Source organism: Malania oleifera, chromosome 7 (genome assembly GCF_029873635.1).
Source record: "Malania oleifera isolate guangnan ecotype guangnan chromosome 7, ASM2987363v1, whole genome shotgun sequence".
Classification (NCBI taxonomy): domain Eukaryota; kingdom Viridiplantae; phylum Streptophyta; class Magnoliopsida; order Santalales; family Ximeniaceae; genus Malania; species Malania oleifera.
In genome coordinates, this window is record NC_080423.1 from 27,211,357 (window position 1) to 27,355,535 (window position 144,179).

The window sequence follows — 144,179 nt, forward strand, 5'->3', positions numbered from 1 at the left end:
TATTATATTATATAATTTAATTAATAATAATTATTTAATAATTCTTTAAATCGATCCCATGTCATAACCATCCGCGTCGTCCTCTGCTGTTCCAGAAGTTTCACCGCAGTCCACCACCTCTCAGCCTCCCCTGTTAGTTTAAAGGTGGCGAAGAGAACCCTCTGCTCCTCCGTGCACTGTAGTACTGCCAAAACTTTCTCGATCTCCTACATCCAATTCTCGGCGGCTGCAGGATCAACTCCTCTTGAGAATGTCGGAGGATTCATCTTGGTAAATTTCTCTATTGTGCACCCATGGCCTGCAGATGGGCCACCCTGCTCTCTAGAACTCCTAGTGATCTCAGCCATAACTTGCTGAGTCACATTGCGTAATACCGCATCAGAATCAGCCCTGTTTGCACTCGAGGGCCTTGGACCATCACTATCGCTCGCATGGGCGCTACCTCCTCCAAGGTCCATTTTGAAAAGACAATAAACATGATTTAGGAACCCTATCCTTAAAACTTACGCATCTAACCAAAATCCCCTATCTTGACATCCTAATCTTATTTCAAGATTTAGTCCTACACTTTAGAAACACAACCCGGCAATAGTTTACTATGGCTTTCCAAAAATCGTCACCCTAAGAAAAACACAGAAACTAGCACGGAAGTTGTGCCTCTAAACTGTAAAACAAAATCTAAAATCCTCTTCCTATACTTTGGTTTTGTTTTTGCTGCACTCTAGAGTCTACAGAACCTAGAAACCTAAGCTCTGATACCAAAACTGTAACAACCTGCTTATTTTACCATAAATAATTTTTTTTATAATAACATACAATATAATAATCTTGATATCATGTTCAATAGATAAAATATAATCAACCTCGACCCATGGGTACCAGGGATATACCGGAAATGCAACTCTGATACCTAAGTAGCACGAAACGTAATTCAACCAACCACAATACCAGAGTTCTACCAAAACTGTTATCTATATATATATATATACAATCATCCACCAAAAGGCTAAAAGCACCCTAGGGTCTCGACCCAAAAATAAACCTCACCCTAGCTTAACATGTGATACCCCATGGATGAAAAGACTTAAAAAGATTAGATGTTATTACTCATATCAACAAGGTGCACCTTTCTTTTCGGGAGCTTTCCCATAAGAACTCCATAGTTAAGTGTGTTTGGCTTGGAGCAATCTTGGGATGGGAGACCACCTGGGAAGTTTTCTCAGGAAGTATGTGAGTGAGGACAAAACACACTGAAAAAGACACGTGTTTGTTTGTGGGGTCAGTCATTAGTTCGATAAGGCCTGCCCACCTATTGTTTGGTCCAGGTGGAGGAGGAGAAGAGACGTAGTGCTCCCTGGAAAACCCAGGTTGTGACAACCCAAATAATAATAGGATTTAAATAATAAAGAAAAAGGGAAATGGAAACAGTAACAGAAGGAGGAAGTCGACTTCGTCGACGACATTACACTTTGGAGGGAATAACCGAGGGGAATCATCAGGGCTTTGTCGACGAATACGGGGGATTCATCGACGAGGGTTTAAGAGAATTCGTTGAAGAAGACTGAATTTCGTCGACGAAGAAATACCGAGAGAGGTTTTGAGTTGACTGAATTTCATCGACGAGGACTGAATTTCGTCAACGAAATTATTAAAGGATTTGTCGACGAATGACGTGGCTCGTCGATGAATCCCCTGTTCTATAAATATCAAAAATCTCAGTTTAAACTTCACAATTAAGCTAACTTTCTCCTCTCTCTCCCCCCTTCAGTTCTCTCTCTCTCTCTTTCTCTCTCTCTCTCTCTCTCTCTCTCTCTCTCTCTCTCTCTCTCATTGATTTTGGGCCAGATTTACGCCAAATTGATAATCCGAAGTCACCACGACGCTCCTGGGGAAGTTCTCTCCAAATCTGTCGGAGCGGATCGTTGGTGAAAGTAAGTTGGAAATCATCCCTAAGTTGAGATAAGACTTTTTAAGACAAATTTGGTCTTACGGTAGTTATAGGAAATGATATACATGCGAAAATACTGAAGTTTAATACTTAGAGTTTTCAGTTTCAGGGTATTGATCAGGAAATGCTACCGGGTTTAGACCAGGATATTTTAGGGGCTTTCTCAGTAGTCAGGTAAGGGAATAAACTAAAGCAATTATTTTCATGCCAATTATTATTATTTATGAGAAAAGTTATTTTCAGGAAAGCATGTATTATATCTATATATTACGAAGGAAATGCACGTTTGGGAAAAATACTGCTATTATGTTGAAATGTATGTATATGTATGAGATGTCAGAAACTATGATTTCAGAATACAATGTATGGTTTTATACAGAAAATGTGTTGCATGAATATTATTTTACATGGAATAATATTATGATACGACAATGATACAAATAAAATATGTTTTGAGAAATTATGAAAGAATATAGTACATTATGATGTTGAAAATACATGATAGATTGATTATTTTCAGAATGATACACATTTATGTATGATTTCGGTGCGAGGTCGTATTTTTGTATGATTTCGGCACAAGGTTGTACTTATGTATGATTTCAGCGTGAGGCCGTATTTACAAGATGATTGGCACGAGGCCGTATTTATGAAATGTTTGGCACGAGGCCATTTTTATGAAAATTATGAAAGATGCTATATTATCATGTACTATATGTAATTAGAACCTAAATGTTAGTTTAGTTTAGTTCAAGAGCTCGGTACCGTAGCTATATAGATCAGATAAATATGTTTATATTAGTGCTAACCATCCCACGAGGGGGTGGGAGATGGATAATCAATGTGGCTTTCAGTAGAGTGTGGACGTCCACCTGACATTGTTGACCAGGGTGTGGCGGGCCCATCGTACTTACAGACATACTTGACTCGGCAGTAGTCGGCCAGCCATTGTCGGGTCTCACCTTCGGGCTGTACAACCTGTCATGGGGGGTAATACGTGACATTAGCTAGCTATTCATCCTGGGTATATTTTCAGTATTATTAGTATAACAAATGTTTACGTGCTTTATGATTTATCAACAATTATGAAAGCATATGATTATTCAATATGTTATGATAAATGTCTACAGATATATGAAATGTACTGTAAATGTATAATTATATTAAATATTCATGTTGCCACATAGCTGTATTTAGTTTATTTTCCCTTACTGAGAAGTGTCTCACCCGTGAACATTAAATGATTTTCAGGAAATCCAGAGAGATCGGCGGGTCAGGGCCACCGTTGAGTGATTGGAGCTTCTATACTCTAAGGGTAAGTGTTGAACTAGGATTAGGAGGTTTTTGTTGTATGATCCTAGTGTTATTTTGAATTTTTGGAGATTGTATATAGGAACAGTATTTTGATGATATAGTAAACTCTGGTATTATGCTCTATGGTTGGATGATTGAGATTTTATACCTACTGCTGCTTAGGTTTCCGCTGTGATTGACAGGTATCCCCGTTACCCACGGGTTTGGGTTGATTTTTCCATTCATTATGTTACATTTTATATTAAGAATTTGAGGTCGTTACACAGGTTGGGTTGTTACAAATGGTATTAGAGCCAACACCCAGCCAGAAGTGTGATGAGATTCATATCGCCTGGGTTTGGAATTGTGGGTTCGCAACGAGGAAATTGCGTTCTATAAGTGGGGGAGAATGTGATAGCCCATGGATGAAAAGAATTAAAAATATTAGATGTTAGTACTCTGTCAATAAGGTGCACTTTTCTTTTCGGGAGCTTTCCCACAAGAACTCCATAGTTAAGCATTGGCTTGGAGCAATCTTGGGATGGGTGACCACTTGGGAAGTTTTCTCAGGAAGTGTGTGAGTGAGGACAAAATACACTGAAAAGGACATGTGTTGGTTTTTGGGGTCAATCATTAGTCCGATAAGGCCCGCCCACCTGTTGTTTGGTCCTAGTGAAGGAGGAGAGACGCAGTGCTCCCTAATAGACCCAGGTTGGGGCATTACATAACAATTCACCCTTCAGACAGGGTAGCCCCACCGGTCTCTACTATCACGGAGCTCTATCTGCTCCTCTACTTGGATTTCCTGAAATGTTTATATAGCTGGGGTGAGATACCTCTCAGTAAGGGAAATAAACTAATATTAGCGTGTGGCGTTATGAGCATTCTTGTGTTATACATATAAACAGTATAATAAGCATATTTGAAAAAAATATGTATGTAGCAAAACTGAGTAAAACATGATTTGTCATATCATAATAAGGCATACTAGATTTATGTACATAAAAATCATCTTATATAACTGTACAATACTGAAATAATACCCCAGATGGATAGTTAATTGATGTCATGTCTTACCGCCACATAACTAGGTTGTGTAGTCCAAAGGCGGGACTTAGCAATGGTTGACCGACCATGCTAGATCAATCATAAGTTTATAAGTACAATGGGCCTGCCCCTCCTAGTCCTGGACTTCTAGGGGGACAAATCCACTCTACACTGAAGTCACATCGACTGCCATCTCCCACACTACTGATCGTGTGGTAGCATTATCATAATTCTGAACATATAGCTACGGTATCGTGCTCCTGAAACTGAACTAAACTGTACCATCCGGTTCTGATATCATATAATAAGTTTCATATTTCATAATAATATTTGACATGATAATATTTCATGAATTCTTTCTTATCTTACATGATTATGGCAACTGCGTCAACATGAACCACGACATCTGCACCGACATGAATCACGACATTTGCGCCTGCATAACATAACATGAATCACGACATTTGCATCGGCATATCATAATATACTAAACATAATTTCTCTATACTATTTAAAATTAATATCATAAAATCATGGTTCCTGTATTGTTTTATAATTGCTCTAAAAACTTATCATATCATGCCTGATATGGGAAAACATATTATTCTGGTATACATAATTACATGAAAATTTAAACTCTTGCCACACAGAAATGGGTAACATTTTGAATGAAAAAACTGTTCTTAAATCATAATTTCTAACAAATCACGTTTAAATCATATCTCTGTTCATAGCAATATTTCCCAAACATAATTCTATAATATACATGTTTTCCTGAAATTTAATGCTGTAAAATAATAAATAATTTCATAAAAATTTCTAACTTAGTTTATCCCCTTACCTGGCTTACTAAGAAGCTTACAAAAGACCCAATCCTACACCTGCAGTGTTCCCAGCACAACATCCTGAAATTAACATTTTCCTCAACAAAACTTCAGTATTATCTTCCCTAACATATTATCCTTAGTCCAGAAACTCCAAATACCCAATAAAACTGAAATTAACTAACTTACCCAAATTTTGGGATGGTGCTCAAGTAGGCCTAACCAACGATCTACTCCAGCAGATATGGAGAGAATCTTCCCAGGAGTAGCGTGGTAGCTTCAGACCATCAAACCGGTGAAGAACCGGCCCTAAATCCTAGAGAGAAGGTGGGGAGACTGAAGTTAGAGAGAGAAGAGAGATTTGCATGTTATTTTCTCGCTGAAAATTGAGTTAGAGCTATTTATACACCTGCCTTTGTCGACGAGACACGTCACTTCGTCGACGAGGCCAAGTAGAGAGTTCGCCGATGAACACTTATTCATCGTTGATGAATTTAAGGCTCGGAAATAGCCCCTCTTGGTAATTCCTCATCGATGAGACACATATCCTCGTCGACGATCCCAATAAGCCGCTTCGTCCACGAACTCTTCGCATTCGTTGATGAGATCCTGCTATGACCCCCTTTAAAATTTCCCTTTTCTCTCCTTCTTTTATTATTTAATTTCTATAATTCACTAGGTCTCTACATGGATCCTCAATTTGGGCGACCGAAAGTCATGGGAGCAATGTCGTAACGACCATAAAATGGCTAGTTTTCAAAATAATTATTTATTTTCAAACCCTAATGACCATAAAACGACTAGTAGACCTTCTTGCCTATAAATACAAGGTTTTCAACTTGTTTTAGCAAGACTAGAAAAGGGATATATATCTATTACACACATCCAATGTTTTTTAGGCTTATTTGAAAAATATTTTCAAGCACTTTGCAAATTCCTTGTTTATCTTTCAAGTGCTCACCTTTTAGATACTCCTTGAGCTTTATTCGTAATTTTTGAGGGTGTATTAGTGTGCTGTTCTTATTGTACTTATTCACTCATATAAGGAGCACTCATTGTACATCATTTGATTCTTCAATTTACAAACGACAGTTTGGGTGTGAATTATGTCAAGAAAAGGTATATTGCTTGAAGAGGCATCTCCAAGGTTCGTGATATGTCGAAGGTCTCCTATGCTAGCACAGTGGGGTGTCTGATGTATGCCATAGTGTATATGAGGCCGAACTTGACACATGTTGTTAGCATGGTGAGCAAGTTCTTCTCAAATTCGGGTCGATGAAACTGGGATACTATGAAGTGGATTCTTGGGTACTTAAGGGGTACGACCGGATATGACATAGTATTCAAAACACAATAGAGTGATTCGTAAGTGGTAGGGTACATGGATGCTGACTACTAAGTAGGAGACCTGGATGACAGGAGGTCTACCACAAGGTACTTATTTACCCTTGTGGGAGGACCAATTTATTGGAGGTCTATGGTGTAGTCACTCGTAACTTTGTCTACTACTGACTCAGAGTACATGGTAGTGGCTGAGGCAGTTAAGGAAGCGTTGTGGCTTACAAGATTGGTCAAAGAGCTGGGTGTCCAGCAAGGTGGAGTTTGGCTGCAGTGTGATAGTCAGAGTGCCATTTACTTGGCAAAGCATGCGAGGACAATGGAGTTAAGGGGAACTTCTTCTTAAGAAGGTTCATTCGTTTGACAATTCGGCTGATAAGATGAAGAAGCTAGTCACAAAAAACAAGTTCAAACATTGCTTGGACTTGATCAATGTCTCCAAGTGCTAGACGAGAGACGGACCCAATCTACTGTCCCGAGTGGAGCAGCAGTTATGCTTTTAGATTTCCTAAGTGGTGAATACTCTCCAAGGTAGAGATTGTTGGGGATGTGGCTCATATTTTGAGTGGAATGAATGCACTAGGAAATATACGTGAAGCGAAGAACAAGAGCAAAAGAGAAGGCTGCAGAAAGAGGGATAACCATGGACGGTTTGGGCTATAATCGTTGACAATTTCAGGCAAAATGCAGGGTGCTACTCTCGACTTCAATTAGTCGATAGTTTGGCCTAAACCATTGATGGTTTCAGTCAGCGCAAGTCACTTAATTCAAATCCAAAGGTTAGTAAATTGGGCTAATCGAAGGGATTTCCTATGGGGATTGCTATAAGGATTGTTTAGATAGGATCTGAGGTTACTGTACGTTTAGGGTTCACATATAATCAATGATTTGTAACCCTAGTGTAAGCTTTGACATTATTCATAGTGAAAACAAAGTTATTGCTCCCATGGGCGTAGGCAAATTGCTGAACTACGTAAATCTTATGTCTTTTGGTTGTGTTTCCATTCTTCTCATTATTGAGTGTTTGCTTCTTGAGTATATTTCATCATCAAGTGATTGCATTTGTTGTTTGTTGATTAATTTGTTGAGTGATTGTGTGCTTCCATTGCGCATCCGCCGATGAACAACACCACTAGCCACTTTCTTTGCCATTCATTCTTGACTTCACCCCAAAATCTCTCTCTCTCTCTCTCTCTCTCTCTCACACACACACACACACACACACACACACAAACATGCACACAATCACACACACACACACACACACACAAAAGTGAAGCAGAATGGTTGCAATTACATATTGGAGGAAAGATAACAACACCATCAAGTTCCTTTATAGCTATAGTGGTAGGATTTTGCCTTGCTCCATCGATATGACATGCCCTTTTATGTCAACAATAGGGAGGTGAAGACGACAACAAGCTCCATTAAATTGACTTCTGCTATGATATTTCTCCAATTATGGAGTAGTTAATTTGAAGTGAGTTTGGTATTTGATGCAAAATTGTTGGCGGGATTGGTAATAACATTTTTTCTAGTGGTGGTGATGGTGACAATAGTGGTGATGATGAATGAACCACCATCTCCTATAGTACATCACCTGTCAAAATGTAAATGAAATTGTATGATACTTATTTCAAAGATTATGCTTCAATAGGCTTTGTCTTTATTTGTTTGTGAGAATCAATTAGAAAAGAGAATTTATTTTCTATCAATGGTTTTGCTTTAAATAAATAGCACTTGTAGATTTCGATACCTTGGATCTATTATGCAAGTTGAAGGAGAAATTAAAGATGATGTAATGCATAGAGTTAAAGCAGGTTGGGTAAAATGGAGAAGTACTTCAAGTGTGCTATGTGATTGTAGAATACCCTTAAAATTGAAAGGGAAGTTTTATAGGACAACTATAAGACCAGCTATGCTATATGGATCAGAATGTTGGGCGACGAAGAAACATAATATCCAAAAAGTAAAAGTTGCCGAGATGGGAATTCTTAGATGGATGAGTGGTATAACATTGAAAGATAAATTAAGGAATGAACATATTCGTGGTAAGTTAGGTGTAGCTCCTATAGAAGATAAGATAAGATAAGAGAGGGAGGACTCAGATGGTATGGACACTTGCAACGTAGACCTTATAGTTAACCTATGAGGAAGAGTGACTTAGTTACTGTGGGGGGCAGTAGAAGGGGTAGGGGTAGACCTAAAATAACTTGGGAGGAGATAGTGAGTAAGGATTTAATTTCCTTGAATCTATCAAAAGAAATGGTCTATGATTGCATAAATTGGCGGAAAGGATTCATATAGCCGACCCCACTTAGTGGGACTAAGGCTTGGTTTTGTTTGTTGTTGTTGTTGGCTTTGCTTTAAATGACATTCTATTTTATTACAATTTAGAGGGTGCAATATTGATTTTTACCAAGGTTATTTTGGTTTTATGAATGATAGTCTCTAACTATCTTATGCTTTAGGAGACATTTGGTTCATGACATAAAAATATTCCCATGAATTGAGATCCCGAGGAATCTCATTCTTGGGAATGAGGTGTCTGTCTCATGGGAATATATACTTTTTGTATTAAGATTCTTATGAATCTATGCAATTTTCCTACGTCCATGTTTGGTTCAAAATGGAAATCTTGGTTGGTGTTTTGAGAAGACTATTATTCCTTGATATATGTGTGACCAATATATGAAAAGTAATTATACGTTCAACACAATGCTAAGATTATGTACTTAATTAAATTTATGTCACTAAATTTTTCAGTCATAATACATTAAAAAAGTTTACAATTAATAATCAATTAACCAAAATTATCAGTAGCAATATGACGTCTAAATATCAACAATTATACTACTATATTATTACAACACAATAATACTATTATTACTTTCATTTTATTAATAATTTATTATTAAATATAATAATAGAGTGTGATAATACTATATTGGGACATTGTTTTCCAACCTGCTAATATAGTGAAGGCAATTAGGTACAAAAAGTATGATTCTTATAGGAATGGTATTCTTATAAAACTTACTCATAGGGGAAGACGGAGGAGGGAATGGGATTTCCTCTATACATTCTCAGGAATGTGAATGTTCCTAACATGTTAGATTATTATGCTTAAACAAACATAGAGGTGAGAAGTCATGGACACCATATTTCTAAAAATATTAAAAGATATTGCAAACCAAACACCACCTTATGGATGACAAACCAAACACAAAATAGGATTACATTTATAGTCATTCTTATTCGATATAGTTGAATGTAGTCCAATATAATCTTATAAACTTTAACTAGCCACCAAATCGAATACATTCTTAGCTTTACTTGACATCTTGATCCCTTTAAATTAAATTCCTCAATCATAGAAAACGACGATGCATAAAATATCTAAGGAGACCAAGGGAATTCTTGAAATGTAACTTTAGTTTAGTTATAACCCTTGAATAAAGGGTGGAATAATATGATGATACTTTAACTTATTTTAAATTAAGGGTGGTATAAATATCAACAAATTTTTGATATTATAAAAGGAAATTTTAGAGGAAAGTAAGGCATCTCTTAATTAAGCAGTTTTGACATTGTTATTCACCTCTTCACACTTTATCTATCAATGCTAATTGGAGCATCAAAAAAGGGCCTCAAAGACCATTAAGGGTCTTCCAAACATCCTTTTTATCAATAATTACATGTGATTATCATGCACTATCGACACAAATATTAGGTTTGATATTTGCCACGATAGTTTGGAGTCGTCTGCGAGAAATTTGCTTCGCTTTGTGACGATTCCTATAACCAAGAAAAAAAAAATAGTGGAAGTGGGGGCACCTAAATCAGTCCTCCAAAATTAAGGAAAAATTTGACCTAGGGTGCAATGAAGCCAAAAAGGGGTTTTAAGGGAAAAAGAGGGGGGGGGGGGGAGAGGATGCCTCAGCTTTGAGGCTTGGAGAGGTTGGCAGAAACATATGGTCTAGTCCCAATAAAACAAGTTCCATTTAACAAACATTTTTCAGTTGTAAAAGCAAATAAGAATATAATAGTGCAATATGTTCGAATGTTCCTAGTCACAAATTTGAAGAAGATTTTGATTTTTGATTATTTTTTATTTTCTAAGATTCCAACTTCACTACTCCTTGGTCAAGGTGGCCTCAAAATTTGAGCTTGATACATCTAGCACCTTCTTACATTCTTTAACTTGATAGTTCAAAAATCTCAATTACATTTTTAATATTTGAATTTTGAGAAACATATTTCAAAGAATGGCTTAAAAAGGGTATAAGACTAGTTTAAGGCCAAATAGTGCCTAGAATAGATTAGCTCTAGTCATATCAACAAATGAGCTCGATGTTACTTTCTGTGCTCCTTTGTTATGTGGAGAAAGTCCAAGTTTTTTTGAAATTGAACTTGTGTATTTTAAGTGAGTAGGAAAAAATATTAGTATTATATATATATATATATATATATATATATATATATATGTATGTATGTATGTATGTATATATTTAAATGGCCATTAACTACAAAAGAGGTAAGGAGGAGAGAAGCAAAATAGAAGTTTGTGTGAAGAAAATTCTTCTTACTTTCCCACTACGTAGTCTTGATCAAACTAATGATGGGAGGTTCATTTTTGGCTTGTTTTGGATGATATTTGGACAAAAGATAGAGGACAATTCGTTCTCAATCCTAAATGATGTGATTTTCATTTGGAGGCCTTTAGGTGAGTCATTTCTACTCATGACAACAACTATATTTTGGGGAAATCCTATAATCTCTTTTTGCTTGTCTAGTTTTGCTCCTTTGCCATTGATGCTATTGTTGTTGATTTATTTGTAACCATCGGTGATTTCTGCAACTTGGCTTCTAAATATTCATAGTGGATTTTTTGGTTCGGTTCTCTAGCCCTGTAGTTTTTACTCTCCAATTTGCAAAGTTTTTCCACATTAAATTTGGTGTTCAATGTTTGTGATCATATTTTTGTAATAGTATGCTCTCTTTGTTGTATTGATTCCCTTCTTATAGGTTCTTAAAAATAGGGGACTAGTTTGTGTTTTAGTTATATTAGACTAGTGTTAAAGCTCTTACTTTATTGTTAGGTTTTATCTTGTTTGAGTTAAATTTGATAAGAGATGGGAATCTGAGTATTAGGAAGTGTGTAGTTTTATTTGACAATGGGTAGAAGATAATGTACAAAATCACATTGTAAATGTAACACATGACATAACCTTGTGGATAACTTAAATTATTGTATGCCTTGAAAACTAGGAACAAAAGGTTGTATTTGTTGAAGCAGATGATAATGAATTTTAAGGAATTTTGGACTAGTTGTCAAGAATGGACATAAAGTTTGAGGATTAGATTTTGGGACTTTGGTTGCTAAATACTTTACTTGATTCTTTGGAGAAACTTTGAAGCCACTTACTAGTTCCCCCCCTAAAGGTGTGGTGTCCACATAACTTGCTAAAAGTGGTGTTTTGAATGAGGAAGTGAGAAGAAAGGCTCAAGGTTCATTATCATAGTCTAAGTTTTAGTAGTTGAAAATAGGGGGAGAAGTAAAATAAAAACCAAGAAGGACTAGAAAAAGTTGAAGCAAATCTAGATAGACATACAAGAATGTTGAACGTCACTACTAAGGAAAAAAAAAAAAGGGGAATATCAAGAAGAATTTCTTCAAGTTGAAGAAAAAAAACAAGGATAGTAATGCTAAGCAAGACAAGAAAGATCAGGAAGATAGCGATTGTTCTTTTGCTACCACTTTTGATGATATTATCATTGTTTTATGATGAGAATATAGTAAATCCTAGTAAGGAAGTAATCAATCTTGCATGTCATGAGACAAGATGTGCAACGCCCTGACCTGTCACGTGGGCCCAGAGTGCTCGAAAATGTAACATAAAACAAGATACTCTCTGATACCATTTATAAGAGGGTCCAACCTTGAAGAGTTACAGTTGCTCGATCCATAAACAACATACAATAAAGTAGCGGAAAAGTTTCAATCTCCAAAATACCATACTAGAGTTTTAAGTCATTACTATCACATTAATGCTTCCAATGTTTCTATTACAATCCCAAAAAGATAACTTAACCATAGTCCAGTACTTACATGAGTACTTACAAAAAGGACTCCCAAAACACTACGCTCCATAACCCACTAGAACGCTAGATCCGATTTCCTGTAGGACCTGAAACAAGTTTTGTATATTGAGGTGAGACATTTCTCAGTAAGGTGGATCATATTACATCATTGTGTGACTACATGAGTTTATCCCAATCGACAAACAATAGTAAGTTTAACTGAAATGAATTACACAGTTAAAACATTCTCAACCCTGTAATATAGGAGATATATATAATTACTACAAAAGATACTGTAGCTCATTATAAGCGAGAGTTCTCGAGGTTGAGGTAAGATATAGGCCCATACACTGTAAAATCCCTTGGCTCAGTACTCAAAGCTGTAACTTCGCCCATTTTATTTTTAAATCATGTATATGCATATCAAACTCAACCCTGCCTAGGAACACCACCTAAACACCATTTACTTCCCCATGGTACGGGTTGTGCAGTTTGTAGACCCAATCTAACTCTGGAGGCCCACCAGTCTAATCATTTCAATGTTAGTCAATCCCACCTTGGATCAAACACCAGAGCCAGTGACCAATCGAATTTTCAGATACCCACCCTTACCAACAATGCATGGTTGCATTGTATCACCCACTAACAACGGTACCGTGCTCTCATAGTAACCAGTTCCTTAGTTGGTTCATACATCATATATAAAATTTATAATGAAAGCACAGTAACTTGTTTTCATTCCATAAAACATTTAAGAAATTCTAGTATTTTTCACAAACTCATTCATTCATCAGCATTACCTGGCATTCACAGCCCTCGGTCTTATATCGACGTCTCATTTCCCACAATTCCTGAAAACAATTTGGAACTTTAGTTCCCATATTTCATACCAATATTTCACCAGTTTAGTTCATTCCTAATTACCATCTCATGTCACACTCATTTGATTAAAAATTCTATAATGTAATAAATGGTTTGTAAAACTACAATTTACATAAAACAAGGTTTCAAACATCTCCAACTTTTTAGTATAATAAGAATATATATAAGTTTTAAGAAAAATAGAGACCAAACCCCAAAACCCTAATTTTTCAAAAACCATAAAATACAGTTTAACCGGTTTAGATTTCAAAAGTAACTGATGTAAGACAAATCCCCTTATCTGCCTTACAAGAAAGCCCCCTGGAAATCCCAAACTCCAAGCCCTATGGCGTTTGCAGTTCAAAATCCTAAAACCATATTTTTCCCAAATAAATCAACACAAACTATAGATCAACAACCATTAATCCTTTCCTAGGCCTTCCTATAGACTCACAACAACCATAAAGCCTTAAAAACCTACATACCCTGATTTTGGAGTAACGCCCAAAATGCTCAGATCAAAGATCTGCTCCGCTAGACTTGTAAAGAATCTCCTTTAGATTCTCGTAGTAACTTTCATTCGTTGAATTTGTTAATAAGCGGAGAGAAATCATAAAGAGAGAGAGAGAGAGAGAGAGAGAGAGAGAGAGAGAGAGAGAGAGAGAGAGAGAGAGAAATTAATTTTCTTAATGAAGAAGCAAGCAAAGTAACCTATTTATAGATCCCTTGACCCGATCAAATTCGTCAACTAATGGCGCCTTCGTCAATGAGCCACACAAGGTCGTTCGTCGACGAAGGAAGGGCCTCGCTAACAAACCCCATGCTTGATATTTTTTCGAACGTTTTGGATCTCTTCGTCAACGAAGCTCTAAGTTTCAGCGACAATCTTAAAAGGGCTTTCATCGACGAGAACATGGAGTTCATCAACAAAGCTTGCTGAAAATCCCCTTTTTCCTTTCTTATTTAATTTCCTTATTTTCCTGATTCGGGTCTCTACAAGATGAGTGATAGAAAATGGTACTTTACAACTAAGGAAGGAATTCTCCACATCTTATGTTCAATTTTGGAGTTCCGAAGATGGAAAATGGTGGCTTGGCAGAGTCTATTAGTATGTGAGATGTTTTCTTGGAGATTAATAATGGTTTAATGTTGGTGCTCAAAGATGTTAGATATGTTCTTGAGATTCATCTAAATTCAATTTCAATTGGGAAACTCATTGAATAAGGATTTTGCAACAAATTTAGATTGGGAAAATGAAAACTTTTGAGAGGAAACTTGACTGTATCTTAAGGACATAAGTGCTTAAAATTGTATATGATGTAGGCTTTGATTTCTAAGGATAGTGTAAATGTACTAGGGAGTGAAGTTGCATCTATATGGCATAGGAGACTTAAGTCACATTGGTGAAAAGGGGTTGAATTGTTTGGCCAAGAAAAAAATTGCTTTTTGGTTTGAAGAATGTTGATCTAAAGAAATGTGATCATTGCACGATAGAAAAATAAAAAAAATAGCATCCTTCAATAAGTCACCCTTCAATAAAATTTGATTTTTTATAGCTAGTGGATTTAGATGTTTGTGATCCTTTGAAGACAAGGTATCGAATCGTGCACTTTATTTTGTAATCTTCATTGATGATCATTCTTGGAAGCCTTGGTTCTATCCCTTGAAGATAAAGGACCAAGTTCTAGATATGTATAAACAATTTCAAGCTTTGTTTGAAAGATAAATAGGGATGAAGCTAAACTGCATTCATACTGATAGTGGTGGTGAAAACTCTGGGGCATTTGATGAGTATTTTAGACAACAGGATATCAAACATTATGAAAATACTCCCATGACACTTTAGTTAAATGGTTTGATAAAAAGAATGAACATGTCACTGATTGAGAAAGTTCGGTGCTTACTTTCTGAAGCAAAATTACCTAAATCCTTTTGGGGTGAGGCACTTAGTAAAACATAATATGTGATCAAGTCCTACAATTTCTTTACAAGGTGATGTTCTAGATAGGATATGGTTTGCAAGGATGTATCCTATGATCACTTATGAGTTTTTTGGCTACAAGGCTTTTCATGTTCGAAAAAATAAAAAGTCAAAGTTAGATATTAAATCTAGTTAGTATGTTTTTCTGGGCTTTGATCATTATGAATTTGGCTATAAACTGTGAGATGCAATTGTGAAAAATCTTATGAGAAGTGGAGATATTATTCATCAAAGACTAGACCATTGATGATATTGAGAAGCCAAAAAAGATTGAATCATAGTGAAGTTATCACTTAACTGATATGGATCTAGCTCGATTGGCATATACATCCTAACAAGTTGAAACTAATGTTTAAAGTGATACGAAGGAAAGTAATGAATATAATAACCTACAAGATACTATTAATTTAGATGCTATAGTAGATAACAATGTCAATGGGGAATCTCAGATATCTACAAATCTACAAGTAATTCCACTGAGGAGGTCTACCAAAGTCGATGACCTTCTCAGAGATACTCTTCCAATGAGTATATGCTCTTGAATGGTGAGGGAAAACCTGAATGTTATAAAATGCTATTAAAATATTATAAATAGAAATGAGTTAAGGCACCTTTGCATGACCATACTTTTGATTTGGAGAGGTTGCCTAAAGGAAAGATAACATTGAAGGACAAGTGTGTGTATAAGATAAAACATGAAGAACACATTTCTTCATAGCTATGAGGGGGGAGATTGTTGGGTTTAGGCTTCGTATGTAGAGAAAGGCTTGTTGTGAATTATGTCTCATAATAAGGGAAAGCGTGAAAGAAATCAAGGTGCAGCTGAATAGAGGGAAACTATCTATGGTTTCTAAGAAAATTGTCAACGATTTGGCTGAATTTCAGAATGAAAGCTCTCGGTATCTCCATTTTGTATGAAATTGTCGACGGTTTGGCTCAGAATAGCAAGCGCTGATTTTGAATTTTGAATAATTTGGATGTTATTTTGGTTGGGTTTTGGGGTGAAACCTCCGAGGAGGCTTATATATACACAGAATAAGTTGTATATGGTGTGCTTTTGTGCCTTTTGTGTGCCAAGGGTGCCATGAGTGGTTGAAGAGAGAATTGAGAGAATTCATGTATTGTTCATGTAATTTGGACAAGGAGATAGTTAATTTTTTGTCATTTGCTCCCGTGGATGTAGGTTTTGCCGAACCATGTAAAACCTAGTGTCATTGTTCTTGTTATTGCTTTATTTACTTCTATGGTTGTGGAATTATTCTGTATATTCACCATTTAGATTGTTGCATTGTTTATGTTTGATCCTTCACACAAATTAATTTTTATTCCATTATACATTGTTTGAGGGCTTTTACACAACAATTGGTATTAGAGCATTGTTGTAATTGCCACTGCATCTTCTTCTGTGAAATTTGACATTGTCAAATTTGTTGGAATAGAGAATTTCTATTTGTGACAGAGAATGGTGAAGGATCTTTTGGTGCAACAAGGCATGGTGAAGGTTTTATATAGAATTCAACCGGATAGCATGGATGCAGTGACTTGGAATGAATTGAGGGCAATAGAAGTATCAACCATCCAACTTTATTTGGCTAATGACGTGTTGTATCACGTCATGGATGAGGATTCTCCGGCATTAGTTTAGCGAAAATTGGAACGTCGATATATGTCTAAGGGTTCGTCAAAACCTGCAAGTGTAGTAGAGGAAGATTTAGAATGTAGTGATGGAGATATTCTATGTGTTTCATCAGGTTCAGAGTGCCTCACAGATGATTCTTGGATCCTAGATACCAGTTGCTTTTATCACATGACAGCGAATAGAAAATGGTTCAACACCTACAGGTCAGTTAATACTAGTTGTATTTTGATGGGAAATGTTATTTTACACAAAATACTTGGTATTGGAAATGTCAAAATCAAAATATATGATGGTATTGTGACAATCGTATATGATGTAAGGAATGTACCAGGTCTAAGGAAAAATGTTATTTCATTGGGTACTTTAGATTGTAACGTGTATAGTTACAAGTGTGAAAGTGGAGAAATGAAAGTATGTGAAGGCAATTCGATAGTGATGAAAGGAGAAAAGATAGCGGGAAATATCTATGTACCGCAAGTTGTTATGATTGTAGGTGGAGTTGCAGTTATAGAATCTGAGTTAGATATTCTGTGGCATATGCAGTTAAGGAATATGGATGACTACATGTATTTAGATGTTTAGGGATTGGTGAGGATAGAATCACGAGGCAGACATGTTTTTCATGGGTGTATACAAAAGGTCTTGGTTTATCTCATATGGCACCAACCTGATGTTGATGTGCGTACAGGTTAAACTTGTGGATGAGGTGGAGTACCAGAGCGAGAGAGAAATCCTCAGGTTAGGCATTGGGACTGAGCACGATGGTTTCATTTAAGAAGTTTTGTGAGCAGAGCAGGTTATATATAAGGCTTGTACGGTGTTTCTTAGTGAAATCAGTGAGTATGGCGCGTTTCTCGTGTGATTGATCACCAAAAGTATCGCTAGATAGGAGAGTTGCAGGTGAATTATAGGCAGGTTTTGTAGTAGACTACTCGGATGTGAGTGGATGTCCACTGGTGTACTATTCTATTGATGGAGGATCTAGGTTTAGTGTTATGTCTGAACAGTACATCTTTCTGGGGTATAATAAAGGTGGGTGCAAGCTAGGTGATCCTGTGGCAAACAAAGGGGTGATCGAGGATATGAATTTTTGTGATAAAGTCATAGGGCAGCGTACTCAAGTAAAGGAAGAGAAACCAATGCCAGAAAACTATGGTAGCAACAAACATGTAATTCAGGTGGAGTTAGGGATTCAGGGCAGAAATGCAAGGAGTTCTATCTGGGGTCAATAGAATCCTAGTATAAATGGGCATGTGATGCAGGTGGAGCTACAGACTCAGGGTAGAGATGACAATGTTCATATTGCAAGGTATAACACCCTGAACCCTTAAACCCGGGTTCAACGCGTTATACCTGATAATCCATAGTTCATAATATAGACAGCGGAAAACATAACTACAATCTTTCAACAAATATAATACCAGAGTTTTCTACATCCATCTACACACCATAGTAAATCATGCATCCACCTGTATTCCTATATATAAACATATCTCCCAAAAATATTTAGTATTCATAATACCAGTATGTTTCACAACCATTCATATTATCTAGAAGACTTAAAACATAAAACATAAATTTTATACCTCCCAAAATTAACATAGATATATGCCCTTTTATTTTTCTATTTCCCAATAATGCTATAAAAACCTCAAGCTCTCAAAGCCCGCTCTCGAGGAAATCCTGAAAAAGATAAATTTGTATTCGGGTGAGACACATCTCAGTAAGGGAAGAAACAATATATTAAAACAGCGTGTGGCTAATATGAGGTATATAAATATCATTTTAATAACATTTCTCAAATCATTAACATAACACTAAAATCATTCTCTGAACCTACCAATCACATGCAAAGGTTTAACCCACGAGATTACCCAAGGATAGGGGTGATTACCCACCCATACAAGTAGCACCCCTCTGCTATGATATTAGGCAACCCTAAGGTCACAACTAAAGCATACCAGGGCACTCACCTTTCTCAGTAAGTCCTCAAGTGATAAATTGATCTCGTACTCACACAATTCAACAATAGCTTACCGGCAAAGGCCTTAAGGATAGGGAAATCCACCCGCCCATACAAGTAGGTTCCCTCTGCCCTAGTACGTTATGCAGCTACTAGTGCACTCGCCTTTCTCAGCAAGCCTTCAAGCAAAGAGTTTGCCTCGCCCAATCGTAATATGTTCTATATACATAGATACTTCTAATATCATAATACATTATTCCTTCTGTCATTATTCATTCTTATGCATCTATTCATGTTCTCAGCTTTGACATTTCATAGCGTCTCACTTTATATGACTTTTTCCCATTTTGCATTGTTCACATATTACATTTCATTTCCATTTCGTTTTTTTCCATTTCATTTTCATTTCATACTCATTTTTATTTTAATTCATAAATACTCGGCATCTTTTCAACTGTGGTTGGTTAGCTTCGGCATCCTTTCAGTCATGGTCGGCATCCTTTTAGCCGTGGTTGGTTAGCTTTGGTATCCTTTTAGCCGTGGTCGGCATCTTTTTAGCCATGGTTGGTTAGCTTTGGCATCCTTTCAGCCGTGGTCGGCATCTTTTCAACCGTGATTGGTTAGCTTCTACATCCTTTCAGCCATGGTCAGCATCTTTTTAGCCGTGGTTGGTTAGCTTCGGTATCCTTTTAGCTGTGATCAGCATCTTTTCAGCCGTGGTTGGTTAGCTTCAGCATCCTTTTAGCCGTGGTCGGCATCTTTTCAGCCGTGGTTGGTTAGTTTCGACATCCTTTCAGCCGTGATTGGTTAGCTTTGGCATCCTTTCAGCCGTAATCGGCATCTTTTCAGCCGTGGTTGGTTAGTTTCGGCATCCTTTCAGCCGTGGTTGTTTCCATGATTGCATTAACACTCACATGCAGCATATTTCATATATCATTTTCATACTCAGTTCATTTTTCTGTATTTCTAGCATCTCGTATATATAACATAATTCCACACAAAATTCTATTTTACTCATGCCACACAATTTAGCATTAAAATTCATACATATTCCTATAAAATATGTCAACCCATATTTAACATTCATAAACTAGAAAATACCTCTAATTTCTTACATAATTATTCTGAAAAATATTTTTCACTTTCATCAGTTCAATTTCGCATATAAGTATCAAATAAAACAACCCTAGGCTCAGAAAGCATAATTTAAAGGATTGACATTTTAAACCCAAATCGAAAAATATACACGCATACATAACATAATTTATTTTCCATTAAATTCATAAAAATTCTGGTTAATATATATTTTTTTCCTTACCTAGTTTCTTGAACTACGCCAACAGGGACCCTGAAAAATACTTGCGGCGCTCACCCGGACCCTGAATAAAAAATCCTAATTCCATGTAATTAATCTTGAATAAAATATTATTTTAATATTTCCTAAATCCATAAATTCTAAATAAATAAATATACCCTTAAATATAGCCAAATTACCAAATTTTTCAAATCCCACTCTCGCTTTGGAGTGGAGCCTAGCAAATCCCAATTGAAAAATTACCTATGCCAAAAATGACGACGACCACGACTAGGACCCCATGGTGGTGTCTGATCATTGATTTAACAGCAAATTTAACGAGAAATTGAGAAATTAGGGGAAAGTTACTTTACCATAGGAATGATGCTTACGTCGCTTCCACGACAAATTTGCTCCAGTAGAAATGTCGGTGGTGGAGTTAGGAACCCAACGACACCTTCCGTTTTCCAATCGGTCGAATATTCGTCAAGAAATGAGGGGAAAGAGAGGCGGAGAGTGGACGAGGAGCAGGAGAGAGCATAGAAAGACGCAGAGAGAGATCTTTGCGATTCCAGGAAGCTTTAGCTTCTTTCTTCTTCTTTTTTTTTCCTTTTACTTTAACTTAACATATATATATAAGCTTTAACTTATATATACATATATATTATATATATATATATATATATATTATAATAACTTACCTATATATATATATATATATATATATCTTATTTCAATATGTTTTTTTTCCTTATCATACTATTTATTTTACTTATTAATTTAATTAATTAATTTAATAATATTTAATTAATTAATTAACTAATTAATAATTACTCTTAATTTTTTTTTCATACTATTTCTTTTTACTTGTTTATTTCATACATTAATTTAATAATGTTTAACTAATTAACTAATTAATTTAATAATGCACTATTAGACCACCACTTAAGTATAAATTTGGAATTCTAGAGTTTTATGTATTCATTACTACTAGCAATAAGTTTTCTACTATTTTTCAAGTTGTAATGCATGACAAAGGGAAAAATAGAAGGATATCTGTTATGTTGGAGGAAATGGAGGTATTGCATATGTACTAAATGTGTGAGTTGGTGAGGCTTCCAGTTGGGAAGAAGGTGATAGGATGCAGTGGAGTGATGTATCTCTTGTGTGTGAATGACATGTTATTGGTTGGGAATGCTTTGAATAAGGCTTATTCGTTGGGAACTGTGTCGAAAGTTATTGATGTAAATGTGTTGGGTACGACCAAGATGGGTCTTGGTTTGTTGATTCGCATGGACAGAGTTACAAGGAGATTGATGTTATCTGAGGGTGACTTTGTGGATGGAACTGCAGGGAGACTTCGTTTGCCGTATCAGGGGGGTTCTGTGGAAATTCAATATGGAATGTCTATCAGTCGATACCCAAGGATGAGCTGTGATGTCCAAAATATGTCAAAGGTCCCCCATGATTGTGCAATGTCGTGCTTCAGTAGGCAACAGAGTGGACCATCAATTATTAGTTTTGTTGAAGACTATGCGAGGGGCTTTGGTGATAGAAGGCTTGTAGCAGCGTTTGTGTTTACTGTTGTGTAAAGGTTTTGTTGGAAACCTAGGGTGAAGTCTTCGGGTGTTGCATCTACAACTATTTCAGAGTTGATGGTAGAAGCTGAAGCTACCATCGACAAGTTCAAGCAGCGTTGCTTGGACTTGGTGTTGGTCTCCAAGTGCTAGAAGGGAGACAGTCCCAAGCTAACGTTCCAAAGTTCAAGGTGGAGCAATGGGTTTATATTTTTCAGTTTCTCCTCAGGGGCGTATGTTCGCCTAGGTGGAGTTTGTTGTGAATTATGTCTCACATACTAAAGGAAAGCATGAAAGAAGTCGAGGTGTAGCGGAGTAGAGGAAAACCATAGACAGTTTTAGGAAAACCATCGACGGTTTGGCTAAATTTTAGAATGAAAGCTCAAGGTATCTCCAGTCTGTCTGAAACCGTCGACAGTTTGACTCAGAGCAGCGTAGATTTTGAATTTTGAATAATTTGGACATTATTTTGGTTGGGTTTCAAGGGAAACCTTTGAGGAGGCTTATATATACACATAATACATTGTATATGGTGTGCTTTTGTGCCTTTTATGTGCCAAGGGTGCCGTGAGTGGTTGAAGAGAGAATTGATAGAATTCATGTATTGTTCATGTAATTTGAACAAGGAGATGGTGAATTTTTGCCGTTGCTCCCGTGGGTGTAGGTTTTGCCGAACCACGTAATTCTTGGTGTCATTATTCTTTTTATTGCTTTATTTACTTGATGTGGTTGTGGAATTATTTTTTATATTCACCATTTAGATTGTTGCATTGTTTATGTTTGATCCTTCACACAAATTGTTATTCCGCTGTGCATTATTTGAGGGCTTTTACAGAACAAGGCCCAATTTCTTTGAAAGTCCAGTTGTTTCTTTTAAGTAGAGAGGAGAAAAAATTTAGTTTTTTTCCCTAATAAATGGGCATCAGTCGTAATAGAGGGAAGAAGACTAATAGAGAAGTTTGTGTGCATAAAGTTTTGCTTGCTTTCCCATTGCTTTGTCTTAATCAAATTGATGATTGGAGGGTCATTGGTGGTTCAATTTGGTTGAAATTTGGACATTGTCGATAGAGGACAACTAGTTCTCAATTCTGATTAATAATGCAATTTTCATTTGGAAGCCTCTAAGTTAGTCATTTATGTTTGTCAGAACAACTTTATTTTTGGGAAATTCCTCTATTTTCTCATCTTGCTCATCTAGTTTTACTCCATTGCAATTGATGCTATTGTTTTTGAGTATTTGTAACAATTGGTGATTGCAAGAGCTTGGCTTGTGAACCAAATTCGTTTTTAGTGGACTTTGGTTGGGCTCTTTGGTCCACGGCTTTTGCTCTTTAATTTGAAGAGGTTTTTCTTTCTGTTTTAAATGTGATGCCCAAAGTTCATGATTATATTTTAATTTGTAGTAAGTTGTTTGTTTGTTATATTGGTTGCTTCCTCACAAGTTCTTACAAGCAAGGGACTGGTTTGTGTTTTAGTCCTGTCACCCTACTTATAAGACATATGAATTATGCTTATAAGATAAATGAGTTTTACTAATAAATAAATGAGTCTTGCCTAAAAATATACGAGCCCTGCTCATAAGATAAAAGAGTCATTCTCATACTTAGAGTCTAGTTATGCTGATAGTGATGGATGAGCTTTACTTGTAGAAAAATGAGTCATGCTCATATAAACAAATGATCCCTACTAAATAAGAATCAATGAAAAAAGAGGTAGACTAAGAGCTTTGCTTGCCATAAAAAAATATTGCTCAAGTTGGAGGCATGCTTCAAAAAGGAAGGAAAAAAAAAAAAAAAAAAGTCAATGGTAAACCCACAAATTACGCCTAACCTTGAAAACCCACGTTTATGTTAAAAAAAAATGGGAGGCTACTAGTGGTGCATAAAATATCAGAGACAAATCGAGACCTCAAATTTAGATTTGTGTAGATTTAAAAAAAAATAAAATACAAAACTATATTGAATTTTATCCAAATCCATCCAAACATAAATCCAAAGTTTGAAATCCTTACTTCCAAATATGTATAAATTTTCTTAAAATATAATTAAATTAGTTATAACGCCTAAATAAAAGTAGAATTAAAGAGAGTAACTCCTCTTACTTCCTTATAATCAAAAGGAATGAATAAAGGGTGGAATTAAAAAGTAATCCCTTTTAACTTCCTTTGAATTAAATGTGATATAAATACAAAAGAATATTGCTATCACGAAAAGAAAAGAATTTTTTTGAAAAGGATGAGATTCCATTATAGAGTCCCTACATGATTCTCTACCTATTCACACCCACTCGATCCTGATCCTAATCCTAATTTGAGTGTGGGAAAAGACCTCTGAAGTACACTTAAAACATTATTATTTTTGTATTAATTATAAGTAATCATCATCTTCACCAACTGTGACAGAAAAAAACAAGTTTAACTTTCAGCATCTACGAGCAGAATCTGAAATGGCATGATCTTATCCTCTCGCGAGTGCAGTAGTCGAATCAATCCGGACTCACGTGGTGTCATCTTAACATGTGGCGTCAAATACATTTTGATGCACCACCACTCTTCCTGCTCCTTCCTAGCTTCCACGCTTGTCTGACGACACAACTGGAGCCCATCCACCGCTCGTGCCAAAAGGCGGCGGGGCCCAAACTGTTAAGTGCAACTTTGACAGTTGACAAGGAACAGGTCGTCCCATCATCTCGTCGGCCCCGCGTTCCTCCTCCTTCGGCCGGCGCATCCGCGCCCCGCGTATTTGCCCACCCCATCCTACTTTCTTTCTTTCCTTCTGTCTTATTCTCATCTCTCATCTCATCTTGTATGCACAGATATATATATAAACGTAAGAGCATGGTGCCTTTGTGTGTGTGTCTGGTTGTGCGCTTGATTTTTGGGAGCACACAGCAGCTGCTGATCTAATTAAGAGAGCACACACATATATATACGTACGTACTGCGGCAAGCTACCAATTAAGCTTACTCAGTTTCTTTTCTGCCAATCAAATCACTCCACCCCTTTTCCATTCCGCCCGCATATATAAATTTTCCGGGCAAATTGAAGTAAAGAGGAAAAATTAATTAAAGATGGTTGTGTTGTTCTCTCGCACAGGAAGGCATATGCAGCGCTACACCACTAATGGTGGGCGCGTGGTTGTTGGGTACCTCTCTCTCTCTCTCTCTCTCTGAGCTCTCTCTGATATCTCTTCTCTTTCTCTGGAGCTCATTGGTTTAAATTGATCCAATTGAAATATGTATGTGCAGATGTATACCATATAGATACAAAGGCAAACAAAGTTCCGTGGAGATGGGGGACGGGCCGGCCGGTGAATTTGAAGTTCTCCTTGTTACTTGTCAGAATGCCAATAAAGGGATGCTGTTTCCAAAGGTATGACCTCTCTCTCTCTCTCTCTCTAGAAATGAATATATATATAAAATATTGCATTTATCTTTTTCATTTTCCCTTTGTCATATTAATAAATTAGTGAATATATAAGCAGGGAGGTTGGGAATTAGATGAATCGAAAGAAGAGGCTGCGTTGCGGGAGACAGTCGAGGAAGCTGGAGTTAAGGGTACTGTTGAGGTTAGTTAGTTCTTCCTTCACTTCTCCCATTTCTTAAATATAAAAGTACATGCGCAGCTGTAGCTCAAAGCAGTGAAAGCACTTATGTTTGGCAATGGATTTAGGGCTTTCCCATTTGGGTTCATAAAATATTAAATGCATAATTACAACAAGCCATGTCCATCTCATCTATTGAGGTTTTGCTCTAGCACGCACTTTAATCAGTCTTAAAATTGGGGAATTCATACTGATTGAATGAATTAATTATGCAGGGGGAATTGGGCCAATGGAGGTTCAAGAGCAAGAGTCATGGCACTTACTATGAGGGGCATATGTTCCCTCTGCTTGTTGAAGAGGAACTCAATTCCTGGCCAGAAAAGAATCTTCGCCAGAGGAAATGGGTAAGCACAAATTAATTCGAAGGACTTCCAAAAGATTTACTTTTATATTTAATATTGTTGAACAAAATTAAATAAGCTTTGCAATATTATTATTATTATTATTATTATTATTATTATTATTAATTGGGGGTATTACTATTTATGGAGTACAGATGAGTGTGGAAGAGGCAAGGAAAGCGTGTGGGCACTGGTGGATGAAGGAAGCCTTGGATATACTAGTTCATCGTCTTGAGAAAGAAGCAACCATACTGCATGCATAGCTAGCTGTTCCCCTCTGTACGTAAGCTGTGAGGATCGAGCAAAAATCACAGTTGGAGAGGCAACTAAAGATGCATTGCATTGGGTTTCTCGTTCTTCATTCTTTAATTTTTTAATTTTTTGGGATTCTAATTTCACAACCCAGTCAATTATTTTGTGAGAATTCATGTTGTAAGATGTACAGCTCCGATTCTTTATAAAACAAAGGAAAAATTAGCATGCGGCACAATCACAAAGAGTCACAATTGAAAGATCATGTATTACAACAATTGTTAATTTGTTTGCAAATATATATATATAAAAAAGTTAAAAAGTATATATATATATATATATCTTGGAATTTTCTCTATCCCACCTAATTATTTTGATAAGACGCCAGAGTGGATTCCAAGCCCCGCATAAGTCTAGAGCCTATTATTCTTTTATCCTGAAACACGTTGGTAGGATAAATTCGGACATACATGTGTATATTTAATATTTCTCATGTTAAAATAGTCGATTTGATAGTAGTCAAAATATGTAATGAAGCAATATTAAGTTTCAAATTAAATATGTATAAAAACCCTTTTTGTCATCATTGTACTACTTACAATGTTTAAAATTCCAAATAATAAGGAAGTTGTATGTGTGTGATCATATGTCACCACTTGACCCTTTAGAGTAGTGAAGCTATTATTCATGCACATGTTAAAGACTAGGAAAGCAATTCATTTGAATTGAGTGTTGGGTTATTTCCTTCCATGTGGAGGAAAGCCCAAGTGAGCTTTATTAAAAGTCCAAAGCTTAGTCCTTTAGGATGATAATCTAAAGGAAGTTATAAAAATATAGGAGAGAAGGGAGGAGCCGTCACTTCTCAAAAGGAAGAGAGAAAAATGTTATTTTTCTCATGCTGTTCAAATTTTATTAAGACTCTGATGTCTCTTCGTTTGTGGTCCGATCGAACTGAAATTTGGAGGAGAGGTTCACAACTCAAGGAACTACAATCTAAACAGTGGAGATTGGATTTTGAGCTCGGGGAGTTAAGATTTTTTCCCGTGAATAGTAATCACGATTTCAGTATATTCTCTCAAATTTTCTTTATATTTGCCAAGATTATTGATATCTTAATGAGATATATTTGTAACTTCTAATTGCAATTAGAGAAGACTTGGTGTACCCATTATTTGGTTAATAGTGGAGGTTTCAATTGGATTAGGTCCCGTGGTTTTTCTTCCTCACACTAGGGAAGTTTTTTATGTAAAAAATTACTTGTGCTCTTGTGGTTTGGTGTGATTGATTCTTTTTCTTATTATTTTTAGCACGTATAAAAGTAAAGATACACTATATTTGCTTGCATATAGGGAGAATAATTATTCCGTTATGGTTGTTTGTTGATGTCTCTCCCAACAAAGTGGTATCAAAGCCAAGTTGACAAATTGTTAGGTTGACAGTTTGAGTTATGGAAACAAATACGAGTAGAATGATTAATCTCAATGATTCAAATTATCACATAAGGAAAGGAAAAATGAAGGATCTTCTTTATGTGAAAGATTATTACCTACCAGTGTGTAGTGCTGAAAAATTAGAAAAAAAGCCTGATGTGGAATGAACTTTGTTACATCGACAGGTGTGTGGGTATATTAGGCAGTGGATAGATGATAAAGTTTTGAATGATATTAGTGGAGAGACAAATGCACGTTCTCTATGGAGTAAGCTTGAACAGTTATATGCTAGAAAGACTGGAAATAATAAGTTATTTCTGATTAAACAAATGATGGATTTGAGGTACCAGAACGGGACTCCTTTATCTTATCACCTAAATACATTCCAAGGAATTATTAATCAGTTGACGGGAATGGGTATTAACTTTGATGATGAGATACAAGGGTTATGGTTGCTTGGTTCATTACCGAACTCGTGAGAGACGCTTAGAACTTCATTGTCTAACTTCGCTCTAGAAGGTGTAATCACAATGGATATGGTTAAGAGTTGTTTTCTAAATGAAGAGATGAGAAGAAAAACACAGGGTTCCTCTTCACAGTCAGAGATCTTGGTTACATAAAAGAGGGGGAGAAGTAATAGCAGAGGTCCGAAGAACAAAGATAATAACATAAGCATGTCCAACAAGTTTGCTAATGTTGAGTGTCATCATTGCGGGAAAAAAAGGATACATCAAGAAATATTACAGGAATTTGAAAAAAGAAAACAAGAATGAGAAAGGGATGGGAACGAAGAATGGATATAACAAAGATGATGATGATGATAGAGTTGCTACCACCGCTCCTGCAGACTTCCTCATTGTTTATGATGATGAGATGATAAATGTTGCATACCATGAGACCAGTTGGGTGATTGACAGTGGTGCCTCCATTCATGCTACATCTCGAAAGTATTTTTTTACATCCTATAGATATGGTGACTTTGGAACAGTAAATATGGGAAATGATGGCTTCGTTAAAGTCATTGGAATTGGGGATGTGTATTTGCAGACAAATAATGGCACGAGTTTAGTTCTTAGAGATGTGAAACATATTTCTGACATTCGTTTGAATTTGATTTTTGCGGGTATAAACTTGATGATGAAGGGTATTGCAGCACTTTCAGTGATGACCAGTGGAAGCTTACCAGGGGTGCTATGGTTGTGGCTCGAGGCATGAAGCACTATACATTGTACATTCTGCAAGCAAAGATCCCCAATGACATAGTTAATCTGATGGAGGATAATGGTACAACAGAGTTGTGGCACAAGAGACTGGCTCACATGAGTGAGAAAGGATTAGCTCTACTGGGGAAGAAAAGTCTACTATGTGGAATAAAAAGTACACTTCTGAAAAGGTGTACTCATTGTTTGTTAGGGAAGAAGAGCAGAGTTTCTTTCAAGAATTCCCCTAATTCGAGAAAATCAGAGATACTGGATTTGGTACATTCGGATGTGTGTGGCCCTATAAAGACGATAACACTTGGTGGCTCCAGATACTTTGTGACTTTCATAGATGATCATTCAAGGAAGTTGTGGGTATATATTGAAGTCAAAAGACCAAGTGTTGGCTGAGTTCAAATAAATTTCAAGCCCTAGTTGAGAGACAGAGTGGGAAGAAACTGAGGTGCATCTAGACTGATAACGGTGGAGAGTATTCTAATCCATTTGATGAGTATTGTAGACAACAGAGCATTTGGCATCAAAAGACTCCTCCGAAAACTCCTCAATTGAATGGCATGGTAGGAAGGAAGAACAAAACACTGGTTAAGAGAGTGAGATATTTGCTTTCACAAACCCGGTTGCCAAAATCCTTTTGGGGGGGGGGGGGAATTGAGCACTGTTGTTCATGTGTTGAATCTTATATCCTATGTTCCTTTACAATTTGATGTGCCAGATTGAGTTTGGATGGGTAAGGATGTTTCCTATAATCACCTGTGTGTTTTTGGGTGCAAAGCATTTGTGCATATTCCAAAAGATGAAAGGTCCAAAATTGATGAAAAAACGCGATAGTATATATTTCTTGGCTACGGTCAAAATGAGTTTGGATACAAGCTTTATGATCCAATTGAGAAGAAAATTGTGAGAAGCAGAGATGTCGTGTTTGTAGAGGATCAAACGATTCAGGATATTGAGAAGGAGGAGAAATCTATGTCTTAGCAGGATGATAGTTTGACTGATGTGGATCAAGTTCCTTTGAAGAATTTTCCATCTCAAGTTGAGAATGATGTTTAGGATGACCACCGGGGTAGAGGTGATGTAGATGTTCCCTCACAAGTTCAGGGAGATGTTGAGACTGATGAGCAGTTGATAGTGCTAGAGATTCCACTAGAGATTCCATCCAAGAGGTCAGCTAGAGACCGACATCCTTCCACTCAGTATTCAACAAAACAATATGTGCTATTGACTGATGGGAGAGAGCCCCAGTGTTTTGCAGAAGCCATGAAAGATGAACATAAGACATAGTGGGTTGAAGCTATGCAAGATGAGATGCAGTCATTGAATGATAACCACACCTTTGAGTTGGTGAAGTTACGTAAAGGAAAAAGAGCTTTGGAGAGCAAGTTGATTTACAAGAAGAAGCCAAATGAGTTCTCTTCACGGCCACGGTACAAAGCTAGATTGGTTGTAAAAGGGTTCGGTCATAGAAAAGGTATTAACTTTGATGAGATTTTTTCTCCAATTGTAAAGATGTCATCGATCCGTATAGTACTCAGCTTAGCAACTAGTCTTGACTTGGAAGTTGAGCAGATGGATGTGAAAACAACCTTCCTTCATGGTGATTTGGTGGAAGAGATTTATATGAAGCAGCCAGAAGGTTTCAGAGTGAAAGGGAAAGAGGATTATGTGTGCAAGCTGAAGAAAAGCATATATGGTTTGAAATAAGCACCAAGACAGTAGTATAAGAAGTTTGAGTCTATTATGGGGGAGCAAGGCTACAAGAAGACAACTTTTGATCACTATGTATTTGTTCAGAAATTCTATGATGATGATTTTATTTTCTTACAGCTTTATGTGGGGCCAGCAAAGAAAATTCTTGGCATAAGAATCAATCGTGACAGGAGTGCCAAGAAGTTATATTTGTCACAGGAGGAGTACATTGAGAAAGTGTTTAAGAGGTTCAATATGGACAAAGCTAAAGTGTTTAGCTCTCATTTTACTACCCACTTCAGACTAAGTACAAAGGAATGTCTTTCTACAGATAAGGAAAAGGAAGACATGGAAAGAGTTCCTTACGCCTCAGCAGTAGGAAGTTTGATATATGCAATGGTTTGCACAAGACCAAATATAACCTATGCCGTTGGTATAGTTAGCCGATTCTTGTCAAATTCGGGAAGAGAGAACTGGAATGTAGTGAAGTGGATCATGAAGTATCTTCGAGGCACTTCCAATTTGAGACTTGGTTTGGGAAATAGACAACCATTGTTAGTTGGCTACACAGATGCATATATGGCTAGGGATGTGGTTACTCGTAAGTCTACTTCAGGCTATTTGATTACTTTTGCAGGTGGAGCTATAGCTTGGCAATCGAGACTTCAGAAGTGTATTGCTCTTTCTACGACAGAGGCAAAATTCATTGCAGCAACGGAAGCGACTAAAGAGTTGCTATGGGCAAGAAGTTATTGAGAGAACTTGGTTTCAAGTAAAAGAGGTATGTGTTGTTTTGTGATAGCCAGAGTGCTATTCATCTTGATAAGAATTCCAGTTTCCATGCAAAATCGAAGCACATTGATGTACGATACCATAGGATTAGAGATGCGTTGAACGATAAGTTACTAGAACTTGAGAAGGTTCACACTGATGATAATGGTTCTAATATGTTGACAAAGACACTACCAAGGGAGAAGTTTGAATTTTTTTTTTCGATCGCCGGGATGGCGATTCCCTCCACATAGTCAGAAAGGAGGAGATTTGTTGGGTTATTTCCTTTCATGTGGAGAAAAACCCAAGTGGGCTTTATTAAAAGCCCAAATTCCAATACTTTAGTGTGATAACCTAAAGGAATTTATAAAAAAAAGAGGGAAGAAGGGAGGAGTCATCACTTCTAAAAAAAAAAGAGAGAGAAAAACGTGATTTTTCTCATGCTGCCTAAATTTTATCAAGACTTCGATCCCACTTCATCTGTGGTCTAATCGAGCTGAAATTTGGAGGAGAAGTTCATGACTCAAGGAGCTACAATCTGAACGATGAAGATTGGATTTTGAGGTCGAGAGTTAGGATTTTTGCCCGTGAACAGTAACCACGATTTTGGTATATTCTCTCCAATTCTCTTTGTATTTGCCAAGATTGTTGATATCTTGATGAGATATATTTGTAATCTCTAATTGTGATTAGAGAAGATTTGGTGCACCCATTATTTGGTTGATAGTGGAGGTTTCAACTAGACTAGGTCTCGTGGTTTTTCTTCCTCACACTGGGGAAGTTTTCCACGTAAAAAATTGCTTGTGTTCTTGTGGTTTGGTGTGATTGATTATTTTTTTATTATTCTCTCTCTCTCTCTCTCTCTCTCTCTCTCTCTCTCTCTCTCTCTCTCTCTCTCTCTCTCCCCCCCTCCCTCCCTCCCTCCCTCCCTCCAAATCAAATCATTGAGTTATAGGAGTAACTTGAGTTGAAGACGATTTTGATGAGGTTTATATCGTGAGAGGCAGTGGGGTTCTAATGGAATGTTCTGCAAGTCCATTGATGACCTATTGTAAGAACCATAAATAAATAAACAAACTCAAACAATAAATATTATAGAAATAAATTAGGTCCACTTCTTTTCAATTAAAGGAATTTAAAATAATGTATAAATAACGGACAAGTGAAAATCTCAATAGGTTCGTCTTTTTATTTTTCCAAAAACAATGAGGTAAGATCTCAATAACTAACATCTAATAAGGATTCAAGATGAACAAAAAATAATCTATGAAACAAAGAGGATTTGCTTAAAAGGAATAGTAACTTTAAAACTTTTTTTTTTCCCAGAGAAAATAAAAGTCTATATTTATTTTGTTTCAAAAAGGAAAAAGGAAAGGGGCCCCTTTTAAATATGAAGCACCATATAAACACCAGGTGATTATCATGTTTTAGTTAAATTGCACTCCAAGATAGAACACGATGTCTAAAATTCTTACTTCATATTTGGGAAGTTTTGTACTTCAATGTCAATAAAATTTAAAGATAGACATATTTGTTATACAAAAGGTTGGAAAGAAGTATTTGCTAGATTATGGGCTAGTGATGTAAAGACAAACATTTGTTTTGATTTATGGGAATGGAATTTACTCCAAGACACAAAATTATGCCAAACATGTGATAGAAACAACAAAAGGTAATACACAAGTATAATGCATCCCTTAATAGAAAATAGAGAGAACGAATTATGATTTATAAAAGGAGACAATGACCAATGCTGGTGTTATCAACAAATAGCCAGGATCGACTTTGAATTACTAAAGATGAGAAGTTCACACACACCATAGATGGGACTAAACAACCAACACTAGCAAATTCAAAACATATTAGGAATTGGATAGAATTTTCAAAATAATTAAATTTATTAATTAATTAAATTGGGGGGGTTTAATACTGTTTGATTGATTAATTATGCAAGGGGAATTGTTGAGAGTAATGGTTTTTGTATTCACTTATGGTAAGGCATTTCATTGAGTGATTTACTGTTTTTCCTCTCACTTCCTAATGTATATTGTTTTCTCTTGTGCATAATGATGTCATTTCTTCATTTTTGATACCTAATAGGTATAGTCTCTCTTGAGATTTCCGTTTTTGTAGGTTTCTTAATGGAGGAGGTATCCTCTTTGTTGGTTTTGGAGGGTTGTCGTCTTTCCAACAATAAGGACATCCAGTCATGGGTTTTAGACACATTAGGGGTTTTCTCTAGGAAAGAATTTTTTTTTTTTTTTTAACATGCATTTGATTCATGATAACCCCTTTTCTACTTCATCTCAGTATTTGGAAGGCCCAAATCCGCTCTAAAATTAAGGCTTTTATTTGGTTGGTTGTTCTTAATAGATTGCAAAGTAGGAGATCTTCAAACGCTTGATCTCTAAATGTATGCAATTTATGTTTTTGGCAATTCAAAATCCACCAATCCTTTTTTCTTCACTTGGAGGATTTGGGGAAAATTGTGTCGTTTATTTGAAGAGAATTAGGTTTAGCTAGAATGAGTGGCATATTTGGTGGTTATTTCCTTAACAAGTTTTGGTAGGAGTAACGATATCTAAGCATTGTAGAGATGTGGGATTTCTATAATTTTGTAAGGAATTTGATTGGAACAGGATGCATGTACCTTTACAGGGAATAAGATGAAATGTTATTATTATTATTATTATTATTATTATTATTATTATTATTATTATTATTATTTTGGACTGGATTCATCATATGGCTTCACTTTTGTCTGCTACAATTGATTACACTAAGGGTTGTGCTTTTGGATTTACAGAGAGATCGGTAGTGTGAGAGTAGCAGTTTTTCACATTTTTCTTATTCTCCTTTTCATACATTCTTCCTTCTTTAATGAAGTTTTTTTCTCGCTATGTTGCAAATAAATCATTTGTTTTGTTAATCCATAAACAAACATGTTGATGTTCATTCAACTTGAACACGTGCAGCGAAAGCACATAATCAAATACGAAACAATTAACAACCACTAATGCAATCACTCAATGATGAAATATACTCAAGAAGCAATCAAACAATTATAAGAAGAATAAAAAACATAATTAGAAGATACAAGATTTACGTGCTTTGATAATAGCCTACATCCACAGGAGCAATAACCTCGGTTTCACTATGATCAATGTCTCACACCCCAATAGCGTTACATAATGATGTTTATATAACATCTAATGCGTACAGAAGTGTTCTAGTAAACCTAAACTACGTTTGTAGCGATCCCCTGGAGGAAAATCCTCCATATAAGCACAATCTACAAGCTCCCAATTTGAAAATACATTATATGTGCCGACGAAACCATCGATGGTTTGGAGCAGAATAAAACTCTTTACAAGTACTGCTTGAAACTGTCAACGGTTACGTACCAAACCGTTGACAGTTTGCTCTCCATGGCTGCACCTTGCTTCTATCTCTTGGTACCTCACGTCACTTAGCTTGGCAAATATTCACCATCTTAGAAATCTGAAAGCATAATTGCTGCTCCACTCGGGCCTATAGATTAGGACCTGCCTCGCTTCTAACACCCGGAGGCATAAACCAAGTCCAAGCCACGCTTGAACTTGATCGTGGTAACAGGAACTTCACCTAACTAAACACCCAACTTCTTAAACAATCCTTCGAACCACAATACTACCGTGGCAACCTCAACCTCTGCCAAGAACTCCGATCCAATTGTAACTAACGTGCTCTGAGACTGTACCTCGGACTTCCAACAATTAGGCCTTCCCAAAACATACCCCGTTACAAGCCTCCTGTCATCCAAGCCCCCTGTGTAGTCTTCATCTGCGAACCTCACAACTGAGTAAACCCTTTGTTGCCCGCTAAAGTACACAACTGAACTGGCGTAGGAACCCTTTGACATGACTAGAACATCACCGTTCATCCTTGAGTACTGAGTGGTAAACCGTTTACTTAGATTCACCAATGGTGTACTGGTGACCGGTTTAACAGTAACAATGCTAAACCTCACCAACACCTGATCCCCAAAACCACCCTGAGATACCAAAATCTCCATGTAATTTTGTCCATACAGCTGCCCTGAGGTAACACCAATCTCCCCATAGCTATGACTACAAAGTCACCCCTAGATAATCCCAATCTCCCTGTAAATTTAACCTTGTGAATCTCCAACCTAAGAACACTCTTGCAGCACTCAACACCTTTATGTCAACTTCCATTCTCAACAGTCCCCGACTGATTTACCTCAGTTGGAACCTTTCCAGCAATCGGCATGTCACTCACATAAAAAAATATAGTACTTGCCCACTTGCAACCTATCTCCCTCTCTCTCTATGGGAGCACCACCTACCCCCCACGTATTGTTCTTATACAGTACCTCCATCTTCTCCACCATGGCACCTATCCATCTACCTTTCTTCTGGCTGTGCACTACCTCTTGAAAGGTAGTAGGATCCTTCCTGGTGGTAATTGTGGCGTAAAACATCATATCACACCTAGGCGATGGCCTGATAGTGCCTCTAAACCCATTGTGATCCTGCTGGTCTCCCAAGTTTGAACTCTTTGTATCATGACCAACGTCATCTCTATGCTGAGTCTAAAACTCCACCTGCATCACAATCTCCTTTTTGCTCTAGTTTATCCAGTGATACTGCAAGTCTCCTAAGTTAGAACTCTCTACACTTCTACCCTGAGTCTCCAACTCCACCTACACAACATGCTCATTGTTGCTATTGTAGCTTTCTGGCACCCGTTTCTCTTCATTTACCTGAGTACGCTGTCCTATGGCTTTAACACCTAAAGTCATGTCTCCACCAATCGCCACCCTATTTGCCATTGGATCACCCAGATTGAACTCATCTTTCTTAAATACCAGATGGATGCATCGTCTAGACATCACACCAAGCCTAGATCCCACCTCACTAGAAACGTGCATAGCTAGACCTCCAAAGTCTACCACGTAATTAGTCCAAGCCTCTCCTACAACTCTCCCATCTAGTGATACATTTGGAGATCAATTATCTGAGAAACATGCCATACTCGCTGACTTTACCCAGAAGTTCCTTGCAAGCCTTGCATACACCATGCCTTGCTTACAAAACTCCTTGAACACTAGCGTAGTCAGATCCAACATCTGACCTGAGGAACTCTCTCCCAATCTGGTACTCCACCTTAGCCACAGGTTACACTAACTTGGCAAGCATCTCCAACTTGTGCCGCATGAGATAGCCCAGACCTTTCATGATAATCTCACGAAATACTCATCTCCAATCCTTGATGCTGCCCTCACCGATCCCCAAACATCCACACCAATATAGTTAAGAATATTCACCATTTTGTGTGTGGTTCCATTACACAAAACAATATTTCTTGACTCAGAACTCTCAATTGTAGCTTCATCTACAACTGTGTTACCTTGCAGTGCATAAAGATTCCTTGCTATCCTCTGTCCTTTCATCACCATCAATACGCCATCACACACCATCATCGTCCCGCCTTTAGACTTGTAACTATACCCATCACAGTCCAAAGCACCCAATGATATCATGTTCTTCTATAGATCGGGTACATACCTTACCCCACACAACGTCCTTACCACACCGTCATACATCTTGATCTTGATATCTCTCATTTTGATAACTTTGCAAATCGCATCGTTTCCCATTAGAACGGAACCAGGGCTCACCAATCTGTAAGTGGTGAACTAGGCTTTGTTGGACGTCATGTGAAAAGAACATCCCGAGTTTAAGATCCAAGAATCCGTGAGGCGTTCTGAGCCTGATGAAACAGTGAGCATCTCACCATCACTGCTTCGTGAGTCCCCTTTTTCAACTACATTCAAGGATTTTGACGAACCCTCTTAAGCTTTTGTCTTTCTCTTCTCGCACTCCGGACATTACGATTTCACATGCCCTAGTTTCCCACACTCAAAACAATGAACATCCTTTTTCCTCCTAGACTGAGTTTTATTACCACTCGGTCCACTCCAGGATTTGCTTCTCCCACAATCCTGATTACCCTTCACCACAAGCCCTTCACTATGTGGACCCTCATCACTGGCCTTCTTCCTTTGATGGAACCCCAGTAATGCACTCGTGATGTCCTCCAACTCTAGGGTTTCTTTCCCCCAAGTCAACGTCGTAACTAGATTCTCGTATATAAGGGACGCGAGTAGGGAATTCAGCAGCATCAACGCCTTGTCCTCCTCCTCGAACTTCACATCAACTCATCCTAGATCACTAATCTGATTAAATGTGTTGATATGTTGAGCCAAGTCTGAACCCTCCACCATCTTAAGCCAATAAAACTTTTGCTTAGGATACAACTTATTTGAAATTGACTTGGACATGTATCGGTGCTCCAGTTTCAACCAAACTACCGACGGCAAGTCCTCATCCATGACGTGATACAACACGTCTTCGGCCAGTCATAACTTGATTGTGCAAATTGCCTTTGCTTCAAGCTCCTTCCAACTTGTGTCGTTCATTTTTTCTGGCTTCTTTCTATACAAAACCTTCACCATCCCTTGCTACACTAGCAAGTCTTTCACTCTCCGTTGCCAAAGCCCGAAATTACTAATTCCGTCAAACTTGTTCACATCAAACTTAATTGAAGAGACCCTAACCATTGTTGAACCAATAGCTCTGGTACCACTTATTTACATTCGTTCAACTTAAACATGCGCAGCGAAAGCACATAATCAAACACAAAACAATCAACAACCACTAATGCAATCATTCAATGATGAAATATACTCAAGAAGCAATCAAACAATAATAAGAAGAATAAAAAACACAACTAAAAAGCACAAGATATACGTGGTTCGGCAATAGCCTACGTCCATGGGAGCAACAACCTCAGTTTCACTATGATCAATGTCTCACACCCCAAGAGGGTTACATAATGATGTTTATATAACGTTTAATGCATACAGAAGTGTTCTAGTAAACCTAAACTATATATGTAGCGATCCCCCAAAGGAAAATCCTCCATATAAGCCTAATCTATAAGCCCCTAATTTGAAAATATGTGATCTGCGCCGACAGAAATCGTCGACGGTTTGGAGCAGAAGAAAACTCTTTGTAGCTACCACCTGAAACTGTCAACGGTTACACACCAAACCGTCGATGGTTTGCCCTCCATGGCTACACTTTGCTTCTGTCTCTTAGTCCCTTGCCTCATGTAGTTTTCTCTAGTACATGTGACCCACTTTGAATATGAGTCACATCCCCAACAAAACCTCTATTGTGACAACCTATATTGACCATTATAAGGAACTTACACTTTAAAGAAGAGACATATCACACAGTCACTATGCTTGTCAAAAGTCTTAAAGAGGAAATTAGGAGAAATGTCTGAGTTGTGTTCCCCTTTTAAACTTAGTTTGTTCACAAGCACATTGGCAATGATCTTATACACACTAGTAACCAAATTAGTCGGCTAAAAATTAGCAACATTGAACTTAGGCACCAAAAGTAGGTTGATCTAATATTCTTCCCCCCCCCCCCCCCCCAAAAAAAAGTAAAATTCCTTAAAAATCAACATTAAATCCACTCCAATTAACCACTTCCAACAATAAAAAAAGTAATACTAAAACCATGGGGACCTGAAACCTTATCCCAATCTATCCTAAACACTACCTTCGTAACCTTAGTTTTGTCAAAAAGTTTCTCTAACCAAGATTGCTAATTCATAGATTTAGGAATCCACATCAACCCCTCAATCATAGGCCTACCCCCAATCCCCTTAGAAAAAAGATTTGCCTAAAAATCAGTGATCTCCCTTGTTATCAAAACATGACTAAACCGCATCTCCAACTCCCTAATAACACTCCTACTCTTACCATTAGCTAAAGTATGGGGGAAAAAAATTATGAGTTAACACACTCTATCTCACCCACTAAAATTCCTCTTTTTTGCCTCCAACTCCTCCTCCCTAAAAATGCCCTCATTTTTTAGACCCACTCTCTTAAACTCCTCCTTTTGAAACCTCTCCTCCTCTATCTTATACAACTCCAAATCTCCCAAAATGTCATCCTTCTAAAAATATATATTATCTCCATAAACGTCAATATTCCATCTCTTCAATACTTACTTCCTTCAACTTTTTGAGCCTTCGTATCAACCTAAACCCTCCCAATGCCTCTCAACTTCCTCATTCCATGTGCCCATAACCAAATGGAGAAAATGTTAGAATTGGTGTATTTCCAAGGGGGGGGGGGTGAATTGGAATTTTAAACTTTTCTCCTAGGTTGAGTTAGATGTTAGCAAAATATTACAACCTAGGGTCTTTCTATGCAGTTCCAAATACGCTGATAAATATAATATACGGAAATTTAAATCAAGTGCATCATTCACATAATAACATGCACGTGCGGTAAATATAAAGTGCGGAAATATAAACAAACACATGATATTTTATCGGGGTTCGGCCAACTGTGCCTACATTCCCGCCTCTAGCTCGCATGCTCGAGGATTCCACTAATAGCTTACTTAAGGGTGGAGCGGCACCAATTACAATCAAGTCAATTAGCACAGGGCTGACCTCAACCTTAACCAGGTCAATTAGTGGGGCTGACCTCAACCTACACACCTTAACAAGATGACGCACCTAGCTTTTCTAACCAGGTCTAAGCCAATCTAGGACTATTCTAGGGTTAGTCTCCCTCTTCAGGCCCATGCCTGGAATACAACAGTTTTGCTCAATAAATGAAACGAAACATTGATTTTGCTTTCAAGCAAAGTAGATGTGTACCCAACTATACGCAATTACATACACCACAATATGATATAATATGCAAGCTCAATGTGGTCCAATATCTCAACTCTCAGATATATATATATATATATATATATATATATATATATATATATATATATATATATATTTACTATCAGTGTAATAAGTGCGTGAGAGTATCAATCAAGCAATCTTTGTATCACAAAATATTCAGCCAAGGTGTTCACACAAAGATATCAAGCAAGTCTCATGTATATTAATCAGTGTGATATCTCAGTCACGTAGATCAGATCATGTATATGCTTGGTTTGTAAAAGATGTGTAATCTTTGTATTCAGCAAATAATATGTGAGTAAATAACTTTTGCACAAAGATTAATATCACAAATATAATATCTTCTCACAAGTATATCAAATATGAAACACAAGATATTTGAGTATGTTTTGAAAATAATTTTGCAACCCAAATACAAATACAAGTTTCCTAAGAAATTGCAACACAAATGCAATACTCAGAAGCTTAGGCGAGTCTTCTTAGGATAGGCTTATGAACAAAGCCCCCTAAGAATTCTCCGCTTTAGTTCTCGTAAAAATAGAATCAATCAAATACAAATAGGAGAGCAAACCTATTGCAATAAACACCCAATTAACTTACAAAGAGTTTAATCAGTATGATAAGGTAAGTATGAGGGTTGGGGCTTAGATATGAGTAATATAGGTTTTGGGAGTTTCAGAGAATCTCTCCTAATCAAAGTAGCTAATCCCATGCTAATTATCCCAAATGAGAGGGTATTTATAGACATCCCTTGAAATATAACCGTTAGAGACCTATTGAGAATAATTATGAAAGTTTTAAATTATTTTAAAATAATTAATCTTATTTAAAATATTTTAACCACGATAAAAAATCAGGGCAACCCGAGAGGTCCGGTCGACTAGAAACCTTTTCGATCGACCGAAGTTCATATGGTTCGGTCGACCGAGCCATTTTTGAATTGGGGACTCGGTTGACTGGACGAGTATGTCCGATGCGATTTTTCCATTTTTCCGAGATTCGGTCGACCAAGCCATTTTGACCTGAATGGTTCAGTCGACCAGACAGTTGGGATTTCTCCCGAGGACCCTTGGTCGACCAGGTAGTTAGTATTCAATTTTGGCTCGGTCGACCAAGTGGTCAAATTGTTGACGTCAGGAGGTCTCGGTCGACCAGGGGATTTGAACTACAATGGTTCGGTCGACCGGGACATTGGTCAACCGTTTACCTGGACCTGGGTTCGGTTGACCGGGGCACAAATGAACTATGGGGTTCGGTCAACCGGGTTGAGGTCAAATTGTTGACCCAGGCCGGATTTGGTCGACTGGGGCAAAATGAACTGCCAAGGTTGGTCGACCGAAAGTGTACAAAGTGTGCATTTTGGTCCTATTATGATTCACACAAATCCTATTCAAGTGTCTAACATTCATAGGTGCAATGGTGAGTGTTCTATGATCATTTTTGGGTCTTTTTAAAGACACCGAAAAAATCCGGTGTCGGTCGACCGAGAAACCCTAAGGTCTTTCTACGGTCATTTGTATTATGAGCTTACGTATTAAAACATGCAAGTGATGTGTGTGTGCTTATTACAAACCAAAGACCCTAATTAACTATTACAGACTAATTTTGCAATTGAAATATATATTACAGCACTGAATATAAATTGGTCTTCAATCTTCATTTGCTCCATGTGCATGTGCATTATGATCTTGACAATATAGGTTCCTGCACATAACCTCAAATACCCATTAGATACAATGAGTATTTTTCATAATCAAAATCGAGCATGACCTATAAGATCAACAGAAAAGACTTTGGATAAAATTCAATAATAACCTCTTGAATTTTTTGAATATGACACTCCAACCCCTCACATTTTGAAAACTACAAAAAAATAAAAAATAAAAATAAAATAAAAAATTGAGACTTAATTCTGTGGGTATAAAAAACCTTTTATTAGTCAATAGTTATTCAACTATCAAGTTCAAGTGAAAAAATAAATAAATTTTTATCTTATTAAAATGACATTTTTACCCTTTCATTTAATTGTGATAAGATACATCAAGAAATGACATCAATTTAATGAATTAAGCTGGGAAAATTAATCAATTAAAAATAATATTTTGAAAATCAAACTAGTAAAAGAATCATTACCAATTTTTGGGTTGATTAAACCAAGGATCATAATTTAAGCCAACTAGTTGACATAAGGATTACAACACAGTCATATCATTATTTCAAAATATTTTAAAATATATGAAATAAGTAAGTAAATAAATAAATAATACTAACAAATCATACAAATAAAATTAAATAATTATAATGTTCCAAAATGTGTATTTTACACAAATGATGTGTAAACAATGATAATTTTGTACCATAGTTAATAGCTAGACATGGATCAGGGGGTGTTAGCTTTTTGAGTCCAATCCCTGGTTTTTTTTTTTTTTTTTTAACCAGAAAAAGCAAATAACATAGTATCAAATCTTAAAGCAACCCTAATGTCATCACTAAAATCCAAAGCAAGCAAATATTTTCCAAACTAAATAATCCTGTAACACTAAAATAAGCAAATATTCTCCAAACTCAACAATCCTGTAACACTAAAACAACTCAGAAAAGTATTATCCCAAATCTGCTTCCTGCCAAGATCAGCTTTGCCTTCAATAATATCAGAACACATACTCAAGAAACAAGGTTGTCATTCAGAGACAGCGAGGCCAGTTGATCAGCTGGGCTTTTGGCCTGCTGCTGCTGAGCAACATTCTTCAGGACCTCTATGGCCTCTGCAACTTTGGCCTTCAGAGCATCAGGCGACTCGAGCAGATGCAACACCTCAGTCTGGTCCGTCTCCAGAAGCATGCCCGTTACCTTGGCCGCCATCTCATGCTCCAGCTGATCCACTAGAGGGTACAAACTTTCACCCAGCATCGTCCTCTGCTGTTCAGGTGTTGCGTTTGCAAGTGCCGTAGCCAGTGCTGGAATAGGCATCGGCTGTCCCACTGCAGCATCTCGCATAGGCATGCCGCCCATGTCATATGGACCAGACATCATGCCTCCAGCAACACCTGGCATTGGAACATCTGGCATGTTGCGACCAGGTGGGTAGCGACAGACACGTCTCCCTTGGCAGCATCTGCTGTTGCATCATTGGCATTGGCTGCTGATTTTGTTGCACCGGACCTGCTCCCCGTCTTCCCTCTGGCCGCTGGCCTTGCTGACCCTGCTGGACAAGTGGGACAAAGAAATTTGGCATTGGAGCCCCACCAGGCCTCATTCCAGGAACAAGTTGCTGTTGGTAACCAAATCCAGCTTGAGGAGGAATTATAGCTGGGGGAGCTTGCCCATAAAATATTTGTTGTCCAAGACCGGGGGCACCAGGAGGGTGGTACATAGGCATGCGAGGAGCAACTGATGGTCCCATTGCAACTGGTCTCATTTGTGAAAATTGTGCCTGCAACCTTGCTCTTCTTTCTTCTTTCCGCTGTGCGGGAGCAACATAAAGGGGTTTGCTTACAACCATTTTCCCTTTCATCTCAGAAAGAGCCCGAGATGCTTCTTCAGGAGTTGAGAAAGCAACAAATCCTGAACCTCTGCTTATTCCATTGGGGTCTCGCATAACCTTGCATGATGTAATTGTTCCATACTCTGAAAACAATTCCTTGAGCTTCTCGTCCCCAATGCTGTCATCCAAGTTCTTAATATACAAATTCACCCCTTGGAATTTGTCTACTGCCTCCTTCATAGTCTGCTCAAATCTTTCTTTCAGTTCAACTTCTCTTTCTGCTTTCTTCTAGGCTTTTCCAACATACCACGCCTTGTCCTCAATTCTTTTCCCATTTAGAGCCTCTACAGCCTTTGCAGCATCATCTGCATTCTCAAAGTTGACAAATCCAAAACACTTTGATAATAACAAATCGCAAGTTACTTATCTGTATTTTTAGTGGTTGAATAAGTTATAATTTAACATACACATAAGAGGTCTGAGATGGAAACCAGACGGAGCTCAAAAAATACATCATTTGGCATATTTCATGAAGACGGAAGAGCAAAAGAAGTAGAAGAAGAAGAAAAAAAAAAAAAAAACAAGACATGTTTTCAGTTGTATATGCATTTAATTTTTTTATTTTGTTCTGTAATAATTGCATACATCCTGCATGATATGTCTTAATGTTCAGATAGAACCATAGACAGACCTCAGAGCTAACTTCGATCGACCAACGCCAGGTTTTTAGGCTAAGTTAAATAGCCTTAGCTCAGATAGACCCTAAGTCCCTGCACGTAACTTTTTACTAAAAAACAGGACTTAAGTTTGAAAGGATTTTGGGCGACCGAACATTGATGTTCAAAACGCCTCGTTCGATCAAATGGTTGAAAAGTCAGAAAGGTTGACTTGGGTCGGGCGACCGAATCAAAATAAACTAAATGTCCTTGGTTGACCGAACGTATAGTACTGACTTTTTCACCTTTCCTGGGCGCCCGAACTTTACGTTCAAAATTACCTTAGGCGACTGAACTTTGAAGTTCGGCAAACCGAACTTAGAACCAGGAGACCGAACCTCGAGCGTTTAGAAAATCACCTTGGCTCAGCCACACGAGCACGATCTTGGGCACCAAAACTTGAAAAATTCCTTTTTCATCTGTCTGTTTAGGCGACCAAACCTAAGGTTCGGGCGACCGAAACTTTCGGGTTGCCCAGATTTAACTGCGGTAATTAGGGTAAAAATTTAATTAAACTTTTTTAATAATACCATTTATGTCCCGACGGTCATTTTTTAGAAACTCTATAAATACCCCTTTCATTTGTTTAATTAGCAACTTTGATTAACTCTCAAATCCTCTCGAATTATTTTGTTAATCAAAGTTTTCCCAAACCGTTTTTAATGCAAAATCTCTTTTATTGGGGCAAATCTTTTATATTTTTCAACTCTCTTCATTATTCTTTGAAAACCATCTTTACAAGAGAGTATATTTTCATTTGGGCATTCATTTTGATTTGCACATATAATTTTAAATGCTTGCATTTTGTTTTTTGTGTGCAAAGCTTTTGAAAGTAAAACTCTAGACTCTCCTATATCTTATTGCAAATATTTTCAGAGAAACATTTGATTTAGGGTCTAAATTTTTGAGGTCCTCATTATACATGTCATATTCAAATATTACAAAAATTATTTTGAAAGCACCCTTACTCCTAGAGCATTATTTCATATCTTTACAGAGTGCATATTTTATTAGTTTTATTGTATACATCTTTGTTTGTTTTAAGAAGCATGTTTATATGTACAAAAATATTTTTCATGTGTCGGTTGGATTCAACTCGGAATTGAACAGGAAAGTCTCAGTCTCATAAATTAGACTGGTTCGATTCAACCCGAAAATTGGACTGGAATTTTCCTCGCCCCAAAGAAGATGATATAAATGGCTTCTACTCCGCTCATTTAAGTAAGTAGGGATAGTATAATCCTTGAAAGATATGCTCAAAGCGGAGGCGTAAGTTGGTTTGGCCAAACCTCGATAACAAATATCGTGTGTCGTTCTTTCCTTATCTCATTTAATTTATGCACTTTAAATTCAGCATGTATATGCCTATTTATTCATAGTTCTAATTACTTGAATGCACACTTTTATTTAAATAAGATATGCTACACGTGTATGTCTACATTTATCGTTTTATTAACTTACATACACGTTTGTATTATGAATAAAATATGAACTGTGATGAATCGGCTAAATGATCTAATTAGTCAAATAGTTTTTAAATCTTCAATTCACCCCCTTCTAGGGATTACACCATTTCTAACAAGGCCAACTAGTTATTTTTACATTAATTGTTACTTTATCAATCTTACCGATTATCCTACCCATTATATTTGCCCCTCTTCACTGTTAGGTCAAGAACAAAAACGTTACATTTTACAATACCTCAGTATGAATTGGATTAGTTCTTCTAGTGGATATCCTTAATTCCCTCATTTCTTGAACCTACTTGTCCCAAATTTAAAAATACTAACTGATTTTCTCAACTTAAATTTACTCTTTGAACTCATGCACATGTTTATGAATTCCATCTCTCTCCTGATTCTACATTTTCAATAATAGCAAGGGGCACCAAAAGATGGGAAAGCAAGGTGATGGCAGATTTTCTTTTTCTTTTTTTGTTGGAATAATAGCTCCTCAAATAGCCCATACACACCTTTATAAAAAAAAAAAAAAAAAAAAAGAGAAGCTACATTTGATAATAAAATAAAATAATATAATGATCTCAAAGAGATTTGAAAATTAAAGTGACTAGTAAATTGAACTTCATCTACCATCAACAGCACCGCTACTCTCTCTCTGTCTCATGCCCAGGAGCTATTGCATTTCATTAGTGAGCAGAGGAAGTTCTGGCTTTGTGCATGTCGGAGGGAGGTGGCATGGAAGGAGAAGAAACCGCCGCGTGGTAAGATGAGGAGGCAAGTTGGGCTAGCGCTGGAACAGCACCACCTGTTGCAACCCAAAGCAAGCAATCACTCAGTTTTATTAGGAACTACCAAAGAATAAAACTTAGAATATTCCATTGCCAAGACCCATCACCAGACACAAAAATGTCCGTAGGTAGGAAAGCACGTGCTCTGTTTCCATCAGAGGGTCTTGGTTCGCATATCAAAGCTATTAACACATTAATAAACATCAGCAGGGCAACGTTGGCACTGGGGCTACATTTTCTCTGAGATGACCATTTAAACATCCTACACAAACTAATCTTCAGATGAAAAATGAAAACCCCAAGGTTTCACCATAACGAGGTGTACCTTTCCAATCAGTTCTCCATGGATGTCTGCTTTGGGTCAAGATTAAAACATTGAATTCAGGAGCATATGAAGATAGGGAACAACTACAAAGATAATTGAAACTGAACCATAACAAATGAAATTTGGACAACAGATTCAAATACAACCTTTCTGCTTTGTTTTGTTTTGTATGGCGTTTAAAGAACAGACCCATCTCAAAACTACAGAATTCTGAAGGTGGGGTAATTGCAAGACAGAAAACTAAATCATCTAAAGAGTAAAAATTCCACTTATGGTGTTAATGTGCTAACAAACACAATAACACGCGTGCATATTATTAGGATTATATTATTAGGAGGAAGCTAGAATTTCATATTGGAAGGGACCAAAAACATAAAGCTACCATGTCAATTCATAAATGGAGGAAACTCAATTGAAAGAATCAAGAGGTTAAGCAGAAACTAGAAAGTAACTGATCAAATTAACGCTTATTCATTCCCAATGGCATGGCCTGGCAGCCATGGAGGGCAGAGGGTGTGGAGAAATGAGTGGAAAGTTGCGAGTCGGTGGTAAGGTTTCCAGGGAAACTTATGAAGCCCAATCAATTTTAAAAAAAAATTTTTATATTTATACATCTAACTTTAAGTTTTCAAATTGCAGGGGCTAAATTTTTTATATCTTTATTTATATGTATTTTAAAAATAAAAAATCCCCTTTTGTCCCTGTGTGCACGACCATGTGGACGTGGACTACATCAAGAAATAGATATACTTGAATAACAAATTCAACTCATTTCAAATCTTACGTATACTATACCAAATAGTATACATAGCAGTACTTAATTCCCTCATCCCTTGAACCTACTTGTCCCAAAACCAAAAATATTGACTGATTTTCTCAACTTAATTTATTAAATTGATGTCATTTCCTATTATGATTGCTTTTGGGCCGCCCGCGGGGGGTCGACATTTTATTAATGACAGAACTCATTTTTTTTACATACAATTAACGGTAGACTAACTATTGACTAACAGAAGGCTCACTTCGTCAAAAAAATTAAATCTCAAGGGGTTTTTAGATAGTTTTCAATACGTGAAGGAGTGGAGTTTTATATTCAAAAAACTCAGAGGGTATTGCTGCATTTTACTCAGACCTATGATCAAGCCACATATTTTCAAATCTAAAAGGAATAGGTTCCCATCTAATCTTTCCATAGTAGTCAAAGGCACACCTAGTATGCACCCAAACATGAGATGCAAAGGGGCAGCAAGACTAGCAACTCAAAGGGTATGAGGCAAGGCAACCTTCATGATCTGCACTGAGGCAATGTGATGTGCAATGAGTTGAGAGGCGCGCCTCGTTGACCATTTACACCCACCCTTTTTAATTTTTTAATTTTTTAAAATATCCTTTACCTGGAGTCCTATGCAGCATCAAAGAGACTTAGGTGCACCTAGGGCACGTTTAGGCGTGAGGCACAAAGAGGCAATGGGACTAGCGCCTCAAAGGGTATAGACAAGGTGACCTTCATGGTGCCACTGAGGCAATGTTGCACAACTTGAATGTTGGCCATTTACACCCTCATTATTTAAAAAAAAAAAAACCCCATCTCTTAAATGTTTTTCTAAAATTTTTATATGTGGCGTTTGGACTTAACTTGCATCCTCTATCAACATTGACCATAGTTACAAGAAAATATTTAAGAAAAAATAGATCTACTAAACCATAATGAATTCTACCTTATTAACAAGAATCACGGCTTGAATGCCACCTGTAATTGTGCCTAGATTTTTTAAAAGAATTCTCTGGCTTGGACTGATCACGTAATATTGAACTACAGTCACCACAGGTTATACGTATGGCTAGTTTAGCTACAAACTTTGTCTAGGAAATGACAAAGGGATGCAGTTACAAAAAGGAACACATTTCATGTACAAAGAGCTTTTCTAAATGTTTTCATTTAGTTCAACAAGCAATTTCATCAAACTCCATGTAAACAAAGTGTGACAGGAAGTGTAAGCCAACACAAATTATGCTTGAAGATAAATCTCTAACCTGCCAACCCTGCACATGCTGAGGAGAATACTATCACAGGTGGTGCCTGCACACAAAAAGAAATTTCAACAAGAATCTTCATTTGAGAGAGAAAAATGACAGAAAAGTATAAACAGCAGGTGACCCTTGTTCAGCCTGGATTTTAATAATATCTTTATTTTTATAATAAGACAAATCTATTAGAAAGAAGGATAAGAAATCCTCCAAGAAAAAATGCAATAATCTAAACCAAATAGATAGCATCCAGGCCCAGCAAAAAATATAGGGGAAAAAGAATCAAAACAGTGATACAAGAACAAGAATCTAGAAGTACAACTATAAACATGAGAATGAATCATATACACCAAGGCAAAGAGGGATTAGAATTTCAGAATATTTTTCTATGGTTCTACTCTTCTTAACAGACACTAGTTCCTGCCTTGTCTGACAGTATTTTACTTCTACAGTTCTATGGCAGACTGGGTTTGCCTAGTAATTGCTAGATTTTTCTTTCTTCTTCTCCATCATTTTAGTTGCATGACATCATTGTTTGCAACAGAAAATAAATAAATTTTAAAATCACATAAAATATCAGATATTGCCTGCCTAAGAAATAAACAGAAGATTACAGTCACTCACAACAAATGTTGCTTCTATGGGCAGATACACAGGTTTCCATATGAAAATTACCAATTTAACAAATGCAAACAGAGAATCCAAAGAAAGTGAATGAAGTAGGAATCTTACACCAATAAGAAAATGTACCCACATAGGTCCCTTTACCCACTTCTGGACAATTGGCATCACTGCATAGCAAAACAAGCAAATAAAGATCAATAAATGGACTCTGTTACTCAAATCAATCCCAATTTTGGTTCCAAGAAAAAATGCATCAAATAGTTCAGGAAAGCCATTCTAGTTACGCCAGTAAGACAAAAGTAGAACAATACAAATTGAAATTCAACCAAATAACACAAAACCATAATATATCCATCATGTTAAAAGCCACCAATGGAGCTTCCTTCACAAAGACAAGCTACATGTTGAATGGTCAATGCATCCATAGCAGACAGCAAGATAAAATGCAAAATAGAATTTACAATTAATATTTGAAATTTGATAATAAAATCCTTATTGTAATGACATAGTATAGTCATCCATCAGAAAAGACATAACATGGATTCAGAATTCATGTTATGAACAAAAGGAAAGGGAAGAGCTTTGCACAAGAGGGTTCACAACGCTCTCCTCTCGACTCCTCCAAGACAGCGAGAATAGCAGAAATCTTCTCCTCTGCTTCTCCTAAATCCTACTGCATGAGACCTCCCTTCATTGATACCCAAACCCAAAAACCAAACCTAAATATCAACAAAACCACAGCCTTCAAACCTATTTCTCTTCTGCTTCCAGAAATTTCTTTTGGCCACCCGAAAACTTGAGCATCAGTCACTCACATCTCCCATTGGCATGTCCTCCTTGGCAATCATGGATCATTCGACCTTCACCTGTGACTACCTTCAATGCACTTATCAGTCTTCTCGCCAAACACCATTCACCCTTTGGACTCCAGAATATGTCAGAACTAGTGGGAGGAGATTCAGGTGGCAATTCAAGGAAGGCATTCACATGGGGAAGACATTCCTCTGCTAGTGTGGAATGAAAGGTCTTCTATGCAAATCACATTGAGACCTGGGACTTTTTCAGAGTTCGTCAGAAGAAAGTTTTCTCAAATTTTATTGAAGAGAGTGGAATTCCTCTGGATCATTAAGACCTGCATAGGGAATTGAGGAGCGATGAGCCAATTGGTGAGGATTGTATCTTAAAGGCAAAGGCTCATAGGTATCGATCAAGCTGCATCCCAATGTTAAGAGGAGATTTCTTCATCTAGAGAAGGGATCCATAAGGGGAAAATGTTATGTTCTGTGCATCCCTGAGAGAAAGAACTGCAAAGGTGGAGAAGCTTATTCGAAGCTCTTGATTAAACATGGCAAAGACTTCACAATCAGATGCACAGAGTGTGCATCCTTGAACCTTATATGCCATGAGAGGCTGGCGATGAAGCAAAGCTGTGGTTCGAGACAGTGAAGCACGCTTTTGTAGAGTTTGTCAGTAATGCACTGGTGATGGGGAGGAGAAAATCAAGAAGCAGCAATTCGGAATCTCATGTTATCAGGATTTAACTTCCCTTCCTAGTTTAGTTTTTCAACCTGTTACAAAAATATAATTTGGGCTTGGAGTGGGAGGTTTGGGCCTATCACTAATGATCCTTTCAGAACAGTCACTAAATGGGGCATTAAAGAAAAGGGGGGAAATGGGCTAAGTCCAGCTCAACAGGGTAAGGGGCCTTCCACAGAAGAAAAGCACATAAGCTTGGTAACCCAGAGCGAATGAGTACTGGAGACTATAGAGATGAAGGTACTCGGTGCAGGAATTTGGTACAGACTAGAGTGTCTCTAACGGAAATTAGCTTAGAAGAAGGCAGTTTCAATAAAAAATACAAGAAGAATTTAATACAGAAAAATAAGATTGATCTTCTCAAAGATCATTTTTTGAAGATGGAGCCGAGAAAAGGTGATAAAGCTAAAGGGGCTAGAAAGTTCAGAGATGTAAACCTTCCGAAAAGGGACATAAAATATTAACAGGAAATTAGCTTGACACAGCAGAAATATGGCACTACCCATTCGAAAATTGACCCATGTAGCAGCAAGGGAGCAGAGAGTAGTCTCAATATTGGCTCAGTATTTAGCAGAAAATCAAAGAAACAAAAGGGGAGGAGATTAGTGATGACAAGGAAAGCTCAGATTTAGAAGATGACCTAAGCAGCTTTTGCGATTCTGATACAGCTTGCTAGTTTGACCAGTTAAGAGGAGAGGTAGGTATGGAAGGAGAACACAAACGGGAGAACTTTCAAGACGTCTTTGTTAAATGAAAGGGAGAAAATTCAGCATATAGGAGAAGAGAGTTCTCTATTGTCCTCTGACACTAGGCAAGGGTTAGAAGATTCTATTAAGCACAATTCAGACCAGAGTATAGCATTGATTGAAGAGGGGTCTTTAACCCCAATCCCTCAGCCTATTCTTAATAAGGTGGAAGCTCTTGCAATTCCTTCCAAATTCCAATTTTGGGAAGGGGAATGATGAAGAGGTAGCCAATCTATTAGGCGATTTGAATTCTCCAGAACCTGGAAGGTATTCTTCCTCTTCTTGTTCAGTCCTATTTTCCTTTTGATGCTTTATGGAACAAGGAGGGATCAGCCAATGGAAGTGCTTCCAGTTTTGGTCTAGGGACAGTGAGAGGGGCTATGGCAGCCCAAACGAGCTCCTGATGACATGGCTTTGAAATTAGTGAATCCTGCTAGGGCCAAGGTTAAGTTGGGGGTGAGTCCAAAAACTTATGAGTGGAAAAAGAAGAAGGTGCAAAAAGAATTAAAGAATTTGGTTTCTTCTGGAAAGGGTACCAGGAAAGGGAGAAAATGTGTTAGATTATGAAGATTATAAGTTGAAATTTTAGGGGTCTAGGGGATGTTAGGAAGAGAAGTTTGATTAGGGAGGTTTTGCTTAGGAATTCTCCCAATATTGTTTTAATCCAAGAGACTAAGCCTGATTTAGTTGACGAGGAGGTTGTTAGATGGGTTTGGACAAGGTGCTGTAACAGTTGGGTTTCTGTACCCTCTCGAGGGTTGGTAGGTGGAATCCTCATGTTGTGGGATACTTGTTCTATTACCAGAGTGGATAGTCTAGTGATTCCCCCCACCCCCCCCCCCCCCCCCCACAGGGCTCATTTTGTTTTGCTAGAAGATAGGGGTCAATGGTGGGTTTTCTCCATGTATGGTCTTTCAAGTCCTGCTCCTAGGGGCTCTTTTTGGGATGAGCTTTATTTTGTTTCTGGACCTTGCTCTAGGTGGATTATGGGCCGCGATTTTAATGAAATGAGGTTTTCTCAGGGAAAGAGGAGGGGCGACAGGATTGCTGCAACTGTGTCGAAGTTTGATTTGGCTATTAGGGAGTGTGATTTCAAGGATCTTCCTTTGGGAAATGCTAATTTTATGTGGTACGTGGGTGGAGCTAGGGAGGTGACTAGTAGAATTGACAAGTTCTTATTCACCAACAAGTGGGAAGAGTTTCCTAATCTCTCCTCATTTTCCTATCTTATTGGAATCAAGGAAGGTACCTTGGGGTCCCACTCCTTCTAGGTTTGATTATATGTGGTTACACCATGGCTCCTAGATTTGGTAAGGAATTCTTGGAGTGAGGATGTGAAAAGAGGTTGGAAGGGGTTTAGATTTATGAAGAAATTGAAGAGGCAAAAAGAAAAATTGAAAGAGTGGAACATGGAGGTGTTTGGAAAGATATGGTTTTAAAAGATTAATATTTTAGGAGAATTGGAATAGATAAATAGAAAGGAAGAAAGCACCATTCTTTTAAGGGAAGAGGAGGCAAGAAGGGTTTCCTTGAAGAATTAATTGGAAGAGCCAATATTAAAGAAATTAGAAGTTGGAGGCAAAAGATGAAGTTTAAATGGGTAAGAGATAGTGATAGTAATTTTAGATCTTTCCATAGGATAGCTAGTGGGAAAATTAAAAAAAATTTGATTATAGGTGGATAGGGGATTAAGGGATGTAATCGGTTCTATACAGTTCAATATCACCCTAAACCGATAACCGAACTGAAACATTAGGTTTTAAAAAATTCAAAACCAATATTAAACCGATAACCACAGCTCAATCAAATTAGTTACCGACAGTTTACCGGTTTGGTTTGGTTTTGCCATCGACTATAAATATTTGAACTCGAAAGCATTCAGAATTAGATTGGGACATAGGGAAATAAAAAATTTCCCTATCAAATAAAAGCCCAAGCCCAATCTAAAGCAGGCAATGATGCTGACGCCTGGACTGATAGTGTGTATGTGGTCCAAACTGTCTTTCTATAAGGAGAAGATGGCTGGAAACTTTCATATTCAGTCGATGTGGGACAAATGTAGAGTGCTGCTAACCTGCTGCACAGCCAGCATGCCTTGTGAGTAGTGGTTTGTGAAGGGAAAGACAGGAATGAAAAGGGAAGTAAGGTAAAAACTTGTCCGCATCACTTGTTTTTTAAAGAGAAAAATAAAGCTCATTCACATCTATAAATAGGCTTAAATACTCCAACACTATTTAAAAGGCACGTTTGATTTAGAACATACTAATGCTAAAAAAACTATGGTCTAATAATCTTAATGGTGCTAATGCTAAAAGTAAATTATTTTAATTAATAATCTTTAGAATAAATAGAAATAATTAATTACTAATATAGAACATAATATATAAAATTTGACTAATATTTGGAGTGGGATCCTTTGTCTGTTTACAAAATAGCCAAGCTAGAGAGACCTTTTGAGAAAGAGGAAGTTAAGTCTACAGTTTTCGGGATGGAAAGGGATAAAGCTCCTAGGCTTGATGGTTTTAGTTTAGCTTTTGTATCAAGATTGTTGGCAGGTAGTGAAGAATGACTTGAAGGTTTTCAATTAATTTTATGGGAATGGGACTTTTAATTCTACCTTTATTGCTTTTTGGTGCCCAAGAAAAGTAGGTCTATTGAAAAAGAAGAGGCTCATTTTTAAGTTGGATTTCAAAAAGGCTTACGACAGTGAGTTGAGTTGGAGCTTTCTGGATGATATTTTTATGAGGAAGGGATTTGAAGAGAGAGAGCGGAGATGGATGAAAGGCTGCATGTCTGATAAGAATTACTCAATCACAGTGAATGGTGAGCCTAAATCTTGGTTCATTTTAGTAGAAGATGTTTTAAGTAGAATGGTTTATAATGCAGTGAATGGAGGTTTAGTGAAAGGTTTGGGAGTGGGGAAGGAGGAAATTACGGTTTCATACTTTCAGTTTGATGATGATACTATCTTTTTATTGGAGGATCATAGGACCTTTTTTTTTTTAATATATTGGGGCTTATCCATATTTTTGAAAGGATTTTGAGGCTTAAGATTAATACGAGGAATACTAGCATCACAGCAATTAACGTGCCTGCAGAGTGTGTGATGCAAAGGCAGCATCAAGGTTTTGCAGCCATGGGAGAACTTAGAAGAAATATAAGAGAGGAAGGAAGGGGACGGGAGAAGAGAGAAGATACCAAGGGGAATTCACATTCACAACTCAATTCAAATTTAACAACTGTCTACGATGTGACTTTCACGCTATTTATAAAAAATCTTAAGACATGAAATTACACATATCCCCCTATCATTACATGAAACTACAAACAAAGCCCTAAATTGCACAAATATTACAACAATCCCCAAATGCACATAATCATATACTAATTAATACTAAACACATAATAAACTACTAACTAAACCTAACAATCATCAATCCAATTCTTCTAAGTATTCTCCAATAAGGATCTTCCCGAGGCCTTGCTTATTGTCCTACATCAACGCTCCCTCAAAAAAAATTTGGTCTTGAAGTTTGAAATGTTGGACGCTCAAAAGTAAGAAGCAAACTTGACCTCTTTAAAAGTCATTGCTTAAATGAGACAAGAAACCATGTTCCATTGGCAGCACCATACACTTGAGTTGAGAATTAGCATCAATGAACACATCAGGAACGACAAACTCGACAATAAGAATGTTTGAAAGACTTTAGATGTCTTCAAACACATTAATTGCCTTGCTATTAGTGTCTTCAAGTTGAATAACTCAAGCAAATTCTTTGTTTTGGTTGGTTGGTAGCGCGGGATTCAAGATGATCTTCTTACCATTATAGTGGAAGACACATCTTCGCTGTCGTTTAGTTACACCCAAATCATCCAACCAAAGAGAACCAAGGAGAGTATATGGCCAATCTTCATACGTATGATATCGCACCAAACATTAGCCAAATATTCACCCATTTGGATAGGAACCAAACATCTTTCACAAACATTTATGGTAATCAACACAAGATATCACATAAGGCTCTAGGTGAGGTTCCAGATGAAGCTGCATTCGAGTGACCCCATTTATGGAAACCACATTCATTGGACATCTTCCATTAATGATGATCCTGCAAACCTTTCTCCATGTTTGAGAAAGGTGTTGAAAAGCTTGAAATTGTACCCAAAGTTTGGCAAATAGCATTCCTTTTTCCTATAATTTGTCACCATGTTGCAGAATTTATACCTTTATATACTACAGCTTTCCATCACCAACAGCCCTAACACAATTTGCCCTCAATTCTCAATCTAATCATGCAAAACCACAAATTTGACTCCTAATTTCTCAAGAGCCTTCTTCAATTCACATGTAGTTTTGATAGTAGTGCTGCATAGAAACAAATGCACTTCAAAAATTTCACAAAATGCAGGAATAAAAACTGATTTTTGATGCTAGCAGTGCCAATTTCTAGTGTTTCGTAACAAATTATGGCAGGAGGAGCGGAGTCTGGCAGAATCCCACTCATGGTTGCCAGCATGTGGGGTGCGTAACGCCAACGATGATTCTCTAGTGATGCTTTTCTAGGAGGTGGTAGATCGAAGGGTGTTGAGTCAAATGGATGTGGTGGTGTGTCAAAACAACTCTGGCAAGGGTGGATTTTGAAGGGGTCAGCGGCTGGAGAATTTCAAGTGGTGCGTGGGGCTTCATAGCTAATCGGATGGTGATGAAATTTCCAGGAAATTAGGGTTTCAAAATCTGGGGGCACATATGGAATTCGAAAATTGTTCAAATAGAGAAGTAGAAGAAGAATAAGAGAATCAAGAGAATTTGGAGAGAATTAGAAGAAGAGAAGAAAGAGAGAAAAACAGGGTCTGAGAAGAGAGAAGGGGAAGATGGGGGGATTGAAATGGAAGAATGGAGATCAAAGTTGGGCTCTCATACCAAATGAAGCAGAGGAAGTATCAAGGTTCTGCTGCCATTTGGGGGGGGGGGGGGGGGGGGGGATTAAAAGAAATAGAGAGGGTAAGGATGGGGAAGGGAGGAGAGAGGAGATACCAAGGGGAATTTAGGTTCGCAACTCAATTCAAATTCAACATCAACTGTCTACAACATGGATTTCACACATTATTTATAAGAAAGTCTCTAAGACATAAAATTACACATATACCCCAACATTACATGAAACTATAAACAAACCCCTAAATTACACAATATCACAAAAAACCCCCCCAAATACACATAATCATATATACTAATTAATACTAAACACATAGTAAACTACTAATTAGACCCAACAATCATCGATCCAATTCTTCTTAAGTATACTCTAACAAGGATCTTCCCAAGGCCTTGCTTCTTGACCTACATCAGCGTGTTAGGGAGTTATCTTTCGAGGTAGGATGCTCTGAGTTGGAGTGACTGCTCTCCTATCAGGGGTTCCTTTGGGGGGTAATCCTAGATCAGTTAGTTTTTGGGATCCAATGGTTAAGAGAGTGTCCAAGCATCTAGGTGGGAGGAAGGATGCTCTTTTTCTCTTTGGGAGGCAAGATCACTATAATTTAGGTTGGTCTTTCTAGTATCCTGTTGTACTTTATTTCTATTTCAAAATTCCAGTGGGTGTTGCTAGTAAGATTGAGAGAATTATGAGAGAACTTCTCCGGTCAGGGGTAGGATGTTTTAGGGATCATTTGGTGAGATGGGAGGTAGTCTATAGGTCTAAACATGAGAGACATTTGTATCTTGGAAATTTGGTGTCTAAAAATACGGCTCCCTTGGCCTAATGATTTAGGTGGTTCCCCCTAGACGATTCTTCCTTGGAGCATAAATTTATTAAATGCAAGTTTGGACTTGACGGGAATGGGTGGGAGGTTCTAGATTTTCTTCAGAATGTCCGTGAAAAGCTCTTTCCCAGATTTACCCACGCTTTATTCACTATACTAAATTTTTGTTCGGCACAGGGGCATAATATCCATTTTAGAAAAGACCTTTAATTTGGGAATGTTGTTTTGTCCACATCTTTTCCTCACCTATTTCATTTTATCTCAAGAAAAAATGACCCCATTTGTTCTCTTAGTGTAGATCCGGATGGTCCTTTTCCTTCTTGGGATTTTCATTTTAGGAGATCTTGGATGATGGGGAAACAAATGAGTTATCTTCATTGTTGGTTCTGTTAATAATTGTTTATCCTCAGAAGCTGATAGTTCATCCTGGTTGTTGGATCCCTTGGGGCTTTGCTCTTGCAAATCTTTTTGTGAATTCTCGGTTAGCACCGATTTTCTCTTTCCACTCTACAAAACTATTTCGAAGGCCAAAATTACCCCCTAAACTCGAAGTTTTCTATTTTGGTTGTGCTTAATAGGATAAATACTAATAACTTACTGCACATTAGGAGCCTTTTAAAGGCTCTCTATCCAGATATACATGCGCCATGTTTTGATTGCTCAGAATCTGCTCTACGTTTTTTCCTGCATTGTGATTTTGCATGAAAGGTTTGGAACAAGCTATTCAACTATTCTGGAGAAAGTTGGGTTTGTCCAGGGACAGTGGAGGAGGTTTTGGCAATATCTTTTGTTGGGTTTAGTAGGAAGAAGGAAGGAAAAGTGCTATGGAATTGTGCTTTATTTTCAATTTTTTGGGGCTTGTGAAAGTAACATAACTCACTTATATCTTAAGGGGAGAAGTTATCATTTTTGTTGGTGAAGGAGAAGATTCATTTTCTGGCTTTTCTATGGTGTGTGGGTAATGGAAACTTCAAGGGGACGTGCTTTTGTGCTTTTCAGATATTCAGCACGATAAACATTTTCTGCTGGCTTCTTAGGCCAAAATGATTATCTTGTGCCGTTCTTTATACTTTTCGGTTTTCTTTTTTTGTTCTCTCTGGGGTTTCCCATATTTCATTACAAATTCCAACAATAAGCATAGCAAACTATTGCCATTTCCATGTCCCAAGTTCTTTAGAATGACTCCAGAAGATACACAAACAGCAGTTTCCAAAGCAGATTTGAGTGACTCGACAACGATTGTGGCACAAAAAGATAACAAGCAGATGAGTAACAAAGATTTTTTTCCCTTTCCTGATAAATAATTCTTTTTCTCTTTTCTGATAATCAGTATCTAGAATGCCTTAACCTGCTATCTGAGTTTCCCTCCACAAACCTTTTTCAGTGTATAAGAGCCTACCTTATTTCAGCCAAAAACATGAGATATTGCATCACCCATAATTCTGTGCTAGTTTTTTTTTTTTGTATAATATATAGCAAAACAAGATGAATTTATTAGAAAAGGAATGAGTGTACAAGAAGGAGAACAAGAAAAGCTCGACAGAAGAAAGAAGACAAAAAACATAAAACAAAACTCAAACAATCAAACTAACAATGCCAACCAATCCTGTTGGATATCAGAAAACCTCACTCCTTTAAAACAACAAGCAGAAGCACACCAAAGCGAGGCCAAATAATGAATATTCTCCCGTAACAAAGATAGATTCAGCTTTTTTTTTTTTTATAAATATATGAGCATTTCATTCAATCCATAAACCCCACAGGACTGCAAGAGCCGTACACATACACAAAGCATGAGTATCCTTCTTTTTACCAAAAACAGCAAAAGAACTAGCCAACAAATCCTCCATCGACTCCAGACAAATCTATTTTCTCCCAGAAGACCCAAAAAGCTTATTCCACATATTCCAAAAAAACGAGCAGTGTGCAAAAACAAATGAGACGCTGCTTCGGAACTATCAAGACAAAGAAAACATATATTAGGAGAAAGTTCCTTTTAAGGTCTCCTACTCTGCAACAGATTGTTGGTGTTTAACTCTACTAAGAACAACCAACCAAATAAAAGCCTTGATGTTCAAGAGAAGTTTGGGCCTTCCAAATAATTCTAAGTTTGGGTCTTCCAAATAATTCTATGTAGTGGAAATAAAATATTAGCATTAATCAAGTAGTCACAAAAATTTTTGCAAGAGTATATCCCAGAGTCTAAAGAGCACAAATATCTATCCACACCAATGGAAGGACAGCAAGTTCTCAATAACTTCAACAAGGAAGACAACTCCTCCACCTCTCTACATTGGTTGTCAAACTCCCGATCTGGATCGTAGGATCATATGATCCTATAGTCCCAAAACAGAATTCAGGATCCCAGCAGGATTGTATAGAACCGTAGAATCGTAATGGGATCGTACGAGTCTGCTTCATGAGCTGAAATTGAATTTTAAGGGCTTGGGCTTTATAAATTAAGGTCCCACTATGAATTTCTAAAGCTCCCAAATAGGTCTTTCTCTGCTCTTTTGGCCCATTTGGCCCAAAGCCTTCAAATTTTAGGGCAAAAATTAGGGACTTATATCGGGCAACAACAATCTAGAGACTCCTTCAGGTCCTTCGACACTCAGCAGTCAGCAAGAGAGCCTTCAGGAGCAGCACCAGTCGTCACAGAGCTCCTTCAGGTCCTTCAGCAGCAGCAGGAGAGCCTTCAGAAGCAGCAGTCATCTCCAGTTAAAGCCCTCATCTCCTTCAACAGCAGCAGAACCTGAAGCTGAAAAGCAGATCTCCTTCAGGCTTTGACAGAGCTATCTTCTATGAATAGGCCTATCTCTTCTTTCTGCCTCTCTACATGTTTCAGCAGCAGCAGGGCATCCTTCTGAAACTCTTATATTTTCTTCTTGAGACTTGAAATCTTATGAAACTCTTATTCCTTCTTGTTGAGAGTTGAGACTTGAAATCTCTTCTTTTCATCCTTGTTCTTAAGGTCTGAAAATATGAAAAAAATCTGAATTTCTGATTTTGTTTTGAAAATATGAAGATTGGAGATTGATGATTGACTCTAATATCTCATTTCTAACTTTTCACCATGACTCCTGAATTTTAATTTTGTTTTGATTATAAACAAAGCTTATAGTCTTAAGAATTGTCATAAAATTCCACATACATTGATTTTTAATTTTCATTTGTAAGTAGAATCTTACAATCCTCAATCCGATTCTACAATCCAGTCATGGTTTTAAATAACGGCCATTACGTAGTGTAACGGCCGATACGTAACGTAAATCAAGGGCTCTGAAACCGATACAGGCCGAAAATGCGGTTCGAAAAAAATTCACAGCCGTAACGGTTCATAACGGCCGTTACCCCAACGTTACACTCCGTAACGGTCCGTTACGGACCGTTACATGCCAACAACTTGCAGAATCTCCTTTCTGCTACGCAGCGTTCCTTTCCCCCTTTCCTGAGTCCCAACCACCCATCTGCCATTCAATCTACCTAAATCTAATATTCAAAGAGCAAAAACACTTACCTTGAAATTTTGTTGGCCAAGCTGCCTAAGCTATAAGAAGGCTTCACGCCTTCACTCCTTCGAAGCCTGAGCTAATCTACTCATCTTCGCAGCTTTCGTCTAGCCTTCCTGAATCCTGATCCTAACTAAGTTCTTCGAAGCTTGAGAGTGGCCAAAGGCAGCTTCATCCGCCAGTCGTCGCACTCGCCGCCACCAGCCAGCCCTCTGCCAGTCGTCGCACGGAGCTTGGAGTCATCAATAGCACTTCGCCAGCCTCCGCCAATCGTCGCACTCACCGCCACCAGCCAGCCCTCCGCCAGTCGTCGCACAAAGCTTCAAGGTTTCGAGGCTCCTCTAGTCCTTCGAGTCCCCTCCCCTCTCTCGGTCTCAGACTCTCTAGCCTCTGCTCATCTCAGCGTATGAGATAAGCTTTAAAATTTCAGTCAACACTCAACACCCACATGGCCACATCTTAAACTTTTTATTTTTATTTTTATTTTAATTATAATTTGTTGTAAATTATGTTTGTTAAATTGAATTTAAAAAAAAGAGTAATTTAATAGAGTAAAAAATTAATCTCGGCGTATGAGATAAGCTTTAAAATTTCAGTCAACACTCAACACCCACATCTTAAACTTTTTATTATGGTTTTTTTTTTTAACTATAATTTGTGTAAATTATGTTTGTTAAATTGAATTAAAAAAGAAAGAGTAATTTAATAGGGTAAAAAATTAGAAAACAATAATAATTATGTAAAATAAAATTTTCTTAATTTATAAATATTCTAATTGTCTTATATTTTTTGAAAGGTAATTAGGAAAATCTAGTTCCATCACATATTTCCTATTTATAAATATTTTTTAAGTTTTAAAACATCATTTTGACCTTAAATTTAAAATTAGGTAAAGTAAATCGTTACATGATCTATTTTTTGTTTTTAGTTATCAAATAAAGTAAAAATTGATAACTTAATAAAAAAATTTTAACCTAATAGTTAATATATTAATAATTCAGATTTTTACTAATTACTAGTTTACTACTGAAATTTGTAAAAAAATTTTATTTTAAAAAATTAAATAGTCAATTTGTACTGTACAGATCTCTATTAGTGATGTTGTGATGTATATGAAAGTAGAGCAAGTCTTTTCCACCTTTAAAATTACAATGTTAATTTCTTATAGTTATAAATGAAAATAAAATCAAGTTATAAAAAATAATGAAAATATCTTTTTAAAGATAAAGGAATATATTTTTTTGTAATAAAATATCTAATATTTTATAATTTTGTTTATTTAAATATTAAAATAAATTAAACATTACTTATTATTTTTATTCGAATATTATATTTTATTTTTACATAATAAGTATTTAAAATTAGAAGGACTATTTAGTACTTATTATTTAATATTTACTAAATTACTAATCATAATATTATTCCTGTCATTTTTTTAGAAAAGTTGTAACTTTGTATTTTCTCAATGTTTTGTGTAGAGATCATCAAATTAAGTCTATCAATATGTCACGTGATAGAGGAAATGAGAACTTACCTAGTGAGGGTATTGGATGGCATTTTGATACTGCGGTGGACGGTGATAGATATGTTATTATGTGTAAGTTATATGGGAAGATAATTAAAGGAGGCATTACACGCTTGAAACAACACTTGGCACATAAAAAAGGTCAAGTAGCTAGATGCTTAAATGTGACCACACAAGTCAGAGAATAAATGATGAAACATCTACAACAGTATACTAAGAAGAAAAGAGATAAACAAAAAAGGCAAGAAGAAGCAGAAGCCCAAATTTGAGGAGATTTTGAGAATTTGAGCGATGAAGAAGACTTGGAAGAAGAAAGTATGAAATTTGCTCGACAAGAAAGCATACGATCACAGCAACAATGGGAAGAGAGACAAAGATTTCAAGCAAGAACATCTAGAGGGGGTAATATTTATGAAGAGGGAGGTGGCTCTGGCAATGGTGCTACCAGCGGTTTCAATAGAGCAGGAGCTTGATCTTATAGTGGTCAAGAAGCTGGAGGTAGTGGATGACAATAGATCAATCCTGATGCCCCTGAAGCTAGACTAAAGGCAATGGATCCTATTTTAGAAAGAAGCAAGAGTGCGAAACAACCAAAAATCAACACTAAGTTACTGAAAGGTTTAAGAAGTAAATTAGGAAAAGCAGTTGAAAAATTCCTAATTTATAATCGGATTCCAGCAAATGTATCTGACTATCCATTTATGCAGCCTATGCTTGATATTGCTGTAGAGGTTGGAAAGGGGATGAAGGGTCCATCACCCTATGAGATATCTGAAATCTATTTGGAGCAATAGTATCAAGATATGAAAAATTATATAACTTCTTTTGCTGGAATTTGGAAGGAGAGAGGTGTAACCCTTATGTGTGATGGTTGGTCAGGACCAACTAGAAAACACATTATGAACTTTTTAGTTTATTGCGATAGAAGCACTGTGTTTCATAAATCAGTTGATGCCTCTGATGTGCCAAACAGAACAGCTGAATATTATTTCAGGTAATTTTCTAATTTTAATTGTATATGCAAATAGTATTATAAACTTGCATGTTCTTAATTAAATAGTAGTAATTATTGAATCTATAATTTCATTTCAGATTAATGGACGAGGTGGTTGAAGAAATTGGAGAGGAGAATGTTGTCCAAGTAGTGACTAATAATGAAGCTGTAATGAAGGCAGGAGGAAAATTATTAATGCAGAAGAGGTCCAACCTCTATTGGACAGCATGTGCAGCTCATTGCATAGACCTTATTCTTGAAGATATTGGTAAGAAAAGTAACGTGAAGAAGGGCTTTGAAGATGTAAGAACAATAACCTCATTTATTTACAACCACACATGGACAGTGAATTTCATGAAGAAATTCACAAATAATAGAGAGTTACTTCGCCTTGCCATCACTCGATTTGCCACAAATTTCATTGCTTTGGAGACAATTGTCAGGCATAAACAAGCATTAAGGGAAATGTTTACATCTAATGCTTGGAAAAACTCAAGGTTTGGGATGGCAAAATCAAACCCAGCATATAATTCAAAGAAAATTATCTTAGACAAAGAGTTTTGGCAAAAAGCCTCTAATATAATTAAAGTGCAAGAACCCTGAGTGAAAGTTCTTAAATTGGTTGATGGTGATGAAAAACCAACCATGGGCTTCATATACGAGGCAATTGATAGGGCGAAGTTGATCATTCAAAAAGATTGCCGGTTTTACAAAGACTATTGGAAAATTATTGACAACTGGTGGAGTTTTCAGTTGCACCAAGATTTGCACGCTGCTGGTAAGTGTAAATCAAATACAATTTCTTATTTTTTTAACTTTTAAATTATGCATAGTTGCATTACAAAACTATTGATTAATATGTTTCTAAATTTAACTGTAGGGTATTTTTTGAACCCACAATTTCTTTATGGTGCTCCACCTTCTCCTGAAGTTGCTAGATAAGTCATGAATGAGGTTAAAAAAGTGATAACCAAGTTGGTACCCGATATAGATACTCAAATTCGGGCTATTAATCAAGTAAGTATTGGTTCCATTAAATTGAATAATGAATTGTTCTAGTATTCTGTAATACTTTCAAGAATAATTATTAATACATCTAATTAATTAATTATATTTCACAATCATTCTTTTTTAGTTGTTGCTATATCGAGATAGGCAGGAGACTTTTGGAACCCCGTTGGCTCAAAGGGCAGTGAAACAAACAAATCCTGGTAAATATGGCTATATAGCTAAATAATGGATGAATGACTCTATTTTCCCTTTTTATGTTCAAATTTGACTTTTGAAATATACGCTATACTAACATAAAACTCTTTTTAATTATTCATGCAGCTGAATGGTGGATTCATTATGGCTTATGTGCTCCTGAGCTCCAAAGAATAGCAATCAGAGTTCTTAGCCAGACCACATTAGCTTCGAACTGTGAGCGTAATTGGAGCACCTTTAGCCTCATCCATACGAAAACAAGAAATAGATTAAAGTACATGAGACTACAAAAACTTGTTTTCGTACATTACAACATGAGGTTAAAGTTAAGACGTACAATGAGAAAAAGCCAACAAGAAATTGAAAAGGGTTTCAATCCTATCAATTTGGACTACATTTTTGAAGAAGATGATCCTTTAAGTCAATAGTTAGAGGAGAGAGAGACACCACTACTCGACGGTTAGAACAATTCAAATTGGTTAAATGAAGAAGTTGGTGGTACTACAGAAGGAGGTGATCAACCACCAATAAACGCGCATGATGATTCAAGTTCAAGCCCTGAACGTACACAAAGTGATGACAATCTTGGTTTGATCCCACCAAGTGATGATGATGGTGATAGTGGTGCTGGAGCTGGAGTTGGGGGGGTGGCAGTGGTGGTGGTGGAGGCGGCGGCATAAAATATAATTATGGATATGACACAGGGACATCATTTGCAAGGGATATACATCCTTCTGATCCTTATGGACTACATGACATACCTGAAAATTATGACTTAAGTATTCCTCTAGGGAACCAATCTTCACAACCCAGGAGAAGGAGTGCTCGTGGTGACCTTGTTGATTCTACTGAAGATTCATATGGTGTGGTTCGTAATTTTGGAGACTTTGGTTTAGATGGTACATCATTACAATCATATGGATCTCATCCAGCATATCCACATTATGCATCTCGTGACTCACATTTTTATCCTAGTGGATCAGGAATCTAAGGATCTAGTGAATCTTCTTCTACACACTACCCAGAGCCAGCCCCTGCCCCAACTTATGGATATTATTCAGGAGGATTTTCATCACCAATACATTTTCAAGAGCAACAACGAAATGACGCAAACTTTGGTTTATTCAACTGTGTATTTCCACAAGGATGGGGAGATAATTTCCCATCCCAATCTCAAGATACAGACGCAAATTATGAAGACCCTCCACGTCATTCTTTTTGGTGGTGACATGTGCTATGTTATAAATTTGTAATATTGTATTAATGTATTTTCAACTATTTATTGATATTTGATATTAATCACTTTTTAAATTCATGCATGTATAATGTGTATATTGAGTATTGAGTCTATTGATTCATTTTTAGTAACTTTATGACTTTAATTAATTGATTCTTACATTTCTACATCTTTTTACTCATTAAAGTAATGTAAACTATAAAAAAATATGCTTTTTTTTGTAAACAGCGTACTAAAATTAATATAAAAATCATAATGCCAATTAAAAAGCATTTGTAGGTTGAATGAAAGCCTTCAAAATTCATTAAAAATCATGTATTAATGGATTTCATGCTTATTTTTCGATTTTGGCATGGTTGTGCATGCATGAAAAAAATTCACAACTGTTACGCCCGCTTCCCGTTACATAACACCCGCGTCTCCCACGACCTGCAACACCCGCGACGTTACCCGCGACCGCGATTTCGAACCATGAATCCAGTCCTGCGGACCTCCCCCCAACAATCCTCCGTATGATCCCAATCCTGACAACATTGCTCTCTATCATTACGAGTTACACGGAAATGTAAGTCCCAAGAAATGAAGAACCTTCAGAAAATAGAAAGAAGGAAATAACCTCATCATGACATGAACCAAATGGTAAAGACAAGAATATAATAGAGCAGCATTACCCACCAAAAAATCTTCCCAAAAACAAATACAAGAACCATTACCCAAGACAAACTTAGTATTAGGAACAAAGAGGGGGTAGAACTGAGAAATAAACCTCCACAAGCTTTCCAAAGATGATTCCTAAATTAGCATCCCAACACATGCAAACCAAATTTACTTTTTAATGACTCTATGCCAATTGCCAAAGAGAAGACTCCTCTAAGGGAAACCGCTCGTTCTAAAACGCCTCAATAGTTTTCTATTTTAATCAACTAGATAGTAGGCATAGCATAAGTATGCAGAGAATAAAATATAAGGCAAGAAATGATAGGAACAAATGCATAGTCATTTAGCCAAAAAACAGTGTTTTCAAACACAAACTTACCAAGACCCAAACCCCCTCTAACCTAGACAAACAGACAGTCTCCTAACTAAAAATATGATCTCTCTTATCCCCCCAACACCAAAGGAAATCTCACATGATGTCAATCTTACTAGATATCCCCAATAGAATCGTAAAAACAAACAAATAATAAAGAAGGATACTAGCAAGACAATCCTGAATGAGAGTAATGCGACCTCTAAAGAAAATAATGCACCTTGCAACCCACAAATGCTTAGACACTCTCTCCACCATTGGATCCCCAAAAACCACGGACCTAGGATTACCCCCAACAAGACACCTAGTCTTCTAGATAAGGGCCAATCCAAAAGACCACAACCCGCTAACAAAGCCAACTCCCTAGACCTACTAGATGTCAAATTGATGATTGGAATACCACTCTCCCCTAAATTAATTTTAATCCTAGAAACCCTCTCAAATATTTGAAAAAGAGTCAAAATGTACAAAACAGAATCTCTATGATCACAAAATGAAAAACATAGTATCATCAACAAAGATGGGATGGGACATGCAAACTCCCTCCCTGCCCACTTCCAGCCCTTTAACTAAACCCTTGTCAACCGCCATCTCCACCATTCTACTCAAAACATCAACAACCGAAAGAAACAAAAATGGGGATAATAAATCCCCTTGTCTAACACCTCTTGATGCTCTAAATAATGATTTAGGTTCTCCATTCACAATAACTGAGAAAAAAAAACATTAGACAAGCAACCCCTCATCCAACCCCTCCATCTCTCCCCAAGCCCTTTTCAAACCAACACCTTATCCAAAAAATTCCAACTAACCCTATCATAAGCTTTTCCAAAATCCAATTTGAAAAGAATGCCCTTCTCTTTATTTCAATGAACCTCCTCTACAACCTCAATAGCAACCAAAATAGGATCCACAATCTGCCTAACCCCCCCCCCCCTTTCCCCCCAACAAAATGCACATTGAGCCTTAGATATAAAATCATCTAACAGCTCAGTTAACATATTAGATAGTAACTTAGCAATGATCTTATTTACACTAGTCCCTAAACTAATAGGCCTAAAAATTGGCAAATCTTGGTAGATCTATTCCTCTTAGGCACCAAAGTGATGAAAGTGGAATTAATGCTCTTGCTAAGAATCTCATTACAATAAAAATTCATTAAAGACCTTTAACAAATCCATCCTAACCATATCCCAACAATCTTGAAAAAAGGCCAGATTAAACCCATTGGACCCAGACCTTTGTCCCTCTCCATCCAAACACAGTTTCCTTCACCTCATCCTCCGTAAAAGGTTTTTCCAGCCAACTGATTTGATCCCTAGAAATGGGATTCCAATCTACATCCTCAATCATAGGCATACAAAAATCCTCCTCTTAATAAAAAATTGGAAAAGAAATTAGTAATCTCATTTGCAATCAATCAAGAATTGGAAATAACCTCATCTCCCTCCAAATCCAATTCCTAATCATGTTTTTCCTCATCTTCCCATTAGCCAACCTATGAAAATTATGTATTACAATCACCTTTTTTCAACTTAAATTTAGTCTTTTGCCTACAACTCCTCACTTCCTTAAAAATCAAATCCTCCAACTCATTCTTCAATGAAACCGGTTAAGCCTCCTCACTCTCCAATAGATTAACACCTTCTATTTTCTATCTAGAAAATCTAACTCCCCCAAGAAAACATCCTCCTTCTTCCTTACATCCCCAAAAACTTCCCCATTCCAAATCGTCAAAGAATCTTTAAGACACTTAAGCTTCCTTATGAACCTAAAACCTTTCTAACCCCTCTCCAAATCCGCACACCAAGAATCTCTCACCACAAAAGGAACAGAATCGTGATCAAGCCACATATTCTCCAACCAAAAGGGAAAGGGACCCCACTTCACCATACAACAAAACAGGAAAATGGTCAAATGCAGTTCTAGACAAAACAATTTGGGAAATATTAGCAAAATCATCCTCCCAATCACTACAAAATAAATCCTATCTAACCAACTAGACATCCCTCTTCCCACCCATAGGCCAAGAGAAAAGAGTATTACCTAGGGGCAAATCCCTCCCTTTTTTTCTCCCCAAGAAACCTAGCAATATTAAAGTCACCACATACATCAAGGGGAACAAAAGCCAAAAAACTGCATACAACTTGTACCCGAAAATTGGGTCATGAAGGACCATAAACAAGCTTAACCCACAAATGGCATCTACATTAATATCCACCAAAACTGAAAGGAAAAAGAACCTACAAGGTTGTCAACTATAGTAAAGGAATGAGTATGCCAAACAACAAAAATGCCCCCAAATGGCCCCTGAGAAAAAATGAAATCCCAATCCTTACACCTACCCTCTCCTAAAAAATCTTAACCAACACCCCCCCCTCTCTACATTCTCTAATTTAGTTTCCTCAAGTAAAAAAAAAAAATCAAAAGAATGTTGAAAGAAGAAACGATTGAAAAATATTTTCTTCATTATTTTGTTCATATGTACAATCCAATATATAACACGATTACCTATTCTAAACAAGGAAACAATTTTCTACTGAATAATATCAAATCCACCATAATTACCCACTTTCCTAATTTGTATTTTATTTACAAAGATATTCAAGATTGATATTTTAACACTCCCCCTCAAGTTGGATCATAAATATTAATCATCTCCAACTTGCTAATAAGATCATCGAAGCTCTGTCGTCCCAACCCCTTAGTGAGGATATCTGCAGTTTGTTCCTTGGTTGGTACATAAGTCATACATATAATTCCTTCTTCAATTTTTTCTTTGATGAAGTGTCTGTCTACCTCCACATGTTTAGTCCTGTCATGTTGAACTGGATTAAGAGAGATGCTAATAGCTGCCTTATTGTCACTATAGAGTTTGATAGGAAGGTTCACCGGTATCCGTAATTCCTCCAATAGTTTTCGTAACCACAATCCTTCACAAATCCCTTGAGCGACTACCCTGAATTCAGCTTCAGCACTACTACGAGCCACCACATTCTGTTTTTTGCTTCTCCAAGTTACGAGATTTCCCCAAACGAATGTACAATATCCTATGGTGGACCTTCTATCTTCCACTGATCCTGCCCAATCTGCATCTATAAAGATCTCTACTTCCTTGCTTTCACATTTCTTAAAGAAGAGTCCTCTTCCCGGGGATCCCTTGAGATATCTAAGGATCTTGTATACAGCATCTAAGTGAACTTCCTTTGGTGAATGCATGTGTTGACTTACTACACTGGCTGCAAATGCAATATCTGGTCTAGTATTTGATAGGTAGATCAGCTTGCCAACCAATCTCTGATACCTCTCCTTTTCTACTGGTTTTCCACAATCTTCAACCCTCTTTACTGTTTCTATCGGGGTTTCGCTGGGTTTGCACCCTAGCATGCCAGTTTCAACTAGGAGGTCAGTAACATACTTTCGCTAAGAAACACTAATTCCCTTTTTCGTTCTTGCCACTTCCATGCCCAAAAAATACCGCATCTGTCCCAGGTCTTTAACTTCAAATTCAGTAGACAGAACCTTCTTCAGTCTCTCCATTTCTACAGTATCATCACTAGTAAGGATTATATCATCAACATACACTATTAGAATTGTTCTCTTACCTCCTTCAGACTGTTGGAAGAATAGTGTATGGTCTGATTGCCCTTGTCTATACCCTTGATTCCTTAGTACCTTTGCGAATCCGTCGAACCACGCTCTAGGAGATTGTTCGAGGCCATATAACGATTTCTTTAGTTTACACACTCTGTTTTCTTCACCTGTTCTACTGAATCCTGGTAGCATAGTCATGTAAACTTCCTCTTCTAATTCTCCATTTAAGAAAGCATTTTTAATATCAAGTTGTTGTAGTGGTCAATCTAAATTGGCTGCCAGAGACAAGAGAACCCGAACTGTATTTAAGTTTGCCACTGGTCAATGTCGTAGGTCTGTGTAAAGCCTTTTGCAACAAGTCTGGCTTTATATCTTTCAACTGTTCCATCAGATTTACATTTCACTGTGAAGACCCATTTACAACCCACTGGCTTCTTCCCTTTCGGTACATCTGTCAACTTCCAAGTTCCATTTTTTTCTAGGGCTCGCATTTCCTCCATGACTGCCTCTCTCCATTCTAGTATTTCTAGAGCTTCCTGAATGTTTTTTGGCATTTTCATCCTGTTAAGATTAGAGACAAACATACGATATCCTGTAGACAAGTTTTATAAGACATGAATTTCGACCAAGGGTATTGAGTACATGACCTAGTTTATTTTCTGATTGCAATAGGTAAATTGATATCATCAGGTGCAGAATTATCAGAGGAAGACTCAATTACCAGATCAGGATAAGGCAAGGGCTCATGATTATTCGGAGCCATCATCGGTTCCAACGCTCTTGGTGCCTTAGGTATGAGATTCTCCCTCTCCTTTGTTTTTGGCTTTCTTGAGTAAACCAGTATGTCTGCATTGTTTTGCTCTCCTGCATCTCCCCCTGAGGGTAAGTGTTCAGTTGTGTTTGGCAAGTCGGGAAGTAATGCAATGGAAGACTCAATAGATGGGTCAGGGAATGGAGTAACTGGAGTAACCGCAGATTCAGTAGTAAAAGGATCAAAGAACCGATCTTCACTCCATTTCCCCCCATGAAGAGAGGGCTTTGGGAAATAAGTAGTGGTTTCAAAGAAAGTGACATCAAGACTAACGAACAGCCATTTTGAGACCAGATCATAACATTTGTAGCCTTTTTGGGTAGGTGAATAACCAAGGAAGCCACATTTCATGGCACGAGGATCCAATTTATCGCGATGGTGTGCATGGACATGAACAAAAGAGTACAACCAAAAATTTTCAGTGGGAGACTGGAAGGGAGTGGAGAGGTAAGAAATTGTTCCTGAAATTTCTGAAGAGGGGTGACAAATGAGAGTGCTCGACTTGGCATTCGATTAATGAGATGCGTGGTTGTTAAGATGGCATCGCCCCAAAAATAATGTTTCATGTGGGTAGTAAACATTAATGCCCGGGCTACTTCAAGTATATGTCTATTTTTTTGTTCAGCAACCCCATTTTGTTGAGGGGTATCCACAGAAGAACTTTGATGAACAATCCCATTATCTTGAAAATAAGTTCCCAGGATGGTATTAAAATATTTCGTACCATTATCAGTACGTAGGATCTGAATATGAGTCTGGAACTGTGTATGAATCATGGTATGAAAATTGATGAAAATGGAGCGGACTTCAGTTTTGTCTTTCAGTAAGTAGACCCAACAAAGACGAGTATGGTCATCGATAAAGGTTACAAACCATTTTGTATTGGTGCGATTTAGGGAACGTGAGGGACCCCATACATCACTGTAAAACATATAGCACATGGGCGAGATGGTTTGTATATGGATGATGGAAAAGAAGTACGACTATGTTTAGCAAGCTCACATACTTCACATGGAAACTCAGAAGCCATTTTATTTGAACAAACCCATCCATGAATGTCATAACAAAAGTTCACTATTTCTAGAAGTAGATGCAGAATCACAAATTACAGTATTACATAATTCACTCAAACTTGCCTCCTCAAAGTAGTAGAGTCCCTCATACGCTTTAGCAGTGCCAATCGTCTTCCCCGATGATAGGTCCTGAAAAACACAATGAGAGGAAACAAATTTAGCGAAACAATTCGAGTCTTTTGTTAACTGACTGATAGATAACAGATTGCACGATAACTTGGGGACATGTAAGACCGATTGTAAAGTTAAGGAATCAGATATGCGAATACTTCCTTTTCCAGCAACTAGTGAGAGAGAGTCATCTGCAATTTTTACCCTCAAATTCCCAGCATATGGTGAGTAGGATGAAAAATATTAATAAGACACAGTCATATGATCGGATGCACCCGAATCAATTATCCATGGACATTTGTAACAAGATGTGGTTTTTAAAGCTGACAGATGATTACCTTGGTGAGCCAGGGAACCAAAGGAAGACTGACCCAATGTTTGCATTGATGAAATCATCTTATATAACTGATCCAACTGTTCAGGACTAAATGCACTGCTGGACAGGGTATTGTTGTTCTCTCCTTGTGATCTTTCAGTTGATCCGTCAGTGCTGGCTTGGTACCCATGATTTTTTTGGTATTGTCTCGATTTCCAATCTGCCGATTTTCCATGAATCTCCCAGCATGTATTTTTTGAATAACTTGTTTTTTGGCAATGTTCGCACCATATTTTTCCTCTTTGTGGTCGTTGACTAGGTCCCCCTGGGCCTTTTAATACAAGAGCTGAGGCATCCGGCCCAGCGTGTAGCCCATCTAATTTTTGGGCGGATACAGGTACAGGAGGGTCCAGCCAAGCGGATTCATTTTGAGGCCGCAGCATCACCCGCCTCCTGTTCTCTTCCCTCCTGACCTCTGCGAAGACTTCTCAGGTTGAAGGGAGAGGTCGCCGGCCAAGGATCCGTCCCCTCACGTCGTCGAGCTCTCGATTCAGGCCGGCAAGAAACTCGAAGACCCTCTCGTTTTCGAGCCTCCTTTGGTATCGCGTGCTGTCACCGAAGCACTCCCACTCCTCATCGATGCTCAGATCGAGCTCCTGCCAGAGATGAATCATCTCCATGAAATACTCAGTAACAACTCTCTCACCTTGCCTCATCTGTCACAATCAGGTCTTGATGTCGAAGATTTGAGAGTAGCTTTCAACATCGGAGTACGTCTCACGTACGGCTTCCCAGACTTCCTTCGCCGTTGGCAAGAACAAGTAAATTTTTCCGATTGATGGTTGCATCGAGTTGACAAGCCAAGCCGTGACCATGGAGTTTTCGGACCTCCATCTTTGCAAGGCTACAGCGTCAAAAGGGTCTGGTTTCCTCCGCTCACTAGTAAGATAACCAAGCTTCCCTTTTCCCTCAATCACCAGTTTCATGGACTGAGCCCATTCACGGAAATTTTTTCCGTTTAGTTTTTCCAATGAGAGTGGAAAGACTGTGTTATCCAGTCCATTCGTACCCCCACCGGACGTAAACTCTGAGTCACCGATGATGTTTGTAGAGGAGGTAGAGCCTCTGTTGTTAGCCATTGTTTAGCTAGGTTTAAGAAACCCTAGCTCTGATACCATGAAAGAAGAAACAATTGAAAAATATTTTCTTCATTATTTTGTTCATATGTACAATCCAATATATAATACGATTACCTATTCTAAACAAGGAAACAATTTTCTACTGAATAATATCAAATCCCCCATAATTACCCACTTTCCTAATTTTTATTTTATTTACAAAGATATTCGGGATTGATAATTTAACAAATGCCTAATTAACACTTCCTGAATCAAGCCCTCTTCCTAACATCCCCTAAACCCCTAATATTCTAACAAATGAGCTTCATAATTTAGCTCCCTTACCACCACCACCACCCCCACCCCCCGCCCCCCCAAAAAAATTATTATTGTTATTATTAATAGAAGATGCAAACTTATTGAGTTCCTTTTGAACCTCTTTTTCCCCTCTCAAAAGTGCTAGGAGTCACCCCCAACTTCACCTTATGACCTAAGGGACTCAGTAGCTTTAAACCCATATCCTCTAGCAATTTTTGTGGGTCTTGTCTCTCTCACCATCCCCACCCCCAAAAGAACTAATAGCAATGCCTTCTCTCTTAAAGGAATCCCCTGCTTGGCATTCAACATTACTAGTAAAATTAGATTGATTGGGAATGGGAAGGATAAATTTTTTAGAATAAGAGTTTTGTAAAACACCCTCTCAATAACTTGGAATCTCAAGGAATATCAATAGAATTAGACTCAAGATCCAAAAACAATGGCCTGAAGAATCCAATTTGACCAAATCTATTACTCAATTTTCAAAGTTCCCCAAATGGTGAACACAACCTATGCTTCTTTAGAGAGCTTTTCCAACAAAGGAACAACTTACAAACCAATTAGAGAATTTGACTCATTCACAGGCACAAGCGTAGGATCAAAACTTGGAAATTCAACCTGAATATCATCCCTATCGATCCCATTCCCAACCAACAGTTGATCCAAAAGCAATCCTATATCATATTCACACATACTTCCCATTTCTTCATCAAAATCAAAATAAAATTTCCTATCCAAACCAAAAACCTCCAACAAGTGCAACCCACCTCCAATGTTAGACAATAAAGAACTTTTTAAATTGGAACACTTGATTCTAGCATTTTTTTTTCTTTAACCTACTTCACTTGGACGTTGCAGAGCAAGGCATTATCTTCCAGCTTTTGAGTCTTCAAACCGCAAGGAAAATCAAAACCTATTCTTTGTATCCCAAAATCACATGCTTCTCCTTCCTTATTTTGATGGGCTTCAACACTTACGATCCAAAGTGGACTTAACTTGATCTAGCTCAAAATCCTTCCCGTAACCAGCCTTCCTAATTCTTAGGTGCCACAACAATTGTATTAGACTTATCCACACCCAACTCCCTTATATCATCCAGACATGCATCATCATTGGACTTGGTTTGTCTTTTCTTCTCAACCCTCAACCCAACTCCTTACTACCCATCTCTTAACAAATCCAAAATCCTAAGGTCGACTTAAATTTAAATTTTAAACCAATATGGTTATATTTAAATTCGAAAACCCCACCTATCAATTTTCTAAGAAGGTGCCAAAACCAAATCCCTACTATTCAAGCCAAGCATTTTGGCATCATTTCAATTTAAATTCAAAAAACTCCACCAACCAAATCTCGAAGAAAAGTTGCCAAAATCAGAAAATCCCTATTTTTCAGGCCATGCTGTTTGGCATCATTAAATTTAAATTCGAAAAACCCCATCTACCAAATCTCGAAGAAGGTGTTAAAAATAGAAAATACCTCCTGTTCAAGCCAAGCAACTTGGCGTCAATGTTTGCAGGCTTCACCGGAGGAATTATAAAAGCATTGATGTAAGAAAACCCCAGCGAGAGCCCCTAGAAAATGCTAACTTTCCCTCCCAAATCATTGCTTCTCCGAACATTGGCTAAACCACAATCAACACATTTCCATCCCAACTCACCAACAATCGTTTCAAACTCTCAAATTTGTCAGAAACAATCTCCTTCAAAGCATGAAAGAAAGCTTTCCAACCTAACGCTTCCACACCCTCATGAATACAAACAAAATGAGGACAACCCTACTAAATTTCTCCAAGAACAAAAACGATTCCTTCCATTCAACAAGAGTTTCAGCCTAAAGTACAGCCACGACTGACCTAAAAGTATTTCCTCCAAGATCCTTAACGAGCCATAAACCAAAACAAGATAAGCCCAACTTCCCTAAAATCCACTAAAATTCATCAACTTTCAACAATAAATACAACGTGAACCTTCTTGCAAATTCAAAAATGCTAAAGGAAAAATTATCCAAACATCAATGTTAATCACCTTTTGATCAGCCTTAGAAGTCTGATGAACCCTCATGAAGATAATTTTATTCTCAAATCCCCAACCATGTCATGATGATGTCATGGTTGGAACAGGCGAGTTAAACCAATGGAACTAGTCAACCTTTAGCATTGCTGTGCTTAGAGTATGAAGGTCTGACTTGGAAGTTTGCTAGTTTTATGCATATCAAGTTATTGATCTTAAGGGAGTCAAATCTTGTGTTGTTCCTAAATGCAACCAAATATACTTCCCCATTTTATCATTATTTTGATTGCCAAGATTTAATTAATATATACAGAACAATAAAATACAAACAAGTAAATGAATACGGGGTTCCCTAAGATTTGAGTATATCCATGGTGTCTAGGCAATGGATGACTTTTTTTTCTTTTTGATAAATTGGAAAATCAATTATTACCCAACAATTCTATAATCAGATACAGAAAGTGCTCGAGTTCTATCAGTTTTGCCGGAAAACAAAAAACAAAAATAAATAATAAATAAGTAAAAGGCAAAAGAAACAAAGGAATTGAAAATAAGACAATATACCATGGTTGAATCCATAGAATGCACTTGTTGTACCACCAACCGCAGAACCTATCTATAGCATAACAAGCAAACATAGACCAACTTATCTTAGGTCATAAATAAATGAAAAACTCACAAATATAATGCACATACGAAGAGAGAAATTACCATGGAGAAACTATCCCTGATAAGTGGTCGAACCGTCCAATCACTAGTTTCCTACAATCAATCAGTAAATGGATACAAAACTATTTAAGAGAGAACAAAAAGAACCAACAAGATAAAGAAGAAGCAGCTAAAAGCAGATACTGAGCCAAATTCAGAAAATAGAAGCGTTTCGCAACAAAGAGATGGAGAAAAGGCATAGAATGTGAATCTGTAGATTTACCATCTCTTTGGAAAGAGGACCGGCACAGTGATGACATCTCAAACAAGTTCCACACTCCGATTTTGCCATCTCTCCCTCTCTAATCTCACGCAACCCGCCACTCTCACTAGTGGCGTATCCAATAATCAGTCTGGGAGGAAAGGCAAGCAGTACTCGTTATTCGTCCCTAGCGGCGCTCAATGTGAAGGATGGCGAAGTTCGGCGAGTTTATTTAAAAATATTTAAGAAAAGTTAGGAGGAAATTTTATTTTTCCCTTTGATGTCGTCTTTTAATATGGAAGAATAAAAAAAATGCTGGACCAAACAGCATTTTAAAAAATATTAAAAAAAATACTTTTATCAAGAAATGAAAAATACAATTTTCATTATATTACAATGATGAACAGAATAGGAAAAATATATACAAATACCTAAGGACAAAACGGTAATTTATTAATCTTAAATACAAACTAATATAACAGAAAATAAAAAATAGAAAAACAGTAAAACTTATTACTCCTCCTCAAGATGGACTATATATATTCACTAGTCTCATCTTGCCAATAAAATGATTAAATTGATACAACCCGAGAGTCTTGGTTAGAATATCGGCCATATGATCATTTGTCTCTTCATGAAATAGTTTGATAATTCCATCTTATAATTTCTCCCTCACAATGTAATAATCCAATTCGATATGTTTAGTCCTTTCATGATACACTGGATTGGAAGAAATATGAATCGCAACTTGACTATCACAATACATTAAAGCCGGATGATGAGACAAAATACCAAAATTTGAAAGCAAATTTTTTAACCAAGTAACTTCGCAAACAATAGTTGCCATAGCCCTATATTCTGATTCAACTGAAGATCTATAAATAGTATGTTGTTTCTTGGACATCCAATTAATCAAATTATCACCCAAAAAAAACAACAAAACTGGTAACAAATGTCCTAATATCTAGACAAGCTACCTAATCTGAATCTATATAAACTTTCAGCTGAAAACTATCTGAAACGGCAAAGAAAAACAAACCCAATCCCATTGTACTTTTGATATATTGCACTACTCTATGAGTTGTGGCCATATGAGGTGTTCTAGGTTTACTCATAAATTGACGTAACCTTTAAACAGAAAAAGAAATGTCTGGCCTTGTTATAGTCAAGTATATCAACCTTCCAACTAACCATCTATATTGAGAGGGATCTTCCAGTTCATCACCATCACTAGACTTAAGAGCCAAATTATGATTCATTGGTGTATTAGCTGGTTTACAGTCAAGCAAGCCACAATCCTCAATAATTTCTAATGAATACTTCCTTTGACATAAGTGAATCCCTTTAGAAGACCTAGCAGCTTTAAGTCCCAAGAAATATTTCAAAGGACCTAAAAATTTCAACTTGAAATGAGTATTCAAATAAGTATTCAAAGAATCCATAGTATTAACATCATTTCTAGCAATTAAAATATCATCAACATATACTAAAAGCCTAATGATAGATGCTCCTTCAATCTTAAAGAAAAGGAAATAATCTGATTATGATTTGAGTAAAACTAGTAGGTGTCAAAGTAGTAGAAAATTAAGCAAACCATTGTCGTGAGGCTTGTTTTAAACCATACAATGACTTTTTAAACTTACAAACCATATTAGTCTCCCCCTTGCTGGCAAAACCAGGTGGCAATGTCATATAAACCTCTTCATGAAGGTCACCATGCAGACAAACATTATTCACATCCATTTGAATAATGTGTCAGTTCTTGACAGCAGCAATGGAAAGAAAATGATGAACTGTTGTAAGTTTGGCTACATGACTAAAGGTCTCATGATAATCAAAACCCTCTAATTGAGTATACCCTTTAGCAACCAGGCGAGCCTTACATCTCTCAACACTGCCATCAGAATTTAACTTCAGTTTATAGACCCATCTACAACCTATAGGATGTTTGCCAGCAAGTAAAGGAACTAAGTCCCATGTATGATTCTGTTCCAAGACTAAAATTTCCTCTTGCATAGCAGTCTTCCATTTAGGATAAGAAATGGCTTGAGAAAAAGTCTTTGGCTCAAAAAGAATAGAAGTGGCTAGAACAAAATGATTATGAGAATCAGATAATTTCTCATAAGAAAGATAAGAACAAAGGGGATAAGAAATTTTCTGAAAAGAGAGCCCAACATCCTGTGAATGAGAGAAATCAGGAAAATGTAACATGGCCTGTTGACAGTGATAAGGCTAAAGATATGTAGGAGGATGTCTTGTACGAGCTGATCTTCTAGGAGGATCAACCTGAGGAAGGAAAGCTGAAGGATGTTCTGAATGTAAAACTGAATCAAGTATAGATGCAGTAACAGGAAAGTCAAAAGTTGGAGCAGATGAAGAAGCAGAAAATTCAGAATCTAGAGCTATCGTAGGAAAAGAAACAGAAGAAAAATATGGAGAAAAAGAAATATCTAAAGAAGGAAAAGATATGGAGGAAGACTTTTCAAAAGGAAACACATTTTCATGAAATACCACATCTCTAGAAATGTAGCAAACTTGAGTTTCTAAATTTAACAATTTATATTGTCGCGACGTCCCAGGAGCGCGTGTGCCCCGAGCGGCGAAATTAAAATCATTTTAATATTTTCATGGAAAAACATGGAATGTCGGAGTCGCCACTAACCTTTAGTGTGGTTAGAACACGTGATGACTACCCCGTTAGGGGTAAAATAGGTCTACATTACCAGAGTTAGGCTCGGGAGTTCGGTTGCGCGAGGGGAAGGTACGAGCACCCCCTACGCGCCCGTTCTTACGAACGGTACCTAATTAATTTGAAATTATCCCTAAGTTAATCTAATAAGTCTTTAAATTACTCCTTTTTATGAATTTATAATTACATATGAAAAATAAATAAATAAATATATTCCCTCAGAGCTTAAGGTACGTGAAGCCCGAAGGCTCATACCCCCGCATTAAAATCATAGGGATTAAATTTGAAAATAATAATAATAATAACAAGTTAATATAATTACTAAAAATATCACAATTGAATATATGTATACTTCAAAATAGAATAATGAGAGTAATAATAATAATAACAATAATAATAATAATAATAATAATAATAATAATAATAATAATAATAAAATACAATAATAATATTAATACTGATAATGATAACGATAATAATAATATACAATAATAATAATGATAGTAATAATAAATACAATAATAATGATAATAGTAATAATAATAATAATAAATATAATAGTATTAATAATAATAATAATAATAATAATAATAATAATAATAATAATAATATTGCTGACTAATAATAAAGATAATATACATATTTTAATTATATGATATTTACCTTAATATTAACACACTGTTAAGGAGGTGCACAATACACATATATGTAAACAATTAGCTAAAGAAACAAATTGAACTTAGAATTAAAATATGGAAACCAATGAAAAGGGCAAGAAAATAACAACTTATGGAAACAAGTTACTTCTAAAATTAATATGTACCTATTTAGTATGGCCACCAAAATTAATACACGGACCTAAATATACAAATATTAAACATAAAATGAATGCAATAATAATAAAAACCCTAAATGCACAATATATACTAAGTAAATAATGCACCACAATTAATAACATAGTTAATTAAATGCTACAACAAATAATGTATTAATATACACACAATTTAGATATAAGGCAATAGACTACTTACCACTGCAAATAAAAGAAACCCTACAACAATGGGAACAAATCAATTAATATTTACAATAAAAAAAAATATAGACATGGGTATTAAATATGAAAATAATTAAAAATATGGACATGGGTATATATATATATATTATCTACAACATAACAATAATAAGGGTAGTTCATAACAATAAATAACAATTATTAAAGAAAAAAAAAACTGCCATGCAAAATAAGTAATAATAATAATAATAATGCTACACCTAACAATATAATATTAATACTAACATAATAATAATATCGTTAAATAATAATATCATAACATCACTGTTGATAATATCATACAAATAATACCATAATATTGCTAATAATAATATATAGAGAATAATATTTAATATGATCAATATAAAAGAAAATATATATATACCTATTAACACTAATAGTAATTAATATATATATATATATATATTTATATATGTATATACATGCATAATATAAAATATATATATATATATATATATACATATTAACATTAACACTAATGTATACATAATATAAAAGAATATATATATATATATATATATATATATATACATATTAATACTAACAGTAATATATATGTATATTCATGTGTGCTGTGTGTACAACAGTGTGTGCGCATGTGTGGGTTCTGCAAGATATACACACTGTAACATATAAAAACTTAAACTCTTATGTAATAAAATACAAGCTAAACCAATATATATATATATATATATATATATATATATGTATATATATATATATATATATATATATATGTATTAGTGTGTGCGTGCAAGTATATACAACAGGGAGACTTACAGAGAGGGGGTCGATGTTGTGCGTGGCCGGAGGTGGCCGTGAGTTGCAGAGATTGATGGGGTTCCTGGTGCACGGACTGGAGAGAACCCGGCGGGGCTGTGCAGCAGTGGTTGCTCCTGGCTGCTGAAGAGGGGTGCTCGGGTTGGTGGAGAGTTGCCGGAGGACCTGGAGGTGGCCGAGAGTTGCAGTGGGTGTTGCCGGTGGTGGAGATGGCTGCCGGAATTGCTGGTTGCTGCCAGAATTGCTGGTTGCTGTGGTGGTGGTTGGTGCAGCAAGGTAGGCTGGTGCGTTGGCCGTGGGAGGCTGTCGGAGTTGATGGGGGTGTTGTGGTGTGGTGAGGCTGTTAGTATGAGAGGGTCGGTGAAGATGGGATATGGAGAGATGGAAGAGGACCGGAGAGGAAGAAGAAGAAGAAGAAGAAGAAGAAGAAGACGATGAAGAAGTTGAAGAGCAGCGGCTGGATTTGCTACTGCTGCTGTGAACCAGAGAAAGCCAAACAGAATTTTCTTTTCTTTCTTTGTGCTCTGCTCCTCCTTGTTCGTGTGCGCTGCCCCTCTTTTATAAAAAAAAAAAAAAATTTTGAAAACCTAAGAAACTTTCCTTTTTTTTTTTTGATTTGATTTTATTTTATTTTTTAGGCTTTTGGTAATAATGAAATGGGAAATAATAATAATAGTTAATATCATAATAAGGTAATACTACTAAATAGTAAACAATAATAAATGATTATATATAAAAAAAATAAAAAAATAAAATAAAAATGAAGATACTATCGATAATAATAATAATAATTAAAATAAAGTAATAATAATAATATTAAATGTAATAAATAATAATAATAACCATGATAAAATTACCAAAAATAATAAAAATAATAATAGCCAAAATAAGATACTAATGCTAATAATAATAATAATGATAAAATAATAATAATAATAATAATAATAAGTATAGTAAAGTAAAAATAAAATAAAGATAATAAAAGTACTAGTAAAATAATAGTAAAGTACTAATAATATAGGAAAATAATAATAATAATAATAATAATAATAATAAATAATAATAATAATGATAATAATAATAATAATAATAATAAAAATAAAATAATAATAAGAATAATAAGAGGGGACCCCTTGTTCTATTTGGCTAGGGCAAAAATAGGGTGTCTACATATATCCTTTAACACCAAAGGGATATCCAAGAAAAACTGATACAGCTCTAGGAGAGAACTTGGTTCGATTATGAGAAAGTGTAGAACCAAAACACAAGCATCCAAATACTCTTTGATGAGAATAAGAAAGAGGCTTATTATATAAGAGTTCAAAAGGACTTTTATTAAGAAGAACATGACTTAGAGTTTTGTTAATAAGATAAACAGCTGTAAGAACATTGTCCCCCCAAAAACATATAGGAACCTTAGCATGAAAAAGCAAAGATCGTGCCACATTAAGAATATGTTGGTGTTTTCTTTCCACAATAGATTTTTTTTATGGAGTAGCAACACAACTCAACTGATGAAGGACCCCTTTGGAAGCAAAGAATGTTTTTAAAGAAAATTCAGGTCCATTATCAAACCTAACAATCCTGATTTTTGCAGATAATTGAGTTTCTATATGAACAAAAAAAGATTGTAACAAAGCTTCTGATTTTGATTTCATTAAAAAAAAAAATCCAAGTAGCTCTAGAAAAATCATCCACTATAGAAAGAAAATGCCTAAATCCTTCCTTTGTAGGAATTGACATAGGCTCCCATATATCACAATGAACTCAATGAAAAGGAATCGTAGATTGATTATTACTAATAGGAAAGGGCAATTGTTTTTGTTTAGCAATAGGACAAGTAGTACATGTGACATATTCAGAAGACAAATGAGGAATATGTTTATTCAAAAGTTGTAACCTAGAAAAATAAGGATGTCCTAATCTAAAATGCCACAAGGCTTCATTTGACTTAACAGAAACACAAGTAATAGAAGATTTATTGTGCAAAGCAGAAGAGGAATTTGAAGAAATCAATATGTACAGGTCATCTTGTAATTCACCAGTCCCAATCATCTTCCAAGTTGTAAGGTCCTACAGAAAACATTTGTCAGTGTTGACTCTATGAGTCCAATCCAATTTGATGATGACAAATCACTTGGTATTTGATCTGTGTATTGAGATTGTGAACATGGACAATATATAGCATGCACGGAAGGATAACAAGTCATGGAAGCCACGAAGATTAAAACATACATATCTTGGCATAATCCATGGAACCAAAAGAGTATAAGAATGAAGATGCAAGCGGCAAGTTCAAGATCGTCATGAGAATGAGTATTTAGAACTGAATGTACTTACATTTTGTTAGCTTTGGTGCAATCCCAAGAGGGGGGGTGAATTGGTATTTTAAAATTTATTGCCTTAAGTCAAACCACTAATAACAGTATTACACAAGCTTAAGGTCAATTTAGTACATGTAAAATAAATCAATGTAAATATACAATGGAATTTAAACTGCAATAAACGTTTAACCAGGCATGCACAATAAAGCAATAAAAGAGACGACACCCAGAAATGTTTTCGAGGTTTAGTCAAATTGCCTACGTCCCCACCTTGGCCAACAAGCACAAGGATTACCACTATAGGCTCACTTAACGGGTGGAGCGGCACCTAAACAACCAGGTCAATTAGCACAGGGCTGACCTCAACCTTAACCAGGTCAATTAGTGGGGCTGACCTCAACCTACACGCCTTAACAGGACGACACACCTAACTTTCCTAACCGGGTCTAAGCCAATCCGGGACTATTCCAGGGCTAGTCTCCCTCTTCAGGCCCATGCCTGGAAATACAATAGATTTGAAATACAATCAAATGGTACAGTGATTGTGCTTTCGTGTAAAGCAGATATGTACCTAGTTATGTACAGTATAATTAATACACTACCAAAAGATAGGATTTGATAAGCTCGATGTAGTCTAAGTGTTGACTCTCAAATATTTATGCAAATATAACAATCAGTGCGTGAGAGTGTAAATGGTATGATCTTTGTATCAAAATAATATTTCAGTCACAATGCACAAACAAAGATCACAAGCACACTTCAAATATCTCAACAAATAATATTTCTCAATATAAACCACAAGAAATATTCAAAGATGGTTTGCAAAAATATTTATTTGATCTTTGTATTAAGAAGATATTCTCAATCAAAAAGTATAGTGACAAAGATCTTCAGCACACAAGCAAATATCTCAAAATATTTTTCTCAAGATAAATCACAAGAGATATTTGAAAAACGATTTATAAAATATTTTTCGCAACCAAAACTCAATATGAATTCTTGAGTATCGCAATGAAAATGCAAAACTCAGAAGCCTAAGGGAGTTTTCCTATGAAAGGCTTATTTATGAAGCCCCCTAGGAGAACTTGTAGCTTACTCTCTATGAAATATAGATCATAAATAAAACAACCAAAAGAGAGTTTAAGTTAGGTGAGATAAGCACAAGAACACTCTTATAAGGAGGTATTTGCAATATAAATGAGTAAGAGTAGGAGTTTAAAGCTTGAATATGAAATATGGGCTTTTTGAGATTGAGAGGATTTTGGCTAATTATATTTGCTAATCTTTTGCTAATTTTTCCAAATGAAGGGGTATATATAGACTACCCTTAAAATATAACCGTTAAGGACACATATGGGATTATTAGGAAAGTTTTATTATATTTTAACCAAGTTAACCCCGTTTAAAAATATTAACCACGGTAAAAATTAAGGGACAACCCGAGAGGTTCGGTTGACCAGAAATGTTTCGGTCGACTAGAACTTAAATGGTTCGGTCAACCAGGGGGATTTTGAACTGAAGACTCGGTCGACCATATATATGTGTCAAGGGCAATTTTTCTAGGTTCGGTCGACCAGGAGAAAAATGAACTAAATGGTCGGTCGACTGGGATAGGCGATTTTTCAAATTAGCGCGGTTCGGTCGACCAGGAGATTTTGAACTAAATGGTTTGGTTGACCAGACTGTTGGGCCATCTCCCGAAGACCCTCGATCGACCAGGTCATTTGAGTACAAAAGTGGTCGGTCGACTGGGAGGTCAAAATGTTGACTCCTAAGTGGTTCGGTCAACCTTGGTAAAATGAACTGTAAGGGCTCGGTCGATCAGGAGGTCAAAATGTTGACTCCCAAGTGGTTCGGTCGATCGGGGTCAAATGAACTGTAAGGGCTCGGTCGATTGGGAGGTCAAAATGTTGACTCCCAGGTGGTTCGGTCGATCGGGGTCAAATGAACTGTAAGGGCTCGGTCGACCAAGAGGAAATGACCTGTGTGGGTCAGTCGACCAAAAGTACAAGACTTGTATATTTTTGTCCTTTTTCAAGCATGCAATTACTAAAGTCAAATATTCAAACATATGTATACATGCGTGAGTGTTCTAGGGGCACTTGAAGTCCAATTTGAAGACACCGAAAGAAGTTCAGTGTCGGTCGATCGAAGGGTGTTCCCTAAGGTCCATCTATGGTCTTGAGCTTATCGATCCTACCATGCAGGTAAGGCATTAATTATTACAGACCATGTTCTCCTAATTACTATTACAGACCCAAATAAATGATTAAATTACAATACAACATAAGTAGGGTTTTTAGGTCTTCACTTCATGTGTCGTGTGTGTGCACCATAGGATACATTCGATCTGTCCTGCATACAAACTCATCAAACCATTAAATACTAGAGTATTTGTCATAATCAAAACAGGGTATGACCCATAGGGTCAACACATTTCATATAATTTAATTTGAGGTTCAACATATACCCTAGAATGAACTTAGGACTCATGCATTTCATAAACATCATTAGGGGATATCTATGGACTTAGATATATTTTCAAAACCCCGAAAATTTTTTTTATAAAAGGGCAAAGAAAGAAAACAAAGCAGATTTTTTTGAACTAAAAAGAAAAATCCAGGAATTGGTCATTTCAGTAGACCGAACTCAACGTTCAGTCACCTGAAGTTGCTACTTCAAAAGATCGAAGTTAAGCTCAGTCGTCTGAATTTTTTCAGAAGACCGAAGATTATGTTCAGTCGCAGGAAGAATTAATGGTGAAACACAAAACTTGACAAAAGCACCTCAGAAGACTGAACTCAGACTTCAGACGTTTGAACCTGACACTTCAAAAGACTGAACCCCAACTTCAGTCGTCTAACCCTGTGTCCAGGTTAATTTTTCGAAGCTCTAAGGAGCTTCAATCATCTGGGTCTTTAACCTCAGTCGTCTGAACCTACGGGAAAGTTTAAAAATCTATTTTTTAATGAATGAACATGCGAGCTATTTTTTTATCCAACGGTTGAGATTTATTCTAAGGGTAAGATACCTATATATTGAACATCTAAACCCTAATGTTGAAGCTAAGATCAACGAGAAAAGAAGAGAACATCTTTTTGATAGAGAATTGAGAGACTTGAAGATATTGCTATACAATTGCCTGCACTCCAACATATACCCACCAAGCTTGGGCAAATCAAATCAGAAAAAAAAAAAAAAAAGGATTTCACATACACATCTTGATTTCATTTTAGTATTGAGGTTTGGTAAATCGATCTTCTCGTTAATAGTTATTCTCATAGAGTTTCTTCATCTAAACTGATTTGCTGATTGATATCCATTTTTCAAAGAGCTTGTCATTGCAAAATCCATTTTTAAATATTTGTTAAGAGGTTGATCTTAAGTGTGCATATATTAAATCATTTTGATAAGATTACCACATGAGAAAAGCTTTTGTCATTGATTAGATATTTTCGAGTCAAGTGAGTTTTCATTCAAAGACTTGATATTTTTAATATTACAAAACTACTTGTTTGAATATCCTTAGTGTTCATAATGATATATTATTGAGGGATATTTTCTGAAAAATATTACATTAGGTTTTTGATCTTTGGAATACATATCGTATATATATTTGCATATTACAAAGATCGCATTGTGGTTGAATATTTGGAAGTAAACTTCTTGATTTTGATCGTTATAATATTCAAGATAAATCTTTTGATAAGATCACGGTTGATATTTGTGCATTAAAGAAGTTGAACTCGAATCATAATTTCTCCAAAACTTTTACTTATATCATCATTTTGGGAGATTGGATAAAAAGGGAAATTATGTGTTGAAGCATTTCATTCATAAAAAGATTATATTGTTTCATACATACTGAGCTTCAAGTTTCATCATATGATTATGTGTTATGAATTTTAATTATACCACTAGCTTTGTTAGAAGTAACATTGAGTGTTTTGCAGATTTGAAATTGTATTATAATCACGGTTCAGGTTGTGAACTGGATTTTAGGAGAGAGTTGTATCTTTTGTAAGCAACGGATTAGGAGGAAGTTGTACCTCTTGTAAACAGTGGATGTAAAGGAAGCTCCGTCCCAATTTAAGGAGTAAGGATTTTAGTGGAATCCTTGAATGGGTTGCTCAAGGCGAGGACGTAGGCCGGGTTGGCTGAATCTCGTAAAGTCGTGTTTGCATTCTCTCTTCCCTTATCTTTTAATTTTTCGCATTGCATTTCATTACTTGTATTTCATGTGTGTATGTTTGTATAACTTCACACGCACTTAATTGGGTAAAAAGAGTTTATTGATAAAATAAATTTAAATTAGCCTAAAATTCCTGCATTTAATTTGTTAAATATAAAAATCGGGATTAAGTGATAAATAGGTTTTAAAGAATTTTAAAATTCCCAATTCACCCCCCTCCCCTCTTGGGATTACACCTAAATCAATAATCAGCTTGAACAATTAAGTGACAGTTTAAAGTAGAAGTATTCTTGCTGACTGAAATCAAATTGAAAGAAAAAGTAGGAACACAAAGCACATTTTTCAGGAGAATAGTAGGACTGAGAACAACGTCACCAATATGTGTGACATTAACACAAGTACCATTTGGTAATTTTACTAAATATGACACTGAAGTTGGTGGATTAGAATACAAACTTGGAGAATGAACCATGTGATATGAAGCACCACTATCTATTATCCAAGTATATGGAGTCAAAGAATGTGCAGCAAGACAAAATGAAGTGATATTACCTGAAAAATTTGGTAGCAAAGCTATATTGGCTAAAGGAATAGGAGTGGAGGATGATTGTGGCTTTAGGAGAGCCAGCAATTGTTGATACTAATATGTAGTAAGAGATGACTTATCATCAGCAACAGAAGCTTGTTGAACTGAATTTATAGAAGCAGATCTAGCCTTGGTTCTGTCTTTAAACTTATAGTTAGGAGGATAACCATGTAACTTGTAACACTTATCAACAATATGTCCAGCAATGCCACAATGACTACAAAGTAATCTTGAATGAGCATTTCCTTTAAAATTCTTAAAAGAAGGCTTAGATTTTGTTGTTAAGGCAACTGATTCGACAGAAATAAAAGCATTGCGATGACTAATCCCTCGTTGTCTCTCTTCTTGTATAACAAGAGAAAAAGCCTTATTAATTGAAGGCAAAGGATCCATCATCAAAATCTAAGCTCTCACATTATCAAAAAAATCATTAAGCCCTATAAGAAACGTCATAAAATAAGACTAATGATGATATTGAGCAAGAACAATAGATAGATTGCATGTGCATCCACGACAATAACAAACAGGCAAAAGCTGATAGTTCAGAAGTTCATCCCATAACACCTTTAAATCAGTAAAATAAGTGCTCACATCACTTTGATTTTAGCACAGGACAAAAATAGTAGTTTGTAACTCAAAAATACGAGATCCATTGCCTTGCGAGAATCATTCTTTCAGCTCAAGCCACATTGCTCTAGAGGAATCAACATATATAACACTCTAAGCAATTTTTGAAGACAATGAATTGAGAAGCCAAGACAATACGATAGTGTCACATTTGCTCCAAGAAAAAAATAGAGGATCATCCTTGGCTGGAACAGAAAGTAATCCATCAATGAAGCCAAGCTTATTACGTGCCTTCAAAGATAGAAACATCGGTCGAGACCATGAATGATAGTTGTTGTTGCTCAGTTTCTCACTCACCAATAGAACTCCAGGATGATGGGCATTGGTGATAAAATAGGGGCTGTGTGGATCAGATTCGACATTTGCAGCGGAACTTGCAAGGAGAGTTTCATGAATAGGAGAATTTTCCGTCATGATCAAAAAGAGAAAAGGGGAAGTCGAGAATAAAGAGAATCGAAGAAGAAGAATCAAATTTTGTTGTCTCAATGATTCTTTAAACACAAATAGTAGCTACGGCGATTTCAAAATGCGTGTAGGCTCCCGCCATGATTTTGCTTTGATACCATATCAAGAAATGAAAAATACAATTTTCATTACATTACAACAGTGAACAGAACAAAAAATATATATACAAATACCTAGGGATAAAATGGTAATTTACTAACCCTAAATACAAACTAATATAACATAAAAAATAGAAAACAGTAAAACTTATTATTTTTGCTCTTTCCCCTCCTTTCCCTTCCCCGGTCTCAAAGAGCAAGTCCGTAGGAGGAGACGACTTCGATGATCATGAACCCGAGGCCAAAAGATGGTAAATTTGTTAAATTTTCCAAACAATTAAATTTTCTGGGAAGTGGGGTTTTCACTTTTAATCTGATCAAACTTTTTTCAATTTTTCTTAAGAAAAAAAGAGCGAGAATGAATGTATCTTTACACTTCCAAGGAGCAAGATAGTGAGAGAACCCAAAGTCGTCACTCAAACAACGAGCGATATTGATATTCTCGACGATGGTTATCGATGGAGGAAATATAAGCCGAAAGTGGTGAAGAGAAACCCAAATCCAAGGTAGAATTCCTTGTTCCCTTTCCTTTTCTTGAGGGGAAAAAAAGGAAGAAGAAGAGAATATTAGAGGAAAATTAATTAATTTAGCATTCTTTTACACTATAATTTGTTCAATCGGTATAATTCGAATCAAGATTAGAATTCGATTAAGCTCCTAAAGGGTTAATTAATCTCTCAAAATATTTGAAATATGCCTTCTAATTCTGTCTTCATTTCTCGCTGCATGAGCTACTATAAGTGCACGCACCCAGGGGCGCCCACTCCGTCAACCATCCTCTGCCCGACGTAGCTCCGGCCGCTGCCAAAATCACTGCCTCACACGTTGCAATAAGGCCACAGACTAGCCTCGCGGGCGCCACAAGCCCTTTCCGCGGAAGCGACCCTCAGGGTGCTGAATCAAGCTAGTAACTAATTTATTCAAACAGAGGGTTCTGATCTCACGTATATAAGGAAGAAGAGCAATATTGATGACGAGATAAATGAACCCAAGACTGAGAATGGCATCAACGAGTGACGTGAAAGCCGTTGGTAGAGACTGTGGCGTCTTGTGTAGGAAAGGGGAGGGATGTTTGGTGTTTTATGATCTACACTTTGAATAGGCGAACACGAAGGCTATCGTTAGTGGATAAATACCAACAATAGAGAGAGAGAGAGAGAGAGAGAGAGAGAGAGAGAGAGAGAGAGAGAGAGAGAGAGGGCAGCGAGGGCAGTATTCTAGTGGCAAAAGGCGGAATGTCTGCAGCAAGGCTGGGGCTTTGGCTGACGTCCAGGACGGAGGTGGCTAAAACAGGGGAAGGGAAGGGAGGAAGAGGATAAAAAAATATATATATAAAAAAAAAACTCTACTTGATGTAGCATTTTTTAAATAATTTTGTTTAAAAAAGGTTAGACCATCTTGCATTTTTTTGGAAAAATATAACAAGTCGGGTTCCGACAGATCATAAACAGGTCGAGGTTAAATGGGTTTAGGTTCGGGTTGACCCGTTTATTAATGGGTGACTAATAAGTAAATTCAAATCTGCTCATTTAATAAATGGGGTATAAATGAGTCACCCATTTAAAAATAAAATTTTTTTATTTTAAAATTTTAAAAATAAAAATTAAAGATATCCCCAGCCTTTTGTTTGCTGGCTTTGAGCTGGACTTATCTCTCAAAAGTGAATGGGCTTCAACTAACTAAAGATGACCCAAACCACTGATTGTTTCTTCTGTAGGCTTGCTGGCTTCATTTGGGTTACACCTGGGCTTGACTAAAGCCTTGATGGGCTAGTTGCTGATGGGCGCATTTTGATTGTGTAAAGGACTAATTTCTGGGTTGCAGTGTTTGACATGTCAGCAGGTAAAGACTAAGCACCAAAGACCGACTAGATAGTTGCAGCCACTCTACATCCTTGAGTGGAAGTGGGATCATATCTCCATGGATTTTATTACTGGGTTACAGCCGGCATTGTGTGGGCAAAACGCCATTTGAGTGATTGTTGACCGTTTGACGAAGACCGCTCATTTTCTCTATTAAAATTGACTATTCCATGAGCAGGCTGGCAGAATTATATATTTAGGAGATAGTTCAACTTCATGGTATGCCGGTATCTATATTTTCAGACCGAGACCCACGTTTCACGTCACGATTTTAGAGAAGCTTACAGAAAGCTTTGGGGTCTCAGTTCTCATTCAGCACGATATTTCATCGTTTAATAGGTAGATAGAGAGGACGATCTAGATATTTGAGGATATGCTTTGAGCATGTGTGCTGGATTTCGAGGGTAGTTGGACCTAGTATATTCTGCTGGTTAAATTTGTGTATAATAACAGTTACCAGGCTAGCATCAGAATGACACCTTATGAGGAATTATATGGTAGGAGGTGCCGTTCTCCACTATACTGGGATGAAATGGGCGAAAGACGAATTTTGGGATTAGAATTGGTGTAGCAGGCGTACGATGAAGTCCGATTTATTAGAGATAGAATCAGAATAGCACAAAGTCGGTAGAAAAGTTACGCAGATACTTGCCGTCAAAAATTGGAGTTTGAAGAAGGAGACCAAGTGTTCTTGAAAGTTGCACCCATGAGAGGAGTTATGAGGTTTGGGAGAAAGGGTAAGTTGAATCTTAGGTACATTGACCCATTTGAAATACTCAAGAGAGTAGGTCCAGTTGCCTATAGAATAGCCTTACCATCGGTATTATCCAGGATTCATGATGTATTTCATGTTTCTATTTTGAGAAAATACGTCTTAGATTCCTCTTACATAATCAATTATGAGGAATTGAAGCTTCAAGTTACTTTAGTATATGAAGAAATACCAGTGCAGATTCTGGATAGAAAGGAACATGAGTTGCACACCAAAAAAAATCCATTAGTAAAAGTCCTGTGGAGGAATCATGCATTAGAAGAAGTATCGCGGGAGCTAGAGGAGGAAATAACGACAGAGATACCCACATCTGTTCGGTGGGGATCAGCGTTAGTCAGGGAAAGGTAAAGTGATAGTTCAAGTAAAGTAAGTATAGTTTGGCTTTATTTTGTTTTATGCAGGGTAGGATAATGCATATATAGTTGTGTTTTGGTTTATAGGGGTTTTGGGAGAATTTTGGTTGGTTATTATAATCTCTTAGAACCATAATTGTAACCACGGTACTCCTCTGCCATAAGTGAGGGTAATTAATAATATAAGTAGCGAATTTTTCCTCAGATGGTGGCGTACATGTATAGTTAGTAATTTTGAGGATGAAATTTTTAAAAAGATGAGGGAATGTAGAGACTCGAAATATATAATAAATAAAAGAAAATTAGAAAAGTGGAATTTTGGCTAGAGAAGGAGAAAATCGGTGACGGTTTTTTGAAGGGGGAAGAAAACCGACGACGATTTTGGACATTTACCATGGGACAGTAATAGGTAAAAGGTAAAATTTGGACCTGTTAATAGAAAACCGGTGACGGTTTTTGTTAGCAGTGCTGAAAATATAAAAGAATCGAAAGCCTTTTGAAAATTAAAAACAAAATCTCTCTTCTCCCTCTCATGCAAACCCATGAACCTCCTTCCAATTATTTTCGATTTCGGCCTCGTTAAGCTCCGTTTTGACCATCGGGAACCATCACAGGGTTCTTGGGAAGATTCTCTACAACCTTGGTGGAGTAGAATTTCAGTTTGGGGTTCTAGGGTACCATCCCAAAACTGAGGTAAGAGTGTTAAATATTAGTTTTCGACTTATTTAAAGTATTTAGAGCCTAGGAAATACTGAATGATAAATATTCTGATGATTGAGTTGATTAAATTTGGGAAAAATAAAATTTCAAGAATTTGAGTTTCAAACCCCACAGGGGTGTAGATTTAGCGTTTTAGCAGGCTTATTAGGAATCAGGTAAGGGAATAGATTAAGTCAGGTTTTTTAGAAAATTTAACGTTTATTATAATTTAGTATATGTTTCAGAAATGATATGTATGATATATTTAGTTTTGGGAAATACTAATTTTGAATTAAGTAAAGCATGATTTTATATTTAATAATATTTTATCAATAAGTATGTTTTATAGGCTAGCTAATATTATATAGAATTACTCACTCATGTGGCATGAGTATAAATTGAATGTATTAACAGTATATCAGAATATGTTTATATTTCATGGAACAAACATGATTTTACAATGATTTTAGAAAAATGATAATCAATACAGAAATTCAGATACTTTTTAGTACATTATGATATGATAGCCGGCACAAATGCCAAGATATGTTAGTCGACGCAAATGTCGTGATTAGTATTATTATGATGTTATGATTTAGAAATTATGAAATAACAGTTTTATTCAAAAATATGTAAAAGTCAAATTCTATTTTAGGGTTATGAAAATGTTATTTAAGAACATACATATATATATATATATATATATATATATATATATATATATATAAAATGTGAAATGTATTATATAATATCTGAACCCGGATGGTTACTTACATTAAAAGCACGATACTATAGCTAGCTAGTCAGATCGGTCTAGTTGGTATACCCACCGAGTGCTGACCCCAGTGATTTTGATGGTGTAGTAGGTTGAGCGAACTAGATTAGGTATAGTCAACAGTGTAACGACACTAGTAAGGAAGTGTGGGTTGGTGCCAATTAGCCCAAAAGTGTGACGGTGTAGTAGGATACCCACTGTGTTACTAACCCTCTAGAAGTGTGTGATGGTGTAGTAGTATGGCAGGCCAGGTTAGGTGGGCAATCATGCATAGTTATGTTTTGTTTGACTTAACCTGGTAGGCCAGTTAGGTTAGGTCCGACCTTCGGGCCGCACAACCCAAATCATGAGGGGTGGAGTCATGATACATAGACATTCAGGGTATACTTTCAGTATTATACAGATTTATTAGATGATTTAATGCTATGTAAATTTATTATGATTATGTTTATAAGTATATATTTCCATATATTATCAGCTACATCTTAAGTTATACTACAATTAAATTATTTGCAGTATATGTTTATAATATGATAAACTGTTGCCACACACTGATATTAGTATATTTCCCTTACTAAGAGGTGTCTCACCCTAACATTACAAATATTTCAGGAAATCCCGACAGACGGTGGAGTGAGCTCCGCAATTGAGGAGTTCATTGGTTTTACCCAGTAGCAGGGTAAGTTGATAAGTCGGGGACATGATGGATTTTGGAGTTTATACGTTTATATGTAGAAATAGTGAAACTCTGGGTATTGTATATATGTAAAGTGTATTTAGTTCCGTTGCTTAGGTGATATGTATTTATAAATAGGTATATTCCCGGTACCTATGAGTCCGAGTTGACTTTGACTATATATATCATGATATCAGAGTATTATCAGAGTAATAATAAATAAAAAAAATAGTTCTAAAATCAGGGCATTACACACACACATTATCAAACATATCACATGGGCATGAATAAGTTTTGTTACTCATCAAAATTTAACTCCTATCAATTGAATGCTAGTACTAGATGTATGGACTTTTATTACAAATTTTAAAATTTTAATGCTCCCAAGTGTGAATATTTCATTATCTTTAACACAATATTTGTCCATTTAAATGAGGTAATGTATAAATTAGTTGCAAATAACCTCTAATATACAATAAAATTACTAAAAATATACAAGTAGCAAATATGAAAATTTCTTTTAAGAACTTGTGTAGAAATATTGCAATAGATTTGACTGAGAAAAGAAATGAGAGAGTAAAAAATATTTTTAAAAAATAGTTTTATCATGTTCTAATGTACTTCATTAAGATCCTTTATTTATAGAAGTTGAGATATTATCGATAACACATTTTAAACAAATATTAATGTTTAATTTTAATTTAAGTTGACAATATTTTTTTAAAGTTATGAAGTCTTAATTATACAAGTGGCAAGCACCAAGGCTCGACCAAATTGCTCCAAATCTCTGTTCCTTACTTTGGGATAAAATGTTTAAAATTTAAAAGTTATTTTGGGATTGAAAGAGACGAAGGATGAGAAGTAGTCCATCTCCCATTATATAACATTGATCTACTTGGCCTCTAATGAATCTAGAAAAGGAAAAAAGAAAACAAAGTCTGGTTGAATCCCTCCCAAGATAAGCCGGTCCAACAAAGAAGTGGGCTTAGCACGGTACAATTTAAGTGCAGATAGTTATCTTAGGCAAGCCTACCCTTTCAAATGATATGAGTAGCAAGATGAATTTGGGCCGACTCACGTGCCTCTCATTTTATGTAGCTAACTCCAACCAATGATGTTACCAAGGTGAGATTTTGTGCAATATATAAGAGGCTCGTCAATTTAGAAAATGAGTTTGTCGTGACGGTATTATGTCTCTTCTATTAAAACTAAGTTGTGCAAAAAATATGAGCTAAACATAAGTCTAAAGTATTGAATGATTTTTGTGAAGGGGTAGAGTACGATAGAGGGTCTGTTTAATTGTGAAAAATAATTTTTATTTTTTATTTTATAAAAACTTCAACTTATTTTTTAATTTTCCAAAATTCATATTAGAAAGGTAGAAAATACATGTTTGATTGGGTTGTTCAAAACTGCTTTTATTTATTTATTTTTAATTTCAAAATAATTTCAAGAAAGAAAACTTGTTTTTTAAATTTTCTGAATACTATATATAATAGTGTTTAGGAACATAGATCTTGGCGCTTAAATTTGGATTTGTGTGGATTTGAAAGAAAATCAATATAATTTTATATTATATTTTTATATAAATCTATATAAGTCCAAATTTAAGAATTGAATTCCATGTTCCTAAAATGTAAGGTAAGAAATTAAAATTGTAGAAATTTTAAAAAATTAGAAAAAAAGATGAAATTTTTGTAATTATTTGAAAATTAGAAGCAGAAAAATAAAATTATTTACACGAGTGAGTACTGCCAACATTATTTATTATCTTTCATATTTTATTCAAATATTAAAAAGCATAAAAATTAATTAATTTGTAATTTTTTTGGAAACTAAAAATAAAAATTGAAGACTCTCTCCGCAGTTAAACCGACCCAAATTTCATGGGATGAACTCGATCAATGATTATCCCTAATCTTCACCGATGCAAAATTCTTTGATTTGTCTAGGATTGTGTATCGAGCATATCACCACTATCCATTCGTAAGTTACATGTAGTAAGTTAAAGGTTCGACCGAACTTAGTGCGTGAAATCTAACAAATAGATAGGAATAATATGTCTAATACATATGCATTTCTGATAGGCTAAATAATTTCTCCATCCCTTCAAGGATGGGCATTGAAAGATAATTTCTGTAATTTGAACTTTTATTCTTTTAATTTGAATGTAATAACCTTACACTTAGGTGAGTGCCCCACTTCATATGATATTTAAATAGTCCCATGAGATTCCAATATATACAAGATGAGATGTCGGTCGAGCTTTAATTCATATGATATTTAAAATGTATTATAAAATTATCCCCAATTTCTTCTAAATTCACACAAATATAAATCTAAATGCTAAAACTCATATTCCTGAACAAAACCTAACCTAATGTTATACTTGGCTTTGGGATGGAATGGGAGTAAGAAAGGATTGTAACGAAAATTTGAATGGAAATCATGACAAAATCAAGCGATGAAGTTGATTCCATTCCCCTCAATTCCATTCCATGACTACTATAAATGACTAGTTAATTAAGTCTCGAACTCCATGTCTCAAACATTAAGCCGTGTTTGAAAATATATATTTTAGATCTTAAATTTAAATTTGTGTAAATTTGGATAAATTTTTTTATAATTTCGTATCATGTATAAATTCAGTATAAATATGAGGTAAATTTTTTTATACTTTTAATTTATTCTTCACGTTTATTTTTTTCCAGAGAGAGAGTGGTGTGCTCCTTTCCACCTATTTTTTTCCCAGAGAGCGAGAGAGAGAGAGAGAGAGAGAGACTGGTTTGTTCCTTTCCACCTATTTTTTTACAGAGAGAGAGAGAGAGAGAGAGAGAGAGAGAGAGAGAGTGGTGTGCTCCTTTCCACCTATTTTTTTACAGAGAGAGAGAGAGAGAGAGTAGTGTGCTGCTGAGATGGATGCAGTGATGGATTGTGTGGTATCGACCACAGAAACTGGTAAGGCTAGCTGCAATTAATGAAAAGGCATGAGAATAATTAGCGCACAGTAATATATATATATATATATATATATATATATAGTAGTGGGTAGCAAGTGAGGAAACTTTATCTTATGATCATCAGCTTCCAAAATGGCAAACTGGGTCTGGCTGGGCGCACTGTTTGCTCCAGAAGTGTGGAGAAAGAACACCATATATAAGAAAAATGACCATGTACGTGCTGCGCTGCTTAATTTGTTGCCGTGCGGGAACAGGAACTCGCTGCATTAAATTCAAATTGCCCCACGGCTTCTGTGGGGCCTCATTGCATGTTCTCATGATTTTTACATCGCAGAAATTGGGCTTATGAAAATGATTCATACCGTAATGTGAAAGGAGCACAGTTTGCTCCAGTGATCATACCGTAATGTGAAAAGAGAGGACACCTGCATATAAGTGAAGAGCCTCATTGCATGTTCTCATGATTTTTACATCGCAGAAATTGGGCTTATAAAAATGATTTGAGTTCGGATTCTAATTACTTGACACGTCTATTTTTATATAAAATCAAGTCATGAAATTAATTAGTGGATTAAAATGAACAACACAACATCTTACCCGAGTTGGATCGGAACCATATGGAATTGGTCTATATAATTTTTGCATTTTAAAATTCAATTTACAAGTACAAGGCGTGAGATGGTAAAATAGAAAAATAATAATTTATAAGTGGCTTTTATTATTTTTATTTTTATTTTCTTTTATAAATTTTATGTATATTTTAAATTCACTTTAATTTTCTTTCCAAATTATTTATAAAATGAATAATTATTTAGCGAAGTTAATTTTAAATCAAAAGTTTATCGAAATAACTGAAAATCATAAAATTAAATTTTTTATTTTTAAAAAATAATTAAAAATTGATAACATAAATAAAAACTCAACAGCCACATAAACAAATGCATTTTAAAAATTTATGTTTTCACTCAAAAAAAAATGTAAAAAAAAAAAAAAAAAAATGGTACCACACAATCCCTTAGGACCATAGCTCCACCTCACTTATAGGCAATCAAGTGGACCGTAAAATGGACAGATAAAAACCTGGTGCATAATCTAAAAAAAAACAAAAAGAAATCTTCTTTGTCGGACAGGTGGAAACCCGGTGCGTAATCTAAAAAAAAACATAGCAATCTATACCACTATAATTAGATTAAGGTCAGCTAGTCTACCCTAAAGAAAAAAGCTACCCCTATGAAAAATACTACCCCTATTAAGAAACATTGATTGAGCCGCCCATATTTGTACACTATAATTCATATGACCTTGACTATTGATGTTGGGGTTTTCTTGGATAATCCACATACATGCAGAAGAGATGTAGTATACATGTGTGAGGGTTTTATCCTAATTGAATTTCATGATATAAATTTCGTCATAGAAAAGAACTCTAATTGGAATAAGCCTTATTCTAATTGGAATAATGATGTGGAAAATAATTTAATGAGGTATGATGTTGTTCACCAAACCAATAATCACCCGGGTCTGATACCAATGGTTGTTATCAACAATCAATCTTCAGAAACTAATTGTCAGTGTAGACACCCTAATTTTTACTAGATCTCCCTAATAGGTGAGGTGCATGAGATCAATGAAATTTTGGGCCTCCCGTTTAGAACATGCATTTGAATTCTAATTTGAAAGCAAAATCTTGTCTATGGGCCATTGAGAACTAAACCTTCTTATGAAAGTCCCTATCATTTGAGTTCAATCCATAGTCCAAGTCAGTAATCATCTTGTTGTTTTAAGATTTAGTCCACTGTTCCTTTTACCATAGTTAAGGTATGTAATCATCTTGTTGTTTTTTTAAGTCCATAGTCAAATACGTAGTTTCTTTTAAATTCTGGAGTCAAGTCCATATTTCCTTTTAGTATAGTTGAGTCTGTGTTGTTAATTCCTTAACTAAGTAATCAAGATCATATTGTTGGAATTTAGTTGTTAAGGTGTTCATGTCAAGTTTTTAGAATGAAATCCTGGTTAATTAAAAACATGTCACTTATGTGAACCTCTTTCTTTTTTTTTTTAAAACCAGTCCTTGTTCTTTTTTGTAATTACCATTAAGTTCCATTTTTTTTTTTTTGAGCCTAGTGTTAAAATCCCGAAAGTCCATGTGGCGGCAAAAAGGAGTCAACATTTTTATTATTATTCTATCATCAGAGTACATAGCGGCACACGCCCAATAGGATATAGGATACAATATAGGAATCTAAAATACAAAGGGAAATACATGACAAAATAAAAAGAAAATACACAAAAAGAAAAATCTTCAGAGAGGCTGAGCTACACTCACGTGCAGCTAAGGATATTCCACAACATCTTCCGAGATACCTGTTCACCAATTCAAAAACAAAATCAATGCAAATGGGAGAGAAATTCAAATGAATCAAAGAATTTTAATGAAATTGAAAAGCATGCGCATAGATACCTTGATTCTGAATCAATTTGGAAACAATCATTGAAAAATATCACACAAATCAATCAAAAATTGGATTGTATCCCCCCATATTCTCAGTCAGACTCTCAATTGAATGGAGAATCGGTCATATAGCAAGAAGGGAGGATTAGCTTGCTGTAGGAAGAAAAGCACGCATTAGGGTTGCTGCTTAGAAGGAAAGAATGAAGAAATGAAAGACCAAACACTGCCTAAATTGACCTAAAACTAATTTTATAAATAGAGGAGTCTCGCATAGACCAAGACACAGATAAGAAGAGAGGAATACCTAGAGAATTCAAAGTGAATGTTTAGAGAAGCAGTACAAGGAAATTCTAAAGAAAAGAAGTGTCAAAGTAGCAGCACCCTTGGTAGGCTCACCAAGGCTTGGGTCCCTAACTACCAAAAGTAATTTTATAAACCTAACTATTCCAAGTTCAGTAAAAAGTGGGTAAGTCAGGTATCGATACATGGGGACTTGAAGCGCAGTGAATAAACCACTTCCAAGTTAGTTTATTATGACCTTGTTATGAAAAAGAAGTAAAAGGTGATAGTTTGCAATGGTGGTTGTTTCTAACTACTTAAAAGCGATTAAATAAAAGAGAGTAAATCTATACTACTGGAAAGCAAGTAAATTCATGAGTTACCCTACTCCTACAAAGCAATACTATGGTTCGAATCAGACACTGGATGTCATGCCTCTATCTACGTTCATCCAGACTTCCATAGAAGTACTAACTTGAGTGGGCCAAAGTGAAAGAGGGGCGATCGAGGGCACAAGGTAGCAAAGGTGCACCAACCATCCGGAGCACGGTCGGGAACCGAAGTATACCTTGTCTCAATGATGAACGAACACTTCGCGGTTCCATAGCTGACTATTTCCCTCTGATTGACACACAGAAGTGCTTATCCTTATTTGCAATCCTTCATCAAACACACAACAGGTAAATGGAAATGCAGTAAACGAAAGCATGTAAATGAAAGCAAGAGTAAAAAAATCATCCCTTTATTATTCATGACGTCTGTCACTAATGTCAGGAATTTCAAATAGAGTGATAGTGTAATATACACGAATAGCACACGAACGTCGCCGGTTGTCACAGGTCGACGAACACTTCATGCACACATTGAAACAGGAATTGAAAACTATGCTACTCCTAATCTATCTTGGTTCTCAATAACATCTTAAGTCTGTCACTAACCTAAGAGAGGCCAAAGAGGAACCCAGAGCTCGTGTTCGTAGCAAAAATTTATATGCTCTAGGGTTTATAAAGTTTGTTTAGCAATTTAGGAAGGTTTGTAGAAGATCTCGCATGACAGATCGTCGCTGTTGACCAAGTCGCTCCTTCGTCATTCTTGTGCGCCCTGATCATGCCTTATGGAAAGTCAGGGATTCGAATCTCCAATGCCTTCGACTTTGTTGCGCCTCAGGGTCTTGATGCTCGAGTTGATGGTCGAGACTTGCAGTATCTCAGTCTTCAGGAAATCTCAGTATTTCAACATAGTCGCCGCTGAAGGTCTCTTGGTCGAACACTTCATCGAGACTCTTGGTACTTCTGAATTTTAGTTCTGTCTTAACATCTTGACGTGGTCGCCCCAATGGGTCACTTAGTCGAGCACTTGGTCGAACCTTGTAGCAATTCAATCTTAGTATGAACCTTGGAGTTTGCAGTGGAAGACTAAGTCACCCCTGTGGTTTGCTGGTCGCGCCACATGGTCGAACATCATCTTCTTGTCCATTTAGGTTTTGAAGCTTCTAGAGCTTGGCTAACCGTCTGAATTCGAGCTTTGAGTCCTCCGAATTCTCCTTGGCTTCTTGTAATGCTTAACTCCATGGTTTTAACCTATTTTTCCTAAAAAGAAAAACAAACCTTGCATAGTTCTGAACAATGATAATTCTGGGTCAATATATAATAAAATGAGGATAAGCATAGGTAAATGAGGGTCTAAAATCATATATTTTAGGGACTCATCACAACCCTCAACTTACACTTTGGTAGTCCTCGAGCAAAGCAAAATATAAGAAAACTACCAAATCCTTTTTATATCCTCTTTCGCAGGAAACACGATTGCATTTACCATATGCAATAAGGCTTTAAACCCCTAGGTTGATCCTAGTGGACGAATTCTAGTCTCATGAGGGTTTCTAGGATGATTCCCACAAACACCAATATAGTGAATAAAAAGTGGAAACACACGTAACATAATCACACCATTATATATATATAGAAATATAACCTTATTACATACAACTGAATTCATACATGACTCCATTATACACACACTCTGCAGCATTTTATTCATGTAAAACTCGACACAACACAGCCATTTCAAGATATTACAGACAAAAAGTTAACTTATGATTATAATTCAAAGTTAATATTAGCATTCAAATCTAAGTATGAATAGGCCACCTCATAAGGCATGTGTATAGTGTATGATTTGTCTTACTCGGAATGCTCGGAAGCACCTACAGAATGGTCGTCTTGACTCACCCTCACTAGTTTATTCCCTTAAAATTCACTCAGGAAGATGGGTTCACTCTCATGCGTGAGGAAGAGTGTCATGTTGAAACATCCCACATATTTGAAGAACTGACGCTAGAAGTGTGGAGTGACTAGTTTTATAAGAAAAGAATCCAGTCTTTATCGCGGTTTCGGGTCCTTAACCCCAACATCTTCTTATTTACTAGCCACATTCAATCAAAACCATCCTAGAGGAACTTATTTTCAGACTTGCATGAATTCAACAAATGCATTGGCTAGAAGATTCTTCATATGTGCAGACTTATAGTGTGTGTTTTCGGCTGGATCTTTTCATATTTTTTCAAAGCATGTATATATTTTTGTTGTTTTTCTTTTTTTCTTGCATGGTCAGCTGAAACAATCATCACGTTCTTATACTGTCTTCATGTTTTCCAATGGAAGTGTAGCTTAGACTGAGTCCATGGAAAAAGTCAGTCTCTAGAGTTGGTGAAATTAGGAATAGCTTCCCAAGAGGGGGGGGGGGTGAATTGGCTTTTAAAATTTTCTTTTAATTCCTTTTAGAATTCTTAAAGTTATTTTATTTCTTTTAACCAATTTGTGACTTATTTGTTTAATTTGTTAAGCACTCAAGAACTTAGTTTCTTTATTTAATCTTTAACCATACAAACATTCAATCATTCAATCAAACCAATCAACTATAATTAGAAAGTAAACAAACAAGTCAATACACAACACTTATGTAAAATAAAAACTCAAGATGGTTGTTTGTTTATATTAGCCAAATTTGAATCAAGCCCTGTAGTGAATGAGAATTTTATGCTCGCTGATGTAAAGCTCTGTATAGATGAATCCAATCACTCTTTCCAAATATTTAGAACTCAAATAAACTCTTGTTAAATTTATCTTTGGGATGTTAACCAAGTAACGTACTCTCGTATGGTTTCCGCAAGAGATGGTGTAACCAACGTACTCCCTTTCGGTTTCCGCAACCCAAATCAAAATTAAACCTTAAGTTTGTTTGATTTCCAAATATACGAAGTTTATATGATTTTCAAATTTAAACCATCCACGCAATTTAAATATGCATTCAAAATAAAGAATAAGGAAAGAGAGAGTGAGACGGAGATTTTTACGAGGTTTGGCTTCAACACAACCTACGTCCTCGCCTTTGAAAAACCACCAAAGGATTCACTAAACCTGTTTCGTTGACAGGTGGAACAAACCTTTACAACACTCCTTTGTTAAGGCTAGAGCCCACCTTCTCCAAACGATATCCCCTCGTTCGGTCACTCCTTACATAGGCTAGAGCCCACCTCTCTAAGCAATATCCCCTTGCTTAGCCAACGATCCAAACAATCATTGGAATCGTCAATCTTCAAGAAAAATAAAAAGAATAGCTATGCACAAGAAACACTCTCTAGAAAGAGCAAGTTAGTACAAGTTCAACACTATATACTTCAATGTAAAATATCAATATGAAATAGAATGAAGTTTAAGTGTAGAATTCACCAATATCCTTCTTAGATGAGGATTAGCAGTAGGAATTCAGAGGAGGAAGGATTAGCACTTCAAAATATCTTAGCAAAAGAGTTTTGCAATGAGTGAGTAAGAGAAATTGTAAGAACAAGAGTGCTTTCAACTTCTCAAAATAGATTTTTCAATTCTTGGATGTATTTTGATTTGCAAAACCATATATTTATAGGCTTTCAAACTTGTTTCCATGTTGATAAAGTTTCGTTAGAAAGTTTCCCAAGTTGTTAGAAAAATTGGAGCTCAAAAGGGCTATATTTTAAAATATTAGAATTTTAAAAATTTGCCCATTGAATAGTGTTCAGATGTCTGAAGATTCGAGTTCAATCATTTGAAGTTCCTGAAACCCTTTAAAAAAATGAACTGGACACAGGGTCAGATGTTTGAAGTATGGTTCAGACGTTTGAAGTGTCGAGTTCAGATGTCTGAACAGCTACTGCCTGCTTTATTTTTTTCCTAGAAAATCTTCAAATGTCTGAAGTGACAAGTTTAAATGTCTAAAGTGGTTCTGTGTGCTGTTCAGACAGCTGAAGTGCCTCCCGTGAACAGTGTTCAGATGGCTGACAACTGTGACCCTGCTTCAATGTTTTGGCCATAACTTTTTTTGTATAACTCCAAATTAGGTGTTCTTGATGTCAAAAGAAATCTGAGATAAAATCATACAACTTTCATGTTGAACACATTTTAAAATAAGGAGTTTTTGATAGATAAAATTCACCTCAATGCGGATGTATAAAAACTGATAGCATTTGGAAAAACTCTTTTTGGTGCTTTTCATTCAAAAAATGATTCTAACCTTTTTTAAAATAATTTTTAACCTTATAAAAATATTTTCCAAGTATGTCCAAGTATGTTAAAAGGTATCTAGGTCCAAAAAGTTAACCTAAGAGCTTCAAAATATTTCAAACGATATTTTAAACATTAAAGCACTTACATGAGACTTCTAAGACATTAACATTCTAGGTTCTTGAGTCTTCATGCTTTGTTCTTGGATTGAGTCCATCTTTTCTTCAAGCTTTCATATTATTTGAGCTTTCTCACTTTACCTTTCTTTGGCTCTGTTGACTTTAATATTCCTTGGCTTTCAACAACTCATTCATGTCCTCATAATCTTCAAGGTTTAATATATCATCTTTAAATCCATGCTTTGACTCATTTAAGTTTCATTTGATCATTGTGAGCACTTTGACCTTACTTTCTCATATATGAGCCTTGAAATATCATTACTCACACAAATACATTAAATTTCACTTGTTTGTTAGCATCAAAATAAGATAACAAGATTGTAAGCCTTGTAAGGCCAACAGTTGGCTTAACCTTTCTGCATTGAGTAAGTTATAAGATCTATATTTATATCTCCCCACTTGATGTCACCTCTAGGCTGGAAAATATAAGAACAAACACTAGTTGGCAAATGAAATCCAGTAAAATGAGGATAATTGAGTTTTGTAAAATTAGAGTTTGACGTCAAAAACTCAAGAAATAAACGGATGGCTCAAATACCTCACAAGGTGTCATAGTCACCATGGTTGTTCTCTCAGTATTCTCAAAGAACCCTAAGTGTTAAAAATCTTGTGTGAGTGTGTTCTTAGACCCATGAAGTACCAGGTACATGCAAGAGTTTACATTGCAATATTAACCCAAACAAACCACTTAGTCAATTACCTCGAGTAATGTCAAGATGTTGGCCGTATTATGCAAATTTTATACAATTGTTTTTACTACATTGTTGGTGAGCATAGTGAAATCATATAATAAGGAAGTTTATGCATGTAACCTTAGGTTATATAGGTGTATGTATAAGGTGTAAAATATGTTAACATGGTTCTCTGGAAGTTGTGTGCAAAAAGTTTTAAAAAAATGTGTCATTTCATTTTTGTGCATGAAATAATGTCATGCAATGTACTATCCCCTACCCCCAACTTAGAACTTCAATATCCTCATAGAAGTGTAAAAAGAAAACAAAACTCGGGCAAGGGATAGGACCGAACATGGTGCTAGGAAGAACAAACAGTGCCCTGCAAAATATAGTAACCAAAACAACATGCAAGCAAGAAGACACTGTAGCACAAAAGACATTTGCATTCCAGCTTCACCATGTACAATTCAAGTAAAAAGTAAAAAAGATTAGATAAAGAGGTTGTGGCTACAACTCCGACAAAAGCATGGTGTGGGCATAAACAAAAATTGGTTATGATAGGGGAGGATCATTCTTCTCCAAATGCTGAATCTGAATCTAAAATGAGGAACGAATTGTTAGTGGAATAGCTAGGGGTAGTATGGTTGGCTATGGCTGGGACCACCTTCTTGAGCGCCTCAACCAAGGAATCCCAAATCATGGGGCCCAGAGTGGTAGGTGATACAGAAGCAGGCATGGGCGGGGTTGTGTGAGTTACCCATGGAGTTTGCCCTAAATGTGCAATCCGTTTGGTAAAGGAGGCACTCTACTGCTGCGCCTAAGTTTTGCAAGTCCGAGATGGAGTGGTGGAGGGCTAGCCATGCTTCTCCTTAATTTTAGTTCCCGAGCACAGCTCCATTGATGCTGGGTGTGTGGCTTGGGAAAGGAACGAAATGAGGAGGAAGGAAGGGTTAAGCCATGAAGCAGTGATGCGAGCCTAAGGTGCTCGCTAGAGCTTGACGCAATGATTGACCAGGTAGCAGGGAAGCAGAAGTGGAGGTTCGACGTGGGCAACTAGGATTCTGAAGTGAGCAATGAGGATCGACTAGGAGGTAAAAATGGCAGGAGTGGAAACGTCGAGAATGAAACAGGATTTTAAATGAAGGTGATTTTGCCGGCTAGGTCGCACACAACTCAATGCTAGTCGCGGACCTGGTTGACCCTCTTAGTATTCTTCACGCACATAATGAATTAGGGGCCAGACTAGGTTGCCCTTTACTTGCGATGGTCACACACTTGGTCATGACCTTTACTTATCCTAACAACTATTCCGAAGACTCGAACTCCTAGCTAGTCTATTCTAACTACCTTAAGGACTTTAAAAAAAAAGAAAATAAATAAAAAAATTATCGAGTTGCCTCCCGAAAGCGCTAAGTTTACCGTCTTTAGTCAGACATTTATCGGGTTGCCTCTTGGAAGCACTAAGTTTACCGTCTTCAGCCAAACACTTTGAAACTCATTTAGAACTCATCCTGGTTCCCAGCTAACATTGGTTTCTCTCATCTCTTCCTCACACCCAAGATTGCATACCCCCAACTTAGTTTTAGATTTGGGGTCCCAATCATGTTTTAGCATAGATTACTCAAGAAGATCCTCAAATTCAGCATGGGTAGGGCTATCAAGCTGCAGTGTTATTTCCCATGGGTGTTTCCATAGCATTGAAGGAGTTGCTTCCCTAACAATTTTTTCAATTACGTCTTCGTCCACAGCTTGGATGACGTTCAAAAGGTGTTAGGAAGCGTTAAATATGTTCAGCCTACATTGCTTATAGACCCATGAGATGTCCATAATCTTTGTCCTACATTGAAGGCATGCGTTAGCCATGGCTAGGAATGGTCATCCCAAAAGGATAAGGATTGGGTTGGTAGAGATTTTCATATCCAAAATGATAAAGTCAATGGGGTAGTGGAAATCTCCCACCTTGACTACCACATCTTCTACCACACCTTGGGGTTGCTTATGAGATCGATCAGCAAGGCATATGGAAATCGAGGTGGGTTGCAGTACTCTTGGGTTGAGTTTTTGATAGGATGAGTATGAAAGAATGTTCACACTTGCTCCTAAATCTAGAAGGGCCCCATGTAATTACCAATTACACACGAGATAGTAGGTGAGCCTGGGTCTTTTAGTTTAGGAACAAGGTGCTTTAGTATTATGGAACTCATATGCTCGGCTTGCTTAACCAAACCATCCATGTGCACCCTTGATTCTGTCTCTTGCGTTAACAAATCCCTTTGGAACTTTATGAATGTAGGTGATTATTTCATGTCATGAAGGAGAGACTTATCCATTCGTATTTATTTAAACATGTCCCAGATGGACTCGGTGGAAGCCACTTTCCTAAATATAGAGGGGTATGAGGGAGGTTGCTGGATGTGACATTGGGTAGCTATGAAAAGCCCTATGGGGGGCAAAGTGAGATGTGGTTCTTTTGGTGGTGGGTGCTAGATTTAATGGTCCGTGCACTAGACTAGAGGAAGAAAGAGTGCATGAATCCACGTTGGGTACTTCTAGTTTTTCATCTTGGGTCTCCCCCGTGCTCAGTTGCTTCTCGTCTTGTTTGGCTATCAGCTTGCTATTTTGAGATGTGGTTAGCACCTGGGCCTGCTCAGAGTATGATGAGGATCCAGCTTCCGGTTCACATTTTACCTCATACTGCCTTTTTGGATTTACTATGGGCTGACTTGGTAACTTACCCACATACCTCCGACTTAAAGCAGCGACTATCTGTCCCATGGTGATTTCTAGCTTTGTAATAGATTGGGAATGGGAGTGAAGGAGTTGCTGGTCCACTTGATGGTCAGCTTCAATTCTCTTAAGGGTTTTCAACACCGTCTCTTGGAATGAATCATATTTAGATTGAGGTGGAGACGAATGCTGAATGGTTAAAGGTCTAGGGGTTGAGTCCAGATGGTTTTGGAAATTTTGATATGGGCGTGGAGGTACAACATTAGGGTTTTGCTGAGGTCTTTAGCTTTGAAAACTCGGAGGTTGTGGCCTTTAGGAGAGTTTAGGATGTTGTTTTCACCCGGGATTGTAGGTAATCAAATAAGGGTTGTTAGACTGCTTATCGTACCAATTGTGAGCGACCTTCACTTCCTCCTGCACAAGGTCAGGCTGGGAATGTGCGTGAGGGCAATTGTAACATGTATGGGAAGGTTCGGAGCAGATTGCACAAACCTCTGCACATGCCGTTGTCTGCAATCCTAAGGACATGCATTGATCTAATTTTTTAGATATGACATGCAAGGTCGGGGTTAGGTCTAAGCCAGTGGCCAACTCATAAACTGGCCTGTAGGTGCCAAGCCATTTTCTAGGATAAAAGTATCTAATATCTAAGATCCAAAAATCACCTATGAGGCACTCTGAACCTGATGAATTGCATAGCATATCTCTGTCACTACATTTTGAATCTTCATCCACTACACTTGCAAATTTTGACGAACCCTTAAACATATATCGGAATTCCCGTTTTTGCCAAACTAATGTCGGAGTATTCTCATCCATGACGTGATACAAAACGTTATTAGCCAAACAAAGCCGAATGATTGCTCCCAATTCATTCCAAGTCGTTGTATCCATGCTATCTGGTTGAACTATGTATAAAACTTTCACCATACCTTGTTGCACCAAGAGATCCTTCAAAGCTGAGGCCATTACAACTTCGCTCTAATACCATTTGATGCAAAAATACGCCCCCTCAAACAATGCACAGTGGGATATGTATATTGTATAAAGGATCAAATATAAACTTGCAACAATCTAAATGATGAAAAGTAGAATACTTCCACAACCATAGAAATATAAAGAAAACAAAGATAAGAGCAACAACACCAAGAATTACATGGTTAGGCAAAGCCTACATCCATGGGAGAAATTGACAAGAGATTTCACTATGAAAATTAAAGATACACACTACAATGGTATACAATGATCTTCTCTCCTTCTCTCACCCTCTCTCTCTTTCTCTTACTTGTCAAAATATGCTCAGAAGAACATATATAACAACCCCTCGGAGGCTCTGAATCCCCTATCGTCACAATGTTCACATTCAAAATTTGAAAATTTCCTCGCAACCCCAACAACACTCGTTGACGAGCACAGGGCACTCATTGACGATAGAGAGAAGGCCACTTGTTGACTAGTACGAACACTCGTCGATGAGTCTTTTGCTCTCAATATCTCAAAACTTCCTTATTTTTCTGAGTCTCGGTATCTACTCGTCGACGAGTGAGGTCCATTAGTCGAGGAGTCACTGCTACACAACACAAAGTCTTCATCAATATGCTTTTCTTCCTTTTTTTTTATGAACCCTAACAAATATAAGACCCACACACAAATACAACAAGGGCCTAGTACCATCCCTTTTTATAAGCTTAATTTTGAACTTGGCTCTATTATGCAGGTCCTTGACTATCAATTCATTATACCCCTAGTGTTTTTCATGAACCAATCATCAATAATAATTAATTAAGTGTTCTACTTTTACCTAGGACAAAGTAGGTTAATGGTGACTGTTGACATGTTTTGATCCATTTCTCATCCTTATAATTTATTATATTAAGCTCATCATCCATGTCAAAGGTTGTTCGAAGACACACTCTAGTAGGCAGTTGTTTTCTAGTATGCTGCAACAGTCGACAAATTGTCCTTATTAAAATGGAATCCATTTTCTTTGGATCTTTATTATAGTTAACTCTTGATTATTTCCTTTTCTCTTTCATAAAATTTTTTTGGTATTATTTCCTTTTTTCTTTCATGAACTTTATTTGGTAGGCTTCTGTGTGAACTTGGTGAGTGACTTGAATGATGTGTTTAATGTGAGAGGTTCATGACTTGTCTCAATATTTGGTTGCTCTTATGCTCACCTTCATTTGATTCATGAGCCCTTGTGAGCAAATAAGGTCTAAACGAATGAACCTCGACTAAGGCAAGGACTCATAGAAAATATTTATTGCTTACTCCATCTTCACACTTGCTTGCTATTTGAGGCTATCTTTTCCAAGCAAATGGATCTCAAACGAGTGAGAGTAATATTTTTTATTTGGTAATTCTCCCTGTATCTATATTTCTTATAAGGGAGTGCACAAAGATGACACAAACACCCAATTATTTTGGTAGCAAAGATAAGAAATGATGGTTTATCTATAGTTGTTGGTAGGTGAAACATATTTACAAATTAACAATAGCAGTATTTTAATTCTTAAACAAGTGAGACATACTCGAGATATCATATTATGACAAGAGGATATTACAATAATTTTAATGATGGGCAATTAATGGATGTGTAGTAAAAGTTCAAGTGTCTACCAAAGGAATAAATTATTTAATGTAGGCAAAGCTCTCCTAGAGCATAATTGAAAAGAGTGGCAAACAACCTACCCAAATCAAACTAGCCCCAAAAAAAAAAAAAAAAAAAGTTTCAAACAACATATAGGTTGGTTGATAGGTTCCATCTTTCTATAATCCAGATATATAGGTTAGGCTATGGGTATATGCAACCCTCAACCCAATCCAAACTTGTTTGGATTGGACTTTTATGATTGATAAAACTTATATTGTTGTTATGTGAATTTAAGAGTGTAAGCTGAATTGAATGCAACTTTAATAACACACTTGCGCATGGTATGACAAATGCACTGATAGATGCATATATAGATGAATATACCGATACATATACAAATACACTTTACAAACTTGATAATAAATGGGCTCCCGATTAAACTGTCCTCAGCCAACATGATAAGAGGTGGAGTTACCAGAACTAGATCCAGCATGATAGTTACCATCATGCCCCCAAGCTCGAAAGCCTCCACAACCTCGAGGTGAAAAAGTAGTTTGCTAGCGAGTAGACGCATTAGTAGATCGATTGACAATAAGAGAGGCTAAATTATTGGAGGCAATCCAAGACTTAGTTGTTAACAACAAGGAATAAAGCTCCTCCAAAGTAACATAGTCCTTTCTAGCAGTAATAGTAGTGACCAACGAGTCATAGTCATGACCAAGTCCAGTATGAACATATGTGATCACATCATCACATAACAAGGTTTGGCTTGCAATTGCCAATTCATCAGTGATCTTCTTTACACTGAAGAAATAATAAGCGGCTGTTTGAGAACCTTTGTCTATATTAGAAAGTTAAAAGTGAATATGTACAACATGAGTCTTAGATTGAGAAGCAAATGTTTGTTCAAGGGCATGCTAGACATCATAGGATGTATGCTAAGAGGCAATTTGAGCCACAATAGGCTCGGTTAGTGTGTACATAATAGCACTCAGGATGAGAGCATCTTGACGAATCCACTGAGCATGTGCAGGATTGGGAGAAGGGCAAATAGAGTCACTGGTGGAGGCAGTGTAGGGAAGAGTGGCACCAGGTTTGGGAATGGTTCCATCAACGTAACCAAATAAATCAAGGCCAAGAAGATAGGGGACAATTTGAGCTTTCCATGTAGAGTAGTTGTCTTTGGTTAATTTGTGGATATTGATAGCAGACAGGGTGATAAAGGTGGGAAAAGTAATAGAATTTGAAGAGTTTGAAGAAGCCATATTAGATGTTAGTCAATTGGTTCAGTCCAATACCATGTAAAATTTAGAATAAGGAAAGTGTTTGAAATTGTTTTTCATCATCTCAACGTATATCATTTACAAGCTATTTAAAGGCAAATTGATGCATAACTGCTGCCATGAATTGTGCCAATGATATGCAAATTCAAATTTGAAAAGATTCAAAATGGATGAACTTTAGGCTCCATGATTGATGACTTCTCCTGATTAATTGCCTCATTATTCTGCATGCTGATTTGATTGACTTGATCCTCGACAAGGCTTATATTGTTTTAGATTTCTAGAGTTGAGAGTTCCAAACTTCCATGACAACATTTCCTTGCCTCATGTTAGCCTAACAAGGCTTAGAATCTTATTTTAACGATAACATATCAAGGGTATTTAACATGTTTGGTTAAGTGAAGTTTTAGGACCAAATGCTTTTATAAAGATCAAGATCAAGTGTGTGAAGAGATTGAATGACGATTATGCTTAGAGACATGAGTAATGATGAAGCTAAAGTTAATTGAAGAAAAATCTCAATAAATACACAACGAATGGAAGCCAATGCATGGAGACTTAGTGCGTAAAAACTTATAGTTTATAAGAAATCTCATGTAAGTACTTCACGATTTCAATATAGATGTTTGAAGCTCTTAGGAATTATTATTGACTTAGAGACCCATTTTTGAAAACCATGGAAAATATTTTTAAAAGTATCCTTTAAGTTTTCCAAAATTAAAAGATAAAGTTTTGGAATCAAAGTTTTTGAAAAACGTAAGCTGTAAACAGGACAGATGACTAACGAAGTTTCATCAGGCGACTAACATTATTATGCTAACAATTTTAAGCAAATAGAGCCAAGACAGGCAACTGACCTTCAGGTAACAGTCGACTGACTCAACACTCTATTTTCAAAATACGCTGAACTTAAAAGGTTTAGGCGATTGACCCTTGTGTCATAGTCGATTGAAGTTATTGTTTTAAATTTTAAACAATGAGAAAAAGTTTCCAAATTTAATTTCTTGACTCCCAAACTTGGAGAAAACTTGGGAAATAAGGAAAGTAACTTGGGGAACACGACTATATGCTTTATTACTCTATAAATACTTGTTATTTTCATAAATTAACAACAACAATCAAACACATACGAATCACAAGTTCAAAGCTTTTTTTAATGAAAGTTTCTTTGAAGTATTGTTGTGCTCTTGCTGATACAAACCATGGTTCTCTTATCTTTTCTACTGAGATTTTCAAATCTAATCAGAACCCTAGTGATATTCTACTAAATTTCACTCTTCTATATTGATTATTGTTGAAGTATATTGTTTTTCAATTGTACAAATCTGCTCTAAGAGAGAGTTTCAATTATACGAACAAAGTTTGTTCTTGTTTCTTGTTTTCTTGACGATTCAGGATTGTTGGATCATTGCCTAGCGAGAGGGGATTCTCGTTAGAGAGGTGAACTCCACCTTTGAGGGAGTGAGATTGTAACTTCACCTGGTAACGAAGTTAGAAAGGAAATCCTCACAGCTTGTTGCATGGGGTAAGGACGTAGGCTTCTGGTCGAATCTTGTAAAAAATTTGGTTTTCAGCTCTTCTTTCCTAATCTTTTTACTTTGTTGCAAGGTTATAATCTTCATGTATGTTTATTGAGAACTTGCTGCATATTGGAAGTTGTTGAAAAACTAATTTTGGTTCATACTTGAAATCAAGGAACTTATTGGTTATCATTGGCTGGTTTAATAAGTTCAAATTAAATTTGAATATTGATTTTTGAATATCACAGCTGAAGTTAATTTTTTTAAATTAATTATTTCATTGAAAGAAAGTTGCAGGCTTAATAAAATCAACCTTCTAAAATTATTGTGAAATTGTCACTATTTATTGTTGAAGAAAATTCTAATTTTGAATATTAAAGTTCTGAAATTTTTTATCAAGCTGATCTTTAATATCATTCATTCATAAAAGATTGAATTTGGATTGTTCAAAGGATTGTTGACTAAACTTGTAAAGATTGTTGATCAATGTTATTGTATTTTGTGTGATTACTGAAAATCAATTTACTTGGTTGATACTTAAGCTAAGGAATTTGTGAAACACAGTTATAAAGAAATTTTAAAAACCCAATTCACCCCCCTTTTGGGAGTATACCTAAATTCTCACCTCCATTCTCCTTCCTTTTTACTGCCCCTCCCTAAAATCCATATCTAGCCTTCCCCCCCTTGAAATCCCCACTTTGGTAGTTCCCTACAGTCTTGGATAGCCAAAAAGACCTAGAGTAGTATAATTGAGCAACTCCATATATAGTTGGCGATGGCTTCGTAGCTCTCTCTCTCTCTCTCTCTCTCTCTCTCTCTATTTCGCTTGCTTGCTCGCTCCTTCCCTCCCTCTCTTGACTTTTAAATGGATGGTATAATGAGTTTTATGTATCTTATTTTTATGAAGTGAGGGCATGATTCTTCGAACAATCTATCAAAGTATCACTTTTTTTCTTTCTAATTTTCTATCTTTTTGAGTCTCACATACCCACATAATCCCAATGTCACATATATCCACTCCTATATTATTATGTCCTTGTAATAAATTTGTAATGGAGACATTATAATCTATGACAATGAGACAAAAGTGGATACTAACCCCATTGCATAATTGATTGTAGGGGCCATTAACTATGTTTTTCAATGTTTATTTTCAAAGAGACAAAGTCAATAAATATTAAAATAATTAAGAGAAACCATAAAAGGTCCAAAATAGTATATATTAAATTATTTATCATTTTATTGTTTGAAACTTGAGAGACACATGTTCCTATGCATCATGAGATTGCTTTTTCAGTTTCTTATAGTTGGAGTGACTATATAATTGATATATATATAATATAGACACCATGTAATGAGGCTTTTATATATGCATATATTTATAGACAAGCACACCCCCTAGGTAGGCTTTGAGTGTCTAATATATGTATAATCCTATGGAGGCCACATATACCTATGACTTTGACTGCTTGTAAACTATAACATTACCTTTTTTAATTTGAATATATAGGCTTTGACTCCATTATTTATGCAATAATTAAGGTGCATTCACACTCAACATTATCCCTTTTTTTTTTTTGTTTTGGGGGGGGGGGGGGTGGTAGTGATGGATGTTTGAAGAGAAAGGAAAGCAATTTTGTTGCTCCTCCAGTGAAACCTATTAAAGAATTCACTTTAGCCGAAAACACTACTCTTAGTAGAAATAATGGCAAGGTTAGTCAAAAAATATGAGTTGAAAAAGATCAGTTGCTTGGGATCATTTTGGTAAAGTCGATAATTATGAAGATGGAAAATAAAGGCTAGTTTGTAAATAAATGATCGAAAAGGAAAAATACTTTAGACTTTCAATAAAAAACGATGGGTAAGAAGGGGTTAGTACTTTAGTAGTCATGACCTTTATTGGAGATTCTTGTAAGAGTGTTCTTATTGAAATGATTATTGAAGATAAGTTGCATCTTTAAAAAATTTTGTAGTCTATTGCGATCTATGTTTCAAAATATCTCATCTTGCACTATAGTTGTTAGGGATGTTGCAAAGCCTTTCATGTTATGCTCTCGGAGCTTGTTTCAAACCATATAAGACTTTTGAGAGTTTGAAAATGTTGTTTGGAAATTTTATTCTCAAAATTAGGAGGTTGCTGCACATACTTCTTCCTAAAAAAAACCCAAACAAAAAAGCACTTTTAACATCCATTTGATATAATTTAAGGTTCTTGTAACTAGTAAATGAAATTAGTAAAAAAAAGTTTCATCGTAATCAACTTCTTTTGTCTTAATTGAAACCTTGGGCCACAAGTCTAACTTTATTTCTTATTGTAATTCCAAATTAATCAAGTTTGTTTCTATAAACTCACGTCGTTCCAATTATGCATGGTCATATCTAACTTTCATTACGTATTGCATTATTTATGTTTTCTTTGGTTCAATTTGTATAAGAAAAGCTATGTTATTGACAAGGTTATGCAAGTTTGATATAGTCCTATTTCCAAGATTTAGGAAATTTACTTTAAGTTAAAGCTTCATTAGATGGTTCATTGCAAATCTTTAAAGTTTCACCAAGGTTCAAATGTTCTTCTTCAAGTTCTTCACCATCTCCAATGTTATTATGTTTTAAGGATAACAAAAGAATATACCTTTTCATCTTATTTACGAGTGCTAAAGCTTGATGTATATTGTTGACCCACAACCTGATAGCTTAAATTTTTAGGCAAAATGATAATCGAACAGTATTAGTCTTCAAAATATAAACTTTACATTCAAAGTCTTTCAAAATATCTATGGTGGGTTTAGTGTTATGCCAAAGTCTATCAGATATTTTCTCGATTATTGGTCGTATTAAAGCTTTGCTTAAAACATTGAAAGATGTGTCTATAACTTTGACCCAAAATATGCAGGTAAATTATATTCATTAAGAATGGTTCTACCCATTTTTGGAAGAGTTTTATTGTTTTCTTTTAGCCGCACCATTTTGTCGGGACATTCTAGGTTCGGAAAAGTTATGATGATATCCACTTCTTATTAAAAATCCTCAAACTAAACATTTTCAAATGGCCCCCTCTGATTTTATTGTACTTTTTTATTATTATTTGCAAGTGGTTGTAGAAGACAAATGGAACAACTGTACCCACCGAACCGTTGGGTCCTCACAAAGATTCTTTTCCCAGTGGGGACTTGGTACTACTAGTTTTTTCGTTTGGTAAATATACGAAGCCCACAAAGCTTTTAGCTTTAAGGAATGAGGACAATGAGACAACTGTACCCACCGCACCGAAGGGAGCTTCCTTTTTCCTCTTTGGAAAATTATTTTTAAGGGAGCTTCGTGGGAGATAAAACGACGAGACTATAATTGGAAGCAGGCTGCACCCGTAGAAGACGCCATAAGCCCTGTTTGGCTGATGTGGGTGTTTTAATAGAAATGAATATTCGGGAGTACAACCCGTTACATTAACAGTTTAGCCGAGGGCTGGCTCGGAAATATATATATATATATTTTATTTTATTTTATTATATAGGAACTATAGCCACCAATAAATCATTTGGACCCCCTGGGGCGGTACCAAACCTATGGATCAACGTCCTCCTCTTAGGTATCGTTGATAAGGTAAAGTTTGGAATGCATACACGGTTTCTGTGCATCAGTTGGACGTTCGGCCAACCCGACTCTCGGGACATATCTCCATTATTATCCACGGTTCTCGCTAGCTCACAAAAAACTCTCACCATCCACTGTCCCCGCTGGTTCATAGAGCGAACTCTCACCATCCACGGTCCCCGCTGGCTCATAGAGTAAATTCTCACCATCCACAGGTACAGCTGGTTCCGTGAGTGTATCTACCTGAAATTGAACTCTCAATGCTTCTTCTTAGGTGCTAATGTCTTTCCACTGCACCATGCCCATATGGGCTATGACTATAATTTTTTGTTTGATGACATGGAGACTTCAATCACCAACTTGCCTTTTGGATTCCCGATGCGGCACCAAATTCACAGGGTAACATATTGTCACTCGTCTATTGACACACTCTTGGTAATTCATCAACATAATACCTCAAGTAGGGAATTGAACCCATGACACTAAAGTCTCCAAAGTCATGAGTTCGCACTTATCACTTGAGCTGACCTGCCTGGGTATTCTTTATGAGTATAATTATAAGTCGAGTCTATGCCATATAAGAAGAAAATATCAAGTACGTCAAATATATACACTGTAATTTTATTCTTATATAAGAAATTATGTAATTTAGTTTAATATATACACATGTTGAAATCAAGTTAGATATGGTGTATACAACTATTGTATCTTTTTTTTTTTTTGTCATTAGTAAGATGCAACTATGGAGTATGAATTCTAAGCCTTAAATTTAGATTTGAATAGATTTAGATAAAATTTAATACAACATTTTTAAATGTTTAACATTTTTAATAGTTATGGATTAAAATCTAAAAACATAGCATATATTTATTATTTACTCCTATTTTTTTTTTTCTTTGTTATTTCAACAAATATAAGTTAAAATTTATAAAAGCACAACCAACAATATGCAATTAAGCAAATGCAATGCCCATCCTGGCACCACCAATATAATGCAATTTAATTTTAAACCACTATAAAAAATCAAAAAAATTACACAACTCAAATTTGAAGATTCATTAAAAACTAAAGTGATTATATTTTAAAAGACAATTTGATGTGTACACAACATGAAATTACTAATATGTTAAGTTATTGCGGTTGGGTTTGGATTGACTCAATTGTAAAAACGGTCTTCCCTTATATCCAAATCCAATTTAAATGAATAGATTATGAGTTATTCACTTATTCATTTAGAATCGACCCATTTTGTCACCCCTATTTACAAATTGCAAGTCTTGTACTTAACAATATCTTTAGGTGAGATTATTTAAATTAGCTAATTATAGAAAACATTTTGTTATTCACTACAAGAAAATTATCACAAGATATTTTCACAAGTGACGTCTCATTTCATATATATATATATATATATATATATATATATATATATATATTTTAAATGAAAATTTTAACATTGAATGATTTTTCACAAATTATGAGATTCCACATCACTTGTGAAAATTATCTTGCAACAAGTGTTATATTAAAAAATATCATGTTATTACTTGGGCACGGATAAGTGACATAACAACGCATGGGAGTCCACTACCTATCGAAGTCAATCTTTGAACTGTCTTGACACAGAGGCAAACTTGAGATAAGAAATATGAATAGATATGAGATATGGAGTTAAAAAAAAAATTAAACAAAATCGTCACTAAAGCATATTTTATTCTAAGTGTAGTTAGAATATGTAATTAATTATTACCAATTGATTGGTTGCTACAATCAGTGTCAAGGGAACTAGTCGTCAATGGTCCATATACCAAAGGCAAGTTCGGGAGTGTATTTATTTAGGGAAAGGTATTAGCACCCCTTTGCCCTCATTCCATTAGTAGTACCATGACTGTACAGACCCAAACTAGGAAAATAAGAAAATTAAATAAGAAAAAGATAAAATGGGATTTCAGCAAGCTTCATCAACGAAGTCCATGTTCTCATCGACGAAGGCCCTTATGTGGTTCATCGACAAAATTTAGAACATCGTCAACAAAGAGATTTAGAATGACCGAAAATATCAAGCTTAGGGTTCGTCGATGAAACCCTTCTTTCATTGACGAACGGCCTTATGTAGTTTATTGACGAAGGTGCAATTTCGTCGACGAAGCTGATCGGGTCAAGGGTCTATAAATAGATTTTCAATTGCTTCTTCATTAAGAAATGGAAATCTCTCTCTCTCTCTCTCTCTCTCTCTCTCTCTCTCCGTTCGTTCCCTATTTCGACGAACGGAAGTTACCACGAGGATCAGGGGGCAAATCTCTACAAGTCTAACGGAGTGGATTCTTGAACTAGGGAAAAAGCTAGTGTTCGATTTTCGAGTTTTTGGTCTATTTTGGTTTTTGTTTAGAAAACAGGTAAGGGGATTAAGTTAATGCATCATTTTAATGATTTTGAACCGATTGAAATATTATTTGAGTATGTATATTACGTTTTCAGTTATCCTTTTGAAAACCGACCATTCAAAATGAGTTTTTTTTTTTTTTCAAACCTAAGATATATGATATGATATTTTGAGTCGAAATGAACGGTGGAAAGTTCGGTTTGATCTTACAAATCATTTATACAGTGTTCTTCTTGTTTGCCTACGAGCTATGTTTTAAATATGGAAAATTATGTGGCAGATGAATACTATTTTGAGAGTTATGGTAATACTAGAAATGAGAATGTTGATCTCATAGGTCACACCCAGTTTTGATAATAATAAATACTCAAGTATTTGATGACTATTTAGTTTATGTGCAATATATAATTAGCAAATCAAATTGATGGCACATGAAGTAGAGCTTGAAGACCTTGAAGACCTTGAAGACTATATTATGTTGTATTTCAATTCATTTCTTATTTGGGTCTGTAATAGTAAATAGGAAATGATCTGCAATAATCAATGCATTACATGCATAATTAGATAGATAAGCTCAAAAAGACTTAGACTGATCTTAGGTCCACCATGCATGCATAAAAGAGTGTTGTATTAAAATTAAGTTAATCATCATATGACTAGGGACAACATTTTAAAGAGAAAAAGATCGAAAATGCCCAAATTGACATGTTTGGTTGACCGAACCTTGATACATAGGGAAGTTCGATCGACTGAACCTCTCTAGGTCAACATATTGACCCCTCGGTCGATCCACCAGAAACATATAGGCAATGCCCTAGTCAAACGAACCCCCACGTAGGAAATTCTAACCGCCTGGTCGACCTAACCCTTAAGTTCAAAACATCTCAGTCAACTGAAGTTCGATCAGTTCGGTTAATCGAACTCACTTTGGTCGACCAAACTGTGGAGGTTTGGAAAATCGCCTTTGGATGGTTGACCATCTTCTTAGTTCAATTTTTCCACGGTTAACCAGTGCTCTCGGGTTGGCGAATTTACTGAGGTTAAAACATTGTTAAATTTTATTAATTTTACTTAAACTTTTTCTAAAATGACCAATATGTCCTGAACAGTCATAATCTTGGGGAATTCTATATATACCCACTCATTTGCAAAAAATTAGTCACAGATTAGCAATCTTAATTAGCAAAAATCCTCTTAAACTCAAAAATTCCTACTCTCATTTTCAAGCATTCTACACACATTCTTACTTACTTTTATTGCTAAAATCACTTTGTAAGTGTGCTTGAGTGTTCTTCTCATTAGACTTACACTCTCACTTGTTTGGTGTTGATTTAAATTTATTTATCTTGAGAGTAAGGCCTAAGTGTTTCTAGGAGACTTTGTTAATAAGTCTTCCTTAGGAATACTTCGTTGAGATTTTGGGTTTTGCATTGTCATTACAATACTCAAGGAGTTCACATTGTGTTTTGGTTGTTAAAAATATTTTAAAAATTATTTTCAAAATATCTCTTGTACTTATATTTGAGAAATACATTTTGAGATATTTGCTTGAGTGCTAAAGATCTTTGTTACTATATCTTTTGATTAATATTATTATCTTGACACAAAGATAAAACATATTTTTACAAACCATTTTTTGAATATCTTTTGTGGTTTATTTTGAGAAAAATATTTGTTAAGATATTTGAAGTGTGCTTGTAATCTTTGTTGCTGCATTATTATTGAAACTATTATTTTGACACAAAAATCCTATCACTTCCACTCTCACATACTAATTGCAATATTTGCATAAATCTTTGAGAGTAGACACTAAGACTACATTGAGCTTATCTTATCATATCATTCGGTAGTGTATTGATTACATTGGTACATAATCTACTTAGTTGAGAAACATATTGGTTGTCCGCAAATTTTATTGTGAAATATGTTGTATTCCAGGCGTGACCTGAGAGGGTGGTAATCCAGCCCGGAAGGATTATATGTAAAGGTTAAGGTTAGCCCTGTGCTAATTGACCTGGTTGTTTAGGTGCCGCTCCACCGGTTAAGTAAGCTTATAGTGGTAATCCTTGTGCTTGTTAACCAAGGCGGGGACGTAGGCAGTTTGCCAAACTTCGATAACATTTTTGGTGTCGTCTCCTTTACTCGTTTATTGTGCATGCTTGGTTAATTTATTTGTGCAATTTAATTTCGGCTGTATATTTATATTGATTTACTTTATCTACATGAGATTGATCTTAGGCTTATGTAATATTATTGTCAGGGGATTAAGCTAGGGGATAAAATTTGAAAATACCAATTCACCCCCTTTCTTGGGATTACGGTAAAGCTTACAATTGTTATCAGAGCCGTGTAGCATAGACTTAATAGTTATTTTGCAAAAGATCTACGATGGCTCATAGCACCGTGACCCCTTTCCCTGAGGGACCTTCTTCCACACGACCTTCGGTTGTTAGTGGTGTTAATTAAACCTTCTGGAAATAGAAGATGCGCATCTACCTTCTAAATATTGATTGGAAGGTGCGGAGAGTGGTCTCTAAAGGAAATTATGTTCCTATGAAAACAAAAGGTGAGACTAGAGTTCCTAAAACTGAGGAAGAATATACTGATGATGACATGAAGGCCCTTAGTATTAATGCTACTGCTATGAATAATTTGTATTATGGTCTTGATGTAAATGAGTTCAATAAAGTAATGACATGTTCTACTGTGAAAGAAATCTGGGATAGGTATGCTGACTCATGAATATAAGGCTTTTAGAATGAATGTAGGTGAGTCCATTCAAAGTATGTACACTAGATTCACGCACATTATAAACTCACTGCATGCATTAGGTAAGACCTATCCTATATATGAGATGATTAGGAATGCCCTTAGAGGCTTACCTCCTGTTTGGGAAGCTAAGGCTACGACCACTTTTGAGGGTAGCGACCTTAAGGCCATGACATTAGACGAATTGATAGGTTCATTGATTACCTATGAATTAGCTATAAATAAGAGACTCAGTGAACATAATAGGGAGAAAAAGGTGACTACATTAAAAACTTCCACTAATACATCTAGCAAATGCAACAAACTTGATTCTGAGGATGATATGTGACTCACTCAAAAAATGAGCAGCTTGGAAGCTATCCCAAGTATAGGAGTTACGTCGTGTAATACTTAGCCCAAGGGCTAGATCATCTCCTCATAAAATGCTTTTTAATATCAAATGTTACGTTTATCCAATCGAAAACAAAACGGTACTGAACTCAGTGCAGATTCGGGTTTTTCAAAATTGTGGAGACTTGTTTTGACCAATTAAAATAACACGCAAAGTAAAACCCAAAAACTAACATGCATGGAACTAAAAAGCAAGAATGGAAACCTTACGTCTAATCAAGGAAACATCAAGATACGCATTAATTAAAAATGGCAACTTGAACACGGAATTAAAATATGCAACAATGAAAATTCAATCAAATGCATACGCGGACAAAAAGAAATGAATCTTTAACAAAACTATGAAATTAAAGCAAGAATCATAATTTAAACACAAACGCGAACTCAACGAGAATTTAAAACACGCAGACAATAACGGAACATGATAAAAACATAAGCTTTAATCAAACCGAGAATTTAAATTAAGAGAAAGGTAAAAACAAACAATTTAAAATTTTTAAATTTACTAATAGCAAGATAAGAAAAATTAAACTTCAATAAAAAAATTAAAATAAAAAAAAAACCATCTTCTAAACATAGCAATAAACTTAAATAAATAAATAAAAACAAGTATTATTTTGCAACTAAAAGAAAAGGAAAAGAAAGAAAGAAAGAAAAAAGAGAATAAAAGAGAAACAGAGGAGCTAGTCGGAGTAGAAGATGCTATAGAGGGTGGCTTCGGTTGCGGAGAGTGGTGGTGCTATCGAGGCTGCTGTGCAATTGCAGAGCTGTTGGAGTAGAGGAGGTTGGTCTAGGGCTGTGCTGGTGTGGAGTCTGCTGTATGCGGGCCTGGGGGCTGCTGGTAGGCTGAGCAGGGGGTCCTCGGATTGGTTGTGAAATAGGGAATAGAGGGAGAGGGAGAAGAAGAAGAGAAGGACTGAGGGAAAGAAAAACTAAAGGGGATATCGAGAGAGAAGACAACAAACTGTAAAGAGAAGTAAGGATAGAAGAAGAAAGAGAGAGTAGGGGAGAATGGGGAGCCCTTGGGCTGCCTGCGCAAGGGGAGGAAGAGAAGGGGATTTAAAGGGGAAGTTGGGTGCCCTAGACCCATGACCCGCGACCCGACCAAAATGAATTTGACCTGGCTTGCATGGCCGGGTCACATCACCCTTTAATATATTTTTTTTCTTTTTTTTTTCTTTTCAATTTTTCGTTCTCTGTTCACTGCCAATTTTGTCCTTCTTGGAGCCTATTTCTTGCAAGACTCAAAACACAAACATTGTAGATAATCCTTTTCTCTTTCTCCAAAAATTTGAATTGTCTCGATCGGAGTTTGTACAAAAAAGTTATGCATGAAATACAAACAGGTGTCGGTTTTGGTTCGTAGGAATTTTCTTGCGATAAAAAATTACCAAAAATTCATAAATGGTGCAATAAAGTTCAATAATAATAAATATGGCACTTTATTAAAATATTGGACAAATTTGAACATTTAATTAAAAATATAAGCCGTAAAGACCGGGTTAAAGTGTCCAATTACACAGTTTTGACGCGTAATCAATATGGCCATGCTAACTCAAAAATTCAACAGATTCTTCAGGAAGAATAGAAAGCCATACAAAAGATATAGGGATTCTGTATCTGATAAGAGAGAGTCGAGTAAAAGAAAGGAAAAGTCAAGCGATCCTACGTGCTATAATTACAACAAGGTTGGGCATATCAAACCGGATTGCCAACTATTGAAAAAGGATGCTAGGAAAAAGAAGAAAGCCATGAAAGCGGGCACTTCATAGGATAAACTAAGTAGCAGTGAATCAGACTCAGACTCAGACCTCAGTGAATCAGAGGTAGCTAATCTGTGCTTGATGGCACTTGATGATGAGGTATCATCTTCTTGCTCTTTATCTTCATATTATTCTTCTGACCATTGTGAATCTGATAACATGCCTACTTTTAGAGAATTACAATTTGAATATATTCGTGTGTCTAAACTGTTGAATAAAATGACCAAGGAGAATGATGTTTTGAAAAATAAATGCGAGAATTGGTCAAAATTATTTGAAATGGCAAAAAATTCTCATGCTTTGATTCTTAAAGAAAAGGATTTGAAAATTGATGAGGTTGAAAGAAAATTAGAGGATAGTTCCAAAATTGTTCTTAAATTCACCGAGAGCCAACACAATTTTGAAAAACAACTTGGAGCCCAAAGAAATTCTCTTAGTAAAGAAGGTCTTAGTTTTAATGGCGTTGATAATGTTAGACAACCTAATCTTTACTTGGGACATTTCACACGTGAATCAAAATCTCAAATCCCACCTAAAGATCTTAAGTGTAGAATGAAATGTTTCAAATGCAAGCAAATCGGTCATATTCAATTTGATTGCCCACTTAGAAATAGACATGTAAAAATTAGAAAGGTGTGGGTAGTTAAAGGTGATCTTGTCACTAACCGCCGTAGACCCAACAGAATTTGGGGACCATCGTCAGTCACTTAGTCTATCTTGCAGGTATGTTTAAGATCATCCTCCTCTAAGGACTGGTGGTACTTGGATAGCGGGTGCTCACGACACATGACCGACGACAAGGCAAAATTCACTTCAATCACTCCCAAGGATAGAGGGTACGTGATGTTTGGCAACAATGCAAAGGGATGCATCATCGGCCTAGGTAAGGTCGGTAAGGATCCTTCCCTAATTATTGATAATGTTCTATTAGTTGATGGCTTGAAGCATAATTTGTTGAGCATTAGTCAATTGTGTGATAAAAGATATAAGGTTTCATTTGAAAATGATAAATGCATAGTTGAAAGCAAATAAGATCATAAAATTCTTTTCACTGCAGATTGCCATGAAAATGTATGTACTACTACTTTTGATAATTTAGCTTCACAACAAGTAGCTTGTTTTTCTACAATTAATGAAGCTAGTTGGTTATGGCATAGGCGCTTAGGACACACTAGCATGGACTTATTGTCAAAACTAGTAAGTTTTAGTGAAACACTTGCCTAAAACACCATTTGTGAAAGATAAAATCTGTGATGTATGTCAAATAGGTAAGTAAACAAAATCTACTTTTAAGAAAAAGAAATTTATTTCCACCTCTAGACCACTTGAAATGCTCCACTTGGATTTGTTTGATCCTACTTCTGTGTAAAGTCTTGGTGGAAAATCATATGCCTTTGTTATTGTTGATGACTATTCTAGGTTCATATGGGTGCTATTTCTCTCACATAAAAATTGAATCATGTGAATAGTTTACTAAGCTATGAAGGAGAATTCAAAATGAGAAAGGGTATAAGATAACTCACATAAGAAGTGCTAGAGGTATTGAATTTAAAAATGAAAGCATAGAAAATTATTGTGACTTAGAGGGTATATCACACAACTTTTCTGCACCTAGGACCTCTCAACAAAATGGTGTGGTATAAAGAAAGAATAGGTCTTTACAAGAAATGGGTAGGACCATGTTGAATGAGCATAAGCTACCTAAATATTTTTGGACTAAGATCATAAATACTGCATGTTATGTCATGAATAGGGTGTTGATTAGACCTTCACTTAATAAAACCCCTTATGAATTGTGGAACAACCATAGACCTAACATTTCCTACTTTGATGTTTTTGGTTGTAAATGATTTGTGCTTAGGGATAATGAACATTTAGGAAAATTTGATTCTAAATTTGATGAAAGCATTTTCCTAGGCTATTCTCTTAATGGTAAAGAATATAGAGTTTTCAATAAAAGAACTTTAACTATCATTGAATCTATTCATGTTGTACTTGATGAGTCTAATCCATTTTCTAAGAAAAATAATGAAGATGATATTGACATTAGAAAATGCTTAGACCAGTTATCTATTGAAAATAATGCAAGTGAGAATTCAGAAATTAATGATAAATCATCTAAAGATAATAATAATGACGATGAAATTCAGGAGTTGCCTAGGGATTGGAAATTCATTAGAAACCATCCTATAGATCAAATCATAGGTGAACTTTCCCGTGGTATAGCCACAAGATCTTCCTTGAAAAATCTAGTGAGTCATTCTACTTTCTTGTCCTAAGAAAAACCTAAAAATATTAAAGAAGCAATAGAGGATGAGTCTTGAGTGATGCCCATGTAAGAAAAACTTAATCAATTTGAAAGAAGCAAAGTGTGGACCCTAGTTCCTAAGCCTAATGATCATACAATTATAGGAACCAAATAGGTATATAGAAATAAGAAAAATGAGAATGAGGTAGTAACTAGGAATAAGGCTAGACTAGTTGCCTAGCGTTACAATCAGGAAGAGGGAATTGATTTTGATGAAACCTATACTCATGTTGTTAGGATGGAAGCCATTCGTATGCTACTTGCTTATGTCACTTTTAAAAACTTTAAATTGTTTCAAATGGATGTTAAAAGAAGTGTATGTAGAACAACTACCCGAATTTGAAAATCATAAATATCCATATCATGTATACCAGTTGTCCAAAGCCTTGTATGGATTGGAACAAGCTCCTAGAGCTTGGTATGAGAGGCTTAATGGTTTTCTACTAGAAAATGAGTTTTCTTGTAGCAAAATTAACACTACACTTTTCATCAAATCCAAAAATGATGATATGCTTATTGTTCAAATCTATGTTGATGATATCATTTTTGGAGCCACTAATGATGAGTTGTGTACTGAGTTTGCCAAATGCATGTAAAGTGAATTTGAAATGAGCATGATAGGTGAACTTAGTTTCTTTTTAGGGCTGCAAATTAAACAAACTAAATATGGAACTTTCATATGCCAATCTAAATATGTTAGGAACTTGCTAAAGAAATTTAATATGGAAGATACTAAAATTCTTGGTACTCTTATGAGTTCTTCCATCAAACTTGATAAAGATAAGCAAGGAATCCTTGTTGATGTGAAATTGTATCGTGGCATGATTGGGAGTCTTCTATATCTTACAGCTAGTAGGTCTGATATTATGTTTAGTGTGTGCATATGTGCTAGGTTCAGACCGTTCCTAAGGAATCTCATCTATTAGCAATAAAATGAATCCTTAGGTATCTAATTGGAACCATAGAGTTAGGATTATGGTATCCTAAGCATAAAACCTTTGAGATTGTTAGCTATACTGATGCTGACTTTGCCGGTAGTAAGGTTGATAGGAAAAGCACTAGCGGCACTTGTCACTATTTAGGACAATCTCTCGTTTCTTAGTTCTCCAAGAAACAAAATTTAGTTGCCTTATCCACAGCCGAAGTAGAATATATTGCGGCTGGAAGTTGTTGTGCTCAAACTCTTTATATAAAACAACAACTTATGGATTTTGGATTACACTATGATGTTATACCAATTAAATGTGATAATACTAGTGCAATAAATATCTCTAAGAACCCTATCTCACATTCACGAACTAAACAAATTGAGATTAGACATCATTTCCTTCGTGATCATGTGCAGAAAGGTGATGTGGCTCTTGAGTTTGTGTGCATAAATGAACAATGGGTTGATATGCTTACTAAACCACTTCCACAAGATAGGTTTATAATAATTAGACGTGAACTAGGTCTCATGCATAGTAGAGATGTCGCCTAGATATTTGATAAATTACATAAACTTAGGGGGAGCTTTCTAACAAATCTTAAGTCTAACAATTGATATAACAATTGGTATCTTTCATTGGTTTAGACTTTATGAATTTGTTTATGTTTTGCAATGCATAATTTTTATATCTACTGCATGATGATGATTGTATTTATGTTTTATGTCTTGATCATAGTGGAACTGTATGGGTTAAGTAGTTGTGGATAAACTAGTAATCTTTAAACTCAAAATAGGTCATTTTTTTACAGGTATTTTTAGGAAAATGTTCTATTTTCAAACGGCATGCTGCCAAAATTTTAAAAATTTCCCAAACTTATCTTGTGTATTAATGTATCATACCCAATGCCTATGGCTATTTATTTCATAACCCTTGTTGTTGTTGCCAAAAAATGGGAGATAGAGATGAGAAGCAAAAATTAGGTAGTAGTACTTAGTCCTTGAAAAAAATTATTTGCATTGAATTTTTTTTTTTTTTGCATTATGCATATTGTCAAGGGAGCCTTTCAAGGCTATACCCACTTTTTGTATGGTGTATTTGTCATCATAAAAAGGGGGAGAATGTTAACCTCATAGGTCACACTCGATTTTGATAATGACAAATACTCAAGCATTCGATGACTATCTAGTTTATGTGTAGGTATATAATTAGCAAATCAAATTGATGGCACATGAAGTAGAGTTTGAAGACCCTGAAGACTGTATTATGTCGTATTTCAATTCATTTCTTATTTGGGTCTGTAATAGTAAATGGGAAATGATCTGTAATAATCAATGCAATATATGCATGATTAGATAGATAAGCTCAAAAAGAGCTAGACTGACCTTAGGTCCCCCATGCATGCATAAAAGAGTGCCTTATTAAAATTAAGTTAATCATCATATGAATTGAGACAACATTTTAAAGAGAAAAAGACCGAAAATGCCCAAATTGGCATGTTCGGTTAACCGAACCTTGATACATTGGGAAGTTTGGTCGACCGAACCTCCCTGGGTCAAGATATTGACCCCTCGGTCGACTGAACAGAAGCATATAGGCAACGCCTTGGTCGAACAAACCCCTACGTGGGAAATTCCTACTGCCTGGTCGACCAAACCCTTAAGTTCAAAACATCTCAGCCAACCAAAGTTCGATCAGTTCAGTCAACCGAACTCACTTCAGTTGACCAAACTGTGGAGGTTTGGAAAATCACCTTTGGATGATCGACTATCTTCTAAGTTCAATTCTTCCATGGTCGACCGAACTGAGACACTCGGTCTACCAAACCTTCAGTACGATCGACCGGTGCTCTTGGGTAGGCGAAATTTATCGAGGTTAAAACATTGTTAAATTTTATTAATCTCACTTAAAATTTTTCTAAAATGACCAATATGTCTTGAACAGTCATAATCTTGGGGAATTCTATATATACCCACTCATTTGAAAAAAATTAGTCACAGATTAGCAATCTTTATTAGCAAAAATCCTTTTAAACTCAAAAATTCCTACTCTCATTTTCAAGCATTCTACACTCATTCTTACTCACTCTTATTGCTAAAATCACTTTGTAAGTGTGCTTGAGTGTTCTTCTCATTAGGTTTACACTCTCACTTTTTTGGTGTTGATTTAAATTTATTTATCTTGAGAGTAAGGCCTAAGTGTTTCTAGGAGACTTTGCTAATAAGTCTTCCTTAGGAATACTTCATTGAGATTTTGGGTTTTGCATTGTCATTACAATACTCAAGGAGTTCACATTGTGTTTTGGTTGCTAAAAATATTTTAAAAATCATTTTCAAAATATCTCTTGTGCTTATATTTGAGAAATACATTTTGAGATATTTGCTTGAGTGCTAAAGATCTTTGTTATTATATCTTTTGATTGATATTATCATCTTGACACAAAGATTAAATAAATTTTTACAAACCATTTTTTGAATATCTTTTGTGGTTTATTTTGAGAAAAATATTTGTTGAGATATTTGAAGTGTGCTTGTGATCTTTGGTGCTGCATTGTGATTGAAACTATTATTTTGACACAAAGATCGTATCATTTACACTCTCATGTACTGATTGCAATATTTGCATAAATCTTTGAGAGTAGACACTAAAACTACATTAAGCTTATCTTATCATATCATTGGGTAATGTATTGATTACATTAGTACATAATCTGCTTAGTTGAGAAGCATATTGCTTGTACGCAAAGTTTAGTGTGAAATCTGTTGCATTCCAGGCGTGACCCGAGGGGGTGGTAATCCAGCTCGGTAATGATTGTATGTAAAGGTTGAGGTTAGCCCTGTGCTAATTGATCTGATTGTTTAAGTGCCGCTCCACCCGTTAAGTGTGCTTATAGTGGTAATCCTTATGCTTGTTAGCCAAGGCAGGGACGTAGGTAGTTTGCCAAACCTCTATAATATTTTGGGTGTCGTCTCCTTTACTGCTTTATTGTGCATGCTTGGTTAATTTATTTGTGCAATTTAATTTTCTCTATATATTTATATTGATTTACTTTATCTGCACTAGATTGACCTTAGACTTGTGTAATACTACTGTTAGGGGATTGACCTAGGGGATAAAATTTGAAAAATACCAATTCACCCCCACTTTTGGGATTACGGTAAAGCTAAAAGAGAATGTTTGTGAAATATTGGAACTGTTTAAGAAATACAGGGATTTTTATGAGAAAGCCAAGGGCTGAGTTTTACTAGACGACCAAAGGCCGAAGTTTTATCCAGTGGCTGAGAGCCCAGTTGTAATAGAGGGCCGATGCCGAGTTTGTATTAAACGGCGTGAGGCCGGGGTTTATAAAATGATAGAATTTATTTGAAATGACTTTAAAGTTCAGTTTTAATTACTTAAATTGCATGATATGCTCTAGGAATCTTGAGGACCCAGTTGTTATGAGCACAGTACCGTTGCTAGAGAGAGTTTCACTAGTTGACCGTGTGCGATCACACTGTACTTGAGAGTAGTGTTGGGTGGTCCAGCCGATTGACCCAAGTAGAGGTGTTACCTTCCCTAGAAGTACATACCAGGAAGTGGTAAGGCAATTTGACTCGCAAGCGAGTTGCAGAAGCTTGTAGATGTAGATAGCAAGGAGTGACTTGGTTTGGGTTGATCCCCCAGGTTTTAATCTAGCCTTCGGGCAGCACAACCCTGACCATGGGGGTTTATACATGGCGTTTAGTTCTAGGGAGCATCTTTTATGCATATTTGTGTATTTAAGTAAATGAGGTAATTGTGTTCAGTACTGATTTATAATATAAGAAATGAGCAATGAGTATATATATATACTATTTTTAGTTAAAAAAGAGATGTATGATTCTGTATACATCGAAACGCATGTTGACTAAACACTATTATTAACTTAATCTTCCTTACTGAGAGGTGTCTTACCCTGTTATACAACATATTTTCTAGGGAATGCAAGAGATCGAGTTTAGTAGAACCAGGGGTGGAGACTAGTATAGTTTTTTTTGGGAGTGTCTTCAAGAACTCATATGTGAGTAGTTTATGTTGTAAGCCTCTAGGCTTGTATTATGGTCGTATGGACCGAGTTAGTTGACTTGTTGGTTGAGATGTAATATGAGAATGGAAAGACCTTGATGTATGTTGATGGTTAGACTCTGGTAATAGATTATAAAGAGTGTTTTATTTATTTCATTGCATGTTTTATATTATGAGATGGTATCAGGTACTCAGACGTCACTAAAGTAGCACCCCGGGCTCGCGAGGGATTTAGGGCATTATAGTTGGTATTAGAGCCAAGGTTTGCTAAGTTCTGCATACTTAGACAGTTAAGGATTACCAGAGTACAAGTTGAGATGAGATAAGGATAAGAGTCCGTAATTTAGGCGGGTTTTAGTTTGGAGGCTTGGAGGCAGATTTCCTTCAACAGTCTTCTATGCTTTTCCTGGAATGATGATTTCAGGAAAACCATGGTAAATCCATTGATGGTTTCGTTTTGGGGTTGAGGGGCTGAAACTCATAATCTAAGTTGAAACTTTAAGTTAAATGAGTATGTAATTGTCCTGGACTAGGGATTAGAGAGATGGTTTGCGAATGGCAAACCGTCGACGGTTTTGTGTTAGGATTGCTTAACTCGTTCTTTAAAAATTGAGAATTTAAATGTTATGGTATTTCTTCATCCAATAATTGTGTTCCACATGATAAGAATGAAATATTGAGCTGGTTTCTATTCCTTTTATAGTATGGGATTTAGGGGAAAAGACGTGGATGTCAGGGGAGATAACCATATGGACACATCCAGTGAGGATAATGTGGATGCTTCAGCGGTGCTGCGCAGTATAGCACAGAAGGTTAGGAAGGAAACTTGGAGGGATTCTAGAGAGCAAGATTAGCTAGCGAATGATAGGAGCTGCACATTCCAGAAGTTCACCCGGATGAATCCACCGGCATTTTTAGGAGGGCTAAACCCAATTGCAGTGGAGGATAGGGTTTAGGGTATGGAGGAGCTACTGGGTGTGCTGGAATGCATCAAGGAGCAAAAGGTTCAGTTCGCCACCTTCGAGCTGGTGGGGGAGGTGAAGAGGTGATGGAGATTAGATAGGATGGTGGAGGAACATCGTTCAGGGTATGTATCTATTACTTGGAGCTATTTTAGGGAAATTTTTTCGACATATATTTCTCCATTGCCACCCGAGAGGTGAAGGCTGAGGAGTTCTTACATCTGACCTAGAGGCCCATGACTGTACAGCAGTATGTGGCCCGATTTGTGGAGCTATCCTGATTCACTCCATATATGATCCTAGATGAGCCAAAGAAGACTCAAATGTTTGAGAAAGGGCTGAGGCAGGAAATATGCTCGCAGGTTGTGGCGTTATTGGCTTAGAGCTTTACTCAGCTAGTTGATAGAGCCATGATGGTGGAGGCCAGCATTCAGGAGGGGGAGAGAAAGGCAAATCAGAAGAAGAGGCCCTTGCCTAAGAGTTTTCAGTCTAGCACTAGCCAGAGCTCATGGAAACGGCCTGGTAGTTCGTTGGGCCAACAATAGGTGATGGTACCTTAAGTGTAACAACCCAGAAAATTTGATTAATAAAAATAATAAAAGAAGAGAAAAGGGGATAGAAAGAAATATTTTAAAGGGTTTCAGCAAGAAATCATTGACGAAACAACTGGTCTCATCGATGAGCGTTCTTATTTGGCTTGTCGATGAGCGCACGTGTCTCATCAGTGAGGAGTTAACAAGAGAGGTTTCACATTACTGAAATTCGTTGACGAGTTTCCGTTTTCGTCTACGAATGGTGATTACACGCTTAAATTGCGTAATTAGATGTTTCAATTCATGCATTAAGGAATATATTTTTAATTAAATGTCTAATTATTCTCAATAAATTAACATTGATTCATGTTTATAACATTTGGATTTTATTGAGTAATTTAGGAATTTGTGGTGTTTTTATCACGGGGCAATTATTTGAAGTAAAAATCAACACTACTTTGTATTTTAGGCGTAACTTTTGCATTCGAGCTTTGATTGAGATGATTCAAAATTCTAGGGAAAGCTGAGAAAATTTTCTACAATTTTTGTGTTTCAAGGTTTGAGAGATACAAGATTTAATATTGTCGAAATCAGTCTTGTTTGCTGAGGGACAAAAACTTAAAATGGAGCAAACAAAACAAGAAATTAATGAAATAAAAAATATGGGCCGGGTCCATTGATGTGACTCAGCCATGCAACTTAAGGGCACATTGGGCGCACAAGGCAAGGGGAAAAGGGTTGGAAAGGAAAAATAAAAAAAGAAAAAGAAAAGGGAGAAAAGTTAAAAAGGGAGGGCTAGTTAGTAGGGTTTTTAGATAGGGTTCTTGGGAAAAGAGAAAAGGGGGCTCTCTTGGGTTTGTGTGGCTGCAAGGAGCAAAGGACGGCAGCTATGCTGCTGTGTTGTGGAGCTCACGGCCAGCTTCCATTCTTTCTCTCATTTCTCTCTCTCTCTCTCTCTCTCTCTCTCTCTCTCTCTCTCTCTCTCTCTCTCTCTTTTGATGTTATTTAATAATTGGTGGTGTTGTATATTAAATTCAGTGGTCTTTATTTCATTTAATGTCATTGTTGATTTTAAACTTTGTTTGGATTATTTATATTATTTTATTTTACTCTCTCTCTCTCTCTCTCTCTCTTGAATTTTAGCACTTGTTTGGATTATTTAAATTGTTAAGTTCAGTATTTCTTTAGAGTAATTGTTGAATTTACATTCTTCCTAGGTTATTTATATTGTTAAATTCAGTTTGTCTTTTATTATTATTATTATTTTGAAGTCATTGTAGGAACTAATATTAGTTGAGTATTTTTGTTATTGAGTTCCTTTATTTAAAGTTAATGTTGAAACTAAATATTTGTTTAAGTCCCTCCCTCGTTCTCTCTCTTTCCCTTGTGGTTGTTTAGTTGTTTTGTTTTAGTTAATAGCATGATTAAGTGTCTTGTTGGAGCTTTAATTAGTCTAAATCTAGTTGTCCTTATTTAAGAGTTGTTTGAGTTTATCTATTGTTAGGTCTAGTTTATTTATTTAGTTAAGCTTTACTTATTATTTAGTTTAGCTATTTTTTATTTAGTTGAAATGTTGCATGATCCTTATATTTCATTCAAGTCATCATTGTGTTGAGTGGGTGTTTAATCTTAAGTCATTGTTGAGCTTTAATTTTAGTTTAACAAATTGTTGAGCTTTAATTTTAGTTTATCTTTGTTTAATTAGTGAGTTGTTTGGTTGGTTATGCGTGTTAAATTTTTAGTTTAGGTTTTGCGTCATTTCAATTCCAACACAAACTTTCAAAAATCCCAAGATTTTGAATATGAACCATGTTCAGTAAAAATTGTTTTCTTATTTTCTTTGCCTATTTTGCGTTAGTTTAGAAATAATCTGCATTCCCTGTGCAGACGATTTGGCCTATTTGGGCTAATTATTACACGACGTAACTCCTATACTTGGGATAGCCCTAGTGCTACTCATTTTTAGAAGTAAGTCAAACGGTGTGTTTGAACTCGTTGACGAGTCCACGTGTCTCGTCGATGAATCCCTGCCTATACATATGGGTCGGACTTACCCGATTCAACGATTGGAAGCTACCATGAGACTCTTGGGATGATTCTCTGCAACATAAGCGGAGCAGAATTTCGATTTGAGAAGTTTGGGAAACATCCTAAAACTAGGGTAGTGAGATAATTTAAGGTTTTATTATCATTTTGATATATATGGAACCTAGGAAGTATTAAATAGGTATTTTTCTGAGATTTGAGAAAGTTGAGATTTGTGGAATACAGGGTCTCGTTTTGTTCGGTTTAGGCCGGAATCCCGAGAAGCAGGTAAGGGGAAATATTTTATAATAACATTTTTATTAATTTTAAATCGGCTAATTTTTGGTATAAATTCTACATATTTAGGTAAAATTTTCTAAACCGTGCAGGTTTTGAAAATACTATTTTTGAATATATAATATATTGGGAAAAATTGTGTGGCATGAAAATAGCTTTGAAAATTAAATGGTTGCGAGTTCTGTGGGATGATGAATTATTGTGATTGTGAATGCTATTTGGGCTGCGATTTTTGCTTGGTTGGAAATACTGGTTGGTTATGGATACTGTTTAATTGTGTATACTATGATAGATGTGTGGATGTGTTGAGTGGTTGGATGTGCTTTTGATTTGTGTTGTGGTTCATGTAAATTGCGATATAGCATTGGCAGTGGTATGAGGAGGTCATTATATCGTACCTAATATAACTATCATATAACGTTGGTAGTGGTATGAGGAGGTCATTATATGAGTGTTTATATTAGGGGGTAAACATTGACAGTGGTATGAGATGTTTGTTTACCTATTTACCATGAACATGGTGGTTTGTGTTGTGATCTGTGTGATGATTAGTCCTGTGTGGACTGTGTAATCTGTGTGGTTGATTAGTCCTATGTGGACCAATCCTATGTGAACCAATCCTGTGTGGACGTGTATGTTGTGTGTACTGGAGTCCTGTGTGGATGTTACATTATGTGTAGATATGGACCCTGTGTGGGTGAGAATGGGTAATGTGTATATCCTGTGTGGAATGATTGTGATATGTGTATGCATGGAATTTTGCAAAATAATTGCCATTGGTTGCATGTAACTTTAATTACTTAAATATTTTTAGTAAAGTAGAATACTCCACCCGAGGGCTTGTTGCGGAAGGCGAGTACTCTGGTAATTATTTGTGAATACCAGAGTAGAGGGAAGCCACTTGTATAACCTGGTGACCTTCCCTATTCTCGGGGACTTTACCTGGATACATAACCCAAGGGCTTACTGAGAAAGGTGAGTGCCTTGGGGTTAGCACTAGAGCAGAGGGAATCTACTTGTATGGGCGGGTAGACTTCCCTATTTTCTGGAATTGTCAGTAAAGATAATTATGTATGTGTGTATGTGAATGTATGATAGAGAAGTTGACAATGGTGTGATTATGAATGTGTCTTATTGGCTGTTACGGGTGGTGTAATATGATTGTATGTGTATTTTGTAATTATATTAAACACTTCAGCCACACATTGTTGTAACTTATTTCTTCCTTACTGAGAGGTGTCTCACCTCGTCGATTTATCAATCATTTCAGGTCTTCTAGGTGATCGAGCTTAAAAAGCTCCAGGGCGGGGTAGTTTGTGAGTAAATAAAAAGAACATATATGTATAGTTTTGTGTTTAATTATTCAGGTCATGTAATATGGATAAGTGGTTGTACTTTATTTGTTTGCATATGTAAATATAGAACTCCGGTATTATATTTGAGGTTTTTTTTTTTAATTATTACCGCTGCATGAATGGTATCAGAGACGCGTGTTGGTCTCATAATACTCTGGGCCCCACGTGGCGGATCCGGGGTGTTACATTAAGCCCTTTAGGGGAATTCTCAGCACTTTACCTATCTTAAATGTCATAGGAAGCATGCGGGCGAGTGCAGGACTGGTTTTACGGGCCGCTACTGGTGCGGTAGTGCGGGACATCAGGTGCGGGATTGTCACATGGTATTGAACTACATGCCTCCACAACAGAAGTATGGGGGAGGTAGTCAGGCAACCAGAGGTGGTCACCAGGGAGACACCATGTAGGCACCGGTGTACTCACTGATGCCAAGTGACACAGAGAACTTTGATAATGTGGTGATAGGTACGATTTCAATTATGTCACATAATGCCATTGTGTTATTTGACTCAGGTGCGACCCACTCGTTTGTATCTCGGGGGTTTGCTGGAGCATGCGGAGTTGAGACTCAATTTTTTGGAGTCAATTTAGGTGTGGTCACACCGACAGGGTCGGTTATTGTATGCAGTAAGGTGGTTAGAGACCACCCAGTGGAGATTTAAAGGAGGAGGTTGTTTGTTAGTCTAATTGTTCTTGAGATGGAGGGATTTGATATTATTTTGGGGATAGATTGGTTAGCATTCAACTATGCAAGCATAGATTGTCGAAAGAAGGCGGTAGTGTTTAGACCTCCTGGAAAGCAGGAGTTTAATTTCGTTGAGCTGTGTGTGCGCTCTGCACCAGAGATCCTTTTAGTGATGCAGGCGAGAAGGTTACTCTTGGACGGATGCCCAGGATACCTGGCATGTGTGAAAGCGGTACCAACGGAGGGGCTGAAGTTGGAGGATATTCCAATGATATGGGAGTTCCTGGATGTGTTTCCCAAGTGTCGACACCCAAATTTTAACCAAGCTATTTTCGAGAAGACCCGGTGTAATAAAAGTTGATTTCGAAATCCCGAAAATTGGAGGACCCTATTTTCAATAAGTCTCGGTGTTTTAAATCGATTTTCGGTATTTTTAATTAAGTCTCAGTATTTTTAATTGAGCCCTGGTATTATTTTTATCAAGTCCCGGTGTTTTTACCGAGTTCTTGTGCTTTTATCGAATCCTGGTTTGTTGTCATTAAGTTCCGGGCATTTAAAAAAAAAATGGAATCCGAGTCCTATTTTTGGGAATTAAGTTTCACTCTTTTCAAAATCGAGTCTCTCTATTCGGGGGAATAAAAAAGGACAATAAGAGTAGAAAAAGAAAGGTAAAAGAAAAAAAAGGAAAAAATGCATCAAAACACCAAAAAAAAGAAGCATAATTATTAGTTTATTATTATTAATATTATTCTTATTTCTATTTTTATTTTAGGGTACTATTATTATTATTATTATTATTATTATTATTATTATTATTACAAAACAAACAAAAATACAAAAAAGAAGAAAACAAAAAATGCCTATAAAAGGTCACGGGTCATGCACACATGTAAGGGAGGGGGGGGTGGTGGGGAATTTTTCTACTGTTCATTCTTCTTCAACCTCTCATCTCTCGCATTTTTCACTCACAGATTACTGGCTCCTCTTTCTCTCCTGAACCCAAGCCTTACTCTCCATTCTCTTAGATTCTCACAAGGAACCAACGCATCTTTCTTTTTTCTCTCCTCCCTCATTTCCCCTCCCCGATCTCTTCTCCCTCACAGTCAGCTCTCTCACCTCTATCTCAGCTCACCCTCACAGATCATCTCTTCACCCTCGGCCGTGAGCACACCGGAAGCAACCGCTATCAGCCAAACTCACACCACCTTTCCTCCCTCATTCTCGGCCTACACAGTCCTCTCTCTCTCTTTCTCTCTCTCTCTCTCTCTCTCTCTCTCTCGCTTGTTCTTTGCTACATGACCACCATCCTCGTGCAATACAACCACCGGAGCACCTTTGGATTCCTCACGGCCAGCAACCCTCCAAAACTCCTCCATCATCGCCACTGCTGCTCTCATCTGTTCATTCTCCTTCTTCCACTCACACTCTCTTATCTCCATCCTTGCCTCTCCCTCTTTGTTCTCTCTCACGGAGCCAGCCACCTTAGTCCTCCACCACCACCACTGTCCGTCACCTCCGGCCTCCACTCACCCAACACAACAGTCCAGCAGCTCCCCCTCTCTTATCCTCATGACACCACTTGACACCATCAGGTAGCCTAATCACTGCTCCCGACCTCACTCATGACAGCACCACCCTCGGCACGAGCTCGACCAGATCTGACCTCACTCATGGCACCCAACAGCAGCTACCATCTCTGAACATTCTCACTATGCAACCATCGCTCCCAGCCTCACTCATGGCACCCAGTAGCAACTACCATCTCCAGCCTTTCTCACTGTGCAACCATTGCTCCCGGCCTCACTCACGCCACCCAGCAGCAGCTACCATCTCTGGCCATTCAGACATTGTTCATCATCATCCTAGTAGGCCTTCCTCATACACCAGCCACCTCCCACGACTCTCGCCTCCTCACTCTCACCTCTTTCCCTTCTGCCATCACCATCAACCTCACCCATCCTCCCATCTCACTCACAGACCTCCCGACATCTTGCTCACTCCCCATTCTCTAGCTCTCCCTCTTCTCCCTCACAGCCATTGCTCACCAACCTCACTCACCACCCTCGGTCGCGAGCTCCCCCATATTTGACCACCCTCTCGGTTTCACCGTAGCAACAAATCACTGGCATTCTCCTCCATCCGTAGCTCACAGCCACCCAGCCATTGTTCACCAACCACAACACTAGCTCACGGCCAAAACCACCTACGTTCTCAACCGGTCTCACTTTGCTCTCAAACTAGTACCACCACTCGCAGATCCATCTTCAGCCCACTCCCCATCTCTAGCAAACCACCACTGCTAAGAGATCTCACAGCCACAAACCGTCACCAGGGCTCTCGGCCTCTTAACCGTAAGTATCCCTAGCAACCACTACAACCAATTTTACCCAGTATCTCCCATGTTCACCAATGACACTTTTCACCCACTCTTCACGGTCCTCTTCCTTCATTGTTTCATATTGACCATTTTGAGTTCATCATCGGAGGTGGTGTGTATATTCTGGCATTGAGGGGAGACGGTGAGTTTCTTTATCTTGGTTTTCCTACCATGGGGTTTTTGAAATTTAATTTTTAATTTGGATGTGGAGTTTTGATGCGTGGATATATGTGTGTGCACTTTGTGTTCGACCATGTGTGTGCGGCTTGTGTTCAAATAATCGTGGCTATGGTTTTTTCTCATAATATGGAGAATACATGCAAGTTGTTCAATGAAATGCCAGAGAAGAATATGGAGTCATGGAAGGTGGTTATTGATGGACATTCTAAGTAGGGAAGTGTTGCACAATTCCTTTTCGATGAAATGCCAGAGAGTGATTTAGTATCTTGGAGTGCAAGGAGAGTAGTGGAGGTTAAGTTTGGAGGATAGGATCCATGCACCCTTTACCCCACCTTCACATACCACTACACACACTGTTCACACATCGTTTCACCCACGGTTCACATACTAACATGCTAATTTATACGCTAACTCCCACTAACTTTTACTAACATTATACTAACTCTAACCCATGCATACTAACATTTATTTCATTGCTCTAACTTTTATTTTATTTTCAACTAACATTTATCTAATTGCTCACTAACATTTATTTTTTTTGCATACTAACATTTACATTTCCTACACCCTAACTTTTACTTACTTGCACACTAACCCTTATAATTTCTCATATATTAACATTTATTTATTTATGCTCTAACATTTACTTTCCCACACCCTTTTAATTTCTTATATACTAATATTTATTTACTTGTACACTAACTTGCATACTAATTCATGCTAACTTGCATACTAACATTTACTTGTATATTATTTCCTTTATACACATTTATGCACACACATTTTACACATGTTATTTGCATACATTCATGCACACACATTTTACACACGTTGTTTACACACATTCATACACACATATGTTACACATGTTGTATGCACACGTTCATGCACACACACACACACACGCTTATGCACACACTGATTGCACAACCACATACACTTTACTTGCCCCTATGCATACATACATACATCCATGCACCCACATATGCACATGCCTAGCCATCACATATCATGCATACATACGGGTCCGTTCTTACTCATGCATCACATCATCACCTATGACATCATCTGTCCATGCATATGCCCAGCCATCACATATCATGCATACATGCGGGTCCATTCCCACTTATGCATCATATCATCATCCATGACATCATCTGTCCATGAATATGCCTATTTATCACATATCGTGCATGCATGCGGGTCTGTTCTTACTCAAGCATCACATCATCACCCATGACATCATCCGTCCATGCATATGCCCAACCATCACATATCATGCATACATGCGGGTTCGTTCTCACTCATGCATCACATCATCATCCGTCCATGAATATGCCTATCCATCACATATCGTGCATGCATGCGATTCCATTCTTATCTATGCACACACACATCATCATCCATGACATTATCCTTCCAGGCATCCATGTGCATGTTCATTCACACACCACACTTGCACGCTCATTCTTGCCTATGCACACGTACACTCAGGCACTCCAGTATCACCCATGACATCATCATTTAGGTTATTGTCCATCCATGCAGGCATGCATGAGCATGTTCATTCACACACCATGCATGCATGCTCATTTTCGTCCATGCACACATACACTCGTGCGTTTCATTACCACCCTTTACATCACCATTTGTTTCGTTGTTTGTTTATGCATGCATGCATGCACACGCATGCTCAGTCTCACTCATGCTCACACATACTTCATGCATCACTTGCACATTCTAACATACATCTAAACACACACACACAACCCACATGGAAGGCAATGGGTGTTGACTAATGGTCTCAACCAAGACCTTGAACTAGTTTTCCCCCAGACCGGTCAATGTTGACTAGTTCACTCCCCCCAAATCGGTTGGCACTGGTTTTATTCATTTTATTTATTTAGTATCATTTCAATGTTTGAATAATTCACAAAAATCCACAAAAATGTCAAAAAAATCACAAATTTTTTAGAAAACTCCAAAAAATATTTTCAAACTTTGACTTCCATGGTTTTTTTCTTAATTTTATTAATGCTATTTTGAAGTTCAAGAAAAATATTAAAAAAAATCATAATTTTTTTTTCACACTTAGAAAAATCACAAAAAAAATTTTTAGGCCTAGAAAATCATTTCCATTCTGAACAAATTCTTAAAACCTCACAGAATATCATTTTTCACTTAAAAAATTCTCTAAAGATTTCAAAACTCTAAGAATGTATTTTTGTAAACTATTTTCTCGATTTTTCATCTCAATGATTACAATGAGAGGCATTGAGCTTTTTGGAGTACGATATGCCTCAGTTCTGAGGGAATATCTATATGGCATCTGTTTTGTACATTTTATTTACACTTTTGATAGGGATTAATTTTCAAAAGCTAATTAAATTTATTTTGGGATAATTTTTGATTAATCTGGTACTGTTCGTAAGAACGAGAGCATAGGGGGTGCTAATACCTTCCCCTCGCGTAACCGTACTCTCGAGCCTGACTCTAGTGATGCAGACCGATTCTACCCGTAACGGGGTAGTAATCAAGTATTCTAACCGCACTCCAAAAAGTTAGTGGTGACTCCATCACACATTATTTTTTCACAAAAATATATTTTTCAAAATTCACCCCATTTATCCAGTTCGCAGCTGCACCCGTGCTAGAATGGTTTTTGGTGGGTTCGGGACATCACGACAGTTTGGTGACTCCACTAAGGACACTTGAGAGTCGAGCCAGTAAGTAGTTGAAAATTATCCCAAAATTCAAATTTGCTAAGCCTTTGAGAGCATTCCTTTTCATTTTTGTACAAATTGATAACTTGATTGCATATATGTGAATAATTGTGTGTATAAGATTAATTGTAAATGCTTTGCTTGCTTTGGTACTTGAATAAACATGTGATTAGTTCTGATTGCTTTAGCTAAGTATGTGATTAGTTATGAATATCTTGAATAAGCATGATGCTTTGTTCCTTTGTTGTTTTGTTAAGCATGTGTTTAATTGTGAATATTGTGTTCAAACAATATGTGAATATATGCGGGGATAGTGGGTTTAGGTAGAGCTTGTGAACTCACACACTTTCACCAGCCTCCTACCCAGGCTTTCCCTTGCCAGGATTAGAAAAGAGTGTGATAGTGCTGGTCCCCATGTAGCAGGGCTTATGGAGACCCGCGAACCACTCCTCTCAGTGCGAGCTTCATCCGGACCACTATGAGGGAGGATGGAGTCTCAATATTGGGACCTTTTG

At 36.4% G+C, this 144,179-nt stretch overlaps 3 protein-coding genes and 1 pseudogene across 3 annotated transcripts; 1 reads left to right on the top strand and 3 right to left on the bottom strand.

Annotated features, from left to right (window-relative positions):
• Positions 1-24,245: 24,245 nt before the first annotated feature.
• Positions 24,246-26,282, top strand: LOC131159402 (nudix hydrolase 18, mitochondrial-like). The gene is made up of 5 exons (XM_058114288.1): positions 24,246-24,992; positions 25,096-25,219; positions 25,332-25,415; positions 25,667-25,795; positions 25,948-26,282. Exons 1-5 carry the CDS (start codon positions 24,919-24,921, stop codon positions 26,053-26,055), a joined length of 519 nt encoding a protein of 172 aa, XP_057970271.1. The 5' UTR covers positions 24,246-24,918; the 3' UTR covers positions 26,056-26,282.
• Positions 26,283-42,403: 16,121 nt separating this feature from the next.
• LOC131159405 (polyadenylate-binding protein 8-like) lies at positions 42,404-43,825 on the bottom strand (annotated as a pseudogene).
• A 2,211-nt stretch (positions 43,826-46,036) lies between these two features.
• Positions 46,037-77,432, bottom strand: LOC131159406 (uncharacterized). Its single transcript, XM_058114289.1, has 6 exons — positions 77,194-77,432; positions 76,974-77,024; positions 76,827-76,878; positions 49,475-49,533; positions 48,749-48,794; positions 46,037-46,406 (listed from the first exon to the last, which is right to left on the bottom strand). The coding sequence occupies exons 1-6, from the start codon at positions 77,260-77,262 to the stop codon at positions 46,288-46,290; spliced, it is 396 nt and encodes a 131-aa protein (XP_057970272.1). The 5' UTR covers positions 77,263-77,432; the 3' UTR covers positions 46,037-46,287.
• Positions 77,433-78,302: 870 nt separating this feature from the next.
• LOC131160791 (uncharacterized mitochondrial protein AtMg00810-like) lies at positions 78,303-78,915 on the bottom strand. Its single transcript, XM_058116675.1, has 2 exons — positions 78,820-78,915; positions 78,303-78,689 (listed from the first exon to the last, which is right to left on the bottom strand). Exons 1-2 carry the CDS (start codon positions 78,913-78,915, stop codon positions 78,303-78,305), a joined length of 483 nt encoding a protein of 160 aa, XP_057972658.1.
• Between the last annotated feature and the right edge of the window lie 65,264 nt (positions 78,916-144,179).

Bases quoted from the DNA above. Each gene is read 5' to 3' on its own strand.
- LOC131159402 (XM_058114288.1), top strand. From the start codon at position 24,919: ATGGTTGTGTTGTTCTCTCGCACAGGAAGGCATATGCAGCGCTACACC. The intron at 24,993-25,095 runs GTACCTCTCTCT...ATGTATGTGCAG, and splicing joins GGTGGGCGCGTGGTTGTTGG to ATGTATACCATATAGATACA. The intron at 25,796-25,947 runs GTAAGCACAAAT...TATGGAGTACAG, and splicing joins ATCTTCGCCAGAGGAAATGG to ATGAGTGTGGAAGAGGCAAG.
- LOC131159406 (XM_058114289.1), bottom strand. From the start codon at position 77,262: ATGGCAAAATCGGAGTGTGGAACTTGTTTGAGATGTCATCACTGTGCC. The intron at 77,025-77,193 runs GTAAATCTACAG...GATTGATTGTAG, and splicing joins GTCCTCTTTCCAAAGAGATG to GAAACTAGTGATTGGACGGT. The intron at 49,534-76,826 runs GTATATTGTCTT...TTTGCTATGCAG, and splicing joins ATTCTATGGATTCAACCATG to TGATGCCAATTGTCCAGAAG.
- LOC131160791 (XM_058116675.1), bottom strand. From the start codon at position 78,915: ATGGATGTGAATAATGTTTGTCTGCATGGTGACCTTCATGAAGAGGTT. The intron at 78,690-78,819 runs GTTTGTAAGTTT...CTTTTCTTTAAG, and splicing joins GCAAGGGGGAGACTAATATG to ATTGAAGGAGCATCTATCAT.